This window comes from Choloepus didactylus, chromosome 16, assembly GCF_015220235.1.
Source record: "Choloepus didactylus isolate mChoDid1 chromosome 16, mChoDid1.pri, whole genome shotgun sequence".
NCBI classification, from domain to species: domain Eukaryota; kingdom Metazoa; phylum Chordata; class Mammalia; order Pilosa; family Megalonychidae; genus Choloepus; species Choloepus didactylus.
Genome location: NC_051322.1, coordinates 76,248,217 through 76,392,395, shown reverse-complemented (window position 1 = coordinate 76,392,395; position 144,179 = coordinate 76,248,217). Strand labels below are relative to the sequence as shown.

Sequence of the window (144,179 nt, the reverse complement as noted above, 5' to 3'; positions counted from 1 at the left end):
TATTGAGATGATCATTTGATTTTTCTCTTGTTTTTTTAATGTGTTGTAATACCTTGATTGATTTTCTTATGTTGCGCTACCCTTGCATGCTTGGAATGAACCCCACCTGGTGTATAATTTTTTAATGTGTCTTTGTATTCAATTTTCAAGTATTTTATTTAGAATTTTTACATCTAAATTCATTATGGAGTTAGGCATGTAGTTTTCCTCTTTTGTAGCATCTTTGCATGGTTCTGTTATTAGATTGATGTTAGCATCATAAAATTAGTTAGGTAGTGTTCCATTTTCTTCAACAATTTGAAAGAGTTTAAGTAAGATTGGTGTCAGTTCTTTTTGGAAAGCTTGGTAGAATTCCACGGTGAAGCCATCTGGCCCTGGGCATTTTTTTGTGGAAGTTTTTTGATGAATGATTGGATCTCTATGCTTGTGATTGGTTGGTTGATATCTTCTATTCCTTCTCTTGTCAGGCTATGTTGTTCATATGTTTCCAGGAAATTGCCCATTTCCTCTACATTATCCAATTTGTTGGCATGCAGTTGCTCGTAATAACCTCTTTTCATTTTTTTTAAATTTCTTTAGGTTCCACAATATTGTCAACTGGTTCTTCTCTTTTTGATTTTTTTCAGTCTAGCTAGGGGCTTGTCAATCTTGATCTTCTCAAAGAACCAACTTTTGGTGTTGGTTATTCTCTGTATTGTTTTTTTTTGTTGTTGTTGTTGTTGTTGTTGTTGTTGTTCTCTAAATCATTTATTTCTGCTTTAATCCTTGTTATTTCTTTTCTTCTGCTTGGTTTAGGATTGTTTTGCTGTTCATTTTCTAGCTTCTTCAGTTATTGCATTAGTTCTTTGATTTTAGTTTCTCTTCCTTTTTGATGTATGCATTTAGTGCTATAAATTTCCCTCTCAGTGCTGTTTTTGCTGTGTCCCATAGGTTTTGACATGTTATGTTCTCATTTTCATTCATACTTATATTTTTAGCAATTTCTCTTTCTATTTTTTCTTTAACCAACTGATTGTTTAGGAGTATGGTATTTAAACTCCAAGTATTTTGAATTTTCCAACTCTCTGATGATTAATGATTTCTAATTGTATTCCATTGCAGTCACAGAATGTGCTTTGAATACTTTCCATTTTTTAAAAATTGGTTTTGTATCCCAGCATATGATCTCTTCTGGAGAAAGTTATGTGAACACTACAGAAGAATGTGTATCCTGGTGATGTGGGCTGTAATGTTCTATATATGTCTATTAAATCCAATTCATTTATCAGATTGTTTACATTTTCAATTACCATATTGATCTTCTGTCTCTTTGATCTATCTATAGGAGAGACTGATGTGTTGAAATCTCCCACAATTATTGTGGCAATATCAGTTGCTTCTTTTAGCTTTGCCAGTATTTGCCTCTTGTATTTTGTGGCACATTGGGTGCATAATCACTTATGATTGTTATTTCTTCTTGTTGAATTGCTGGTTTTATTGCTTCTTTGACTCTCATAACATTCTTTCATTTAAAGTCTATTTTATCTGAGATTAATATTGCTACTCCTGCTTTCTTTTGGCTGTAGCTTGAATGAAATAAATTTTCCATCCCTTCAATTGCAATTTCTTTGTTTCCCTGTGTCTATGATGAGTCTCTTGTATGCAACATAATGATGGTTCATATTTTTCTTCCATTCTGCCCATCTATATCTTTTAATTTGGGAGTTTAATCCATTTACCTTCAATGTTATTACTGTGAAGGCATTTCTTGAATCAGCCATTCTATCTTTTTTTATGTTTATCAGATATATATTTTCCCTCTCTCTCTTAATGTCCTTTAACAGAACAATACTGAGTCTCTTTAATACTGTACCTTTCTCCATATCTCTCTCTTTTCTTTGTTTCTCTGTCAGTAAGGCAGTAAGGTCAGTATCTATTGTATGACAGGTCACTTGTTAGCAAATTCTCTCAACATTTCTTTGTCTGTAAAAATTTAAGCTCTCCCTCAAATTTGAGGAAGAGCTTTGCTGGATCAAGAAATCTTGGTTGGCAATTTTTATTTCTCAGTATGCTTTCCTGCCACCATGTTGGCTGCTGAGTTGTCACTACTTAGTCTTATGCTGTTCCCTTGGTAAATGTTGAATTGCTTTCTCTTGCTGCTTTCAGAATTTTCTCCTTCTTTTCAATATTTGACAATCTAATCAGAATATGTCTTTGGGTGGGTTTATTTGGATTTTTTCTATTTGGAGTTTGCTGGGTGTTTATGAAATGTGTATTATGTTGTTTATAAGATTTTGAAAGTTTTTCCCAATAATTTCTTTGACTAGTCTTCCTGGACCTTTACCATCCTCTTCCCCTTCTGTTACAATGACTCTTATATTTGGACATTTTATATTATCGTTCATATCTCTGAAGTGCATTTTGATTTTTTTAAAAATGTTTCCCCATTTTTTCATTTGTGCTTTCATTTTCTGTTCTGTTTTCCTCCAGGCCATTGTCAGCTTCCTCTAGTCTTGTACTGTGAGTGTCCAGAATCTTTTTAATTTGGTCAGCTTTCTTTTAATTCCATAATATCATCTATTTTTTTTTTTTATTTACTCTTGCAATTTCTTCTTTATGCTCTTCTATGGTCTTCTTCATGTCCTTTATATCCTGGGACATACACTTATTTGTCTTTATTTCTTTGATTAACTAAAGTATTGCTTTAGTTTATTGCTTCAAGTACTGTGTCTCCTCTGATCTATTGATTTGGGTGTTTGGGCTTGGGTTATCCATATCATCTTGTTTTTTCATATGCTATAAAATTTTCCATTGTTTTTGGCCTCTTCACATTTGCTTAACTTTATAGGGTTCTTTTAGGTTATTGAGGCTGATTCAAACATGTCTCTAATTTGTCAGATCTACAGCTTTGTGGAGTACACTTTAACTCACCTGCAAGTTGTGTCCACAAGCCACTTTTTTCCCTCAAGCCAGTTCTCCCCACCATTTTCTTTGTGGTGAGTGGGGGTGTGAATATTGTGAGGGTCCAATTGATGCACCAAGTTTGTGTGTGTATTTGGTGCTGCCCACCCTGAATGTGGGGCATGTGTCTGAGTGGTTAGGGAGTGAGGGCAGCTTTAATAATCAAATCTCATGTGTTCCTAGAGATTTAAAACTGTTGCAATAGTCTAATCCTTCTGTTTCCTCTCACCACAGTTTGCCTCTGCTGCTGACCCAGAAATCTTGGTATTGGTGTATGGTCCCTGGGACTTGCATGTGAGTCCCTCTACCAAGTCTTGCCCTCATAGGGCCTCTGCTGAGGGAAGACTGTGCTACATCACAGGTGGGCACCATTCCCCAAAATAAGTTCTGGCCTGCAGGTTCATGTAGGGAAATTCCCACCTACTGAAATGATGGGCTGAATGAGTTATGTTAATTTCCCCCTTTTCACATAGTTCCACCTACCCAGCTCTGGGGCAATTAGCTGCAGATGCATGAAAGGCTATTGCCCAGGCCAGATTTTGTGGTGTGTGTATGTGTTGCTGGAAACACTTCCCTTCACACTGGGTTGTTTAGGGCAGCTCTGGACTATGGTGCTGTTGCCCAGCAGGAGCATTCCCAGCCCATGGGAAGAATGGCTGTAAGGGGATGCCCCTTTCTTGTGGAAGTTTAGGTGTTTAGTGAATTCTGTCAGCCACTAGACTTATTGCTTTGTTCCTCAGAACTACCTTAGCTCTGCTCTTGCCTGGGCCCAAATTGTAAGTTTTTGAGGCTTTGTGTAATGGGCTTAATAGAGTAAATGTTTTCGAAAAATAGAAAAACTTAAAAAAAGGAAAAGAAGGCCCTCTTTACAGATCTAATGGGCTATTGAAGTGCTAAGAGACAAGGACTTTAGGTCCATTAAGGAACAATCAAGAAAGCAGAGAAACCAGCTCTTCAGACAAGGGTCCTAAACCTCTGGATTTGCATATGCAACTGATTCTGTGTTTTATGTTCACTGGAACTCCAAAAAGTCTCTGTTTTTGTTTTTGGGTTTGTTTTTGCTGTTTTTACTAGCCTTATCTCATGTCTGCTCTGCTGACTGCTCCCAGATTCTCTGGGGTCTTTTCTCAGTCTATCTATGTTTGGAGTTTTTGTTAGGCAGTCCGAGTTTTCAATCAGAGCTGCAACTCTAGTTTTCCTTTCTGGTTCCTAGCACCAATGGCCCCTCCTCCCAAACGACTGTGCCTGGCAGGGAGGGGCAAGGACATCCTGGCCTCAAGAACTTACAGATTTCACTGATTCCAGCTGTTCCATGCATTTGTGAGTGTTGTATGAAGTACACTCAAAGTCAAATTGTTCTGCAGTGTCTGGTCCATGCAGTTCCTGGCTTTTTACCAACTGCCCTGGAGAAGTAACTATAACCCACACCTCACCACTCTACCATCTTGCCCTACCCCTCTGGTATACACTTTTGTCTCATTGTATTAGTTTCCCAGGACTGCCTTAACTAATTCCCACATGCTGGCTGGTTTAAGACAATAAAATGTATTATGCCACAGTTCTGGACATAAGAAGTTTAAACTCAAATTCTTGGAAGGGCCAGTTCTTCTGAGCTTCAGATGGCTGCTAGAAATCCTTGACATTGTTTGATTTTTGGCTGTCTTTCCTCAAATCTTTGTGTTTGTCTACACATAGCATTTTGCTGTCTGTGTTTCTATGTCTCTTCCTCCCATATATGGATACTGTCATTGGATTTAAGGCCCACCATGAATTCAGCAGCTTCTCATCTTGATTGATAATTTTATTATACCTACCAAGGCAATGTTTCCAAATAAGGTCACATTCACAGAAACCATGCTGTAGGATTTTGAATTTCAATTTTGTGGACACTATTCAGTCCACTACATGTATTGATAATATTTTTGATACATTACTTAGAACCACAATCTAAGAAATATTACAAAGAAAATTGGAAATTAACCAGTATTTATAATATTAATAGGACACAACACCTTGTTTCAGGAAACAAATGTTTTTCATTGCATTAAATGTTTAAAAATGAGAAGGCAATAAATGAAATTATTACTTAAGATAAATAGAAAAATATCTTAAAATATGGGAAAAATAATAAGTATATATTTGAAACTTATGCAGGCAGGATTACACTTGCCATAGAAAAATATATTGACCAGGTAGATGCTTGGAAAATTTTGAGTATTAAATGTAACTTGTTCATGTTTCCAAAAATGGAATGAGCCCTGTGGTTTTATTCACAATGGGTTAAAACAGGTCTTATTATTTGTTTATTAAGAAATAGCTTTTAATAAAATAGAGTATTAGGGCCTGCATGTTCATTCAAAATTCATGTTTATTTATCCTCTTCACCTAGTTGGAACTTGTGATGAATATTATTCAGTTTTAATATTTTCTAGGAAAGAGTCACATTGTATAGGTTTTCCCCTTTGTAAACCTTCTTTTGGTTTTCCCTTCCTGTAATTTATAGGATGATCACTCAAAGGATAGGAATGTTATCATTTTTCCAGGTCTACCCAGCTATGTTGGTTTCAGGGTGCATACCATGAGATTGCATTGCATTGTTCCCATGTCATTCAACTTTCTAATGGTGTAGAATTAAACTGACATATGAACCTAGAGGATGTTGGCTCTGGAATGGAATTTCAGGAAACAGTGGACAGTATACCCAACAACAAGGATTAGGAAAAAAAAACCACATAACTAATGTTTGTGGAGCATCCTTTTGGTCAAAATCAAATCATGTCAAAAGTTTCTAGTGGACTGGTGTGTCAGAATTTGGGCAACCAAATAGCATGTTGTTTATCTTTTTACTAAAGTCCTTAGGTTATTTCAATTCAGGAATAATGTATAGTTATATTTACCACCAACATTGCAGCAAGCAGAGATAAAGCATATTTGCTGATTTTATTCAAAGAAACACAGACCACTGGGGTTATTATAATGTCATTCTAAAGGAAATTTAAAATGTAACACTCTAAATCAGAAGAACCTCTATTTTTCTCCTGCAAACTAGAAACCAGAAACTTGAAAACCAATATCTCTGAGCCTTTGGGTCATTTGTGCATCAACAGGTTCATAGATGACAATACTTGACAGAAATATTTAAGAAATAACCAGTGTAGAAAATGTTAAAACCTCAAATATTGATAAATCTTGCAAAGAATGGAGACTAATTTTTCTTCAAGTGATGAATTGTAAGTCAAAATTTCAAGGGTTACAACCTTTAATTTTGGTAAATTCTGTAAAGTATTCCTTCATTTCATATATGCATAAATTTTCAAAAGAAAGAGAGTATTCAGAATTACCAAAAAGCATTTTTCTTGATCATTTTGATGAGAGAAAAATATTATGATTTAATTATTTCCTGAGATATGATCCTAACTGCAACTTTTCAAAATATGTGGTTTTACAGAAAAGGTCTTTAATTCTTTATCACTTATATGATGTTGTATTTATAAGAAAAAACTGTAATAAATATTAAAAAATATTTAGAGCCTTTTGTCTAATTGTGTTTTTGCTTTGAATATTTTTTCTAACTCTCCTCACAATTGGTTGATTAAGAGTATTACCTGAAAGATCTATATGTTACAAGTAATACTAACAATTGTGTCCTAACAAGACAAAGAAATTTCCATGGATGACTAAATTATAATTGCACCTGATTAACATTTTTAGTTACTCCTCCAAGGCAGTTGGTAGAAAACCAGGAACTGCATGGACCAGTCACTGCAGAACAGTGTTAATGTTCAATTTTATATATATATATATATATGTGTGTGTGTGTGTGTGTGTGTGTGTGTGTGTGTGTGTGTGTATTTCATTAAATAATAGGATAAATTGATAATGGAGAGAAAGAAATTTATTGAAATATATTTATTTTTTGTAATATATCCTTACATAATAATTCCAAGAGTTTTATTTTGAAATAGTTACAAACTTACAACAAAGCTGCAAACATAATAAAAAATAACATAGGGAACTCCAAAATACCCTCTACACAGAAAACTAAGTATACCAACTTTTAACATTTCCCACATTTCTTATATCACTCTCTTTCTACTTATCTTTCTATTTACCTGTCTATATACCTATTTACCTGTCTATATACCTATCTGTTTAAATATCTATCAGTCTAGCTATTTTTTAAATATTCTAGTGTAGGTTACATACATCATGCTACTTAATTTAATAATTCAATATATATTTCTTGACAGCAAAGACATTCATTTATGTAAACACATTAAGTACAATTTTCAAGTTCAGAAGTTTTAACACATATAAACTTTACAGTCTATGTTCCACTTTTTCAGTTGCTACAATATTGTGCTATTTGGCATTTTGGCTTCCATTATGACATCCATTCTAAGTTCATGGATCACATATTATATTCATTGCAACAAAAATTTATGAGTCAAATTAGGAGAAAAGAAGACATGGCCCATGAAAGAACTTGCAATTTAAATGAGGAACAGGAGCAGGACACGACTAATTAAGGATATTCAAGCAAATCTTCTAAATCAAATCAATAAAGTGAATGAAAGTGTGGCAAAAGACATGAAGGATAAAAAGAATACACTAGGTGACCATAAAGAAGAATTCATAAGCTTGTAAAAACAAATAGCAGAGCTTATGGGTAGAAAAGGCACAATAGAAGAGATGAAAAACTAAATGGAAACATAAAACAGTAGATTTGAGATTGCAGAAGAAAGGACTCCAAAACTGAAGAACAGGACAACTGAAATCGTACACACAGAAGAAAACATGGGAAATGAATGGACAAAACATGAGCAGTGTCTCAGGGAATTGAATGACAACATGAAATGCATGAATATACATGTCATGTGTGTCCCAGAAGAAAAGGGAAAGGGGGAAGAAAGAATAATGGAGGAAATAATCATTGAAAATTTCCCAACTCTTATGAAAGACATAAAATTACAGATCTAAGAAGTGCAACAAAATCCAACAGAACAGATCTGAATGGACCTATGTCAAGACACTTAATAATCAGATTGTCAAATGGAAAGGACAAAGAGAATTCTGAAAGCAGCAAGAGAAAATTGATGGATCGCATATAAGGGAAGCTCAATAAGACTATGTTGTTGACTTCTCAGTAGAAATAATCAAGGCAAGAAGGCAATGTTATGATATATTTAAGATTCTGTAGGAGACAAACTGCCAACTAAGAAATCTACTCCAGTAAAACTTTCCTGGAAAAAGGAGGGTTTGAAAGATTCTCGGACAGACACTGAGAAGGTTTATGAACAAGATACCTCCTCTACAAGAAATACTAAGGGGAGCACTACAGGCAGATAGGAAAAGACAGGAGGGAGTGTTTTGGAGTAGAGTGTAGAAATGAAGACTATCATTATGGGTAAAAAGACTGATGGAGAACAAAATCAAAATAAAATAAGGTATATAAAATCAAAAGACAAAATGAGGCAACAGAATTGATGGCATAGATTCAGAAACAGCACAATATGGTTTGATGGTAGCAGCATATTTTAAGTACTCTGAAGAAAGATGAGTGTGAGTATGGGTGACAGAGGAAGTCTAGGGGCATGTGTGACACCAGAAGGAAAGATAGAAGATAAAGACTGAGATTTTATAACTTAGAAAACCTAGAGGGGTTGATGATTATTATTAAGTGCACTAATACAAGAAGGTTTAACATGAGGGAGAACAAATGAATGTCAACATTGCATGGTGCTGAAAACTGGATGGTGTAAGGGAAAAACACAGTGAGTACAAACTAGAGTCTATAGTTAATGGTAGCATTGTAATATGCTTCCATTAATCATAACAAAGGCAATATGTGAATGCTAAAAGTCTATAAGAGGAGGATACAGAGAAGTGGTATGGGATTCTTTGGTGTTGTCATTGAATGACCTTTTCATTGTGTTTTATTTTACTTTGTCTTCTATTTTTTTTCTTCACTTTTTTTCCTCTTCTTTTTGTATTCTGGGAGAAAGGAAATATCCTCATATAGACTGTGGTTTTGCTGAATGCATAACTATGTGATAATATTGACAATCATTTACTGTTTACTTAGGATGAATTGTATTGCGTATGAACAAAAATGTATAAAAATAAACAGAGGGATACTAGTGCTGGATAAAATATGGAGAGGGATGTACTTATTGATGGTTGGAAGTAGAATGGTGCAGCCCATTTGGAGAGCAGTGTGGTGGTTCTACAGGAAACTAGGTATGGGGTTGCCAAATGGTTTGGCAACCCTGTTATTGGTTGTAAAATGGGAGGAACTGATAACAGGGACAGGAGTGGACATTTGCCCACTGGTATTTGTGATGGCAGTTTTCATGATTTTCAATGGATGGAGGTGGTCTAAGAGTACACCAACTGAAGCCAAATGGTGAACTGTGGTGTATACATACAATAGAATATTGAGTGGCAGCAATAAGAAATGAATTAGATGCATGGAACTAGGTGAATGGAACTTGAGGACACCATGTTGAGGAAAATAAGCCAGATATGAAAAGACAAATAGTATAATGCTTCACTAATATGACCTGACAATATGCAAACTGAGAATTGAATGTGGGAGCATGGGTTATCAGGGGGAGGCCCACTTTAAAGATTCTTAGATTTTAAGTTCTTACAACAGTCATATCTGTTAATGAGTTGTAACAGTTGTTTCTAAATTCTGAGATGCTGAGATGTTTGTGTGTGACCCGGTGGGTCCCTAGGACTTTGGGTAACCGTGTGTTACCTTGGCCTCAGAGTCAGATTTCAGCAGCTGTGAGTGTTAGCATTTCCCCAAGCAGCAACCCTTATTCTTGATATTCTCACAAGCATTTATGACTACAAGTAAGCAGGCCAAGCTGTTGATCTTGGGCCTTGCCTTATGAAGCTTGTTACTGCAAAGAGAGGCTAAGCTTCCTTATATTTGTGCCTAAGAGTCACAATCAGAGAATCTCTTTTTTGATCAGATGTGGCCTCTCTTTTGAAGACAACTTAGCAGGTAAACTCACTTGCTTCCCCACTATGTGGGACATGACTTCCAGGGTTGTATATCTCCCTGGCAATGTGGGATGTGTCCCTAGGGAGAGCGTAGCCTCGGCATCATGAGATAAGAAAGACTTCTTGACCAAAAGGGAGAAGAGAAATGAAACAAAATAAAGTTTCAGTGGTTGAGAGATTTCAAATGGAGTTGAGAAATCATTCAGATGGTAACTCTTATGCATTATATAGACATCCCTTTTACTTTCTAGTGCATTAGGATAGCTAGAAGGAAATATCTGAAACTGCTGAACTGCATCCCAGTACCCTTGATTCTGCAAGATGATCATATTTAACTATAAAGTTTATATTGTGTGAGTGTATGATTGTGTAAACCTTATGACTCCAATCAGTAGAAAAATGAGTAGAAAAATGGAGATGAAAAGTAAATGAATAATAGGGAGGAAGAGTGGTATAGGATGTTTAGGGTGTTCTTTTTTACTTTTACTCTTATTTTTTGGAGTAATTAAAATGTTCAAAAATTGTGATGATGAATGCAGAACTATACAACATAAAGAAATCAATCAGCATAACTCAAAAATAAAATTAACTGCATGATGCCATTTATAATGCAATCAAATTCTAAGGAAAAATTCTAATGAAAAATGTTTAAGACACCTACATTTGAAACTAAATAAAACATTTTGCTGAAAGGAATGAAGGAAGTTGCATGTAAATGGAAATATACTCCATATTCATGGATTGAAGAAAACCAATAATATGAAGATACCAGTTATCCACAAACTGAATTGGAGATTCAATGCAATCCCAATTTTCCTCCTATCTTATTGGAATATGAACTTTCAGCAAAAAAATAAAGATTAATTTTTTATACATGAAATTGGAGATCCATTTAGTGGCATATTTCATATCCATATGGAAACTAAGATTCAAAACAAGTCCCTGTGATACAAAAGTATTTGAAATATAGACTGCTGAAAAAAATATACATCTTTCTTCCTGAATTTATGTACTGATCTATACCTTATGTTTTATGTCAAAAAAGTCCTATTTACTTTGAGTATTCAACATGTAACATTTGCCTTCTTCCATTAAACATTCTAGCATTTTACATACCTTCTGTCCTCACTCTGCCATTCATAAGTTTTAACCCTCTGGAGACTAAGGACGCAGAGCTGGGAGAGGGTCTAGCATATCCATAAGTCTGGTCAGGTCATAATAACATTATTGAAATCTTTTTATAATGGAGAAAATTGTATTCATCAGAATGTCCACAATGGAGACTATTGAAGGAAGATGAAAATCGTAACTTGCTAAGGTGTGTCCATAGGTAGAGGTGAGGTGACAGAGTAGAAACCATCCAAAGGGAAAGCAGATGATCAGATAATGTTCCAAAAAATTGCCTTTAATAAATGTTGTTTTTGTGTGTGTGTGCTTTGTTTTATTGTGATTTTAAGATGAAATGCAAACATTGGATATGTGCTAAATGCTTTTAAATAGAGGAATGTATTTTATCCTACTGTTCCAGTTTGCCAATGCTGCCTTTACACAAAACACCGGAAATGGATTGGCTTTTATAAAGTGGTTTATTTTAGTTACAGTCTTAAGGCAATAAAGTGTCCAAGGTAAGACATCAACAATTAGGAACTTCACTGGAGGATGGCCAATGGTGTCTGGAAAACCTCTGTTAGCTGGGAAAGCATGTTGCTGGTGTCTGCTCCATATTCTGGTTTCAAAAAGGATTTCTCCCAGGATATCCCTCTCTAGGCTGCATCTCCTCTTCAAAATGTCACTCTTGGTTGCTCTTGGGGCATTTGTCCTCTCTTAGCTCTGGAGCAAGAGTCTGCTTTCAGCAGCCATCTTCAAACTGTCTCTCATCTGCAACTACTCTCTTAGCTTCTGTGCATTCTTCAAAGTGTCCCTCTTGGCTGTAGCAAGTTGGCTTCTTTCTGAGCTTATATAAGTCACTATCCAATCAGAGTTATCACTCATAGTAGGGTGGGGCACATTTTCATGGAAACAACTTAACCCAAATGTTCCAACTTAATCCCCACCAATACGGCTGCCCCTGCAAGATTGCATCAAAGAACATTGCTTTTTCTGGGGGACATAATATACGCAAACTGGTACACCTACCAACCATATTTCTCTACATTTAGTCCTGTGTCTTAACCAAATTTACTCTCACTTTATAGTTGGAATATTTAGAATATTGGTTTTACAGTGGCCACAACATTAAATTACCTGTAACATCCTCACATTTTTTTCTGGCTCTAAATTTGAGTCATTTTTTATGCCTCCATTTAATCCACTTTTTCTGGAACATTGCCCTTTGATTCTTTTTATCACTTTCCCTTCTCTTTTTATCTTTTCCAGCCTCAGCAGAATTAGATGCCCTTCTTCCATATTCCATCCCATGCATGTCTCTTTAAGAATGTTGATGATCTAATTTTCTCTCACTCATCTGTAAAAATATTGAGTGGATGGACTGTGAATACATCTTTATAGTTCTTATACTTGTTCTTCCTGGAAGTTCTTGCTAACTGATTAGTGAGTACAAATAAGTAAATTAATTAATCTATGTATAATTGAGTAAAGGAAATTTACCTGCAAAAAATACTGTGCAAAATTTGATATTAAATAGAGTTATGGAGGGGATGGGGCAAGATAGCAGAGTGGTGAGTGTGGGTTTTCGTTACTCCACTGGGGCAGCTGTTAGATAGCCAGGACTTGGGTGGAATGGACACCTCATGGGAATCTGAGTTTGGACATGCATCACACAACTGTCTTGAGCACATGAAGCAGCTGAGATCAGTGAAATCTGTAAGTTATCACAGCCAGGAGTCCTGCACCCCTTTCTGCCAGGCAAAACAAACTGTTTTACAACTGGTTTTCTGAGGGAGGTATGGCTGTCAGTGCTGAAAACCAGGAGAGAGAACTGAAGTTGCAGAACTGAATAAAAAATAATACTGCTGAACAAAAACATCAACCATAGATTATCTGAGACCAGACACTGGAAATCAGTGAGCAGTCAGCCCAGCAGAGAAGAGAGATGGCTAGCAAAAACAAAACAAAAGCAAAAACAGAGAGTTTTCGAGTTGGGGGTGAAAATAATATTGAGAAGGGCTATGCTCAAACAGAATCAAGCATATATGCAAACCCAGGGTGTCAGATACCTTCTCTGAAAAGCTGTTATTTTCTGGTTTCTCATTTTCTCAAGTGTTCTCCAACTCCTTGTCTTTTTTCATTTCAAAATCCCATCAGAACTACCAGGATGGAATTAAAGCACTTTTCTTTAAGTAGTCTATACTGGACCTTTCATTTCTTTTTTCTTTTCTCTTTTTTAAAAATAACTTTTATAAATAGCCCATTACAGAAAGCCTCAAAGACTTACAATTTGGCCCCAGGCAAGAGCAAAGCTAAGATAGCTCTGAGAGACAAAGCAAGAAGTCTAGTGGGGGCAACAATTTGCTAAAGGCCATAACTTCCCTAAGAAAAGGATGGCATGGTCCAGCTCAAGTGGCAGGCCTCCTTTGGGGAACACAGACACCAGGGGCTGAAATTCAGAAACCAATTTCAGTCAGCCATGCTCTTGACAGGCTCAGAGTCACTGGGAAGAAAAGCTCTATACCTCCTTACATTGATGGGGGAGCTGTAGCCTAGAAGCACCACCTGCTGGATAGGATAGGAAAAACACATAATCTAAAGGCCCCACAGGTGGGTCTTATTCTGAAGAAAACTCCATACACTTCTACTGAGACCTGGGCCTCTCTTGACACGGAAAACCTGACTGGGTGGACCATATGTGAGGAGACCCTCACACAAAAATGATGCATAGAGGCAGGGTAAGAAACAGAAAAACAAGAGGTGAAAAAATCTGATCAACTAAATAGAACTTAAATAACAGGAATGGAATAAGCTGAATTGAAAAATGAAAGTGAGAGAACAAAGAAAACCAACAAGATAACCTTAGTTAAATGAGTGAAAATTAGCTCCAGAATTGAACAATCCAGAAAGTCAGATACCTAGAGAGCACAATATAATGAGTCATACAAGGAAACACAAAAATATGGAAGCCAAAACAGCAAACTAACATTTCAACCAAGATACAGGAGTTGAGAAAATTAATGCTAAATCAATTAAATGAATTGAAGGAAGAGTTAATTAAAGATGTTCAAAAGTCTCCTAAAGCAATTAAAAATTAAAACAATGAGCTGAGGGAAGTTATAGCAAAAGAGATGAATGATAAAAGGAATACACTGGATGACCATAAAGGGGAAAACATAAACTTGAAAAAACAAGTGGCAGAATTTATGGGAATGAAGGGCATAATGGAGGAGATGAAAAACACAATGGCGGCACACAGTAGTTTTGTGAATTTGTCAGTGAATTGGAAGACCAGACTTTTGATTTCATACACACAAAAGAACAGATGGTGAAAAGAATGGAAAAATATGTGCAGGGTCTCAGGGAGATGTGTGACAATATGAAGCACATGAATATTTGTGTAATGGGTGTCTGAGTGGGAGAAGAGAGGGGAAAAGGGGCAGAAAGAATAATAGAAGAGATATTCACTGAACATTTCCCAAATCTCTTTAAAGACAGAAAATTACAGATTGAAGAAATGCAGCATACACCAAACAGAAAATATACCAATGGACATACTCCAAGACACTTACTGATCATATTGTCCAATGCCAAAGACAAAGAGAGAATTCTGAAAGAAACAAGAGAAGAGCAATCCATCACATACAATGGAAGCTCAATAAGACTATGTATAAAATTCTCTGCAGAAACCATGGAGGTGAGAAGACAGTAGTATGATATATTTAAGATGTAGAAAGAGAAGAACTGCCAATCAAGAACTCTATATCTGGCAAAACTGTCCTTCAAAAATGAGGGAGAGTTTAAAATGCATTCACACAACAGACAGTAAGAGAGTTTGTGAATAAAAGACCAATGGTACAAGAAACAATAAGGGGAATGCTACAGGATGATAGGAAAAGACAGTGTAGAGAGTTTTGGAGGAGTGTAGAAATGAAGATTATCAGGGAAGGTACAGAGATAGAGAGGAAAAAATAAGACATGACATATAAAATCCAAAAGACAAAATGGTAGAAATAAGTACTTCACTTACAGTAATAACACTAAATGTTAATGCATTAAACTACCCAATAAAAAGACACAGACTGGGAGAATGGATTAAAAAGCAGGGCCCATCTATATGCTATCTACAAGAAACTCACTTTAGACCCAAGAACAAAAATAAGATGAGAATGAAAGGCTGTAAAAAGATATTTCATGCAAAGAGCAACCAGAAAATACTAAGAGTAGCTATATTAATATCAGACAAATTAGACTTCAAAAGTAAAACAATTAAAAGAGACAAAGAAGGACACTATATATTAATAAAATGGTGAATTCATCAAGAAAACATAAAAATCATAAATATCTATGCACAAGCCAGAGTGCCCCAAAATTCATGACAAAACACTGAGAACACTGAAAGGAGAAGTAGATAACTCTACAAAAGTAGTTGGAGATTTCAATACACTGCTGTCATCAATGGATAGAATATCTAGACAGATTATCAATATAAATCACATGTTGAATTGTAGGTTTAATGGGCTAGACTTGGCAGACATTTAAAGAACACTACACCTCACAACATCAGGACACATGTTTTTCTCAAGTGCTCATGGAATATTCTCTAGGATAAACCACATGTGGGTCACAAAGCAAGTCTCAACAAATTTAAAAATATTGATATTATAAAAACACTGTCTCAGATCATAATAGAAGGAAGATGGAAATAAATAACAGGCAGAAGATTATAGAATTCACAAATATCTGGAAGTTAAACAACACACTCTTAGAAAACCAGTGGGTAAGGGAAAAGTTACAAGAGAAATTAGTCAATATCCTTGAGCAAATGACAATGAAAACACGACATATCAAAACATATGGGATGCAGCAAAAGCATACTGAGAGGGAAATTTATTGTCCTAAATGCCTATATTAAAAGAGAATAGAGAGCAAAAATTGAAGAATTAACTGTGCACCAGGAGAAACTAGAGAAAGAGCATCAAACTAACCCCAAAAGAAACAGAAGGAAAAAAATAACGAAGGTTAGAGCAGAAAAAAATGAAATTGAGAATGGGAAAACAATAGGGAGAATCAATAAAACCAGAAGTTGGTGCTTTGAGAAAATGAATAAAATTGATGGACCTGTAATTAGTCTAACAAACAAAAAAGACAGTGGATGCAAATAAATGCAATCAGAAATTGAAAGGCAACATAACTATTAATCCTGCAGAAATAAAGGAGTAGGGAGAAGACACTATGAGCAACAATATGCTAATAAACTAGACAACTTACATGAAATGGACAACTTCCTAGAAAAGCAAAGACAACCAGCTTTGATTCAAGAGGAAATAGAGGAACTCAACAAACCAATTACAAGAGATTGAGGCAGTCATCTAAAAGTACCCATAAAGAAGCCCAGGACCATATGGCTGCACATGTGAATTCTACCAAGCATTCAAGAAAGAATAGTTCCAATCCTACTCAAACTCTTCAAAAAAATTCAAGTGGAGGGAAAGCTACCCAGTCCGTTCTATTAAGATAACATCACCTTAATACAAAAATCTGACAAAGATACTACAAAAAAGGAAACAGAAAAATCCATTTAATGAATATGGATAAAAATACACTCAAGAAAATATTGCAAATCAAATTCAACAGCAAATTAAAAGCATTATACACCATAACTAGGTGGGGTTTATTCCATGTATGCAAGTCCTGTTCAACACAAGAAAATCAATTAATAAAATACACCACATCAATAAATCAAAGCAGAACCACATGATCAGCTTGATCCATGCAGAAAAGGCATTTGACAAAATTCAACACGACTTCTTTATGAAAACACTTCAAAAGATAGGAATAGAAGGGAATTTTCTCAATATGATAAAGGTAATATTTGAAAACCCTACAGCTAGCATTGTACTCAATGGGGAGAGACTGATAATTTCCATCTAAGATTGGGAACAAGACAGGGATGTCCACTCTCACCATTGTTATTGAACATTATGCTGGAAGTTTTAGCTAGAGCAATTAGGCAAGAAAAATAAATAAAAGCCATCCAAAATGGAGACGAAGAAGTTAAACTTTGACTCTTTGCAGATGACATGATTCTATGTCAGTTCTACCTAAACTGAACAATATGTTCAATGGAATATCAATTAAAATCCCAACAATGTACATTGCAGAAATAGAAAAATCAGTAACCAAATTTATTTGGAAGGGCAAGGTGCCCTGAATACCCAAAAATATCTTCAGAAAGAGGAACAATTGGGGAAGTCTCACACTACCTGAGTTTGAAGCATGTTACAAAGCTACAGTGCTGAAAACAGCATGGATTGGCACGAGAATAGACAAAAAGACAGATGGAATCAAGCTGAATATTCACAACTAGACTCTCATACTTATGGACAATTGATCTTTGATAAGGCAGTCAAGCCAAAGCAACAGGGACAGAGCAGCTTCTTCAATAAATGGTGTTTTGAGGACTGGATATCCATTCCCAAAAGAATGAAAGAGGACCCCAAACTAAAAACTTATACAATAATTGTCTTGAAATGGATCAAAAAACTAAACATTTGTGCTAAGACCAAAAGACTCTTACAGAAAATGTAGGGCAATTTCTTAGACATTTTGTGATAGTAGGTGGTTTTCTAGACCTTACACCCAAAGAGCTAGCAACCAAAGAACAAATAGACAAATGGGACCTTCTCAAAATTAAGCACTTTTCTACAACAAAGGACTTTTTCAGAAAGGTTAAAAAGGCAGCCTTCAAAATGGAAGAAAATATTTGGAAACCACATAGCAGATAAGGGTTTAATACCCTGAATATTTAAAGCAATCCTACAACTCAACAACAGAAAGACAAATATTCCAATTAAAAAATGGGCAGAAGACATGGACAGACACTTTTCTGAAGAGGAAATACAAATGGCTCATAAATATATGAAAAAAAGTTCAACTTCACTAGCTCTTAGGGAAATGCAAATCAAAACCACAATGAAATATCATCTCACACCTACCAGAAGGGCCATTATCCAAAAAACATCAAATTACAACTGCTGGAGAGGATGTGGAGAAAGAGGTACACTTATTCAGTCTTGGTGGAAATGTATAATGGTGTACCCACTCTAAAAGAGTGTGTGGCAAATCCTTCAGGAAGCTAAGTACAGATTTGCCATATGACCCAACTATTCTATTGCTAAGTATATACTCAGAGGAACTGAAAGATAAGGTATAAGTGGACATTTGTAAACTTATGTTTACTGCAGCATTATTCACAATAGCATACAGATGGATACAGCCCAAATGTCCATCAATGGATGAGTGAATAAACAAACTGTGATGCATAAACATTATGGAATATTATGCAGCTGTAAGACAGAACAAATACACAGAAAATATAATTGGATGAAATTTGAGGACACTTTTTTGAGTGAAGTTAGCTAGAAACAAAAGGACAAATACTATATGGTCTCACTAATATGAACTAACATTAATGAGCAAACATTGAGAGTTAAAAGCTGATATCACAGGCTACCAGGAGATATAAAGTGGTTAGATATTGGGTTTTTCATGCTGAAGGACTGCAGACTGGTCAGCAGGATTGAATGTATAGATCCAGAAATAGCATAAATCTGTGTGATGGTAGCACAATATTTTACCTACACTGAACAAAGATGTCCATGAGTAAACCTGAAATGTTGGGCTAGGGGCTTGAATGACCCCTGAGATAAAGATAGAAGATAAAGACTGGGACTGTTTACATTAATGACAACTGGAGTGGTTAATGCTTTTGACAAAATGTACAAATATAAAACTGTTCTTGCAAGTTGGAGAACAAATAAATGTCAACCATGCAGAGTGTTGAAAAGAGGATGTTATGGAGGAAAAATGTAGTCAAAGCAAACTGGAGTCTATGGTCAACAGTAAAATAGTAATATGCTTCCATTAAATGTAACAAAGGCAATATGAAAAGCAAAATATGTATGAGAGGCAGATGTAAGTAAGGGATATGTGATTCTTGGTAGTGGTATTGTTGTTTGACCCTACACTGTAATTGTGTGGTACATTTTATTTTCTTTATATTATCTTTTTAATTATTTGTTAAAAAACTGTATTAGTTAGGGTTCTCTAGGGAAATAGAATCAATAAGAGATATCTATGAATATATGAATTATAAAAGTAACTCACACAACTGTGGGTATACATGAGTCCAAATTCCATAAGGCAGCCAGCAAACTGGCAACTCCAATGAATATGTTCGATGAACTCCTCAGGAAATGAACTGCAACTTCATTGAACTCCTCAGGAAGTGAACTGGGATCTTTGATGAATGTGTTTGATGAACTCCTCAGGAAACAAACTGACAATTTTGCAAACTCCTCAGGAAATCATTTGCTGGTCAGCTGAAGAAGAAGTGAAGGTCCTCTATCTGTCTCACTTGAAAGTCTTCAACTGATTGATTGGCTTAAATCCAGCCAACTGCATTCTCTCATTGTGGAAGACATGACCTTCATTGAGTCATCAGTCACAGCTGCAGCCAATTGACTGATGATTTAATAAACCAGCCAGTTGGTTTATTAACCAGCCACAAATGTACTTGCAGCAATGGTTAGGCAAGGGCTTGCTTGACCAGACAGCTGGGTACCATCACCTGGCCAAGTTGACACACGAACTTAATCATCACACACACTTTTTTCATAGTAATCAATAATGTTCATGTGCTGACTGGTGATAAATTCACAAGTGCATGATTATACCATGGACGTCTGATGGTACACTGTGGACAATTTTGTGTTATGTGAATGCAGCTCTATGCAATTGTATGGAAAAATATGAACACAGATAATGGTGCTGGAGAAAACATGGAGAGAGTGTTGTACATATTTATTGTTGGTTAGGTAACAGAATGGTATATTGTTTCTGGAGAAGAGTGGGGTGTTTCCACATGAAGAAAAATATGTGGGTGCTATAAGGTCCTGCAACCTCATTAGTGGGCATTTACTTGGAGGATCTGAGAGCACGGGCATGATTTTATATTTGCACACTGGTGTTTATTGAGATTATGCATGATTTGCAATGGGTGGAGGTTGCCTAAGGGTACTTTGACTGAGGAAAGGAAAGTGGAACTCATGTGTACATACAATGGAATATTGAGCCAGTGAAAGAAGGAGTGAAGCTGTGAGATGAAACAAGGTAAATGGAACCTGTAGACAACATTTTGTGTGAACTATGCCAGAAACAAAGGCAAACACTGTAATGCCTCACCAATATGGACTAACTACGATGTGTGAACTCAGAATTGAATCTTACAGCACAGCTTATCAGGGGAATTCTTATTTTAATGGTCCCTAAATTGCAAGCTCTTACAGAAGTCACATATATTCCTGAAATGTAATGGCTATCTTCAGATTCTGAGATGCTGATCACTTTGTGTATAACCTGATCAGTCCTTGGATCTTTGGGTGTCTGTGTGACACCTGAAACTCAGATTTAGAACTGGGCAGATATGAATGTCAGTATTAGCACATTTAGCAATTGTTAAAAAAGCTGAAAAAAGATTCCAGATTTCAGCCAGAGATATGAATGAAGCAGGTATGGTTAGGACTAGGGCAAATTGGAGCAAAAGCTAAAGAACAATACTGACTGTGTTTTAAAGCTTCAAATTCCATATGAGACCAAGGGAAGAGAAGTTTAGTTGGTGAAAGATCTATATTTCCTAAATAATTTAACTCATACAGTTTGTTCAAATACCATAATTATATGGAACTTTTAATAGGAAGTGAGAGCTGGTAGGTTTGCATAGGTTAGTGTGAAATAGTGACCCATCCCAGAGTAATTTGGACAGAGAATAAAAGTATATATGTTGGAGGAGCCAGGGAAAAAAGCAGAGGTGTTGGGTTTCCTCTGCTGGATTATTGCTGATATCCTCACAAATATTTAGGACTAGTGGTTTGATATACTGAGCCCTCTATCATGAGACTTGCCCTTATGAAGTTCATTACTGCAAAGGAGAGATTAAACCTGCTTATAATTGTGCCTAAGTATCTCCCCTTGAGTACCTATTTGTTTCTCAGATGTGGCCCTCCTTCTCTAGCTAAGTCAGTTTGGTGGGTGAACTCACTGCCCTCCCCCCTACATGGGATCTGACTCCCAGGGGTGTAAATCTCCCTGGCAAAACAGGATATGAGTACTGGGGACAAATGTGGACTTGACCTAGTGGGATTGAGAACATCTTCTTGACCAAAAAAGGGATGCAAAATGAAACAAAATAAAGTTTCAGTGGCTGAGAAATTCCAAATGGAGTCCAGAGGTCACTCTGGTGGGCGTTCTTATGTACTGCATAGAGAAACCTTTTTAGGTTTTAATGCATAGGAATAGCTAGAAGTAAATACTTGAAACTATCAAAATGCAATCCAGTAGCCTTGATTCTTGAAGATGATTGTATAACAATATAATTTACAAGGGGTGACAATGGGACTGTGGAAGCCTTATGGATTTCACTCCCTGTATCCAGTGTATGGATGAATGAATAGAAAAATTAGAACAAAACTGAATGCAAAATAGGTTGGTTTGGGGGGGATGATTTGGGTGTTCGTTTTTTGCTTTTTTTTTTCTTATTTTCACTCATTCTGGTACAAGTAAAGTGTTCAAAAATAGATTGGGGTGATGAAAGCACAACTATAGTATGGTACTCTGAACAATTGTACAGTTTGGAAGATTGTATGATACATGAGTATATTTCAATATAATTGTTTTAAAAATATCTGCTTTAGATTATTTTTTACATGAAGATATTTTTAATGCTCTTCTGCTTCAGTTTTCTCTATCATTAAACTCCAAATGGTCCTTCATTTTAAAGGGCAAAGGTACCAGTAAGGTAATAATTTGAATTAAGGAAAATAATCTGACTTATGGAATCATCTAGATAGTTTTCCTCATGTGCTTTAAATTCCTTCTCCTTAATATTGATCAAATATAACAAGATGATCATTTATGGCTTTCCCACTTATTTGTGTGAATATAAATGTCTTAAATCAGGAGGTAAAGAAAATTCTGAGCTCTCTCCTGCCCCACTATTTGGGCCCAGCATCCTGTATTTGTTTATCTGTGAAGAGTGAATCTCAGGTTTTGTGGGCTGGTGACTCAGAAGTGAGCTGGAGGAAGGGCAGAGCAGAGTTCAGCCATGAATGGTGACCAGGTGGTTTGGTTGATCTGGGCATGTCAAAGTGTGATGGTGGCTTTATTTTGATGGTCAATTTTGATATTTTGTGTCTAGAGAGTATGTTATATTTATTTATGGTTTTGTTGAGACATTAGTAGAAGCCGGTCACAGTTGGAGGTGGGTAATTTTGAAATATTTTTCTCCACATTTGTGCAAAGGAGTTAATGAGATGACTACTCATAAGTCTACCTCATTTATATAGATTGTTAATTCAAAAACAATAACATCAATAAAAATATTCATAACCATGATAAAAGTTAATATACAGAGCGCTTGTTTTTGTCAGGCAACATTGTGAATTGCTTGCAAGTATTGGCTTGTTAAATTCTCCAGAATCATCTTGGTCATAGGTATTGTGCTATCATCAGCCACAGTAGAAATTTTCGAGTAAATTGCTGAGTAATGAAATGAAATAATTACCTGCTCTTCCTATTCAGAGCACATCATCTCAAGCATTACACCTCTGCACTTCTTACTCCTCTTTAACTCTTACACATAGTTGGGACCTTAAGGAGATCCTCTGATTTGTATATGGCAGAGTTCTGGGATTATAATTTTCTTATTATCATCTAAGGTCATGATACACTTACAATATTTTTCATACAATATCAATTGATAGTAGCAACATCTACTACAATAAACACTATCTATTGTATTAGACCTAAATTCAGAGGCAAATGTACCTTGAGGACAAAGACTTTTAAACTTCAATGCCTCTCATTTACACAGGACACTTCCAAGTCCATAACTTAATTTTGTATTTATAGTTCTGTTTTCTTTTAATAAAAGCACTGAAGATTGTAAAATTTCATCCTTATAAAACTTGTATATTTCACTTTGATATACCAAAAATATTTCCATCAGTCGATGTACTGAGGCAAGTGATACCCATCTATGGGTCATAATTCATCATTTAAAATCTGCAATTTCAATTCCATAACTATGTTTCCTCTTAAAATTAAAATTTAATGCTTGTCTGACCAATGACATTCTTTTTTGGGGGCAAGGTTTAATAAGATGTTTTACAGAAAAATGAGAAAAATGATATTTCAAACTACAGAATAACAAATGTTAGAGTTGGGGAAAACGAACACATCCAGAGGGATTGATACACATTTATATAATGTATTAAGCTCTCTCTCTCTCTCTTTCCATCTTTCTCTCTGTCTCTCTCTCTCTCTTTATTGGGGTACATAACTCAACATATCACAGCCCACCCTCTGAACCCCCAACATGCATGTTTTACCAATATGCAAAGCACATTTATTCCATTCCATCTGTAAAGCATTAAGTCATTTACCTAACAATCCTGAGTACAAAGTCTCATTAAAAACAGTTAGTGAAAGGCAGGACAAGAGAGTGGCATAGGAGGCGTGGGATTTAGTGAGTCCCCTAGAGCAACTAGTGAGTTTCTAGGAAGAGCTAATGAATAGTCTTGAACAATTGTTTTGAAGTCATCCTTGACCAGATAAATATTGTACACAAATCTGTGATGGGTTGAATGGCTGAGATTGCAGCACAGAACTAAATGGAAGTGTTCTGGTATAGATTGTGGTGGTGAATGCAAAATTATCTGATTATAACAGGAATTGTTGATTGTTTACTTAGGATGGATTGTATGGTGTGTGAAAAAATCTGCTTAAAAATAAACAGAACAACACAAGTGCTGGAGAAAATGTGGAGAGAGGGACATACCTATTCACATTGGTAGGGATATAGAATGGTGCAGCTAATCAGGAGGGCAGTGTGGTGGTTCCACAGGAAGCTAAGTATGGGGTTGCCATATGGTTCTGCAACCCAGTAACTCTGTACATACTCAGAAGAATTGACAGCAAGGACATGAATGGATATTGTGCACTAGTTTTTATGATGGCAGTATTCATGATTCACAATTAATGTAGATGGCCTAATGGTACATCAACTGAAAAATGGAATGGTGAATATGGTGTATGAATTCAATGGAATATGGAGTGGGAGCAATAAGGAATGAAGTCATGAGATATGCAGCTAGGTGAGTGTTCCTTGAGGACAGTATGTTGAGTGAAACAAGCAATAATTGGAAAGACAAACATTATAATGCCTCATTAACAAGGACTAACTGTAATGTGCAAACTCTTCTGAGAATTGATTCTGAGAGCATAGGTTATCAGGGGAAGGTTTGTGGTAAAGTTTCCTAGATTGTGAGCTCCTAGAGTAATCACATCTATTCATGAGTTGTAATGATTATTTCTGAATTCTGGGATGTTGAGTTCTTTGTGTATAACCTGGTTGGTCTCTGTAACTTTGGGTATCAGTGTGACACCTGAGATTCAGAGTCAGACTTCAGCAGCTATGAATATCAGCATTACCCCGTATAGCAACTGTTAAATAAGCTGAAAAAGAAATCAGAATTCAATTAGAGATATGAACAAAACGGACTTGGTTAGAACTAAGGAAAGTCATACTAAAGGGTAAAGGATATTGACTGGGTTTTAAAACTTTAACTTCTTTGTAAGACCATAGGAAGAGATGTTTACTTGGTGCAAAATCTATATTTTCTGTAGCACACTACATAATTTAACTTGAATGGTTAGTTTATTCAAACACCATAATTTCATGGAAACTTGAAGAAGGGGTGAGATCTGGTTGGTTTTTACAGGTTAGTGTGAAGCCCCACTACATACCAGAGTAATTTGGGGAAAGAATGAAAAGTATGTTCACAGCCCCCTTGAAGGACTGGGGAAAAGGGTACAAATAATAAACTTCACCTGGGGAATTCCTGATATTCTCATAAGCACTGGTGACTACCCACTTAGAAGGCTTAGCCCTATATCTTGAGGTTTGTCCTTATGAAGCTTGCTACTGCAAAGGAGAGGCTAAGTCTAATTATAATTGTGCCTGAGAGTCATCCCCAGAGAACCTCTCTTGTTACTCAGATGTGGCCTCTGCCTCTAAGTAAATGTTGCTTGTAAACTCACTGCCCTCCTCCTTACATGTAACATGACTCCCAGGGGTCTAAGTCTCTCTGGCAACATGGGACAGGACTCCCAGGGATGAACCTGGACAGGGCATTATAGGGTTGAGAAAGCCTTCTGGACGAAAAGGAAGAAAAATGAAGCAAAACGTTTCAGTGGCTGAGAGATATCAAATGAAGTCAAGCAGTCAATCTGGTGGTTATTCTTATGCATTATATAGGTACCCCTTTTTAGTTTTTAGTGTATTAGAATTACTTGAAGGAATTACATGAAATTTTTGAACTGCAATCCAGTAACCTATAATCTAGAAGATGATCACAAAGCTATATAGCTTATATGGTGTGACTATGTGATTGTGAAACCTTGTGGCTCACACACTGTTTATCCAGTGTAAGGACATATGAGTAGAAAAATGGGGATAAATGTAAATAAATATGTAGGGAGGAGGGTATGAAATGTTTTGGGTGTTCTTTTCTGCTTTTACTTTTATTGCTACTTTTATTTTTTGGAGTAATGAAAGTGTTAAAAAATTGATTGTGGTGGTGAATGCACAACTATAGGATGATACTGTGAAAAACTGATAATACACTTTGGATGATTGTATGGTATGTGAATATATCTTAATAAAATTGCATTAAAAATATCAATTAGTTGATTTTCTGTCCTGAGAAAAATTCTTTTATGATGGGCCAGGGAAATGTAGAAAATATTTTGTTTGATTCCAACAAACAGAGGATGAGCAGGCATAGAATAAATGTCATTTCATAAGAGTGAAACTGGAAGGAAACCAGGGGGCTTCCTGAATGCAGGAGTATAGGCCTCATCATATTGGAGCATTGGTTTGGTGGCATTCTCCCTAAATATTGGGGTTCAAAGCCACCCACTCCAAGTGCTAGGGAAGGTGATTTGTACCCTTCAAGCATAAGGCTGTCCCTACCCTTTCCACACATGTAGATGGGTAAGTTCTCTTCATCCAAGGAGATGCTTTTGGTCCAGGCTTTAGTATCTGTGTTTCTGTCCTTGAAGCCCTTCTTCCTTCGATTTGTACCTTCCTGTCCCTTTCAATCCTTTCAGGTTGGTAGTGCTTTTTTCATCCCAGTTTTACAAAACCTTAAGTATTGCATGTAGTTAAAGGTTGTTGACAATATCAGATAAAAGGAGTTCAGCTACACCCTCTTTAATATAGGGTTGTTCAGTTAACCTTTCTCATAGAATCCATTTTTCTAGGGAGTCACTTCCTGAAAGCTCAGGAAGGTCCCTCATAGAGCCCCTTCTGGCCTTAGTCTCAAAGCATATTACTTGGGTAGCCTGAGTATTTTCAAAATCAACAATTTCTGCTTTGTTCTTGCTTAATAGTTTACTTATCAGCTTATCCTTTTCCTTTAACATTTTACCATTAGCTTCAAGAACAAACCTGACTGCACAATTTGTAAGTAGTTTGGAAGCTTCTTCAGTTAAGTACCCAAGTTCATTGTTTACAAATTCCACTTTCAATAACACATTAGGACAAAATTTCTCAAAGTTGTCATTTATTTTAAAACAAGGATCACCTGCCCTCCAGTTTCCAATAACATGTTCTTTATTTCCTTCTATGTTCTAATAGGAGGTACCTTAACATCTGTATTTCTACTGAGATATTTTTTTAAAGCAATCTGGGTTTTTTTTCTTTCAAATGCCTCATGATTCTTCCAGTTTTATCCATTGTCCAAGTCCAAAAGTACTAATACATTTTTAGGTATTTGTAACAGGTGTTCCCAAATCTCCTATAATGAAAAATATATTAGATTCCTATCTGGTACAACAAATACCACATAATGTGTTGGCTTAACACAGGAAATTATTTGCTCATGGTTTCACAGGCTAGAAGAAGTGCTTCCTCCTAGGGTCATTAGCCTTCTAGTTGACTGACAACCCTGGGGTTCATTGGAATTCCTGTCACACAGCAGTGTCATCTCTTTTCCTTTCCACATTCTGTTGATTTCCAGCTTCTCTCTTCATACATTCTCCATTAATATTATTAAATTGCATCTGCATTAAATTGAGTAACACCTTTTCTAAAAATGAAATCTTTCAAAACTACACACTCCAAGTAATGGATTAAAACTAAGAACATGCACACCTCACACCACATACATAATTTAACCTACCACAACTGTGAATTTCATGTTTGTCTGACTAGGAAATTTGGATGTGTTTATTGTTTGCTATAGATGTAAGTCTGTAAAGGGTTGCATTTCTTGTGGTTTCCTTAGCCTGAGTACTCCTATATTCTTTGTGTTTTCCTAGAGACTTCTTAAATAATGTCATAACCTTATAATTTTTTGTTGGAATCAACCATGATTACAATAACTTTATTGAAATACTATGAGTGGGTCTCCATCTTTTGGAAAACCTGTGTCCCTGGGTAGGGACTTTCACTAGTGTCTCTCTGTTTTATAATCCCACCTCCCAGATGACATTTTTGGGGTGGTTTACTACATAGTTCTGAACACTAGAAACCATATCAAGTTGTTAGCATTTGTTGAAGTCTGGAGGATCCTTGAAGTGGAAATTCTTGACACATCTTAATCCCTGCCTCTGGTATTTGGCTTCATCTCTGTCTCTCTCTGCCTGTGTCCAAATGTACTCTACTTATAAGGATGACAACCATATTTCCCACCATTTACATTTTGGTGTTATCATTACTGATGATACCTTCAAAGATCCTAGTTTTAAACAGGACCATATTCATGATATGGTGGATTAGAATTTGAGCATATCTTATTGAGGAAAAAATTGAACAAATAGCAGGTATCAATATTACAATCATTGATATGTTAGAACTCAGCAGTTAAAGTTAATGAATTATTCTCAAGATATAGAGAAGTTATTATTACTATGTGTTCCAGTTTCCTAAACCTACTGTTATACATCCCAGAGCATTTAGGGCAGAAAATTAAAAAAACAAACAAACAAAAAAAAGCAAGTATTTGCAAAGTCCTCTTGAAGGACTGGGTAAAAATGTGGAAATAGTAAACTTCCCTACCTTGGAAATTCCTGATATTCTTGTCAGCATTAGGGACTTCCAACTTAATAAGTCAAGCCCTTAATTATACGGTCTGCCCTTTTGTAGCTTATTCCTGTGAAGGAGAAGCTAAGTCTACTTCTAATTATGTCTAAGAGTCATGCCTGGAGAACCTCTTTTGTTACTCAGATGTGGCCTTTCTCTCAGCCAATTCTGCAAATAAACTCACTCCCACCGCCCCCCCCCCCATGGGACATGACTCCCTGAGGTATAAGTCTCCCTGGCAATGTGGGTCATGACTCCCAGGGATGATCCTGGCATCATGGGATCAATAAAGCCTTTTTGATTAAAAGGGAGAAAAGAAATAAAACAAAATAAAGTTTCAGTGGCTAAGAGATTTCAAATAGAGTGGAGAGGTCATTCTTGAGGTTATTCTTATGAATTATATAGGTATTCCTTTTTAATTTCTAGTGTATTAGAATAGCTAGAAGGAAATACCTGAAACTATTGAATTGTAATCCAGTAGACTTGATTCTTGATGATGATTACATAACAAAATAGCTTTCATTTTATGACCATGTGATTGTGACAACCTTGTGACTGACATTCCTTTATCCAGTGTATGGGCAGATGAATAATAAAATAGAGACAAAAAGCAAATAAGTAATATGGGGAATAAGGGGAATGGGATGTTTTGTATGTTCTTTTCTTTTCCTTTTTCTTTTTTTCTTGGAGGAATGGAAATGTTCAAAAATTGATTGTGGTGATGAATGCACAATTAAATGATGATACTGTGTCATTGATTGTATACTTCACATGGATTATTTGGTGTATAAAAATATCTCAATAAATTATATTAAAAATGAAAGACTTCAAATCATAGACACAATATTAAATCTGGAAGAACTAAGAAAAGGGTGAACAGCAAATCTCAAGTAGAATGAAGCAAATAACAAAGTTTCAAGCATATGTAAATGAAATCAAAAGCACAAAAACAATAAAGAGGATCAACAAAGCAAAAAGTTGGTTCTTTGACAAGATCAATAAAACTGACAAACCTTTAGCTAGATGGACAAAAAAACAGAGATGATACATGTAATCAATATCAGAAATAAAAAGGAAATGTTGGTACTGTCCCATTGTAAAAACAAAGACTGTAAGAGGATTCTATATATAAGTATATTCTAATAAATTAGATGACTAGATGAAATCAACACATTCTTAAAGACACACAAACTACCTACATTGAACATGAAGAAATAGAAGTTTTCAATAAACAAATTACTAGTAAACACATTGAATCAGTAATCTGAAACCTCCCAACAAGGAAAAACCAGGGCCAAATGGCTTCAGAGGGGAAATCTACCAATCATTCCAATTCTGCTGAAACTCTTACAAAAAGTAGAAGAGAAGGTAACTGTCCCTAATATTCTATGAGGACAACATCACTCTCATTCCAAAGCAAGATAAAGATAACATTAGAAAACAAAACTACAGACCAACATCTCTTATAAGCAGAGATGCAAAAATTTTCAGCAAAATACTAGCAAGCCAAATCCAACTGGATATTAAAAGAATTATACACCATGAGAAAGTGGGATTCATCCCTGGTGTTCAAGGTTTGTACAACATTAAAAAATCAATTAATGGAATACACCACAGTAATAGAATAAAGGAAAAAAAATGCATGATCATCTCAACTGATAAAGAGAAGGCAAATGGCAAAATACAGCACTCTTTCTTGACAAAAACCCTTAGGACACTAGGAATAGAAGGAAACTTTCTCAACATGATAAAGTCCATGTAGGAAAAACCCACAGCCAGCATCCTACTTAATAGTAAAAGACTAACACTTTCTCTCTGAGATCAGGAACAAGACAAGGATGTTCTCTGAAACTACTGTTTATTCAACATTGTACTGAAAGTTATTGCCAAAGTAATTAGCAAGAAAAAGGAAAAACAGAAAACATCCAAAGGAAGAAGACAGTTCCTCAGAAAGCTTAGTAAAGAACAACCATATGACCTTGGAATTCCAATACTAGTTTTATACCCCCCAAAATTAAATGCTGGGACTTGAAAAGATATTTTCAAACCAATGTTCATAGCGGCATTATTCACAATTATGAAAAGACAGAAACAATTTGAGTATCCCTCAACCAATGAATGGATAAATAAAATGTGGCATATACATATGATGGAATATTATTCAGCTTTAGAAAGGAATGAATCCATGTAACAACATGGATGAACATGGATGAACCCTGAAGACATCATGTTGAGTGAAATAAACCAGACACAAAAGGACAAATATTGTATGATCTCACAGATTTGAAACAATTAGAATAAGCAAAGTCAGAAAGTAACAATCTACAATATTGGTTACCAGAGGACAAGATGGGGATAGAGAATGAAAGCTAAGGCTTAAAAGAGTACAGGGCTCCTAGTTGGAATGATGGAAATGTTTTGGTAATAGATGGTGGTGATGGTAGCACAACATAATGAACACAATTAACAGCACTGAAATATATATCTGAATGTGATTAAAGGGTAAATGTTAGATTGTATATATGTTAACAGAATGAAATTAAAAAAAATCAGTGGAACTACACTACACAGTGAATCCTAAGTTAAACCAAGAGAATTAATTAACAGTACAAACATCAAAATGTGCTATTAACAATTGTAACAAATGCTGCACATAAATGCAAAATGTTGGAGGTGGGGTGATATATATGAAACTTGTATTTTATTCTTGATTGCTATATAGACACAACTTCTCTAATAAAAAAAGAGATTAAAGGAAGAAGTTTAGGAAAGAATGACTAGGGTTTGTATAAACTGTATTTTCATTCTGGTAGATAAGACAAGAAGACTGTCATTCTCAAATTCTCTTCCAAACAGAAATTTATATTTACACAATAGTTTATCTTCAAGGTGCCAGTGAAGTCCTGGAACTAGAATATAAATAAATTTGATGAAAGCTTCTAAAATTCTGTTAAGCCAATATTATACTCACCATTTTGAATTGCTTGCAAAATAATTGTACCACAAATTCATCTGTTTAAAATAGACTAAGAAATAACAGATACCACAAACAAATTACCTTTTGGGATATTCAGGACAAAATGGCTCCTTATCTTTACAAGCCCTTATTTCAAGAGTGGAGTCTGTTTTTCTATCCTCTTATCTAGGATGGCCTTGTGGTTTATGAAGACAACAGATTGTAGCATAGGCTGTGCTGTGTGATTCTGGCAAGGCTGGGTCTCAAATATTCTTGAAATCTTCTCTTCTCACTTTCAGAAATCCTACCACTACAATGAAGCAACAGGGTAAGCATTTTAGAAATCTGAGCATATTTCCTCTGTCACCTGTGTAAATTAAGAAATTCTATAACTCTGTATAGTTAAGAATAAAATTACACAAGTCTCTTAGTAATTTTGTACCTAATTGATGCCCTTGTTTTCCTCTTACAGTTGATGAGTCACTATTCATTTTTTCCTCCTTATCTTATTCAGGTTTTTACCTCTGTGGACATGGAATTGGGAAATCACACTGCACTGACTTAATTCACTTTGGTGGGCTTCACCTCAGATCTCCAAGTGCAGCTGGCTCTATTTGGAAAATTTCTGATGCTCAACTTGGTAACATTGTCAGGGAACATGACCCTGGCTATCTTAATGGGGACTGATCCCCACCCACACCCATCAATGTACTTTTTCATCAGGAATTTATCTTTCCTAAACTTCTAGTACACATCAATGTGTATACCCCCATATTCTGTCCATTTGTCTCAGAAGTTAAACATTTATTCTTGGTTGGATGTGGGTCCTGGTTCTTCTTTTCCTGTGTCATAACCTATACTGAGTGTGATCTTCTAGGATCCATGACTTATGAACACCACATTGCAAATTGTAACCCATTATGATGTTCAGGTACCAAGTCCAGGACTCCCTGTACTGGACTTGCTGCTGGTACCTACTTAGAGGGCTTCATAAATGCTATGGTTCATTCCTGCCAACACATTCCCATGCATTTCTATGGTAAAAATTGCACTGGCCATTTATCATATGATGTACCACAGCTGGGAAAATGTCCTGCATAGACACCCAGGTCTATAAAAAAGTCCTTCTGGGTGTGGTGGGCTTTACAGTTCTCTCCAGCAAACTTGCCATCCTGATTTCTTATTTCAACATCCTCCTGGCCATCCTAAGGATGTGCTCTGCCTCTGGAAGACACAAGTCCTTCTCCACCTGTGCTTCCCACCTGATCTCAGACATGCCTTTCTATGGGTCCTTGCTCTTCATGTACTCAAGGCCAAGCTCCACTTATTCTCTTGAGAGAGACAAAGTGGCTGCCCTGTTCCACACCCTAGTGAACCTATTACTCAACCTCTCATCTACAGCATGAGGAATAAAGATGGCAAAGAGGCTTTCGGGGGAGCAACACAGGATATAAGACTACAAAAGTGAGATGTTAACATTTTGCTAAATGTTCTTATATTTTCCTAATTATTAATTTATAGACATGTTTGTAAACATTTCAATTCTTCAAAAAATTCCCACAAGTTATACTGAAAATAATTAAATGCATAAAAGACACTTTAATTTTTATTATTTTCTTTTGACAAACTATTTCAACCTATTATTTATGGTTGTAAGTTTTAGCACAATGGTATCTGGCTTCTTTGCTGAAATATGTTTTCCTTAAAAGTTATCCTCTTACTTGATTTTATAGTTCTTAGAAAGAGATAAAATGATATGGATTTGTGTGTGTGTGTGTGTGTGTGTGTGTGTATGTGTTTGTGCGTGTGTGTGTGTGTCTATATGTAAATGGTTTGGCTTTGAAACTTGTTAAGCAAATTTTATTGGGTGAGGAGAAGATCTGAAATAGACAGTTGGAAATTTGCTTCTAGATTTTAGAAATATTTATTTTCTGTGGTGTCCAATCTAGTTTGTCTGCTGCTGTGATAAGTACCACACAGTGGGCTGGCATATGTAAGAGAATTTGTCTCATAGTTTCAGAAGCTGAAACTCTTGCTTCTTCCCAGGTTTTGGTGGCATTCTGGAGGGCTGAATATCTTGGGGGAACTAGACTTTATTGTCACATGGCTGTGTCCTCTCCTTTCTCTTCCAGGTTCCATTGACTTCCAGTTTCTACTCCTCAAAGTGGCTTTCTCTCCATAAATACTCCAGTCAAAATCACAACCAGTTGCTCCACACCTTAAACAAAAAAAAAAAAAAATTGAGTATATAGAAAAATAGGTTTCTAAATATTTTGCTCTCTTCATTAACACAATATTATGCAAAGTGTTTAAAAGTTAAGGCTATAAAAGTATAATTCTAAAACCACAGAATGATATCTCATTTAGGATTCTGTATCAAGGTAAAGAGTGATCTCTCTCTCTGATGATAGGTATTCCACAGTATTCTCCCTCCTGAAGCAGAGCAATATATGGCCCACTGGGGGAAAATAAGAACATGTACAACAAGAGGAAACAAACAACCAAAAAAATGAAAAAAAAAACAAACAAAACACTATCTTCTAGAACTGATAATTTTTTCCTTCTATCAGAAAACTTTATGAAGAAAGCTATAGCTAAATATCTGGCATATATCAGATATTTAGTTGATATTTTATTTAATATTCTCTACAACACTTTGAGTTAAGGAATATTAGCTGCAATTCAGTAATGAGAAGCTTGAAATTCAGTGGTTAGAACTTGATTATTGAAAGATTAGAGCTATTTCTGAAATAAGCACAATTATAAAATGAATCTAAATTAAAATTATAGGACTAATTGTAATCATTTCACTTATTTATTAGTGCTGAAATTTCCCATCAGATCTTATACATGTATTATTTTCTAACAACTCTGCCCTGTCTTTAATCATCGTTAAATTCCTAGTATTCCTAATTCCATTATTGTCACAGAAGTTTTGACAGTACTGACTAGAAGGATTTAGGGTATATTCCTCAAATCTCAACAATCAATTAAAATTGTCTTCACAGTCAACTCTTGCCTATCCCATAGGTAGAAAGCAAGAATATGTTCAATCTTAAAGGAGATAGCCAAAATGATACTTAATTTTTTGGTTCCCAGACATATTACATAATCTTTGATTTTTTATCAAAGCAAAATATTGCTTTTTTAAAAGTGATAATAATATTCTGAACTGTATTCTACAATACATATTAAAGTCTGATCATTAAAATGAAACAGGGAAACTGGTGGAAAGACACATCTTTCTAATTGAATTTATTTTAGTAGAAAATAGTAAAAGAAAGTATCTCAAGTCCCAGTTCCCCAAACCTTCACCAAAGGATTATCTAATATCACTTAGCACTGATTTGAAAAAAAAAATTACATGAATGTACACTTCAAATTATGTTAACATGATATGTTTATTCAGAGCATCTTCACATCTTTTTTCCTCAGACTGTTGGTCATGGTGTCCAACATGTGGAAGATAAGTTTATAAAATGTAGAATCATTTTGCCTCTTGTAAGGAAACAGTTGAAACTTGTGTAAGAAGAGATGTAGAGAACAGAGCCATTGTACCAGGTGACATAAATCAAGTGAGAGGAGCAGGTAGAGAAGGCTCCAAGGTGGCCCTGTGTGTAGCTGATAGTCAAGATGGAGGAATTGATGATGAGGTAGAAAGTCAGTATAAGCACAGTGGGATTGGTGACACGAGGAAGAACAGCACAGCCTAGTAGCTCTTTCACATCACATGCTAACTTCATGAGGGTTGGACATCACCAAAAAAGTCGTCGATAACCTTATCACCAGGAAAATCTTATTTGAATATATTGCTAGTCTGTTACTGAGCTGATGAACCCTCAGTATAGGAATATACAACTCTATAGATGCACAGTTTCCTTGACAGTGCTTGAGCATAAAGTATTGGGTTAGAAATGGCAACATAAAAGTCATAAGCTGTGGTAGCCAAGAAGAAACACTCAATATAGGCCAGCCTGGCAGAGAATAAGATGTGAGTTATGCAACCAGTAAAGAAGATGCCCTTGTCTTCAGAGTTGAAGGTCACTTTGATATTTGCGGTGTAGACAGAGGAAAGCCAATACCATAAATCCAGAAAAGACAGATTCCTGGTGGAAAAATATGTAGGCATGTGAATTCCAGAGTCATTACAGATCCACACTATGACAGAGGCAAATCCCATAAATCCCCAGGAACATACCAAGGAAAACAACAAATTATATCAACTGCAGGAAAGGATCTATGGTAAAGTCCTCCAGGATATAGTCATTCCCATGGTGACTGTTTTGCTTTCCATGGAAGAGTCCTCTACTATAAATGGAGTTGAGGAATGTTTAATTCCTCCACTAATTATCATTGATGGCTGGTCCAGGGCCATGTGATATGGCCAAGACTATAGGTATTGAAAGGAGAGAAATCTGAGCAGAGATCCTGACAGATTTGGGAGGTGAAAGGAGTTCTCTGAGCTTCAATATATTCTTTTTTGTGAAGATATTTTTTATTATCAGGAATGTCATAATGCAGCTGGAGGTCAATTCATTATTATAGAAATTTTTCCCTGAAAATTTTTCTATTACAGGTCCTGGGATACAACAGTGAAAATCACATGATTGACTCTTTTTTTTTTTTTAATTTTCATTGGGGTTGTTCAGATACCATAAAATTATCCGAAGATCCAAAGCATACAATCAGTCACCCCTGGATACCATAAAATTATCCAAAGATCCAAAGCATACAATCAGTCACCCCTGGTACCCTCATATAGCTGGGCACTTAATTTTTGTTCAATTTTTAGAAACTTTTCATTACTCCAGACAACAAATAAAGTGAAAGATGTAAAAAAAAAAAAAAAAAAAAAGAAAAAAGAAAAGGAAACTCGAATCCTCCCATATCCCTAACCAACCCCCCTCAATTGTTGACTCGTAGTGTTGGTATAGTACATTTGTTACTGTTTATGAAAGAATGTTGAAAAACTACTAACTGTAGTATATAGTTTGCAATAGGTATATATTTCTTCCCTATATGCCTCTCTATTATTAACTTCTAATTGTATTGTCATACATTTGCTCTAATATTTGTGCACTTAATCATAGACATTGCCCACCATAGGATTCAGTTTATACATTCCCATCTTTTGACTTCCAACTTTCCTTCTAGTGACATATATGACTCTGAGCTTCCACTTTCCACCTCACTCATGTGCCAGTCAGCACTGTTAGTTATTCTCACATCTGCTACCAACACCTCTGTTCATTTCCAAACATTTAAGTTCATCCTAGTTGAACATTCTGCTCATACTAAGCAACCCCTCCCTGTTCTTAAGCCTCATCCTGTATCTTGGTACCTTATATTTCATGTCTATGAGTTTACATATTATAATTAGTTCTTATCAGTGAGACCCTGCAATATTTGTCCTTATATGTCTGGCTTATTTCACTCAGTATATTGCCCTTGAGGTTATGTCATCAACCCATTTTTTTTTTAAGTTGGTTTTGTTCACACACTGTACATTCCATCCTAAGTAAACAATTGATGTTCTCTGTATGGTAACATATTTATGTGTTCACCACCTTTACCACTATCTATATAAGGGCATCTACATTTCTTCCACAAAGCAGGAGGGAGAGTCAAAGAAGGTAGAGAGACAAGAGAAAGAGGAAAAAAAATGACAGCTAGGAAGTAGCAAAAGGGAAAGTAACCTTAAATCAAAGTACGTTAAAGAGTCAGACAACACTACCAATGTCAAGTGTCTAACATGCCTCCCCTATCCCCCCCTCTTATCTGCATTTACCTTGGTATATCACCTTTGTTACATTAAATGAAGCATAATACAATGATTCTTTTAGTTACAGTCTCTAGTCTACATTGATTGCATCCGTCCCCCAATGCCTCTCCATTTTGAACACCTTGCAAGATTGACATTTGCTTGGTCTCCCTCATAAAAGAACATATTTGTACATTTTATCACAATTGTTGAACACTCTAGATTTCACCAAGTTACACAGTCCCATTCTTTATCTTTCCTCCTTTCTTCTGGTATCTCACATGCATCCTTCCTCTCTTAACTGTATTCATAGTTACCTTTGTTCAGTGTACTCACATTGCTGTGCTGCCATCTCCGAAAATTGTGTTCCAAATCATGCACTCCTGTCTTCTCCTATCACTCTGTAGTGCTCCCTATATTATTTCCTGTAGGGCAGGTGTCTTGTTCACAAAGTCTCTCATTGTCTGTTTGTCAGAAAATATTTTGAGCCCTCCCTCATATTTGAAGGACAGCTTTGCTGGATATAGGATTCTTGGTTGGCGGGTTTTCTCTTTCAGTATCTTAAATATATCACACCATGATATATTTGCCTCCATGTTTTCTGCTGAGAGATCTGCACATATTCTTATTAAGCTTCCTTTGTATGTGATGGGTTGCTTTTCTCTTGCTACTTTCAGGATTCTCTCTGTGTCTTTGACATTTGATAATCTCATTATTAAGTGTCTTGGCATAGGCCTCTACAGATCTATTCTACTTGGAGTACGCTGTGCTTCTTGAATCTGCAATTTTATGTCTTTCATAAGAGATGGAAAATTTTCATTGATTACTTCCTCTATTATTGCCTCTGCCCCTTTTCCCTTCTCTTCTCCTTCTGGGACACCAATGATATGTACATTCCTGTACTTTGTTTCATCTTTAAGTTCCCAGAGATGTTGCTCATATTTTTTTCATTCTTTTCTCTATCTGCTCCTTCATGTGTAGGCTTTCAGGAGTTTTGTTCTCCAGTTCTTGAGCGCTTTCTTCTGCCTCTTGAGTTCTGCTATTATATGTTTCCATTGTGTCCTTTGTCTCTTTTGTTGTGCCTTTCATTTCCAAAGATTCTACTAGTTGTTTTTTTTGAACTTTCAATTTCTGCCTTATGTATGCCCAGTGTTTTCTTTACAGCCTCTATCTCTTTTGCAAAATATTCTCTAAACTTTTGAATTGATTTAGCATTAGTTGTTTAAATTCCTGTATCTCACTTGAAGTGCATGTTTGTTCCTTTGACTGGGCCATAGCTTTGTTTTTCTTAGTGTAGGTTGTAGTTTTCTGTTGTCTAGGCATCTGACTTCCTAGGCCACCCCAATCAGGTTTTCCCAGGCAAGAACAGGCTCAGGTCACAGAAGGAAGAAATATTCAGTATCTGGTTTCCCTGATGGTTTTTCTTAGAGGATTGATACACCTGTGGTTTTCTGCCTGGCAGGTGCACCTGTCCCTCTCTGTGTAAGAGGGTGTGACCTGTGGCTCTCTTCCCCCAGGCTTTGGGGTCTGTTTCTGGTAAGGCAGGTTGTAGAGCTGGGTTCCTCCCTTTCCTCTTAGGAAGCTATGTCTCCTCCAGAGAGGTCATCTGTACTTCAATAAGTTCTTTGTTTCTCTGACTCTGCTGATCAAATTGATTTGATTTTAAAATGGCTGAGGCTGTCTTTATTGCAAAGCACTGTGGGCTGAAAATGGCTGAGGTTTTCTCCACAGAGAAAGAAAGGGACAGAAAAGCTCCCAGGTTCACCCATCAGCCAGAGATAGCACCTGATCCTCTGGGCTTCCCATCCTGAGAAAGATACGTCCCCCAACTCTCCCAAGGTCATTTGTCACCAAAAACCTCTGTCTGCTTGTTGAGGATTTGCTGTCTGTATTGAGCAGTTAACATTAAAACACCAGTTGGAGCTGGGCTGAGAGAGTGCTGTTCTCTAGCACTGCGAGGCTTCCATGAGGGAGGGGCTCTCAGCTCTCAGCTCTTGTTTCTCAGTGCCAGTCCACAATTTTACTTACAGATTTTATGCTGTGATCTTGGGAATTCCTCCCAATTCAGGTTGGTGGATGATGAGTGGACAGTCACATTTGTCTCACCACAGTTATTCCAGGTTATTTACTAGTTTTTTGGTCATTTATGAATTGTTCTGGGGGAGACTAAGAGTCTTCCACTCCTCTCTATGCTGCCATTTGAGCTCCTACACATGATTGACTCTTTATCTCAATGACTTTTAGTGTAAAAGGGTGAGATACATAATCAAATAAACAAAAAAAAATACAAAAACATTTCCAGATAATATTCAATATTATTAAAAAATCAAAAGTGGATTTTGGAAGAAATATGAACTGGCAGAAATGTGTATGTAATATTATGGTCCCTGATAGTTGTAGATCCCCACAGTTCCTTAGGATTTCATAGCTTGTGAAATGACTAGCAATGTAATTAAAAATATTGTACATTGAAAAATAGAATATTAACTATTAAGAGGAGGGGAAGATCTTCTGGATCTTTGATTCCCTGGGAAAACTGTTTTCAGTCACTATATTCACTCATATTCCATTTGGGATTGTGTAAACGTTAACCTAAAGATATTTGTAAGCTAAACATGTATTATATATACTATATATGTATCTTAGAATATTAAATTATATATGCATATATTTTCTGAAATATTTTTCTTCCATTGGCCCCTCCAAAGTCATTCTCCACCCTTTTTTATCTTTCTCTTTGCTCTAGGAGGTTAGGCTGTTCTTTTGCTTTAATGGGTTTATTTACTCAACATCTTCTTATTGGGTTTAGTCGATGTGTTTTACTGCCAGTGGTGTGAAAGGTAGATCAGAAGTCTTTTTCCTGCCACTTACTTTCAGGGTTGCCACAATGTGACTATGTATTTAGATCATAACTTCTGCCAGCCAAACTTCTATCAAAACTCTCTCTCCATGCATTTTACTGCTTGTTCTTTTTTCTTCAGTGCTAAGTATGGTAACAAAGTCATAAGAAATGACTGGACCAAGGATTATTACATTATTCCATGGGATTTCCTAATTGCATGCACATTACTTTGTAATAGTTGAAAGGGCATATAATTGATTCACTCCAACATTCTTAACTCACTGACCTTTTGGACCCTTTCCTTTACAGTAAGTGGGGATGGTCTTGCATGTCTATCATGCTGTTTATAAGTCTCTTTTGATATTACTTCATAGTACATCATCTTTCATCAGTATTCTTCAAATCCATTCCCAGGCATAGTACAAGACCCTGCTCAAGGTAATTAGCAATATCCCACATCTCCTCAGTTTTACCTGCCCTATCTTTCCAGAGCAGAGCTTCTAATCCCCTTATAACCCTGCTTTGGGCCTATGAGCAAAGAAGTTTGTTGAAGGTTAGGATTGAGAAGACACTGGCATCCCTTGCAAGTCAACTGTCCTAATAGCATGGAATCATGGAAGGTTTTATTCATTTTTTTACCTGGGTAAAACTATTTCACTGAGATGGGCATAGGGGAGGGACCACATTCAAAATCACAGATATTTCAGGATTTTTTGGGTTGTTCAAAATTCTTGTCACCAGCTCCTATTCATTTTAGTTCTCATATATCTCTCATATCCATCTCTCACCAAAGTTTCTTTTTGTCCACCTTCTCCAGCTGCCATCAGTTCTCATTTGTATTTCTGTAAGTCATTTGTCCTGGCTCTCTCTGCCTACATACTTCTATTTTTCACATTTGTATTAGGGTTCTCTAGGGAAACAGAATCAACAAGAAATATCTATAAATATAAGATTTTATAAAAGGGTCTCATGTAACTATGGGTATGAATGGGTCCAAATTCTGTAGGGCAGGCAGCAAACTGGCAACTCTAATGAAGATGTTTGATGAACAACTCAGGCAGTGAACAGGCAACTTCAATGAATGTGTTCAATGAACTCAGAAATGATTCACTGGGTAGCCAAAGAAGAAGTGAAGGTCCTCTATCTGCCTCACTTAAAAGTCAACTGATTGGATTAAATCCAGCTGATAACATTCTCTCATTGTGGAGGACACACCCTTCATTGATGTAATCAGTCACAGCTGTAGCCAATTGACTGATGATTTAATAAACCAGCCTTCTTGTTTATTAACCAGCCACAAGTGTCCTTGGAATAATGGTCAGGCCAGTGCTTGCTTAACCAGATACCTGGGTACCATCACCTGGCCAAGTTGACACATGAACCCAACCATCACAACATTGAAAGGAGAGGTTTCCTTAAATTTTGCTTGACCACACCATGTGGATGATAAAACTCTTCATTGATTGCCTACTGGAGGCATTCTCCAAAATCTTTAATAGGGGCTAGTCAGTCCATATTTTTTCTGACCCTGCCCACTCCAACTGCCTAATTTAGTGCTGCTTTATTTATCTCTCTGAGGTCCAGCCTTTTTTTTTTTTTTTTTTGGTTTGATGGTTGCAGTTGTACAGAACCATCATCCATAAAACACAGGATTCCCTGATTACCATATATCACCCTATGATTAACACCATGCATTGGTGTGGTACATTTGTTACTATTGATGAAAGCATATTTTTATTAAAATACTATTAAGTATACTGAATGATTTAACTTAGGATTCACTGTTTGTTTAGTGCAGTTCCATGGATTAAAAAAAATCATTCTGTTAACATACATGCTTTCTCTGCTTCTTCAATCACACAATGTCTTTTGTCACCTTGGAGCTGGACACTTGAAGTAGCCTCTGCAGGACTGCTCTCTCCATCCTCCCTGCAGCCTGCCATTCCACCCACATCACCATCCCTGACTAGTGAGCTCTAATTTTCACCCTTCAGTTCTCAGGCTAAATATTACCACATGTAAATCTTCCCTAAGATCCTTCACCATGTCAGCCCTTCTAACACAGCCTCATGGCATCTTATAACTTTATTGACAGCATTTGTCAGAATGTATAATTATAGATTTATATTATGATTTATCACTTACATTGGGGTGTAAGCTTCACATTTATGAACTATCTCTGTCAATTTTCTTATTAGTTTTGTTTTGCTCATTTTTTATGTGTTTAGTTGATATTGAAAGCTGGGGCTTTGGTGAGTTTAAATATATTTCTCTTTATCACACAGCTAGTGAATTGTAGACCTGGGATTTATATTTAGATAAACTTTGTTCTAACCCTGCATCTTAACCTTTTACTAAGCTAACCTAAGCCCTTATTTTGCCCCATTCTTTTATCTCCTTCAACTTGTTATTGAATGCTGGGTATATAGGATTTGCTCGATAAATACTGCATGTTTTGAATGAATAAATGAACTCATGGTCTGATGCATAGATAGCTTTTGCAGAAACCATTTGTAAACTAAACCATATGACTTTGCAGTAATCAACAAATTCACCCTCTGTTAATTTCATTGTTTGTAAATGAGTACAAGATTATCAAGTGATAGTCATATGTGTCAGGTCTGAACTTCTATGGTTTTTTGCTTTTTCATTATTATTATCATAATCATTATGAACTGGAAATAATTCTTAAGCATCTTCTATATGTGCACTATCTTGTTAGGTTATTAATTTCTGCCATTTTCTTTTTATATAAATGCATAATTGACACAAAAATTAAATAGGTTCTTTTAGATTAATTTGACCAATTATTTTCCTGATGAATGATCTCTCCCTACTTCATTACAGAAAGATTAGTGAGCATTATAATTGGTTGCTTGGCAGGAGAACAGCACTTGAAGATCCACTTTACATTTAGCAGCATATCCCTTAGGGATGCTCAAGCTTACATATTTGACCAGGATTGTTACTATTGGAAAGAGGATGCTTGGAGTAAGTAGAAGGCACATTCTATCCTAAGGTAAGGTGGGAAATCATGGGTTTCAGCCAAATTCAAATGAAGTGACTATACATATTCAGGACATTAAACATTGCATCTAATTATCCAGAGGAAAATATGCAGCAAATTACAATATAAACAAAAGACAAAAAGGATTCTTAAAGTAATCAGATCATAATATGAGTCTCCTTCCTGAAATAAAATAAGATTTTTTTCCTGAAATACTTTATGATGAACATTAAGGAGCCCAAATGTCCTCTCTTCAGTCCTTATTTCCTGTCTGTGAAACAATGAATTTCATATGACTTGACATCCTTGATTGAAGTTTTCATTCTCATAAACCTTCTGAAGCCATTCCCCACTGTTGTCTCTGCTGTTATCTTGAAGGGGTCATCTTAGTCCTTTCAGTAGGGTTATGTGTAGAAAAATTGAATGGGGTCAAACTTTCATGACATTAAAATGTTTCTTTTTTTACATTAGGCAGTGCATGGAACAGAGGCTCCATAATTCAAAGATTATCTGTTTAAGTACCAAAAGGAATGTCACAGGCAGCAGGTAGTTTAATACTTGAGAGGACAGACAAATCACATTGAGATCACCTCCTTTCACTGTGACTACTCCTAAAGGTAGCTACTTCTAGTAAGCCTTTTGGAGAATAAAGATGCATGATAGATTGGAAGGAGTATTTTTTGTTTGTTTTTTATGGAGAGAGCTTTCTAGAATCCCTTGAAAGCAGCAAGGCATGCAGACAACTTTACATTTAGGAGGTAATGGAAAATAAATGTTGCTCAAAAAACTTTATTTTGTGTCTATGGAGACAAGAATGTATAAGAAAACTATTAAACAATTATGGATTATTTATCATTCTTTGTCATTTTAAGGAATCTCTGGAGAAATGATTCTTGAAGTTAATATCAATAAAAGCAATATGTTGCCCAACTTTGTAGCTGATTGTCTTAGGGACACTCCTAATTGCATATATTCAGCTGTAGGAAGTTTCAAGGCAGTTGGGGACCACCCAGAGCCATGGACTGAATTTCTTAGTGTGTGATGGGTTTGATCTCTGTTTCCACTTTATGTCTTGTTCTTATTATTCCTGTTCTCATATTCTTAATTCATGCTATTTACTTATATTATTTAACTCACTTTAGCCACCCTAATGCCATTTTTGTGTGTAAGTCATGATATGCATATTCATATGTGTCTAAATTTGTAAATATTATTAATCTTATAATTTAATAACTGTAGAAGAAAACAGATGACAGGGAAAAATTATCTCTTGCAATTTTCATTCCCAATTTGGTCTTTGCAAACAAGCTCAGCAATTGTCCAGCAGGTGAAAAGATAAAAAAAAAAAAAAAGGGCAGTTTCTACATTAAAAACATGGAAGTCTGAGAGTCATAAAAGGGTATAAATAGAAATATTTGGGACTAAATGTTAATATATGTAAGGAAATTTCTCATATTAAGTTATGAAATTATAGAGAACACAGTACCCAGTTTTAAATTTATAGTTTTTCAGTGTGATTTCTCACATCTGTGATCTCATTAGAATTCATAAATTCCTACTGAAGTGATAAAGGACAGTGAGACCATAGAGTTTGGGAGGGGATGATTTCATTTTAACCTGGCAGTGGCCAACTGAGATCAGAACCCAGGTCTCCTGACTCTGGGCCTTCAGCTGGTTGCAGGAATGCACATTGATAGAAATGATCTTATCATTCAATAGCCATAAAATATGAAGGGAACTTAAGTTCCACTTATTCCAATCTTCTTTCAGATATTAGGAAGATCTTTTATTTTAACATAACTATGATATAAACTTTTTGTAAAATTAAAAAAATATATATTCTTACCATTCCAGTGGAAAGAAATTGACACATCAAATTGAATCATAACCAAGAGAGCAGTCTTTAATTTTTCTAATACAATATAGCTTCATTGCCTGGCATGTGGCCAAAATAAGATTTTTTTTCCTAGTTTAAGAGATGTTGAAGCCAAGAACCTATAGTATAAATTTTAGGCAATCTACCATTGGAAAACTATAGCAATCACAATTTGGTTCCTATTTGATCGTGGTTGGTGGAATAGGGCCCTCTGAATTGTCACATATACAGGCAGAGACAATGTGTCCCCCATTCCTGGCAACATTCCAGTCTGCTCCTTTTACCTCTAAGGGAAAAGGATTCTCAGCATACCATAATTCTCTGAAATCATTCATAGAACCAGTGTTTTTTCTTTTTTTCTTTTTTTGTTTGTTTGTTTGTTGTTTAGTTTTGTTTTTAGCTCTTAATTGCATATAAAATTCAGCCAATAATATGAACACATTTATCCATCAATTAATATTTTACTACTTTACTCAAGGTAGCAGCTAAGGATCATACAGATAGCTATGATGTAAAATTCAAAATATCTAAGAAAATCTAGTCTTCTATTCAACTAATTAACATTCTTTCCATTCAAACCTCAGGGCTTGGTTTTAGGGAAAAATGTTGAATTAAATATGGCAATTGCCTTTATGAAAATTAGTTTAATGAAATTCTGAGGATATTCTGAAATACACTTAGTAGAATAAACTATGCTTACCCATGTAAATCTCTGGAAAAAAGAAAAGAGGGCAGTCTTTCAAATTTTATTATTTGAATATCATTTCCATGGTCCCCAATCACCTTAAGTATACACAGAAGAGAAGACAAACAACTAAACCTACCCTAAAAGGAGGATAAATTAGATAAAACATACAAGGTGAAACACAATGTAGAGAGTGGACATCACAACTGAGATCTTAAGACAGCAGCACAGAACTGGTTCCCCAGTTTCCCAGAAAGGAGTAACTCCCAGTTTAGCATGAACACATCTCACCTTGAGCAAAGTAGTTGTGTCAATTTGGTTCTTATGTTCTAAAATGGCAAATGATGGTAAGAAGGGCATGATGATATATTAAGTATTAAGTCATGATGTACTCATTGGTCTTTTCAAAGGAAAGAACTCCAGAAACCCAAAGTCAATGGAAGAGAAAAATTTCACCAAAGTGCAGGAGTTCATTCTTTTAGGGTTCACAGCTGTCTTGCAGTTTCAAAGAATACTTTTTTTGATCCTCCTCATAATTTATGTCTTCTGTCTCCTGGGGAACATTACCATGATTTTTCTGATTTGTGCTGATTCTCAACTCCACACAGCTGTGTATTTTTTTTTTATTGGGAGTCTCATTCCTAGACCTCTGGTACTCTTCTCTCTTTGCCCCCAAAATCCTGATGATCTACATCTCTGAAGACAAAAGCATCTCCTTTGCTGGTTGCTTGGCTCAGTTCTTCTTCACTGGGGGACTTGGTTTTAGTGAGTGTTACTTGTTGGCTGCCATGGCTTATGACTGCTATGAGGCCATTGCCAACCCCCTGCTTTATTCCCAGGCAATGTCCCCGAGGTTATGTGCCAGTCTTTTTGCAGCTTCATACTTTGGTGGCTTTCTTAACTCAACTATCATCACTAGCAAAGCATTTACCCTGAGCTTCTGTGACAACAATGTCATTGATGATTTCTCCTGTGATCTGCCCCCACTAGTGTAGCTGGCATGTGATGTGAAGGAGAGTTACCAAGCCATGCTTTATTTCATACTTGCCTCCAATGTCATCACTCCAAGCGTACTTATTCTTGCCTCCTGTCTCTTAATCATTGCTGCCATTTTGAATATCCACTGTATCCAAGGCTGTCTAAAGGCTTTTTCCACCTGTGGTGCTCATCTGACAGCTGTCACTCTATACTATGGTTCAATTCTCTTCATTTACTCTAGACCAGTCACTAGCTATGCCCTGGAAAGGGATAAAATGGTGTCTGTGTTCTATGCTTTGGTCATTCCAATGTTGAACCCTTTGATCTATAGTTTAAGAAATAAGATGTGAAGGAAGCCCTGAGGAAAACACTGTACAGAGCCAAGTTATCTCAATTGAAAATACTTGAGAAACAATGGTTCTAATTTTACAAATTTTCTCCATGTCATTGTAATCATTTGGAACTCTCAAAAACAAATAAAACTATTGAGTAGGGAATAACTAGATAATGTGGTAAAAGCACCTTGTTTTTGTATTTATAAGCTGGGTACTAATGTATTTAAGTGTGTTTTAAATATGTTGCAGGATAAATAAGCCTGTGTTTTAAAAAAACTGCTTTCTTCTTGCTTGGGACATAGTCAATAAAAGTTTTCATATTTTGATATTCCTAAAAGAAAAGATGAAATTATTTTTATTTCCACTTAACAGTTCATAAATTGTCTGTAGAATTTTTTAAGGTTCTGTGAAAATGGGAATGTTTCAACTGGTTATGGAATCATTATTAGGATTACATATTTTTTAATGACAGGCTTTGATCATATCATTCTTAGGAGAACATTTAGGTAGGTAAACTAGAAATTCTGATTTCAGAGGTAATGCACTCCTTTTTGGGAGACAGAATGAGTTAGGAAGTTTTAAGAAAGTGACATACTATTAAATGAGCTAGAAATATGTTTTGTTTATTTAGTTTTTCTGATTCTTGTCTCCTGGCTTGCCATGATATAAAGATAACAGACTTTCTTAGGTGCATGAAAGAACAAGCATCTTTCCTGGGATCACTATGAGTTTCCAGCAATATAAATTTTCCTCCAAAATTAAAGTATCAAGAGCAAAACTATATCTGCTGTATGAGAGAGACAGAATTAGATGATAGCTTGATAGATGATATTTAGAGAGTTAGATACATAGAAAAATATAGGTAGATTTAAAAATCTTTAAACCTAAGGGCAAGATTCAGAGTGACAGTCTCTACTAGGTGAAGCAAGTTTTATATAACAAACAAGTTTTATGAATGATTGTATTTCTTTGTTTGTTCATATCAATTGTGATGCATCTATAATTAAAATGAAGAATATTTTATTGTGTTACATCATATTTCATACCTGTAGTAGTATTCTAAAATTTATTGTTGTACCTGCATTAAAATTTCCTGTTATAGTTTTCCAAGGATTGGTCAGAGTTTGCTGAAGGACAAGGCAAGAAAGGATTAGTGTAGTCAGAGCAAGGATCATATGGCAAGGAATAAAATTATGGACCACATGATATATTCTAGAAAATTTAATTAGCACAGTTTCTAAAATTTCTGTGATCAGAAACATTTAATATTTATGTTCTGGTATATCCATAAAGTCAACTTGTAATAAAGCACCCCTTATTTCATCATATCCTAAATAATATATCATCTACAAAATACTAATGAATTATAATTGAGAGTTTGTGGTCCTAGATAAATTTTTCTGGGTTCTTGCATGGAAGGAATCCCTAAGGGCTATGAAATAAATACATATATTTGCACCAGCAAAGGCACTCCAAAACATCAGAAGACAGGGAAAAGAGTGACATTTCCAGGAAATTGCCTTTCTGAACAAGCGCAAGTAAGTGGAATCAGGGGTAGACACATGCCCTTAGCTGACATTAGGAATGGAGCTTCAGTGTCTTGGCTAGGCTCTCAAAGCATCACTGTTGTACCTCACACACACATCCACATGCAAGCTCACACACTCTCATACTCATACTGTCAAATGCTCCCTTCTAAAATAATGTGCCATCCAATCATGTATCTGGCCCTCAATTAAAATTGGAAATTCAGTCTGGTAGTTGCACTGGGGCCAACTCCCATAGTGGAGATATCAAGGGGACCAAAATGTGTGGCATGCTTCTGACACTTAGTGATGCTTCCCTGCTATCGGTAGAAGGCATTTTCATTTGCTGGTATGATTTTTAGGTGCAAGAGAGTTGCAATACCACAATGGAATTTTGAAAGAAGTAGGGAGCAGGACTGCTATAAGGAATGAAACTTATTGAGAAGACATGATATCTGATATTTTCTGTGTCATTTTTTCACATATTAATTGAATTCATTATGAATTCAAGATAGATTTGAGGTCTTGGGAAAGAGCCCCCTCTTTTACTTACTCTTCCTTCTTAATAGTCTCATAGCACATTGATCTGTGAAAATCCACATGACGGTGGATTTTTTTCTGAACATAAATAAAACTACCCATTTATTCTTCATGGAAATATTTATAGAGTGCCCATTAGTTAAAGAAACTGTTCAATGTGTTGGAGTCACAATACTGAAAAAAAAAAAAGATCTGCCCTTGATGTTGCATTCTGGTGTGAGAAAAATGTAATAAACTTAATAATTCTAATAGTAAGAGGAATAAAATAGGTAAAAGGGAACTTAGAGAAAAGGCTAAGAATTGTAACAAGGATGGAGAGACTTGGTGGAGGTGAGCATGAATTTTAAACACAGTGATAAGATTGGGCCTTAGTGAGAAAACAACATTTGAAAGAGATTTAAAAGTCATGTGGGTAAGCCATGAAATTACTTGGGAGAAATGTATTCCAGGAAGAGTAAAGAAGCAAGTCAAAATCTCTGATGTTGGGGTGTCATTGGAATTTTTGAGAAACAGAGAAAAAGTCATCCAGGCTAGGGCAGAGTGAATGTTCAGAAATGAAAACACTTATTAATTTAGGGGCCAGCTTATGGAAGGACCTGGGTGCATTGCATGGAATTTGACTTTAGAGTAAAATGGGAGCACATACAGGGTACAGGAGTGACATGATCTGCCATTTTTAATTAAAAGACTGAAGGTTATAGACAGCAGGGGCTGAGAGATGTGGACACTTATGAGATTATTGCAATATGCTTGACAAAAATGATGTTTACACTCAGGTGGTAGTAGTGGAGGTGGTGAGAAATGGTCAGATTAAGGATTTGTTATGAATGTAATTGCACCAAGAATTCCTGGGAGATTGAAGAGATTGTAATGGGGAAAGGGAGTAGAATAATGCCCCAAATTTTCCCCATGAAGTTGAAATGGTGGAATTTTATTTACTGATCTGAGGAATGAGCAGATTGATTGAATTTTGGAAGTGAAATATAGGAATTCAGTTTTAAATATGGTAAATTTGATATACCTACTTTTCTTCTCTTATAATTACAGAATGTTAACACTGGAAAGAAATTTAAGCATCTTTTAAGTATGAAAATTTTTCTGGCAATCTGAAATCCCTCCAATATTTTATGTTTCTAAAGATGTGTATTTTAGTGGGGCTCTGCTTGCTTTTATCAAGTTCCTAAGAGGTCCTGATTCCAAAAATTTAAGAGCCAATAATTATTTGTTGATAAAGAATCAAGGAATAGAGTAGTTATAGAATATACACAAGTTTACATGATCTATTTTTACAGGAGCAACTATAAAAACGTATCTCTTGAGGTGAAACAGTCATGTTTTCTTCAGTACATTGTGTCTCTCACTTCAAACAAGGTTGTAGTGATAACTTCCCTTGTATCCAAAGATATATGCCTGTGAAAAGATTGCTAATCTCTCCCCCAACATCATATTGTCATAGTTGAAGTTCTCTATTCTTATTTTAAGATGTATTCGACAAGAGATGTTAACAAAATGGAATCATAGAAAGGTGATTTCTGTGTACATCCCAATTTTTAATATGGTGAGTTGTGTTCTAGAGAGGAAAGGTGAGACTCTTAAAGTAACACAGGTAATTAGTGTCAGGGATGATTTTTAGGCAAAGAACTTCTCAGTCCTGTGCCAGTGAACTTTGTATTTCCAAGCCTGAAATTCCTTTCTCAAATCACACGGAGAGGGTTACAAGTTAAACTAATGTACTTTAGGAAGATTCTGAATGATAACCCATTTGGGCCTCTATTGTTCGTAGTAGAAACTTACTCTTATTTTTCTTCCTCAAGCTCAGTTATTATGAGTAAGTGAGGTATTATTTCTCTCACTCAGCATATAAATAGCTGCCATTTGTTAAGTATCATTTTATGTCAGACACTGGAATATTCAACTATATTTTCCTTAATCCTCACTATATCTTATGACATAGATATTTTTCCTAACCTTTAAAGTTGAAGAAACTTAGGTAGATGTGTTCCTAAGAGACACTCCCAAGATTACAGAGTTTCCAAGTGGTGGAATCAGGATTTGATCAGGTGTAATTTCAATTTTACATTCTGCCTGTACCAGACCTGTCTGTTCTTAGCTAGGCTTGCTCAGCTCAATTGTCTGTGCTCAGCTCTTAGCTCAGTTGCGATGGATGATCTAGAATGGCCTTCCTTACATATCTGGTAACCAGCTTGCTGTCAACTGGGAAAACAGAGAGGACAAGGCCAGATGTCTAGGAAGCTAACTTTTTTTTTGTTTACATGGTGGAGACAGGATTCCAAAAGTGAGAGGGGAATCTCTCAAAACCTCTGAGACCCAGGCTGTTTGGGAATTAATATGGCAGAGAATATGGCACATACTACTGCCCAAAGCACACCAAAAGGCCATGCCAGATTAGAGGAGTGGAAAAGCAGACTCCATGATTGACATGAGAACCTGTAAAGAAATGTAGCCATCTTTGCAATATACCAACATATCATTGTCTGTTTGTTTAGTTTACCTCTTTATTTATTTTAAATAGTTTTAGTGCTAAAATACAATGTGATGAATTTGCAGTAAAATTGTACTGTACACAGAAGTCAAAATGATTACTATAATATTGGGTCTTCTAATGGAGCATTAAAAGCTTTCATCAGATTCATTTACCTAAAACTAAGAATTTTTAATTTCATGTGTTAAAAATAGGGCATGGAAGATTTTGTGAACAATATCTACTTTGAAGCACCATGTCGTCAGACTTTCCCATTACCCTGAGGAAAATTGTTATGCAATTATAAATTCCTGATTGACAAGGATGTTGAGACTGACAATATCTGGCTCCTGTTCCAGGAAGAGGTCACAGTTCATAAAATCCCTAGACATTCTTTCTTGAACTTCACACTGCCTCCTTTCCTTACTTTTATGAAAGGATTGTAATTAATAGGTTACAGAGGAATGAGGACTTCAGAGAGCGTCTAGTTAGGAAGTGTCTCAGTTTGCTAAAGCTCCTGGAATGCAATATGCCAGAAATAGTTTGGCTTTTACAATGGGAATTTATTAATTTACAAATTACAGTTCTTAGGCCATGGAAGTGTCAAATTCAAGGCATCAGCAGGACGATACCTGAACTCTCACATGGGAAGGCATATGGTTAGTGTCTGCTCATCCTTTGCTCATGGATTTCATTGCTTTCAGCTTCTGGTCCAGTGACTTCCTCTCTGAACTTCTGTGGGTCCTCTCTTAGAATCTCTGGGGCTTTTCTCTATCAGTTTTTCTTAATTTCATCTCTTGGCTTTTTCTGTGTGTCATTTTTACTCTTATAAAGAACTCCAATAAGGTGATTAAAACCCAGCTTGAATTCACTTATCAATTGAAATAATCAATAGGTCTGTACCCGCAGGAATGCATGAAAAGAACATAGTCTTTTTTTGGGGTTCATAGCAGCTTCAAGCTATCTCATGAAGGGGTACTTGCTCCCCTTCAATTTATTTCCTAGCCTGTAGCCAGAATTAACTTTGTGTGTATAAATCTGATTCAGTACCTCCCTCATAATGACCTTGCCTTCCATTTGTAATGCTTTAAAGGTCAAAATCCTTAGTATGATTCCAAAAGAGCTTTGTGATCAGGTGACAATTCTGCAGACACCTCACTCCATGCCATCTGTATTTATATCTCTTTGTTCATTAAACTCACTAGCTCTCTCCCATGTGAAGATTGTGATACATAAGCTATCTTCTGATGGGGATGCTCTCCCTTCTTTCTGTACCCCTACAATGAGCTGCCATCTGAATCACCTTATTTTTTGAAGTCTCATTAAAATATTTATCCCTCTCAGAAGAATTTTTGAGTAATAGACCAGAAAATTTATTTTATCAGTTCTTTGTTTCTTTAGAGGCAAAACAAAAATATAGTAAGTGAGCTTAGTAAATACATCCCAGATTTAAGCTTCCTTGTATAAACAATTGATAGTTTGGAATAGAAAGTACAGAGTGATTACTGAGACAGTGTCTGTTCTAGTTTGTTAATGCTGCAGAATGCAAAACACCAGAGATGGATAGGCTTTTATAAAACGGGGGTTTATTTCACTACACAGTTACAGTCTTAAGGCCACAAAGCATCCAAGGTAACACATCAGCAATCGGGTACCTTCACCGGAGGATGGCCAATGGCGTCCACTAAACCTCTGCCAGCTAGGAAGGCAGCTGGTATCTGCTCCAAAGCTCTGGCCTCAAAACGGCTTTCTCCCTGGACGTTCCTCTCTAGCAAGCTTGCTCTTCTTCAAAATGTCACTCCCAGCTGCACTCAGTTCCCTCTCTCTGAGCCACCTCATTTATATGGCTCCACTGATCAAGGCCCACCCCAAATGGGTGGGGCCACACCTCCATGGTAGCATCTCATCAAAATCATCACCCACAGCTGGGTGGGGCACATTCCAAGCAAATCTAACCAGCACCAAAATGTCTGTCCCACAAGACCACAAAGATAATGGCATTTGAGGGACACAGTACATTCAAACCGTCACATTCCACCCCATGGACCCCAAAATGACATTATCTTTCCAAATACAAAATACATTCATTCCATCACAATATCACAAAAACTTAAATCATTTCAGTAGCAAAAGTTAAGTACAAGATCCCATCAAAATCAATTTAGGCGTGGTCAGTCCCAAGGCACAATCTTGCCTTAGCTGTGGATCTGTGAATTAGAACAACTCATGTGCTCCCAACATACAAAGGGGAGACATTCATAGGATAAACATTTCCATTGCCATAAGGAGAAACAGTAAGGAAAACAGGGTTAACAGGAGCAAAACAGTTCCTAAAACCTGCAGGACAAAGTCCATTAGATTTCAAAGTCTGAGAGTCATTAACAGAAAAATGTTGCATCCTTGGGGCTTGAGAGAGCGGGAGTCTAATGCTTCCTAAGTGCCTTTGTGGCAGCCCTTTTCTCTGCAAATGCTTGGGTGAGTGCTTCAACATTTCCACACATTGGGGAGACCACCTTCTCGGCCCCACCCTCCTCAAACATTGGGGCAGCTCCCGGATTCCCTTCCATCTCCAGGACACACACTCAACCCCTTCAGAACAGTGTGGTGGCAGCCAGGCTCTCCCCAATTCCCTGGGAATGTGCTCCACCCTCTTTGGGACCTCAGATGGCAAAACTCTTCCAGAGCATAGAGGCAGAAAGCCCACCCTTGACTTCCAGGGCAAACTCACCCTTTCCATGCATGTGGGCTGCTCCTCTCTCCCAGCCTGAGACCTCTTGACTCCAGACCTCAACCTCCATGGCTCTGTCTTTGAAGAAATTTTTCCTACAATTTTTTCCTTGTCTGTCTCCTCCAGTCCAGACCAGCAATGGCTCTGTCTATAAAGACCTCACAAAAATTCTGTTGGCTTTGCATGAAGCATGCAGGGGTCAAAGGATCAGACAATAAGAGTTTCCACAAATCCTTTCTGCTTAACTCCTTATCCAATCTTGGCTTGTCCTCACATTGGGCTGTAGCTTCTGGGATTCTACCCACTGGAAGCCCATAATTTTTCAAGCCATCAAGTTCTGGTTTCTTTGAACCCAAGAGTTCAGTTCTAAGTTTATCTCTTTCCACTCGCATTTTACTATAAGCTGCAAGGAGAAGCCAGGGTACGTCCTCCACATGTAGCCTGGAGATCTCCTCAGCTAAGCATTCCAGGTTGTCGCATTCAAATTCTTCCTTCCATCTGATGCCAGGACTCAATTTTGCCAAATTCTGTGCCACTTTAAAACAGGATCACCTTTCTTCCAGTTTGCAACAACACATTCATGGTTTCTGCTCAAGACCTCATCAGAAGTATCTTTAGAGTCCATATTAACACAAACAGTCTCTTTAAAGCAGTTTTGGCCTTTTCTATCAAGCTTCTCACAATTCTTCCAGAATCTTCCTCTTATCCATTTAAAAAGCCATTCCAACATATTTGGTATTTGCAAACTCTGCAGCACCAACACCCCACTCTTGTTACCAAAATCTGTTCTAGTTTGCTAATGCTGCAGAATGCAAAACACCAGAGATGGATAGGCTTTTATAAAATGGGGGTTTATTTCACTACACAGTTACAGTCTTAAGGCCAGAAAGCATCCAAGGCAACCCATCAGCAATTGGGTACCTTCACCAGAGGATGGCCAATGGCGTCCGGAAAACCTCTTAGCTGGGAAGGCAGCTGGCATCTGCTCCAAAGCTCCGGCCTCAAAACGGCTTTCTTCCAGGATGCTCCTCTCTAGCAAGCTTGCTCCTCTTCAAAGCATCACTCCCAGCTGCACTCTGTTCCCTCTGAGTCAGCTCATTTATATAGCTCCACTGATCAAGGCCCACCTTGAATGGGAGGGGATACGCCTTCATGGGAACATCTCATCAGAATCATCTCCCACAGCTGGGTGGGGCACATTCCACGCAAATACAACCAGCACCAAATGTCTGCCCTGACAAGACTACAAAGATAATGGCATTTGGGGGACACAATACATTCAAACCGGCACACCCTGCTTAAGAGAACTAGCAATATCCTACCTCTCCTCAAGTGTACCTGCCATGTCCATCTAGAGCAGTGCTTCTAATTCCCATTAGGGTTATATTTGCATGTAACTCTCCTTTGGGCCTAGAAGCAGAGAAGTATGTTGAGGCTAAGGATTTAGAAGATGCTGGAATCACTTGCAAGTCAAGTGCCCTAGAATCTACATATTTGTTGTAGATTCTTGCACAAATATTTAGGAATTTCTCAATTTATCACAGGCAAGTTGCTGAGTGTCTTGAAGCCTTAGTGTCTGCTATTCTAGGGCATGCCAGAATTCCAGTTCTACACACTTAACATGGTTCCAGTTAGAATCAAATGCATAATGATAATGGTTAACACATATTGAGCCCTTACTAATTGCATAACTATGTTTTAAGTTCTTTATATGCATTTAGGTTATTTGCATGCATTACCTCATTTAACCTGTGAGGTAGATGCTATTCTTGACCCATTCTACAGATGAGGGAAATGAGGCATGGATTGCTGAGCTGAATTGCATAAGTGTTCTTAGCTAGTGGGTGGTAGAGATAGGTATCTAGTCCTGTCTGCCTCACCACTAGCTACATGGTCCTTGATAGTGCATCATGATGCTTGTCAACTGAGAAACTCACTTCAGGTATCATGTGCTGTCATTATAATCACTTCTAAAAATCACTAAAATATTTCTTATTTACAGAAGAACTTCCTAATGGCTGTTTTGAGGAAATGGAAAGAAATTCTGTAACTCCCATTCCTGTTATCTTTGATGAAAACAGGGCTATGCCTTGAATTCTCTGTCCTTTTTCCTATTCTATTCTTCTTTAATCTGTAAATTTCATATTTAGGTAATGTAGTTTACCAGTTCACAGAATTATTTGTGATTTTAAAAGCACTGTTATCAATAAGAATATAAGAAAACCCTCTAAAATATATTATGTGCAACTCAATATCATTTGAAAGAATATATTTTGCATAATGCAGTCTTTTCATGACCTGCAACTTCTTGTTTCTTAAATGTCTTCTTGAGTAAGGTTCTCCACTCTCTCTGGAACCAATTTGATTCCTTTATTTCAACTTTCCACTAAAATGTAAATTCACTGAGAGTTTTGAGAATGTCAGGAATGTTTAGAAGTATATATCCAGTTTCTGATATGTACTAGATTATCAAAAATATATTTTGTAAAGGAAAAAAAAATGAAGAAAAAATTAAAATAAAAAGAAATGAATTAGCAAATGCATGAATGATTGGCAGCTTCTACTTGCTAATGCAACTGTACCTGCCTCTAGGTTTTCTCATTACTCTGTATCTGTCTTAATTGTTGTTTTAATTTGCTAAAGACTGGGAGAAATTAGTCAAACTTGTTAACACTGTGCATAAACTAAGAATAAAGATACATAGGGTGGGGTCTATGGGCTCTCAGTGACTAAACATCTTAATTTTAACTTGTGTGGATCCTTTTTATTAATAATATTTTCCTGAAATGTGTGTGTTAGAGAAGTGAATTCCAAAAAAATGTAGCATCACTGTATATTCCATTGCTATTAATGATAGTTACTGTTATATTGATTTCTTCTTGGGTGTAGACTTTGTCTTGCATGCTTTGTATACATTTTTTAAATTTAATCCTCAAAAAAAAATCCTACACAATTAGTTCTATCCTTATGCTCATCTTAAACATAATGAAAGTGCTCAAGATCCCTTAACATGGAAATGGTGAAGCTGGAAGAAATTGCAATTAGTGTGCTCCATGACAGTTTCTGCTGTTTTTGTGCACAGTGGCTGTTCTTTAGGATGAAGCATAAGAAATTCACATCACAATGTCGTGGAAGAAACACAGGCTGCCTTTCTTCATAGGCTAGATGGTAGCACATGCAGCAATGCCCTCCATTGCTTTCTGCTTGACACTGCATCAAGCTGCTCTATTTTTAGGTGTTGAACAAAAACAAAATCAAATCTTTATGAAGTATATGGAGTGTGAATAGGCTTTGATGAATAAATAGGATTTGCAAAGACTATTGACAGGTCAAGGAGCATTCCATCTAAGAAAATTAAAAAAATATCTGATTCAGTGTACTGATTACTTGAGTTTGATATTCTTATCTCATCTGGAGAACATTTCTTCCAGAGACAGAAGATAGATGTTACATTTGTAATAAAACTGATGTACTCAAAATATAACCCAGATCAAGATTTTTTCTCCTTTATTATGCTTTGTGTTTCAATCCTGTGATGTATAGGGCATTTGATTTTGTCTTCAGGTGAGAAGATGGCAATTTGAAAGAAAGGTGGCCTGAAAAATGGGTGTGATAGAAACTAACTTCACTGTGACAGAATTTGTGTTCCTGGGCCTCTCCTCACAGCCAAAGATCCAAGTCACTCTATTTATTATGTTCTTTTTCTTTTATTTATTAACTGTTGTTGGTAATGTGATTATCATCATTATTATCCAGATAGAACCTTGTCTTCATACTCCCATGTACTTCTTTCTTACCAATTTATCATTCTTGGACATCTGCTACACATCCACCAATGTCCCACAAATGCTATCCAACATGGTGGGGAAAAAGACCATCTCATTCTCTGGATGTGCTACTCAGATGTACTTCTCCCTCTCCTTTGGAATGATTGAATGTGTTCTCCTTGGTGTTATGGCTTATGATCGATATGTAGCCATTTGTCATCCTCTTCATTACACTGTCAATATGGATCAAAGCACTTATGTCCAACTGGCAGCCATTTCTTGGTTCATCAGCTTCCTCAGTTCCATGGTTATCAATGCCCTCACCTTGAGTTTGCCATACTGTGGCCCCAATGTCCTGAATCACTTTTTCTGTGAAGTACCTTCTGTCCTGAGGTTGGCTTGCACTGACACTTCATTCACTGAGATGGTTGTTTTCATATTCAGTATCATCATTGTCTTCATCCCTTTCCTCCTCATTGTTGTTTCTTATGCCAGAATCCTTGTATCTATTCTCAGGATGCAGTCAGCCTCTGGGAGGCATAAGGCACTGTCCACCTGTGCCTCCCATCTGACAGTAGTGGCTTTGTTCTATGGAACTGCCATCTTCATGTACATGAGACCACAGTCAAAGTCCTCTCAAGCTGGGGGCAAGATAATTGCAGTTTTTTACACTGTGATCACACCCATGCTCAATCCCTTGATCTACAGCCTAAGGAACCAAGATGTGAAAGGAGCTATAAAGAGAGCTATAGCAAAACAGAGAACATGAAAGCTGTTAATTGGACAATAAGGTTAACTATCAATCCAAGAATATTCTATTCTGTGTATGAAGAGGGAAAGTAAAATACAATAGCTTGACTGTCAAAATCTGCCCTGATATTCATTAAGCTACAATGAAAAAATAGAAAAATAAAAAAAAACAGAAAAACTCAACTGAAAGCAGGAAAAATGTTTCCCTGAAAGACACACAGCAGCATTAAAGTGCCAAAAGAACTCTCTTCATTAAGTGGCTACAGTTTTTTTTTTTTTTTTTTTTTGATTTAGTGAAAAAATGTGGTTCTTTAAAACCATAGACTATCTGAAATTAGTTGTTTCAAATTTTATCAGTAAGTTGAGACATTTCACTCTGACCTCGAAGATCTCCTTCCAACAAGTGCTTCACAGTATAATCCTATTTAAATTCTGACTAGTGGATATAATCCAATCACCAGAAGGAAGGCAGTCATTAACCCAGTCCTTTAGAAGTTCCCCAATTCTATTCCCCAGTTCTGATCTCACCTTCACTTCCTACAATGCTGTACATTTCACTATTCTGTAAGTATGGGACTATGTAACAGGAGCAAATTAGTTCTAATCCCAGCATGAATAGTTCTAAAGTAAGAGAACACAGGCATACCATTTAGCCATCATTAACTCCACTTTCATCATCTTAATAAAACTGGACTATTAATGCTGCCCTATTAATCTCAGGTAGCTCATACTTATGCTCAGGAGATTTCCCATAACCCAGAATTGGAACTAGTTTTCAGTAGTTCCCTATTATAGCAGTGTGTCATCAGTTATTTGTTCAGTGAATGTATGTTGATCACTTATTATATCCCAGGACTTGAGAATAAAAAAATGAACTATCCAAAAGTCTCATAGTCTACTGAGGGAGTGGTTGCATTAAGATATATGTTTTAGTCTGTGCTTTTTTTTTTTTATTGCCATGATTGCTGTACAAAAATACCAAAGACCAGTTGGCTTAAACAACAGGAATTTATTGTCTCAGTTTTGGAGGCTAGAAATTAAAAATTAAGGTCTCAGCAGGATCATACTTTCTCTAAAGTCTGTAGCATTCTGGTGATGGCTTGCTGGTAACCTATAACTCAATTTCCACCTATGTCACATGACTGTCTTTCTTCCCATCTCCTCTACTGTGTCCAAATTTCCTCTGCAAGAACCCCAGTCATGTTGGATTAAGGCGCATCCTGATTCAGTTTGGCCCCACCTTAAGTAAAAACATTTTCAAAGATCCTAATTACAAATAGGTCCATATCTGCAGGACTGGGGATTTGGACATTCACATGTTTTTGTCATAGGCATGATTCAATCCATAAGAGTGTTAGAGCAGAATTATGAACATGGTACTTCTCTAGCAGAGAGGAGAACTTCCGTTTATCAAGCACTGAAGTTCCTCATATATTAGGTTCTTAATATATTTAGGTTCTTCATATACTTAGGTCCTTCATATATTTTATCAGATGATAAAATCAGATATTTTATCATCTGAACTAGGGCACTTTCAAGAGGAAAGTTAGCACTATTAATATTTACGCCATAAAAATTGGCATAAACCAGAACTTCCCTTGGCAAGAGGGACAACTAGCAATGATAACATTATCTTGCTTTGTCTTCACAGCAAATCCATGAAATAGGTAATAGCACCATTTTTATCTATGAGAAAACCCTGGAGAGTTAGGAGTAATTCACAGAAGAAATGACAATTAATTTAAGGCATGAAACAGAAGTATGGAGTTCATGGCAAAGGGATTGTATAAGCAAAAGTATAGAAAGGGTAAATTTTCATGGTGCACTCAACTTCAATGCAGCTTGGAATTCTCAAAGGTGAGATGTGGAATGAAATATCTGGGGATGAAACTGAAAATGTAGAATTGCTGTTGTCTATAGATCCCATTTATGGTGTTGATTTCATTATGGGCTCCTGGTTCAGTCTGCTAAAGCCATTTTTGGTAAAGGGGCTTTTTTACACCTCCACCTGATCCAACAGAACTAAACACAGAGATACCAACATAGATGCTTCCAGAACTCATCTATACTGTCCCCAGGAATGTCCCTCACATTGCTGTACAGTTCTGCAGCACTTGTAGCTTTTTGAAGCAGTATAGTCAACACATTACTTCTCCCCATTTTTTCACAGCCATTCATTAAGTATCTATTATGAGATCACTATCAGGATAAGGGAAATTCAGATGTATCTTATATAGCATCTTCCTTTAATGTACTTACACATGTATGTCCTTGACTGTAATACTGACACATACAGCCATGAGAAGTTCAAAATTAAAGAATTTTACTATTCAGAGGAGAATGTTTTCTGCCAGTCTAGTAGATCAGAGAGGGGTGGATTTCTGACAAGTGGCATTTAAGCTGATACTTGAAGGGAGGAAAGGGTTTGGACATCCTGAGGCATGGATTTGAATAATTTGAATGAGCACTAAGATAAGAAAATACAACGGTCAATGAAGAAAAAGTTTTACAGGAAAATCTGGTAAGTGAAAGGGAGCAGGGAGAAATATTCCCAGACAGGTGGTTTAGAGAAAAGGGTCAGGAATGACAAGCAAAGGAATTTGGTAATTTCATAGGTCCTGATTTAGTGAAGATAAGAAATCTTAAATCCTAACAATTTCAGACATCATCTCCAAAGAAAGAAAGAACAAAGGGGCTTCAGCTTGATTTCCTTCCTTGGAAGAAGACCAGATATGGGGCTAAATGTAAAAGTTTCATCCAATCCTCCTTAAAAGAAAAAAACACCAATTGTATGCCACTAAACCTGATTCAAGTCACCAGGATCTACCAGGATTTACCAGCAAGACTGTATTGCTGCCATGGTTTCCTCAAAGGCTGCTGGGTTGGTAAACATGTGACAGGGTATCATGGGGCAAGGAAGAATCTTCTCCTCTGGAATCCACAAGTTATAAAGTCCCATATCCTAAACTGATACTAGCCAGACCACTGAACTACTTCCAACTTCATCTCCAAACCCTCATGTCTTACTTTACCAAAACTGCTTTAACAATTACCACACAGTCAGCTGGCTTAAACACTAAGAACTTATAGTCTCATGGTTTGAAAGGATAGAAGTCTAAAGTCAATATGTCAGTAAGGCAATGCTTTCTTTTGTTGTTGGTAGCATTCTTGTGATGCAGTCTTGGTATTATTATGCATCTCATGGTAATATTTCTCTCTGTGTGCCTATTCTGGCCTCCACTGATTTCTGGCTTCTGGTTTCTCCTGATTTCTGTCTTCTTCTGACTGACTATGCCTGAATTTTCTCTGTGTATAAGACCTCCACTCATATGGATTAAGACCCACTGTGATTCAATTTGCCAAACCATAACTAATAGCATCTTCAAAAGGTCTTATTTGCAAATGGGTTCATGCCCACAGAAATGTGGATTAAGATTTGAGCATGTCTTTTGTGGATGATATAATTCAGTCCCCAACAACTCACACTGTGCCCTCAACAAAGCTAGCCCATGGTTTTAGCTTCTTTACCTGTGTTCATTATTTTTCCTTCTCTGACCACTATCTATCTCATCTCCTTCCTACCATAATTTCTGATCCATGCTTCAAAGACAAATCAGATGCGTTCTACTCCATAAAGACCTCCCTGGTTTCATGCCCAGAATGGTCTCTGAAGAGGAAGTACTATCTTTCTAATGTGAACTCCCATGGTGTTTTTTATTATTATTCCTTTTTGGAATTGTCATTTCCTGTGACACAGGTTTTGCCTTTACCTTATCTCCCTATAAAGGTAAATTCTATGAGGCTTAAACAAAGTCTGCTTTAAAAATCTCACCTGAGTTCATATAGTTTGAGAGTGGAGGAAGCAAAATTAAACTGTTAATCTCACAGCTCCCCTCTTAAATACTTCTGCATCCATTTTTGCCTTCCACAGCCACTAGTACAGTGATTACCAATTCTTTGTTGATTATAGGAAACACCAATGCACATGGCTTTTGCAGATGATAATACTGAATATGATTGACAAGCTTACTTTTGTTATAATGTTATTACTGGACTAAGTTTTAATGTATGAAAGAGAACTCAGGACTTTTCAAACAAAAGGCCCTTATTGCTCTCTTATTTGAGCAAACTAATAGGTTAAATTCAGTATAAACACAGTCTTAAATTTATTAATGAAGAGTCTGAAGTAGAGAGATGTTAAGTGATTTATTTAAGATAACTATTGGTGGGGATGAGAGTGAGCCAAAGGTGATTGAACTTCCAACCCATTTCTCTTACTATTATAAGTTGATGTGCATGCCTCTACCACCAACTAATATAAAACAAAACATTTCATTTTCTCACTTCATTGAATCACATTGATAGCATAATTGCAGTTAGTTGACATATAAATGAAGGAAAAATTGAAAACAAAACTAATATTTAGGCATCTTTTACATGACAGGCACATTATACATTTGAAAAATGACAAAAGGGAAGCATTATTATTCCCATTTTATAGATGAATAGACTGAGCTTTAGAGGGATTAAGTCACTTTCCTAATGTCATATAGCTTAAGAAAATTGGAGAATCTTGATGAGAACTCATTTCTATATGATGCAAAGATTGACTACTTCCCAGTAGTCATAGTGAAAAAGGCAGACCTTTGATCAGTTTTTTATTTTATCACTCAATCTTGCCAAGTTTGTTGGCTTGTCTGAGCTTAGTTTCATCATCTTTAAAATGAGGATATGCCTACCATGCATAGTTGTTGTAAGAAATTCATGAGATATAAAGTGCTTTTTTCATTGAATGGCACACAGCAGACAAAAACAAAAAGTAGTTAACTCTCTAGCAACAAGGTCACTGATTAGAGATGTAGAGATGGGATTCAAAGATAGATCTTCCTGAGTCTAAGGCAACTGTTCTTTCAATTATAGCATATACTTGTTGTTTTGGTTTCCTGGATGCTAAACCAAATATAATGCAAATGGTTGTCTTAAACAATGGGAATTTATTTCATCATGATTTTGAGACCAGGAGAAGCCTAAAATGGAGGTGTAAGCAAGGCAATGTTTTCTCCAAGAAGACTATTGTGTTCTGGGGCTGGCTGCCTGTCCTTGGTTTTTCTATAACATGGTAATATACATGGCAATGTCTTCTTCCTTCTTTCCCTTCTGTGTTCTGTTGACTTCCAGTGTCTGATTACTTGTCATAGCTTCTCTCTCCATCTGACCTTTACCCTACTTTAAAAGATTCTAGTAATCCAGATTAAACCTTATTTAGTTGGGCCACATCTCAACTAAAGTGATATCTTGAAGAGGTCTTATTTACAATGGGCCAAACTCAACAGAATGTGGACCAAGACCAAGATCATGTCCAACTCAATCGATATCACTCCACCCTCTAGATCCCCAAGACATTTCTCTTTATATGCAAAATATGTCCATTCCCCATAACAATATCCCAAAAAGCTTTACACAATTTCAGTAGCAGTGCTAAATACAAAGTCTCATCAAAATAAGTATGCAAAATTTCCTGTCTTTAATGGATCTGTAAAACGTGGAAATTAAGTTATCTGCTTCCAGTATACAATAGTGGGATAAGCATAGGGCAAACATTCCTATTCCAGAATGAAGAAAGTGGGAGGAAAATAGGGGTCACATATTCCAGACAAGTATGAAATCCAGAAGGACAATATCTATTTGACTTCAAGTTCTAAGAGTCATCTATGGATTGTTGTTTCATCCTCTCTGCCAGATTGAGAGGCAGCCCCACCCTTTTCAAAGTCTTGCATAGTGACTCTGCTGTCCTGAAGTACCAGGGCACTGGCCCAACCCTAGCTGAGGTTTGGGGCAGTGGTAGATATCTCCATGAAGAAAGAGGCACAGATCCCACCAAATCTGAGCATTGGAGTGGCTACACACTCCCAAAACAATGAGATGCAAGACTCACCTCCTCCAAGAACAGGGGCAGAGACAGCATTTCCACAGAAATGGGCAAGCCTGCTCTCTTGGCCAAAGAGATATTTTGGTCCAGACTTTTGCTTCCATGGTCATTCTACATTCAATTCTTAAAGTCATTTGAAATTCAATTCCTCCCTCCTCTGTCCCCTTTACTCCAGGCTGGCTGTGATTCTGCTCTTAAAAATTTTTCAAAACACACACACACACACACACACACACACACACACACACACACACACACAAACTTGTTGGCTTTGGGTGGAGTTCAAGCAGATTCAAATCATCAGACAATAGAATGTTCTACATATTCCTCTTGGATAACTGCATTCCAATCCTGACTTCCACAGAAATGGCTGACTGTATCCATGTTCAGCCACACTCTGTTTAGGAAAAGATTGTTCAGTTAAACACTCACATAGAGCTCTGTCCTCTGTGGACCCACTTCCTGAAAACAGGAGGTCCCTGATAGAGCAGCCTTTGGCCTGGTCTCATAGCACAATATCTTGACAGGCTCAGAATCTTTAAACCTTCAATCTCTGATTTCTTTGTGCTTAAGAGTTCACATCTCATCTTATTCCTTTCCTCTTGCATTTTACTATAAGCTGCCAGGAGAAGCCAGTCTATAATTTCTGCATTATCTTAGAAATTGCTTCAGCTAAATATCCAATTTCATTGCTTAAAATTTCCATTTACAATCTGACATCAGAGTTCAATTTTCCCAAGTTCTCTGTCATTTTATAAAATGATTGCCTTTTTTACAATTTCTGGATCACACATTCATCATTTCCTTTTAAGACCTCATAGGAAGTACCTTTAATGTCCATGATATTTAAGCAATCTAGATTTTTTTTTTTCTGTCAAGCACCTCACAAACCTTCTAGCCTCTACTCATTACTCAATTCTAAAGCTGTTTCTACATTTTTAGATATTTGTAAAAACTAAACCCCACTCCTGCTACCAAAAATTACTTTAGTTTCCTGGCTGTTAAAACATCATACAAAAGGTTGGATTAAACAATGGGAATTTATCACCTCATGATTTTGAGGCTAGGAGAAGTCCAAAATCAAGGCATCAACAAGATGATGCTTTCTTCAAGACAACTGTGACATTTGAGGGCTGGCTGCTGGCAATTCTTGCTCCTTGGCTTTTCTGTCACAGGGCAATGAACATGGTTAACCTCTCCAGGTTCTGTTAATTTCCAGCTTTTGGCTGCTCCCTGTGGCTTCTCTCTCTGTGACTGACTTTGGCTCTGCTTATAAAGGGCTCTAGTAATCTGAATTAAAGCCCAACCTGATTCAGTTGGGCCATGCATCAACTGAAGCAACATCTTGAAGAGATCTTATTTACAATGGAAATGCACCCACCAGAATGTGGACCAAGGCCAAGAATAAGCTGTGGTACACAGTTTAATCCAACTCACTTGGTTTGTAATTAATGTTATAGGAACCTATTTTCTTATTTTTCACATGGTATATATTATTTACACCTTGAATTCCAGAAAAGAAACTGAAGGCTGGATTTCTGGATTGTTTATGGACTGTCAACTCCATATCCAACCATTAGTCATGGGTTGTTCTTTCTCCACAATGTGACATTAAGGACATGTTTTTGGAAATTCATCATATGACCTGGGCAGTTTTGAACCAGGTCAAATACAACACATGTACAGTAACACCCATTAGAAAGCCTGAAACATCCTGGGTCTCTTATCCCTAAAACATTTTGGAGGCTTTCTTGATGAATGGGATTGCTGTACACTTTACAGCAACCATTGCCCTCCACTGACCTTAGACTATATTGTACTGATATAAGGGTTTTGAAGAAAGACTATTGATTTTAAGTATTTTAAACTGATGTTGTGATGGAATTTCAGCATATTTGAGGAAAAAAAAAACTTCTGATATCTGATATTTTTGGTTTTTCATAAAAATTTGTAGTCTTGAGAGTATGCAATGAAGAATCCTCTTCTATTATCAGTAACTGATACATCAGAGTTAATAAGAGTATTCGATACAGATTAGGGAATTAGGGTGTAAAGTAACCAAAAAAAAAAAAAAAAAAAGCTATGGTCTAAATGAGATGAGAAAAGAGAGCTAGATAGGCATAGCGGAAATTTTGGATGGGAGAAGGATGACTAAACCTGTTACAATACAAATTTCTCTAAATTTAAACTATGGGATTGTTCTGACCTGTATTTTCTTTGGGTTCTAGGGTCCTAGGGTTTTCCTGAGGACTGAAGGGATATTAATATGGGAAAATGACAAAATTTAGATGCCTGCCACTTTTGAATATTAGGCAGAGGAGATCAAAGGGATCCAGTGACAATTAGGTGAAACCAATCGCTTGACAGAGGGTACACTAAGGACAGAAAAGAACAGGGTCTTATCAAAGGTCATACAGCTAATGAGCAGCAGATCCCAAGTTCCCAGTTCTTAATCTTGAACCTTGCACAAATCCTGAGGCTGTTGTTCCTGGCACCAAACTCAGAGAGATAACATAGTAACTGGAAACACAATAGACTCCTTGCTGTCAAAACATGTATCTTAGCCTTGTATCACCCAGAACCTCACACACTCCTAACATGCATCAGTTTTTGCTGAGTATATGAATGGATGGATTGTGTACTGAAATAAGTCATGTCTCAAACCAATCCCATTTCCTGTGTTTTTAACTAAATTTTCTATGATATTCTTTCAGAGTGCAGAATGCTTAGACATTTGGTCCTTGTGTTTATCATGCCCCTGAATAAAATCTGCTTTAGAGTGACTGTTTTTTTTTGTTTGTTTGCTTGTTTGTTTGTTTTTTTGCCACTATCAATTCCTGTCTCTATTTCTAATTGATATTTATGTCACCTTTAAGTAAAACAAACAAAAAACTAATGTTCCTTGTTCAGTGTGTCTTTTAAAAATATTAGTTGAAATTTCTTACATATTGTAGAGTTAAGGATTGCAGAAATCCATTCAAAATATAAGATTTTCTCAGCAAGTAGATGGTAATGTGGGTAGTATTTCTTGGAAAGCTATTAACATTTTCTTTCTCCTGTCAAAACCCTTCTACCAATAAAATTTTCCTGTGATAGTAACACGTTTCATTTTCTTATTGAGGTTTTTCCCAATTAGCTTTTTAAAAGCTGCTTTTACATCTTTGTTCCACAGACTGTAGATCAAAGGATTTGACATGGGGATGATAACAGTGTAGAACACAGATGTCCATTTGTCTTGGTCCAGGGAGTAGCTGGATATTGGCCTCAGGTACATAAACATGACTGTGCCATAGAAGAGGGTGACACCAGTGAGGTGAGACTCACAGGTGGAGAAAGCTTTAATGCAGCCTTCAGCTGAGTGCATCCTGATGTTGGCAATGAGGATGAAGGCATGGGAGATGAAGATGATAAGGATGGTGCTGAATTTAATGAAGCCACATAGACTGAACAGTAAGATCTCAGTGATATAGGTGTCTGAGCAAGAGAGGGCCAAGAGTGGTGGTATTTCACAGAAGAAGTGGTTGATGATATTGGAATCATAATAACTGAGGCTGAAGATGAGGGAAGTATGGGCTACCAAACTCACCAGACCAAACAGGTAAGAGCCCAGCATGAGAACCAAGCAGACTTGCTTGGACATGAGGGTGCTATAATGAAGAGGCCGACATATGGCCACAAAACGGTCATAGGCCATGGCCACCAGGACATAGCACTCAGCATCTACAAAACCTACAAAGAAAGCAAACTGGGTGGCACAGCTGGAGAAGGAGATGACTTTGTGCTTACTTAGGAAGTCAGCCAACATCCTGGGGGCAATGGCCAAGGAGTAGCCCAGATCAACAAAGGAGAAATTGCAGAGGAAAAAATACATAGGTTTGTGAAGCTGGGTGTCTATTATGGGATCAGGATAATCATACCAACATTCCCCACTATGTTGACCAGGTAGACCACCAGAAAGACCATAAAGAAGATGATCTGCAGCTGAGGGTCCTGAGTGATGCCCATAAAGATGAACTCAGTCACCACTGAGTGGTTTCCTCTATCCATCTCTTCAGTTTTGTGTGTGCCTGGATTTGATTTCTTAATGATTGTAGTTAAGTTCCTTGCCACTGTAAATAGTCAAACTAAAGATAAAAAATCATTAACCAGAGATATTATAGCAATTATATATATATATATATATATATATATATATATATATATATATATATATACATACACACACACACACACACACACACACACACACACACACACACACACACATATATATATGTATGTATGTATATTTCTACAGTAAGTGAAGGTTTCTTTGGGTAATTCTTAAAAACCCTGCCAGTAAAAGGATTCTGTGTCCAATAGGGTAACTCAAATGAATTTGGTAAACATGATGGTCATGTGTCATCTCCAGGTACCCAGTCAAAACAGAAGTTATTAGCTTCTTGAGGATGAAAAATTATGATTTTACAATCTCCTTGGTACTGTGAGGTCATTTATCCCATAGCTTCTGATTCTTGACCTGGTCTGTGCAATTACCCATTTAACTAATTAGTAATAAAAAGTCATTCACAGCATTCCTTATTTCTTTCTAAAACAAAGAAAATATAAATTCAGATAATAAATAAATGTAAACTCTCATTACAGGTAGACATAGAGAAGCACAAAATGAATTTTAAAGTTTAACACATCACACACACATATAAAGAAAGTGAAATACTTGGAGTAGAGGGTGAGAAATATAACCTCTAAAATTTCAATATTAAAAAAAACAGGAGTTATTCAGTGTAACTATGTGTCAAACTATTATTGAGTGTTTTGCAGGGACTGCACAATTTCATCCTCACAATAATATGAGACAAGCACCATCATTGCCATCATCTCATATGTGAAAAAAGCAAATATAGGCTAGCTATTAAGTAACTGCCAAAGTCAACAGTCAGTAAACAATAGAGCTGGGTCTGTCACACCCACTATATTTTATTGTGTTCCATGTAGATGTGGTTTTATGGAGGTTAAGTTTCTTTAACCTCCTTTCCTGCTTGGCTATCATGCATGAACATGAAACCAGTTCTTAGGTTTCCTTGATTTTTGCAAGCAGTCAGTGGTCAAGCATGGGATATAACTAGTGTGAAGGCACAACTGTGTCTTTGGGAAACTTCTATTGCCTAACCAATAACCCCTCATAGATCAGCTCAGATATAAGATTCAAGGATTCCTCAGTCAGGAGAGGATAGAGAAAGTGTTGTCCATTGCTGTGGTCAAACAGGAGCATGCATTTATTAAATCTTTTTTTCCTTTGATGAATATCTGACCTGACTACAAGATTTCTAAGAGGGAAATGGGGAAAAAGTAGTGTAGAAATGAGTAGTACCTCTTATCTAAAGGTGAAGGGAGAAGTTAGACTGTAACTTCTTTAATTAGGTTGCTGCTTAAGAAAGAAGAGAAAGTGGAGAAGTAGCTTTATATGCCTTTCATATGTCTTTTTTATATCTTTCACAGGTTACTTTAAGTCCTAGGGTAAGCAGAAGTAGGGCCCTCATCTTATAATCTGCATAGAATATAATCAACCATATCAAAGAGGGGGCTCTAATAAATAAACCATACCATATTTTGGTCCAAGAGTTTATAATTTACAAAGATTTTCTATTTATTACTATTCAATTAATTGTTAATATCTTGAATGTGTATATCAAGTCAAATAGGAGACAGAGAATGAAAAGACAAACTAAAGCCTAGGAAAAAGCACATTTCTGATAAAGGAGATATATATATATATGGCAAGTCTGAATAATAAGAAAACCAACAGCCCAATGAAAATGAGCCCAAAATTTGAACAGACACTTAACCAAAGAAGATATGTTGTGGCAATTAAGCACAGGAAAAGATGCTAAACATCATTAGTTATTAATTAGTTATTAAGGTAATTCAACTGAATTATCACTACACATTTATTAAATGACTAAATTAAAAAAAAAATAGAGTAACATACCAAGTACTGACAAGGAAGTAGATGGACTGGAACTTCTGTCACTGTTGGTGGGAACATAAAATGGTACAATCACTCTGGACATGCTTTGGCAGTTTCTTATGAAATCAACATACAACTACGCACCTTATTATCCAACCACACCACTCTTGGGCACTTAGCCAAAAGAAAGGATAGCACATATCCATATAAAGATTGGTATACAAATGTTCATAGCAGCATAGACATTAGCCAAGTGTTCAGCTATTTTTTAATAGCCAAGAAACTGAAACAGCCCAAATTTCCATCCATAGGCAATTATGTAAACAAATTGTGGCATTTCCATAAAAGGGAATACTACTCAGCAATTAAAGGGAATGAAATATTGATACAGGCATCATGCTGGATGTGTGCTCAATCTCAAAACAATTATGCTGATTGTAAAAAGCAGAAACAAAGATGTATACATTAGATGATTCCACTTATAAAACTCTAAAATGTAAGTTAATAGGTGACAGAACATCAGTAGTTGCCTGAGGAGGGGGCTGTGTGAGGGGGAACAGGAGGAAGAGATTACAAAGAGGCATGAGGAAACTTCTGGGGACGATGGTTAAGTTCACTACTTTGATTCTGGTGATGGTTTCACAGATGTCTTCATATATCAAAATTTATCAAATTGTGCACTTTAAATATGTGCAACGTATTGTATATTCATTATACCTCCAAAAAAGCTTTCAAAAAGAACAAAGTACTTGCCCTTACTCCAAATCAGCTCATTCTCATTGCATGTGAATACATATTATCATTTCATTTGCTGAGGAAACAAAGACTTAATCAGAGTGAAACGACTTGCCAGGTCATGTAGTAAGTTAGTTGTAGAATCAGCCATTGAATCTGGGACTGCTAGTTTCCCACACCATGCTCTGCTGATCCCCCCCCCCCCACCATTGCCTCAGACAGGAATGTGAAAATGACACATCAGGGATAAAAAAAAAAAGAGGAAAAAATAGCCCTCCAGTTGTCAGCTTCCTTTTTTTTTTCACTTTAGAGGGAAAGAAAAGAATCCTAGTGTTAAACCTAGAAGGACCATTTGGTCAAACTCATCATTTAATAGATGAGGAAACAGACCTGGACATCAGTATTGAAAATGAAGGAGTGGTATCAGACTGCAACAATGCAGGGAGTGTGAGATGCCTGGTGAAAACAGAGCCCCAGGAGTCAGGACTCTGCACCACAACTGAACTGGGTATGGTCTGGCCAATTCATTTCACTCAACTGGAAAATGTGCTGATAAAATCATTCTTTCCTCCCTTATAGATTCCAGGTGCTGGTTAAATGAGGCAGTGTATGAGAAGGTGCTTCACCAATCATAAAAAATCCTGCTTGCTACTCTATTATTGTGGACAGACAAATCAAGTCTGTATGAAATATCCTTAGTGATTTTTAGCATATTATATAACTTCTTGGAGTCTCAATTTTGTACCTATTCAATAGGGTTAATAATGACTGCTTTAATAACTTCATGTAAAAATTGGTTAGAATATATATGAATTGGTTAGAATATTTAGTATAAAGTGCTGAATTCAGTGATTGCATGTGCTAGGTGCTTAGTGCTTTGGACTACTCTGTGTTAGTATAGATGTTTAGATGCAGTAGACGAATGTGCCCTCATATCTCCTAGATAAAAGAGGTTTCATGCGTTTTGCCATAGAGGTATCACAGCAGCCTTAACCTGTGTGAAAGGTGTGATATTATTTCTATAGCACTTCTATTAAATGATAAAATAATTAAAGATGAGACTATAAAATTCAAAATCAAGGCTTGACAAAAAAAAAGCATTCACAATTTCTTGTTTAGTATCATCTAGTAAAATTCCAGCCCATCTGACTATTGAAGGAATGGTAAAAGTAAATGAGCAAACTCCTTAGGTAACAAGGAATTCAAATATTTAACAGAAGACCAATAAAAGTGCTGTCTTATAGAAATAAACAAAGGTCCACTATATTCCAGATTTCTATATACCACCTGCTTTTGCATGTTCATGTGAAAAGAATACTAGGGTAAGAGTCTGGAGGTTTAGACTGCAGTCCTATTCCTGCCACTAACACATTGTGTCATTGATGAGTTGCTGAACTGGATGCACCTTAGTCAACTGTGAAATGGATGGAGCAGAAAATGCAGACTCTCTATCTCCATGGAACCTTCAAATTCTTGCAATCCCTGAGTCCAAACCTGTTATATGATTCCTGAAAGCCAAACTCATGACTTATGTCTCTTTTTGAAATTTCAAAAGGCATGGACCTAGCACCAAGCAGAACTCATGCTCAAAGGAGCATAGGGTGGTGTGATGTGCCACCTCCCAAATGTCACATCTCTTTCTCTTTCTCTCCCAAATACTGACTTGGAACTGTTACGGTGCCCGTGAGTTAAGGCACAAGACAGCCAAACAGAATTTAAAGAGCCTTTATTAGTCAGCTAGCTGGTGGCTACTGCCTGTCACTATGCACAGGGAGTTTAGTAGCAGCAGCAGGAACCGGAGATTGCTTGAGACTTATACAGGCAGAAATGACAACCTGAAAATGCAAGCAAGCTACTTTGACAAAAGCAGAGTTGGCGGTTAATTAATGGGTGCTTAAGATCTTTAGCAACCTTGAGAAATTTTCTCAAGGCTGGTGCAATGGTTAATTATTGGAACGGTAAGCTTGACTAATGCATACATCCGCAAGTCTCACTCCCTAAAATGGCAGTTTCACTCCCTTCCTCTCAGGGCTTTAATGTTTACTTTGCAGTCATTACAGGTTGAGGGGGAAGGGGACTCTCTTGTTACAGATTAAGGGGAGGGAGCCCACTTCATTCCCCACTGGTTTTTAGGGAGAATCAAATCATTGTTTATTTGGAGGGTTAAGTATTGATATTGATATTGGGACTGCAAAACCATAAGCTTTACGCTTTGAATACGCCATTGGACAAATTTAACTAAACTGTTTATAACACAGGGGCCTATGATTAAGGCTAACATGATAAGAGCCAGGGGTCCAGCAACTGCTGATGTTAAGGTAGTTAACCATGGAGATTGAGAAAATATACTTTCAAACCAATTTGCCTCCTTTTTTCTTTGCTCTTTTCTATCCTGTATTCTCTTTCGGAGTTGGCTTAAACTTTTTTTAATTACACCTGAGTGGTTAGTATAAAAACAGCGTGCTTCCTCCAAGGCTAGACAAAGCTCTCCCTGCTTTAAGAATACAAGGTCAAGTCCCCTCCGATTCTGGAGCACTACTTCTGCTAATGAGCTTAAGGACTCCTCAAATTTAGTAATGCTCTCTTTTAAGGTTTTTAGATCCTGGTTGATCTGAGTACTAAGGCTTTTAAAATTTTGGTCCCCTGTGACAAGTGCTGTGGTTCCTACTGCGGTTGCCCTGGCTGCCCCAAGCCCGAGGAGTACCGGCACTAACACTGGTTCTTTTTGCTTGACTCCTTGGAGGCTAGTTAGCCGGAGGTGCTTTCTACCTCCCTTGCTAGAGTAGTACAGAGGTACAGGAATTAGTATAAGGAGAAGTAGATAGCGGGAATTGAGGGGACTGGAAGCATGTTCCTTGTCCTTGAAAGTCGCCTAAAGTAAGCTTAGGGGTAGTGCCCCAGGGACAATAGTGAGAATTTTGGTGAATATTTGATAGGGAGATATTTTGAATGTCATTGTTAGTTACTCCTATACTCCGGTTAGCTCCCAGGCCTGTATAATAGGGTGGTTCAGGGTTTAGACATAGCCAGCAATCTTCAGTTAAGTTGGGGGAAGTTTGGTTTCAGAATTTAAACATGAGTTTAAGTGTATTGAATAGAGACTCTTGTCAGGAGTTTGGAGGTGGAGGGAGGGGAGTTGCTTTTGGAAATAAGGGGTGGCTTTTTATGGTGGACTAAGGATGGGTAAGTGGGAAAGGAATAGTTGTTACAGATATTTTGATGTTGATGGGGTCCAGGGGGCCTATTGGATTTAAGGGCTTAGGAATTTTCCTTTTTTGAATAGTGAATAACACTCTGGGGTCATATCCTGATACATATAGGCGCAATCCCCACGTTTTTCCCCCCAACCACTGGGAATCTTCCCAATACTGCTGTGGTTCAATAGTAACAGGGCTACAGTTCCCAATTACACAATTTTTAATAGGAATTTCTGGCCTTATCTCCCTGGTGACCTGTAATAAATGATCTACATTTTTCCATGGGGCTATGGTTTCACAGCCCCAACTATAACAGAAATAATCATCCTCTCCCCCACACGTTGAGGCACTTCTTTGCGGACAGATGTAATGTTGACTATGCCATAGCCCTCATTCCAGTTCTAATTTACCACAACCGAAGCCCCTAAGCTCTACCCTTCCCCCTCTCAAATAGGTATTTACAGCTTCTGGTAGATTCCAGAGTCTCCCAAAGAGTTCACATAGGTCAAAAACAAATTTAGGGCTGCCAGGGGTGCTAATCTGGCTGACCACTGTTCCATCAATTGTGCGAGTTAGCTGCCACATATAATTAGTGGCTTGATGGGGGTTCTCGGCGGCTAGCATTGTTACTAGAGTCAGCATAATGGCGTACGTCTCTGCAGCCGAAGTTTTAGGGGATCTGATGTTTTTTTGTATGGACCATTCTGCGTTCTGGTCGGAGTCTGCCTTTTTAATTTGTGAGCAATGTATCCAAAATCTTTTACCTGCGACTTTCATGGCAGTCGGTGTACTTAGAATCACCTGATAAGGCCCAGCCCAGCGTGCCTTGAGGGAGGAGGGATTCCTTTTTTTGATCCACACTAAATCACCAGGTTCAGCAGTAGGGGTTTCTTCTTCCCCTTTGTCAGGTTTTGGACGGTGGTCTCTGACGACGTGATGGATGTTTTTGGAGCTGTAGTGCAAAGCCTGTAAGGACTTGAGAAGTTCAGAGTTAGGCAGGGAGGCAAGCTGCTCCTCCCCTAACTTGGGGAGGAGCGGGGGTGGCCTGCCGAACATGGCTTCATATGGAGTAATACCTTTTACATAAGGAGTACACCTAGCTTTAAGTAAGGCAAACGGAAGAAGGCCCACCCAGTTTCCGCCAGTTTCTAATTTAAGTTGGTGAGGGTTTCCTTAAGTGTCCGATTCATTCTTTCTACCTGTCCTGAGCTTTGCGGTCTTTAGATGCAGTGTAGCTTCCATTTGATTCTTAATGTTTTTACCAAGTTTTGGGTAACTTGGGCTATAAAAGCCGGACCATTGTCAGACCCCATTGCTACCTGTAGAAGCTGGTGGTTTTTCTCTTTCAGTATCTAAAATGTATCACCCCATTTCCTTCTTGCCTCCATGGTTTCTATTGAGAAATCCACACATAGTCTTATCAAGCTTCCTTTGTATGTGATGTATCAACACTCTTCTCTTGCTGCTTTCAGGTTTCTCTCTTTATCTTTGATGTTTGATAATCTGATTATTAAGTGTCCTGGTGTAGGCCTATTCAGATCTATTCTGTTTGTGATATGCTGCACTTCTTGGATTCATAATTTTATGTCTTTCATAAGAGATGGGAAATTTTCATTGATTATTTCCTCTATTATTGCTTCTGCCCCTTTTCCCCTCTCTCCTCCTTCTGCAACACCCATGACACATACATTCCTGCATTTCATTTTGTCCTTAAGTTCCTGGAGATGTTGCTCATATTTGTCCATTCTTTTCTCTACCTGTTCCTTTTTGTGTAAGCTTTCAAGTGCCTTGTTCTCCAGTTCCTGAGTGTTTTATTCTGCCTCTTGAGATCTATTATCATATCTTTCCATTTTGTCTTTCATCTTTTGTGTAGTGCCTTTCATTTCCATAGACTCTGCCAGTTTTTTTGAACTTTCAATTTCTGCCTCTTGTATGCCCAGTGTTTTCATTGCATGCTTCAACTCTTTTGTCATATCTTCCCTAAACATTTTGAATTGATTTAGTATTAGTTGTTTAAATTCCTGTATCTCAGTTGAAGTGTAAGTTTATTCCCTTGACTGGGCCATAACTTTGTTTTTCTTAGTGTAGTCTGTAGTTTTCTGCTTTCTAGGCATCTGGTATCCTTTGTTACCCCAATCAGGTTTTCCCAGACCAGAATGGACTCAGGTCTTGGAAGGAGGGAATAGAATCCTGTTTCCCTGAGGGTGTCTTAGAAGATTGGTATACCCTGTGATGCCTCAAGTCACTGTGTCCTCTTCCCAGCAGGTGGCACCTGCCAGCCTGTAACTCCAGACTGGTGTAAGGAGGTGTGGCCCATGGCTCTCTTCCCCCAGGCTCTGGTGTCAGATTCTGAATGGAAGATAGGTAGTAGAGCTGGGCTCCAACTCTTTCCTCTTAAGGAAGATAACCCCCCTAGGGAGAGGTCATTAGAATTTGAATAAACTCCCTGCCTGTGCTATCTGCACCTTGTCTGGGTCAGAGCACTGGGAACTGAAAATGGCTGAGGCTTTCTCCACTGAGCCAAAAAAGGGACAGAAAACCCCTTCAGGGCCAGCCCACAGCCACCCTCTATCTCTCCAATGTCAGTTGTCATCAAAAGCCTCTCTCTGCTTGTTGAGCATTTGTAGCTCGTATTGAGCAGTCCAGGATTGTTAATTAAAACCCCAGTTGGAGCTCAGCTGGGCTATATTCCCTTACTGGAAGAGAGTTGTTCTCTTGCACTGGGAGGCTTTGCAGTTTGGGCTGTGGGGGGAGGGGGTTCCCAATTTGGATCTGCAGTTTTTACTTACAGATTTGATGCTGCGATCTCAGGCATTCCTCCCAATTCAAGTTGTATGATGAATGGACAGTCACATTTGTTCCCCTGCAGTTTTTCCAGATTGTTTACTAGCTGTTCCTGGTTGTTTATTAGTTGTTCCAGGGGAACAAACTAGCTTCTACTCCTGTCTATTCCTCCATCTTCTTCCAACATAATGTTTTAATGAGACTTCAAATGTTAGTACACTTTAATCAAGTATTCTGATTCTAAGAATCTGCTTAAGACACAATGAGAAACTTGGTTGAATATTTTCAAGTAGTGTTATTTTATAACCAAAAGAAAAGAAGCAAGTTATATAAAAAATACAGTAAGTCCTCACTTTGCACGGTACTCTGTTAATCAAAAACTGTGCATACAAGAAATGAGTTTCTCTTTGCACAGTTCTTGGTACAAAGCCAAGACAACCTGCATGCAATAACTGGCAAGGCACAAGCTTGAACTGAATACATAGAAGTTAGCTCTAAATGACTAATAACCTCATAAGGATGTGATGGTTGTATGGTTGTGATCATAAAGGACTATCTGAATACTGGGTGATGCATTTTTGGATTAAAATGTCATTTATTAAATTATGTTACTGAAGTTTCCAGGCAAAGAAATGAAAACTAATTTTACATAGGATTTTATGAAGGTAACATCTTACAAATATGAACATATATTATGGTCAACCTTATAAGATAGTAGTATTAATGATAAATACAACTTCTTTTTTATATCCATGTACACATTTTCCATAATGAACAGTTACTGCTTTGATAAGCAACAAAAATAAATGAACAAAAACTGCACAGAAGTCCAGATCCTAGGATATATAATAAATGGATCTTATTTGTAAATACTGGCTCCTTAATATGAGAGTATGAAAAATTGGGGAGTTAAAAACCGGTTCCATATTAGGTATTGAACTGGATGGTTACTCAGGTTTCTTCTGACTTAACTCCAATTATTTTCCCTTAATTTTATTTTGCTTCTTAATAGTTTGAAATTCTTCAAGTGGAAACATAGGATTTTTTCTCTATTTGTGTGTGGGGGGCAAATCATTGTCAATAACGCTATCTACAACCTCCTGGATGGAACACCAAACCTTACTTTCATACAGAAGTATACTTCCAAGAAGAAAGTTCCAGAAAATAGTTTTTTCCTGAGCTTAAACATCACCATCATACTAGTGTATCAAGTTATGAGGAAGAAGAGAAAGCTGTGAAACTTGAGTTCAAATATATTTTATCTGATGGATGCATGGATTCTGCATTGGTTATATCTATTTAATTGATGCATACAAAGGAAAATGAAAAACCAATGCTTTTGAGGATATAGTGAAATCGGTACACATTTGCTGGTTATGTAAAAAGCAATATAAATATGTAAGTATAAGGCTGTGGAAATCTGTTTTAGTACAATACCTGTTACAGAAGCAATAGCTTGTATTTACGAAGATTTTCCTACAGAGTAAAAGTAAACAAAACTGTGTTGATGAATAAAATATGGCATATAAACAGAGTTATATTATTCCCTTAAGAAAACATTAGCTTCAAGTTAAGCTTATATTAAATATAATTATATTATATATAAATATGAAACACTAAAACAAAAGTTTCGTGCCTACTAGAGAAGTCATTGGGTTAAAATTGTATGTGGGTAGAGAAGAACTGAAAGATCACATGTAAAGTAAAACTTTAAAAAATAGAGGTAGTTGTTAAAGATATTGTGGGAACAAAATATTACAGACCTGCACAAGGAGAAAGAAAACTTAGAACTTAGACATGGAATCTCAAGTAAGAAATCTCTTTTGATTAAAGAAAAATATTGAAACAAACCATTGTGTCATAAATGCATATAAATGATTAGGTATATTGTTGAAATAATAAAATAAATACAGTTTTAAATCCATGATAAGTTGACATCAGAAATACACCAAAGGTGTAGTGAGGAAAAAATCAGCAATTATAAATATTAATTTCTTTTAATAAGAAAATCTGCTTTCATCAAAGGAAGCTGTTATGTCATTAATTTTCTCATTCAGCAAAAATTTGCAAATCACTTTGCTGATGAAAGTAGATCATAGATACTTAATGATGACAGCCAAGGGTGTAAAAATTAGGACTTATTTGTTAACAAATGAATTGTTGAGAAAGACTGAAAATATGACCCTGCATTATCATAAATTGATTTTTGCTATTGTGTTTCCTATCAATCCTCATTTCACATTATTTCCATTTGTGTTTCACTCGGTCCCAAGCTATGCATATATGAAAGATATTATTATCACTATTCCAGAGAACAGCTTTAGGTAGATCCAAGCGGGCAGATACTTTTTGATTGTGTTTGAGATTTTTTTTTTATTGGGAGACTATAGAAATTGGACTTTTCTCCATTTTACCAAGGTTTCTCATGAACGCTGTGTTCAAAACCTGTTTCGCATCCTTATGCCTCAGATTGTAGATAAATGGATGTTCAGTGTGGAAGTCACAAAAACGTGAAACACTGCCACATATTTCCCCGTTCCACTGCTCCATCACTAGTCTCAGATAAAGCACATTAGGGACCCATAAAAAAACAGTGACAGCTGTCAGGAGAAAGGCACACGTGGAGATGACTTTGCACTGCCCCTCACTGGAATGGATCCTCACGATGGTGACAAAAATGAAAATGTATGAAATGAGGATGATAAGCAGGGAACATGTAAGGTTGATCCCCACTGACACAAACAAGGAGGTTTGCTTTATGTAAGTGTCAGAGCATGTCAACATAAAGGGGGTGGGTCAGCACAGTAGAAATGGTTGATAGTATTGGGTCCACAAAAGGACAGCTGGGAGGTCAATATTACCGGCCTTGTACCCACCATGGAACCCCACAGGTAGGGGAGGGGACCAGGCAGATGCAAACTGGCCTGGACATTCGACTGCTATACTGCAGGGGATTGCAGATGGCCACGTAATGGTCATAGGCCATGGCACCTAGCATGTAATACTCAGTAAGGAGTAGGGTCACAAAAACAAAACACTGTGTCAAAAACTCCGTGTAGGAAATGTTTTTGTTTTTGTTTTTTTCTCAGAGAAGAAGTTAACAAGCATCTGAGGAGACACATTTGTGGGGTAAAACATATCCACACAGGCCAAATGGGTGAGGAAAATATACATGGGGGTTTGCAGCCAGGGAGTGACTCTGATCAGGAAAATCATCGCAAAGTTTCCACTCAGGGTGATGAGGTAAATCAGAAGAAACACCACAAAAAGGATGGACTGCAGCTCTGGCTGCCTGGTCAACCCCACCAGAAAAAACTCAGTTGCTTCAGTGACATTGCATTTTGGAATTCCCTTCATCTTTTAGATTCTCTAATAAGAGAAGCATTTGCTAGATATTAGCTATATGCTGCTCAAGAATAGCCAAAATCAATGAGTATTAAAGCAAACATGTTTTGAAAGGAGATAGTTTAAAAGAATTCCCTCAGAGATGGAGGAATTACAATAGATGTCACAAAGGTTTGAGGTGCATATCCAGGTGGGCAATAACATTTGAAAAAGAGATTTTGAGATACCTGCACCATATTATGCAGGCTGTTTTGCAATTCCCAGCTTAACTCTGCTAGCACATATTGGGTTTGACTTAGCCCATTAGCATCCTCAATAAGCCATGGAATCTGGGCTCCTGATTTTCAAACCATTGTGAGATCATTACAGAAATGCTTGAGGAAAGGGGTAAATGGATCACTGAATCAACTTGGCTTCATTGCCATCAAAGGGAAACCTCTTTTAAATTGGTTTAACTTAAAGTTGGGAACACATACTTCTTGAGGGCCATTAGTCTCTATGTCACAGCTCTTTATTCTATATACATGCATACTTATTCAGTCTCTTTCTCATTTCTGACTTTCTCTCCAGCAGTAATGAATCTGTCCAGTCCCTGTGTGTGCTGGCTTCCCAGCAACTTCCTACCAGATTAACAACTGAAAACCTGGACTGTTTCTTCATTTATTTTCTATATTTTATCTCACAACTCTTCTCTTATCTCCCAATAGCCTCATTCATCTCAATCCCTGCCCTATAGACCTTATATCCAAACCATTAGGAGGACCTGTCAGCTCTACCCTCAAAAATTTTTTTAATGTATCTGAAAATCACTCATCAACACTTCTTCTGCTACCAATGTGTCTAAGATAAAATCATCTCTAGCCTAGGCTACTGCTAAGTTCTCCCTTCTTCCACACTTCAAAATTTGTGACCAACAATAGACGTTCTCTTTAAAACATAAATTGTCATGCTATTGACTAGTCCAGTTTGTTAATGCTGCCATTATGCAAAATACCAGATATGGATCAGCTTTTGTAAAAGGGATTTATTAAGCTATCTATTTACAGTTCTGAGGCCATAAAAGTATCCAAACTAAGGTATCAACAAGGTGATACCTTCATTGAAGAATGGCCAATGGCATCTGGAACACCAATGTCAGCTGGGAAGGCACATGGCCAGCATCTGCTGTTCCTTTGCTCCGAGGTTGTGTTTCAAAATGACTTTCTCCAAAATGTCTCTGGGTCTCTCTTAGCTTCTTCAGCTCCTGTGCATCTAAGGGTCAGGGTCCTCTATTAGCTTCCCTTGAGCAAACTCTGGACTAGCATCTCCAAACATCTCCAAGCATCTCCAAGTGTCAGCATCAGTGTCAGCTCTTAGTTTCTCTCCAAAATATCTGTCTCAGCTGCTCTGAGCTCCTTCTGTTTGTGAGTTTTTTATGGGACTCCAGTGATTAAATCAAGACCCATCCCGAATAGATAAGATCCATATCTTCACAAAAATGATATAATAAAACTTTTCACACTACAGTTGATTGAGTCACATCTCCATAGAAACACTCAATACAAGATTCCAACCTAATCAGCACTAATATGTCTCTAAGAAAACATTGCATTAAAGAATATGGCTTTTGGGGGGACATAATATATCCAAACTGGCACACATGTTTCAACATGTGGGTACCAGGCAGGTTAGAAAGGATTGAGGGAAAAGTTTAAATGACATTAGAGGGAAAGATTTTTGAAAACATTTTGGATTCTGTTCCCTACAACCCCCCTGCCCCTCCCTTGGTAGGGTGAATACAGATTGATGACATCACAGAAAGGGTCATACCAGCTGCCATGCTTGAACCAAAATGTCCTTTTCTCCTCTAGGTGACCGAGGCTGTTCATGCTTCTGGAAAGGGAAGGAGGATGCAAGAGTTTGTAGAGCTGCTCTACTATGTCTGAGTGATTCCAAGTCAAAGGAAAGAAGGAATAAAGCATATGTCTAAGCCACATTCTCAAATTCATGTTTACCTGCAGTACCACTAGTAATTTTAGTATGTGATTCTTAGGTGTAAACTTCAATTAATTCAGGATCCCAACAGGGTTATCATTTAATGGCTTCTTTAAACTTCAACAATAGTGAGCCCAGAAATATCCCAAATGATAAAAAAAATAACGTTCATCATGATAGCCATTATTGCTGCAAATGCTGCCATTTTTATTGAGTGTCTATCATGCACCGCATTGGCCTGAGTCAGTGACACAGAACTAAGTTCCACTCAGATGGTTTAGCTGAAAAGGAACTAATGAGAAGACAGAGAATAGGGCAAAATTAAGGAAATCAACCAAGGAAGTTAAAGCACCTGGAGGTTAAATGCAGAGGGCAATTTCCACCCATGGGCTTGAAGGGACAAAGGGAGTGGATACCTCACTAGAGCCCCATGGGAGCTGGAATGAGGAGGAAGGTCCCTTACCAGCTTCATCCCCAACATACACCTGAGCATGAGTTCTTGGAGGGGTGCAGTCATTCTAGCAACTTCATAATGAATCTGGAAGAGAATGAAAAAGACATTGAATTCCATCTCTTTCCTTCCCACCTTTGAAATTCTGTTGGTGCTTCCCTCTGGCAAACTTAGTTGGAAACTAGTTACCAAAGATCCCTTTTGTTGTGGCTCATAGGGGTTAAACTACAGGTGTACAAAGCAAGAGAGAGAAGAATAGACATTAGATCTGGGCTAGAATTAGAGGGGCTAGGTGAGAATCACCCACATACTTAAATTATGTAGAAATATACCAATGGATAATTACATCTCTTAAAAGGATATTTTACAAGGCTTGGAATCAGTAAATGGTAGTCCAAGTTTACCAAACATTGATTGTTTTTCTAATGACTTTTCAGAATCCAGAACTTGCTCCTTATACTGTATACTATTCTTTCTTAAATATTATAAACCAAAGTACTTAAGTTTTCCCAAGTCAAACAATATCAAGATGTTTAGGTGTAAATTAAAATAATTAATGAATCCTATTGCCTCACCATTCTTAGGAGATTTAATTCCCTGATGATAATGGAGAGTGGGTAAAAATCATAACCTCAATGTGTTTGGGATTCTCAGAAGAATAAAATTTATTGGGTGCCTATAGTGAGAATGACTTTCTGCTAGAAATACTTGAACCTTAGGGATTTGGTCCTTATGTGATAATTTGGTTATAAACACTTCAGGTTCTCCATATCCATGATGTCTATGGGAAACCTCTCTCCTTCCTCAGGTAGGATTAGATATATTTTTGATTTTAGAATCTAGAAATAAATCTTTAATGAGTAAATGTGGAATGAAAGCCTGAAATCCATATGCTATTAATAAATGCCTCTATTAAAATGAGAAGCCAATTATGCTCTATTATTAAAGAGTACAATTATTTATAAATTTTCAGTGGAATGGCATTTACATAATGTAAAGGGAACTAGACACAAGAGAACATTCATTCAATACACAATTATTTACCACCTGCAATTGGGAAAGCACTGTTCTAGGTGCTGCTGAGGCTGCAGCTACAGATTAGACAAAATCCTTGACCATAAGGACCTCACACTTGGATGTGAAATTTTGTTCCCAACTAGACCTGATTCTGTCACCAAATTATAGTAGCTTCCACTTAATAAGTGCTTACCAGACAGCATGCATATTTACAAAGAAATACCTGAATTAACCCATTTGCATGGAGTGAGGTGCTATTATTAACTACATTTATGAATGAGGAAACTGAGGCAAAGAGATTAATACTTTCTCCAAAGTCACACAGCTAGAAACTAGAGGAGCTGGGATTTCCACCCAGAAATTCTGGATCCAGAATATTTCCCAGTAACTGTTAAACTCGGTTGACTCTCAATAATTAAGCATTCTTATTCTCTGTTGATTCATGAAGAAAAATAAGGAGTGGAATGTAATAATCTTATTTCTTCTGAGTTAACAAGGCTACTCTTTTTAATTATAAGCATAATATTGTGAAATATGCTGTAACCACTTCATGATGAATTGGCCACATTTCAGATAATTATCTATCTATCTAATTTTTTTTTCCATTCAAATCAAACATGCCTATATGTAAAGGAGACACCACATTGTTAAAGATGAGAACCAATCTTCTAGAGTCTTCTGGGGAACTGAGCAGTGGCATCAAACACTTATGAGAGAGCCTCAGGGTGAAGGTGAATTTTAGGAGTACAATATCTGGGGCACCCCACAGCCACTTGTGTCTACCTACAAATGCTTCTCTCTGAGATGTCCTGATCCCACCAAATAGGATGCTGTGTTCTGCTCCTTAAATGAACATTATTACCATAAGTACTCAGTTAAATTATCGGAAAAGTTCATTTACTGGCCTTACCTCAGTTTCTCACAATCAAGAATGAATAACTGGGGATAGTAATTATTTTAACTCTTGATTAATATTTTGATAGAGACATTAAAAATAGCAAGGAAATCTGCCTGTCTTTGTGTTGTGCTAGACTAAGGGGTATGAGAAAGCTGACATCTTATGTAAATAATGAGACATACACAGTAGACAATAAGAGGAATTATGAACTGAAGTCCAATAAATCTATGACATTTTTCTGGCAGTAAATGAACAGTTGTCTATTTGACAATTCTTATAAAAATTCAGTTTGAACTTATGAGTTTAAAAAAGTAGAATTCAGAATAATTATGAATCCATTGATTACTTAGGCTGTCTTGCATCTTATTATCTTAGTCAATGGGTCCAAAGACCTCATTTACAGAATGCAGTAATTAACTCAATGGAATAACATTTGAGTGATAGTTTTACCATGTAACCTACAAAGTGACCTGTTTCCAAAATTGCCAGTAAATCTGTTTAAAAAGTGAGCATAGCATTACTGTACCTTGTTATGTGCCACTGAAGGAGGATGTGGATTTTTCCATGATGATTTCTCTGCTTACTTTCATCCTGGCTAAATGTCCAGAGATTCACTTCATGTTATCTTAAGTATCATCTTGATTGTTTGATTAATATCATTATTATTTGACTATGGCCTTTGTAAATGTTTTAAATAACAATTTGAATCCATATTATAGTGTTTTTATTAATTTGCAAGGAGGTAGGCTAAGGTACATTTACAAGTATTTATTATCTGGGGCAATGTTTCCCAACCTTTTATTTTTATCAATCTACCCCAGAAGAGAGCCTTTTTTACACATTTTTACCTATTCACCCCTGCTCCCCTATGAAAATTCTATATATCTCTAAATGTACAGATATTTGTCTCTCTCTACATAGAGAGAGATAAACATAAATACTCATATACATATATGTATTTGTTTAGAGACTGTTAATATATTGCTGCTTTATACATCAAAGCAGTAAGATTTACTTTCATCCCCAAGGACCAATTTTTGCCCCATATAGCACACACACAGAAAATAACATAAAACTGGTGAGAGCATGAGCTTGTCTTAAAAGTTGTTCATGGGAACATGGACAAACTTTAGAGGGTGAGGGAACAGTTAAGATGTTCAGAGGGGTGGGAAAGGTGATCCAGTTCTACAAGGATAGGAAACATATGTAAGTTCCATTTATGACCAAGTCTATTCAGTTGTGTACAGACATCATATAATGGTTTCATTTATGCCCAAGACCATTCAGCTGGGCATGGCATAGGTAAGATTCAGGCTAATACTTTAGATACTATAGAAAAAAGGATTACAGTTGCAAAGAAAAGCAATGATTTCATCCATATGTCCAAGGAATTGTAAATGGACCAATATCATAAAGAATTCCAGAAATGGTGCCAGTTAAAAAAGAAAGTAAGACTCCTTTTATACATAAGGAGATCTATATCAATTTAGATTTTTAAATTATAAATCACTGCTTAATAGGCTGTTTCTTTATGTCACATATGATTACATGTTTGACAGAAGAGGAAGAAGTATTAGATGACATGATGGCAGTTATGGATAAACTCAACATAGCAATGAATTTTATTTACATTTCTTTAGACCTCATTAGAAGCCAAGAAAATACAATGTTAAAGAAAAACTACACACCTGTGACTGAGTTTATTCTCCTGGGACTGACAGATCAAGATGAGTCGCAACTTGTCCTTTTTGTGGTATTCCTAGTGATATACCTTATCACGGTAATAGGCAAAATGACCATGATTTTGTTAATCAGAAGTGATTCAAAACTTGACACTCCAATGTATTTCTTCATCAGTCACCTCTCCTTTGTAGATGTCTAATACTCCACCACTGTCACTCCTCAGATGCTAATAAACTTCTTATGCAAGAGAAAAACCATTTCCTTCATTGGTTGTTTGATGCAAATCCACTTTTTCATTTCCCTGGTGATCACTGACTATTATGTGCTTACAGTAATGGCTTATGACTGCTATGTGGCCATCTGTAAACCCTTGTTATATGGGAGTAAAATGTCCAGATGTACCTGCTTCTCTCTGGTTGCTGCTCCCTATATTTATGGCTTTGCCAATAGTCTGGCCCAGACCATGTTGATGCTTCGTGTGTCCTTCTGTGGACCCAATGAGATCAACCACTTTTACTGTGCGGACCCACCTCTCCTAGTCCTCACCTGCTCAGATACCTATGCCAAAGAAACTGCCATGTTTGTGGTGGCTGGTTTCAACATCACTTGTTCTCCCACCATCATCCTCATCTCTTACATTTTCATCTTCACAGCTATCCTGGGCATCCACTCAGCTGAGGGGAGGCGCAAAGCCTTCTCCACCTGTGGGTCCCATCTGATGTCGGTTACCATCTTTTATGGAACTCTGTTCTTCATGTATTTGAGGCCCTCTTCTGAGACATCTGTAGAAGAGGGGAAAATTGTAGCTGTTTTTTATATCTTTGTGAGTCATATGTTAAATCCTTTTATCTATAGCTTGAGGAACAAAGACGTTAAAAGAGCAATAAGAGAACTTATTCAAAAGAAATATTTTGTGAAATAAGGCAGGCATTTTAGAACCAAAAAAGAACAGGAGATTCTGTTTTTAGTATCATATTTGTGGAAATTTATAAAGATAGAAGTACCACATTATATTGCAATGGAATGTATTACATTTTATAGCACTGAATAATTTCCTATTTTCCAGATATCTGCCAAACATAGCAGGTGTTTTTCTTCTTTTATACAGTTCATCTACCAAGGAAGATCTTGGGTATATCTCATAGTAATTCTCTAAAAACACATTTGGAATATTTTCAGTACATTCACCTCCTCATAAGTCTTTTAAAACAGTTGAATTAAGATATATATTCATAATATACAATCCATCCAAAGTATACAATTAATTGTTCTCAGTAACGTCACTTAGTTGTTATTCATCACTACACCAATTATAGAATATTTCCATTACTAAAGACAAAACAAAACAAAACAAAACATGGCACCTAGCATTGGTGTGGTAATTTGGTTTTTTGTTTTGTTTTGTTTTTGATGGCAGTTTTTGTGGCAAATTTAATAGAAGAACATAACAATCACTCAATTCAGAAAAACAAAATTTGCAGGCACAAAAATCCTTACAGGATTACTGCTATTCACAATGAACTCACAGTATCACCGAGTTGGCAGCTTATTAACATAAATAAATAAATAAAAAGCATCATCCCAGTTATATTTTCTTTCTTGTCCATTATTTCCTTAACAGAAAAAGTTATAAAATTGGGAAGGGGAGATATCATATCTCTGCAGGCTGATTCACTTGGAGAAGAGCCATGAATGATAATGATGATTCAAAAGCTCCGAGATTTATTCCTGAATCAGGTAAAGAGTAAATGATGATATAAGAACAAGTTTTGTTTACAGCAATATCATATTACAACATTGAATTATTACAGTGCGGAGGTTATAATTCACTTTAGAATATTCTTGGCCCAAATACCAAACTAAAATCACCCAACTGCTCACCTGAAGAATTGGTTAGTGCAAGCAGTAGTGTTCTTAAAGATGAAACCCCAAATTGGTAAGGCTTTTCTGGCACTGAGTCTGTGACACTAAAATCTTCCTCTCCTGAGCGGAACATTCTGCTCAGCGAGGACCCCTGCCACCGTCATTTTGAGTCTTCATCGTTCTTTTCATCTAAAAGGAAGGAACGTATCCCTAGTTTTTTCAGGTCTTCCACAGGTGCACGTTCTGGTGCATATGCAGAATAATGTCACAGCGAACCACAAACTCGCCATTGAGCTACACCCGCAGGATGGTGGGCCAGTAGGAACAGTCTTCAATGCCTTGCGGGAGCTCGGGTCGTCCAGCGCGTCGTACGTCGCGTATTCGCTGACGCTCTGCGGCCGCAGGATCTGCACCACGGCGTGGCTGAAGCTGCACTGGGGCTGCTCAGGCGTCCCCTTGAGGAAGATCACCAGCTTGTCCTTTCTCGCCAGCGAGTACAGTTGCTTCGCCGAGCCGCTGCCGCCGCCAACGCCCGAGCCCGCAGCCCGCACGCCCGGGCCCGACCGGCCTCCGCCGCGTCCCCAGGGAGCCGCTCATCCGTTGGTCTCGGACTTGGGCTCTCTACCCGCTGCTTTTCCCCGTAGGCGGTGGCCTGGCCCGCCTCCCGGACGCGCTCATTGCTCCCGCCCGAGCTGCTCTCCACGATTAGAGGACATTGGCCCGCAACGAAACGATTCTGCCAATCACGTCACTCGTCCCGCCCCGGCTGATTTGTTGTTATTGATGAAAAAATATTAAACTATTACTGTTAGCTATAGTCCAAAGTTTGCAACAGCTGCATGTTTTTCCATATACCAGTCTATTATTAGCTCCTTGTAATTCTGAGATATATTTGTTTTAGTTCACAAAGAATATTTTTTATATTTCTTCTAGCAGTCACAGTCATCGTCCACCACAGGGTTCGCTGTGTCATACAGCCCTAGTTGTAATCCTCTGTATTTCCCTTGTGTGACACACATGATTCTAAACTTCCCCTTTCAAAACCAATCACAAACATAATTCAATGTAGTTAAATTACACACACCAAATTGTGTTACCATCACTGCTCTCCATTTCCAAACATTTAAAATAAACCTAGTTAAACATCCGCTCCCCATTCTCTACCTTCATTCTATCTCCTAGTAACTTATATTCTATACTTATACTTTAACTCTATGAATTTAATATAATTAGTTCACGTTGGTGAGATCATACAATATTTGTCCTTTTGTGTCTGACTTCACTGAACATAATATCCTCAAGGTTCATCCATGCTGTCACATACTTCAGGAATTCAGTCTTTGTTATTGCTGAATCATTCAATCGTATGTATATACCACATTTTGCTTATCCATTCGTATGTTGATGGGCACTTGGGTTGTTTCCATCTTTTGGCAATTGTGAATAATGCCACTATGAACATCAGTATGCAAGTGTCTGTTCATGTCCCTGATTTCAGTTCTTCTGTGTTTTTTACCTAGTAATGGGATTGACATATCATAAGGTAGTTCTGTACTTAGCTTGCTGAGGAAACGCCAAACTGTCTTCCACAACAGGTGTCTCATTCTAAATTCCCACCAGCTGTGAATAGGTGTTCCTATATCTTCACATTCACTCCAACATTTGTAGGTTTTTGTTTGCTTACAGTGACAAAACTAGTAAGTGTAAAATGACAACTCGTGGTTTTGACTTGCATTGCCATAATAGCTAGTTAAGTTGGGCATCTTCTCGTGCTTTTTCAACATTTGTATTTCCTCTTTTCAAATGTCTATTCATGTCTTTTAACCATTTTTAAATTGGATTGTCTTTTTATTGTTCAGTTGTAGGATGTCTTTATATATTTTGGATATCAAACACCTATCTGATAGGTGGTTTCCAAATATATTCTCCATCTGAGTAGACTGATTTTTCACCTTTTTGACAAATTTCTTTCAGGTACACAAGTATTCAATATGAGGAGATCTCATTTACCTATTTTTTCTTTCATTGCCTGTGCTTTGGGAGTAAGTTCTAAGAAACCACTGCCTGTCCCTAGGTCTTGTAGCTATTTCCATACATTTTCTTCTAGGAGTTTTATGGTACTGTATCATATTTAGGTTTTTAATCCATTTTAAGTTAATTTTGTATAGTTTGTGAGATAGGGTCCCTCTTTCATTCTTTTAGACATGGATATCAAGTTCTCCCAGCACCATTTATTGAAAATTGTTCTCTCTCTGTTGAGTGGATTTGGGAAACTTGTAAAAATAAGGTGACCATAGATCTGAGCATCAATTTCTGAACACTCAATTCAATTCCATTGATCCGTATGTCCATTGTCAGGTCAGTAGCAAATTTTTTTTTGACAACTGTACCTTTTTACCATGTTTTAAAGTTAGGAGGTATGAGTCCTCAAACTTTAATCCTTTCTTCAAGATACTTTTGCCTATTCAAAGCCTGCTAATCTTGCAGTTAAATTTGAGATTTGGCTTTTCTATTTCTGCAAAGTGAGCTGTTGGGATTTTGATTGGTATTGCATTGAATCTGTAGGTCAACCTGTGTAGAACTGACATCCTAATGACATCTAGCCTTCCAATCCATGAACACAGAATGTCCTTCAATTCATTTAGCTCTTTGATTTCTTTAGCAATGTTTTATAGTTTTCTAAATAGAGATCTTTTACATCCTTGTTTAAGTTTATTGCTAGGTATTTGATTCTTTTAGATGTTATTGTAAATGGAATTTTATCTTGATTTCTTTGTCAAATAGCTCACTAATAGGTTATAGAAACACTATTGTTGATCTTGTATCCCATCATATTGCTGAACTTTTTTTATTAGCTTTTGTAGCTTTATTGCATATTTTTCAGGAATTTCTAAATATAGAATCATGGCATTTGTAAATAGTGAAAATTTTACTTCTCCTATTCCAATTTGGATGCCTTTTATTTCTTTTTTGTTTTTTTTTTTTTTGTTTTTTTTTTTGCCTAATTGTTCTAGCTGCAATGTCAAGCTCAATGTTGAATAATAGTCGTACAAGTTGGCATTCTTATTCCCAATCTTAGAGGGAAAGCTTTAAGTCTCTCACCATTCAGTGTGATGTTAGTTGTGTGTTTTTCATGTATGCCCTTTTTTCATTTTAAGGAAGTTATTTTTGATTGGTACCTTTCAAAATGTTTTTGTATCTAAAGGTGGTATATCACATTAATTGTTTTTCTTGTATTGAGCCACTGTTGCATAAATGGAATAAAACCCACTTAGTCGTGGTGTATAATTCTCTTAATGTGCAGTTGCATTGATTTCCAAGTATTTTGTTGAGGAATTTTGTATCTATAGTCACAGACTTTGGTATTAGGATGATGTTGGCTTCATATAATGAGTTGGGTAGTATTCCCTCCTCTTCAATTTTTTAGATGAGTTTGAGCAGGATTGGTATTAATTCTTCTTGGAATGATGGGTAGAATTCACCTGTGAAGACATCTGGCTCTGTGTTTTTATTGTTGGGAGGTTTTTTGGTGACAGATTCAATCCCTTTACTTGTGATAGGTTTGTTGGGGTGTTATATTTCTTATTGACTTTTATTGAGTGCAGGTGGTTGCTGTGTTTCTAGGAAGTTGTCCATTTCATCTGCATTCTCTACTCATAGGCTTTTGTAGGAGATGCCAAAGCCTTCAATGATTTCCTTTTTAATCTATGTGTTTCCCTACCAGTATATGGTGGCTCTTCTCTGCCCTTTCATTATCAGTTTTTTTCTATTAAAAATTGATTCCATTTTGATATTTTACCTATATCTATGCATTCATATATGTGTGTATGTATATTTGATTATAACCTTTCCATATTTTATTACTAATTTGAATTTATAATATGAATTTCCTTTGTAGGTCTTTCACCTTGCCTATTTTCAAATTTGGGTGCTTATCTTGTTTTTTCTCTTTTTCCTTTAAGACCTCTTTCTTGAAGATGCAAGATATGTGTGCTTATAAAATTAAATTCTACCATTTGTATATTTTAAATGCCACTATTTATTATTTTTAAATATTATCAAGCTATATTTTACTTTATTATTTCTTTCTTTGCTCTGAGAGTTAATTTTTTCCCACTGATGGTCTATTTGATATTTACCTATGTTATCAAATTGTTTTATGGTTTCACTGCTCAATTTTTTATTGTGAACTATTTACAACATACAACCCAAAGTAGAAAATAACATAAAGAGCACCTGTGTGAAAGAACTAATTATTAGTAAGTCTTCACTCAATGCCACATTCTTACAGATTTTTTTGAAAGTTAAAAGACATTAAATTTGAGTCCACTTTGGCTGATTCTATTTTTTTACCCATTTCCTGCAGTAAACTCGATTAAGAATTTAATGTTCTCAAGCCTGTGTAAAATTATATCATTTGTTAGGAGTTTATCTATACATATATTTATGCAGTATTATTTGCATGATTTGAAACCTGATATAAATGAAATAAATTTAAGTATCCATTATAACTTTTTTATCCTCAATTAAACATTTTAGTTGTACCCATGCTGATTCATGTAGCAGTAATTTTCTCTGCGATATTCTATGCCAACATATAAGTATGCTACAATATATTTATTCATTCAACTATTTATGAAAAATAACATTATTTCTACTTCCTTGATAATATGAAAATATAGCAGTAAAAATCTCCATGTAGTTCTGAATGATAATTGATAGCCCTGCAAGATTGCCTCTCAGCTAAATACTTTACAGTAATTTCTGAGTGTGAAGATGTAAGTAAGTATCTTTAAACTTACTATATATTGACAAATTGCTCTATCAGTTTACAATAGTGTGGGAGAGCTCCCTTTACTCCACATTCTTGCTAATAAAATATAGTGTCACTTTCAAAATGTATGTTAATTTGATGGATGTAAAATATATTTTCATTTCTGTTTAAGTTTTTGGATGCTTCATTGCAAATGAAGTTAAATATTTTAAATGTCTATGTTAATTCAAGATTTCTCTTCTTTCAGTTGGATAACCATATTCATTGACCAATTTTAATCTGAATGTTTTATATTTTATTTTTATCCATTTCCAATAGCTCCTTATTTACTCTGTAGTAGGTAGCCATCTTTTAATGTTATATGCCTTGCACATTTGTATATCATTTTGGGGTATAAAATATTTAGTGGTGCAGATGTCTTTCATTTAAATTCAGATCAAATTTATCAATCTTCTCTCTATGGTTTTTCTTTGTTTATCTTCTATAGAAACTATTTCCTATTAAAATATTATCTTTTTTGTTCCCCATATTTTAAAATTTTGTTTTTTCCTGTTTAAGTAGCTATTGTTTCTTGATTTCTAAGTGGTTCAAGACAAAGCCTAATTTTCTTTTTTAATGAAAATGTATTTCCATTTATTGACTATTCCATAGTATTCTCAGGGCACTTTTAATGCTAACACTGTCATATATCAAATTTTCATTGGTTCGTTTCTGGTTTCTTTATTCTAAGGCCCATTTATCAGTTCCTGCATCAGTGCAATCTGTTTTAATATGATAGTTTCATTATAAATCTACCACTTATGATCCGGAAGTCTGAAAAAATATAGTATTTTTTTTGTAGGATATTTGAGAGAAGTTGACTTTAAAATGAATATCAATACTCCTTATTTCCCCCTATTATTGACCTATGATCATGACAAGGTGCATTTGTTGCTATTGATGAAAAAATTTTAAAATATTACCATCAACTATACTCCATAGTTTGCAATAGGTACAATTTTCCCCATAGACCATTATATTATTAATTCCTTGTAATAGCATCATATATTTGATTGAGTTTGTGAAATAACTTTTTGATATTTAAATGGTTAATCCCAGTCATCTTCCACCACAAGGTTCACTGTATTATCCATCCCCATGTTTTAACTGTCAATTTTCCTTCTAGTGACATAGATGACTCTAAATTTCAGGACTGTAACTCCTTTATAAACTTTTTGATTCCATGTAATGCTCAACATATATTTCTACTCCAAACTTTAGCCTATTTCTAAATATGGATCTGTAAATTGGGTGAGAGACTTTTGCATGTTCTGCCTCGGTCAGAAAATGTACAGGGTCTATCAGTCTGTGGTTTTGACTTAGTGTGGCAATTCTTATAGTCATACTAACTATCTGTGCTTGATAAGAGGAAATAGGAAGAAATCAAACAATATGATGTTCCTCGTCATAGGGTTATTCGATTTCAAATTTGTCAGACTGACCATTGAAGATGTAGTTATTTCTTAGCCTCCACAAAGGACACAGAAGTGGGAAAATTTATGCCTGAATGACTAACCTTCAGAACCTCATCCCTGAAGAATCCATCAAAAAATCACCCGTGAGTATTATCATGCCTCCCTCTGGATGTGTTTAAGAAAGTCACATTTTAATGAGTAGAAACCAAAATTATGAGTTAATCAGATGTATATGGTACCTTTTAAAAAATGTAAAACCCACTACCCTAATTTATATATTAATATCAATTTTATGGCATTTATAAAGGTGCTCCTGTCTTCATAATCATAAAACACTTCTATAACAGTGCTTTACATGTCTTCAGCTAGAATAGTTTTCCCTCTGTGTGACAATGTTCTTTGCCTCCTTTTTGGCCTTTGCATTCTTCCCTAGCTTTCCATTTCTTTTACTGTACTGTACATGCTCTGAAGACAGATATAGTATCAGTTTCATCTTGATATCACCTATAGAGATCTGCACAAAATTTTAGGTGCTGAATAGTATTTAATGAAGAGATCATGAATGGGCATAGTGGGTAGAGGGTTATAAACATATAAACAAGTGTTTATCTCATTATGATCTAAGATCATTTCTTCTTACCTATTAAATGCAAGAGACAGGGATTCCCTTGTTAGACTGTGGGATCTACTTTAAGATTAGTTTAAATTAAATTAGTCAAAATCATTGAAAAGATCATAGCAGCTGCCTTGCTTGAATCCAAAATGTTCTCTTCTTCTCTATATGATGAAGGCTGGCTATTCTCTGAAAAGGGAAGGAGGGAGCAATAATTCATCTAGCTGTTCTGCTGTCTGAGAGATTTCAAGTCAAAGAGAGGAGCAGAAAAGCATATGCATAAGCCACATTCTCAGCTTCAAGTTTAGCTGTAATACTGATAGTAGTTTTGTAATAATCTGACTCTTATGTGTATTCTTCAATTAATCTAGGGTTCCAGAGGAGTTGTCATTTAATGGCTCCTTAACATTCCAACAATTGTAAACTCATAAATATCCCCAAATTGTGACAAGAATAATAAATGCCATCACAATAATTATTTTACTGCTGCTACTGCTGCCATTGTTAGTGAGTAACTACTATGTGCTGCTTTGGCCTGGGTCAGGAACATGACATTAAACAACGTTCCACTCAGATGGGTTACCTGAATGGGATTTAATGAAAAGATAGAGAATGGAGCAAATTAAGAAAGTAAACCAAAAAATTTGAAGCACCTGGAAGTTAAATGCAGAAAGCAATTTTCACCCCTGGGAGTGAAGGGACATAGAAAGTGGATTCTCCACTAGAGCCCCATGAGAGCTAGAACAAGGTAGAAGGACCTCTGCCACCTTCTTCTCTGAAAAACACCTGGGCTCAAGTTCACCTTGGAGGACTGCTGACATTCTAACATCTTCAAAATGACTCTGGATGAGAATGAGAAGAATATTGAGCTCCTCCACTTTCCTTCCCACCTCCAAAATTCTATTGGTGCCTCCCACTGGCAAAATCAGTTGAAACTAGTCACCAAAGAGCCCTTTTGTTGTGCTCATAGGGGTTAAACCCCAAGTGCACAAAGCAAGAGAGAGAAGAATAGATCTCAGATCTGGGCTGGAATTAGAAGGGGCAGGGGCAGAATCACCAAAACACCTGTATTATATATCAAGACACAAATGGATAATATTTAAATTAAAGGATATGTTACAAGGTTCAGAATCAGTAAATGGCTAGTCAAGTTAACCAAAAAATTAATTGATTTTCCAATGGAATTTCAGAATACAATATTTTCTCCATATACCATATAATATTTCTTACATATTAAAAATCAAAGCACATAATATTTCCCAAATCAAAAAAAAAAGGTTAAGTCTAAATTAAATTAAATAATGAATCCTATTGCCTCACTATTCTTAGGAGATTTAATTCCCTGATGATATTGGAGAATGAGTAAAAATCATGTCCTCAATGCACTTGAGATTCTCAGAAGAATGAAATGTATTAGGTATTCTTCACAGTAAGAATGACTTTCTGCTAGAAATAATTGAACCATGGGGGTTTGTCCCTATGTGAAAAAATTGGTTATAAATACTAAAGGTTCTTCTAGTCCATGACAGATCTGGGAAACCAGTCTCTCAGGTAGGATTAGACATATTTTAGATTTTATTATCTAGATTAAAACTTTTAACTAGTAAACATGAAACAAAACCCTGAAATACATATTCTGATGAATTAGTAAATGTGACTATTAAATTGTGTAGCTAATTATGCCCTATTTTCAGAGTACAGTTATTTATAAATGTGCAATAGAGTGACATTACATAATGGAAGGGGAACTAGACCTAAGAGAACAATCATTCCATCCACAGTAATTTACCACCTACAATTGCAGAAGCACTGTTCTACGTGCTACCAAGGCTGCAGCTAGAGATTAGACAAAATTCTTGTGCTTTATGAGCTCATATTTTGATGCCAAATTTTGTTCTGGACTAGACCTGACTGTTATTAAGTAATAATAGTAGATACAACTTATTAAAGCTTACCACATTGCATGAATATTTACAAAGTTTATAAATATGTAAATTTTTACAACTAATTTCCTTGCGTGGGCGACTTGCTATTTTTAACTGCATGTTATGATGAGGAAATTGAAGCAAGGGATTGATAATGTGTCCAAAGCTCACAGCTAGAAACTAGAGGAGTTGGGATTTCCAGCCAGGGATTCTGGCTTCAGAAAATTTCCCAATAACTGTTACACTCTGCTAACTCTCAATAATTAAGCATTCTTATTCTACATTGATTCATAAACACAAATAAAGGGATGGTATTCAATAATTTCTCTGATTTCTTCTGAATCAACAAGACTACTCTTTTAAATTATGAGCATACTATTGTGTAATGTGCTTTAATCACTTCAGGATGCATTGGCCACTTTTGGGTTATTCAGTTTGTTGATTGATCAATTTATCTCTTTGACTAAACTTAAGTAAAATTTATTCCAGGAACATCTTCTCTAAATTTCTTTTTTTTCCTTCAACTTAACCCATGACTGCATTTAAAGAGACAATGCCCTTGTTAAAGCTGAAGACAAATCTTCAAGATCCTTTGGGATATCCAGCATTTGCAACAAGCACTCAGATGAGAGAGCCCCAGGGTGAAGGTGAATGTTTGGAGGACAAAGTCTGGGATAACAAAGAGCCATTTATGTCCATCTACAAATGCTTCTCTCTAGAGTTTCCTTGATCAGACCATATGGGATATTGTGTTCTGCTCCTTTAAAGAAAGTTATTACCATAAGCTGCTCAGTTAAATTATTTGGAAAGTTCATTTATTTGTCTTACCTCATTTTCTCACAATCAAGAATAAATAAATGAGGATACTAATGATTTTAATTTTTGATCAATATTTCAATAAATAGAGATGTTAAAAATACCAAGAACATCTGTCTGTCTTTGTGTTGTATTAGACTAAATGACATATGAGAGGTGGCATTTTATATAAATCATGAGACATAAAGAACAGACAAGAAGAGGAATCCTGAATTAAGTCCTATTAATTTTCTATGACTTCATTCTGTCAAAAAAACGGGTGGTTGTCTATTTGACAATTACTATAATAAAATTCAGTTTGAACTTCTGAGTTTCCAAAAGTAAAATGCAAAATAATTGTGAATCTATTGAATTATTTAAACTGTCTTGCATATTATCTTAGTCAAAATGTCCAAAGACCTCTTGTACAGAATAGGATAATTCAATGGACAATAAAGTTTAGGTGATGGATTTACAGTGCTCCTTACAAAGTGACCTGTTTCCAAACTTGCCACTGATTCTGTTCTTAAAAATGCACATAACATTAAGTGCCACTGAAGGAAGATGGAGATGTTTCCATGATGATCTCTCTTCTATCTTCCTAGCTAAATGTTTGGAGATGCACTTCAGGATACCTTAACTACCATCTAGATTGTTCAGTTAATATTATAATTATTTGCCTAAGACCATTGTATATGTTTAAATAACTTAAGTTGAATTCATATTATAATGTTTTTATTAATTTGCAAGGTGTTTGGCTGAGTTAGCTACAAGTCATTCTGATCTGGGGCAATATTTCCCAATCTTTTTATTCCATTGTATCCCCAAAAGAGAGCCTTTTATACCTTATTTTTTCCCTAATCACCCTTTCATCACCCATGAAAATTATACCTGTCTCTAAATACATAGATATCTCTCTATAGATATGTAGAGATACATATACATATATGTATTTGTTTATAGACTGTGTTTATAAACAAATTTGTGCTTTACATATAAGAATAGTAAGATCTATTTTCATCCAAAGTACCAATTTTTTCCTTTTCTAGTACACACAGAAAATAATACAAAACTGAGGATATCCTGAGCTGGGTCTTAAAAGTTAGGTAAGATCTGGGGATTAGAGGGCCAACTGAGGTAGATTCTAGAGTGGGGAAATGGACAACATTGCAGGGTAATGGAAGAGCTTGAAGATGTTCAGAAGGGCAGGAAAGGAGATCCCAGTTCTACAAGGATGTGCACCATATATGAGTTTCAGTTATGCCTAAGCCTACTCAGCTGCTCATAGCATAGGTGATTTTCAAGACTAATATTTTAGATACCCCATCAAAAGCTATACTATAAAACAAAGGATTGAAAGTTCAATGAAAAAAAAAAAAGCAACATTTTCATTCCCCTGTTGAAGGAAATTGTAAATGGGCAAATATAAAAGTTCCAGAAATGGTGCCATTAAAAAAAAAAGCAAGACTGCGTTTATGCAAAAGGAGCTGTATATCAATTTAGATGTTTAAATTATAAATCATATGCTTAATAGGCTATATCTTTACATCACATAGAATTACAAGTTTGACAGAAGAGGAAGAAGTATTAGATGACATGATGGGGGTAAAGGATAAATGACAACATACCAATTAATTTTATTTCCTTCTCTTTAGACCTCATTAAAAGCCAAGCAAATACAATGTTAAAGAAAAACCACACACCTGGGAATACGTTTATTCTCCTGGGACTGACAGATCAAGCTGAATTGCAACTTGCCCTTTTTGTGGTATTCCTGCTGATCTATCTTGTCACAGTAATTGGCAATATGACCATGATTTTCTTAATCAGATGTGACATAAAACTTGACACGCCAATGTATTTCTTCCTCAGTCATCTCTCCTTTTTAGATGTCTGTTACTCTACCACTGTCACCCCTCAGATGTTAGTTAATTTCTTATCCAAGAGAAAAACTATTTCCTTCACTGGTTGTTTTATACAATTCCCCTTTCTCATTGCCCTGATGATCACTGACTATTATGTCCTTGCAGTAATGGCTTATGACTGCTACATGGCCATCTGTAAACCCTTGTTGTATGGGAGTAAAATGTCCAGATGTACCTGCTTCTCTCTGGTTGCTGCTCCCTATATTTCTGGCTTTTCCAATGGTCTGACCCAGACCATCCTGATGCTTCATCTGTCCTGTGGACCCAATGAGATCAACCACTTTTACTGTGCGGACCCACCTCTCCTAGTCCTCGCCTGCTCAGATACCTACATCAAAGAAACTGCCATGTTTGTGGTAGCTGGTTTCACCCTCAATTGTTCTCTCACCATCATCCTCATCTCTTGTATTTTCATCTTCACAGCCATCCTGGGCATCAGCTCAGCTGAAGGGAGGCACAAAGCCTTCTCCACCTCTGGGTCCCATTTGATGTCTGTCACATCTTTTATGGAACTCTGCTCTGCATGTATTTGAGGCCCCCTTCTGAGACATCTGTAGAAGAGGGGAAAATTGCAGCTGTTTTTTAATATCTTTGTGGGTCCCATGATAGATCCTTTTATCTATAGCCTGAGAAACAAAGATGTTAAAAGAGCAGTAAGGGAAGTTATTCAAAAGAATTTTTTTGCTAAATAATAAACTTTTTTTTTTTTGATGAGGAAGGTACATAATATATCACCATGATCTGAGATATTACTTAGCACCCTAAATTAACAATTCACTTTGTGTCTTTGAGTAATTTTTGTGTTTATTAATTCACTTATGGAAGTTGGAAGAAAGTGTCACATTATTTGGTTGAGTACAGTGTCACCACAATTAATTAAATCATACTCACACTTATTGAAAATGAGAGACAAACCAGAATGCACTATTATTGCTCTAGAAAACCAGAAAAGAATAGGTGATTCATCTTTGGTACTCAAGCTTGTGCAACGTTATGAAAAAGAGAATTATGACATGCTATGATGAAGGCAAAATATTACATTTCAAGGTGATTTATAATTTCCAAACTATTTTCCATACATCTGCCAACCACAGAAGGTGTGTTTTTATTCTTTTGTAATGTGTATATATATTATTATATTTATAATATATGGGTGTATCTCATATTATTTCTCCAAAAACATCTTTGGAATGATATTTCCAGTACAATGACCTCCTTATAAAACATTTTTAGCACTTTTATTTGGATATATTCTCATAACAAATAATCCATCCAAAGTATAAAATCCATGGTTCACAGTATCATCACATATTTGTGTATTCTTTACTAAAATCAATTTTAGAACATTTTCATTAGTCAAAAAAAAAACCTCTGTTTACCCCTATTATTGACCTCTAGCATTAGTGTGACACATTTTTTCCTATTGATGAAAGAATGTTAAAATATTGCTATTAACTATAGTCCATAGTTTACAATAGGTACATTTTTCCCATATACTATTTTATGATTAATTACTTTTACTAATGACATACATTTTTTTCTGGTTCATGAAAGAACACTTTTTTGCTTGTACTATTAATTGCAGTCATCTTCTGCCATGAGGTTCACTGTGTTTTACAGTACCAAGTTTTATCCTCCATATTTCCTTCTAGTGACACACATGCCTCTAATCTTCCCTATTCAAGCATAATCACATGCATAATTCAGTGCAGTTACATGTTCTCACCATATTGTCCTCCCATTGCCTGTATTCATTTCCAAACATTTAAATTCCACTGATTTAAATATTCTGCACATAGTAAGCATCTGCTCAGCATTCTCTACACTTATTCTACCTCCTGGAAACCTGTATTCTGGATTTCAATTCTGTGAGTTTACTTATTACAATTAGCTCATATTAGTGCAATCATACAATATTTGTCCTTTTGTATCTGACTTATTTCACTAAACATACGGCCCTCAAGGTTCATCCATGTTGTCACATGCTTCAGGGCTTCATTCTGAATGCGGAATCATAGTCCATCATATGTCTATACCACATTTGTTCATACATTGGTTGGTTGATGGACACTCGGTTTCTTCCCATCTTTTGGCAATTGAGAATAATGTCACTATGAGCATTGTTGTGTAAATGTCTGTCTGCATCCCTACTTTCTATTCTTATGCTTATGTAATTAGTAATGGGATGATGGATCATTTGGCACTTGTGTAGATGCCTTTCTGAAAACTGCCAAAATCTCTTCCACAGTGGTTGCAACATTCTACTTTCCCAGGAACAATGACTAAGTTTTCCTATTTGGCCACATCCTTTCCAACACTTGTAGATTCCTGTTTGTTGAATATTAGTCATTTTAGTAGGTTTGAAACAATATCTCCTGGTTTTGATTTGCATTTCCCTAGTAGCTAGCGAAGTTGAGCATCTTGTAATTTGCTCCTTAGCCATTTGTATTTCCTGTTTGGAAAATGCCTGTCCATGCCTGTTTCCCAATTTTAAAATTGGGTCATCTGTCTTTTTATTGTTGAGTTGTAAGATTTTCTTATATATTCTGGATATCAAACTCTCCTCAGGTATGTGGTTTCCAAATATTTTGTACCATCAAGGAAGCTGCCTTTTTACCTTTTTAACAGTCCTTTGAAGCATAAAAGTATTCACTTTTGAGGAGATCTCATTTACCCATTTCTTCTTTCATTGCTTGTGCTTTGGCAACAAGTCTAGGAAACCACTGTCTATCACTACTCTACATTTTCTTTTAGGAGTTAGGAGTTTTATGGCAATGTTTCTTATATTTAAGTTTTTAATCCATTTTGAGTTAATTTTTGTATAGGTCATGAGATAGGGTCCCTCTGTTATTCTTTTGGATATGGATATCAAAGCCTCCTAGCCCCAATTATTAAAGAGACTGCTCTGTCTCAGTTGAGTAGTCCTGGGAGACATGTCAAATATTAATTGACCATAGACTTCAGGGTCTATATCTGAAATCTCAATTCAATTCCATTGATCAATGTGTCTATCTTTATGTCAGTACCACGCTCTTTACACAACTGTAGCACTGTAATATGCTTTGAAGTCAGCAAGCATGAATCCTCCAGCATCATTCTTCTTTTTCAAAATGTTTTTGGCTATTTGAGGCCCCCTACCTATCCATATAAATTTGGTAATTAACTTTTCCATTTCTGCAAACTAGGCTATTTAGATTTTGATTGGTATTACATTGATCTGCAGATGAATTTGAGTTAAGCTGAGATCGTAATAATATTTAGCTTTCTAGTCCATGAACACAGAGTGTCCTTCCATTTATTAGCTCTTCTTTGATTTAGTTTAGTAATGTTGTGTAGTTTTCTGAATGTCAATACCTTATGCCCTTGGTTAAGTTTATTTGTAGCTATTTAATTGCTTTAGTTGTTATTGTAAATGGAATTGTTTTCTTTATTTTCTCCTCAGATAGCTCATTACTTGTGTATGTGAATGTGAAAATTTTACTTCTTTTCTAATTTGGAAAAAAATTTATTTCCTTTCTTTTCTTTTCTTTCTTTTTCCTAATTATTGCTCTAGCTAGAACTTCTAGCACAATTTTGAATAACACAACAGTGGTGACTGTGGGTATCCTTGTGCTCTTCCTACTTTTAGAAGGAAAGCTTTCAGCCTCTCACCCTGGATTATGATCTCTGCTTTGAATTTTTCATATACACCCTATATCATGTCATGGAAGTTACCTTTGATTGCTACCTTTCAAAACATTTTATCAAGAAAGGACACTGCACTTTTTCAAGTGCCTTTTTCTGCATCAATTGAGGTGGTCATGTGGTTTTTCTCTTTCAGTTTGTAAGTGTGGTATATTACATTAATTTATAATCTTCTGTTGAACCACTTTTGCATACCTGGAAAAAAACACATGTGCTCATGGTGTACAATTCTTTTAATGTACAGTTCAATTCAATTTTCAAGTATTTTGTTCATATTGAATCTTTATTCATTAGGAAGATTGTTCTGTCATTTTATTTTCTTGTAGTATGCTTCTCAGGCTTTGAATTATGAGCTTTGTTATAATGAGCTTGGTAGTGTTCCCTTCTCTTCAATTTTTTGGGAAGAATTTGAGTGGGATTGGTATTAATTCTTCTTGGAATGATTGGTGGAATTCATCTATGAAACAACAATTATGTCCTGATCTTTTTTTTTGTTAGTAGGTTTTTGATGGCTGATTCAGTCTCTTTATTTTTCATTGGATTGTTAAAATCTTCTATTTATTCTTGAGTCAGTATTGGTTTTTCATGTGTTTCTAGGAAATTATCCATTTTATCTATATTGCCTACTCATAAGGCCTCTGAAGGAGATGCCAAAGTTTTCAAACTATTTCCTTTTTAACCTCCATGTATCCCCACCAATATGTGATTCCTCTTCTCCACTCTTTAACAATCACTGCTTTTCCATTAAAAAATAGATTATATTCTGATGTTTTATCTATGTCTATATTTCTATGTATGTATACATATATTTGTGTGTACATATATTTAATTATTTAACATATTCATATTTTACTGCTAATTTGAATTTATGTTGTGAATTTCCTTAAGTTCTTTGCCTTGCATTTTTTCAAATTGTAGTGCTAATATTGTTTTCTTTCTTATTCACTTTAAGACCACTTTCGGGAAGTTACATACTCAATTATGGTTATATGTACTACTTTCTTTCATTTATATTTTAATTTTTCATTTATATTTTGAAATGATGAAATTTTATCATTTAAAATATTTTCAAGCCATATTTCACTTTATTGTCTCTTTTTTTGCTCTGAGGAATTTAAGTTATTTTCCAACCATAATCTATTTGATATTTACCTATAATATTAAATTATTGTAATGCCTCCATTGCTTAATTTTTTATTGTGAACTGTTTACAATATAAAACCAAACATAGAAATAACATAAACACCACCCATGTATCCACAACTAATTATTTATAAATCTGCACACATTGTCTCATTTGTTGCAGATATCTTTTGAAAGTTATAAGATATTACAGCAGTGTCCTCCCTTGCTGATTCTATTCCTTTATCCCTGTGCTTAAGTAAACTCTTTTATCAATTTCATGTTCGTAAGCTTATATAGAATGATATCATTTGTTAGGTGTTTATGTATCTATAGAATTATCCAGTATTGTTTCGCATTATTTGAAACTTTGTATGAATGAAATAATTTTAGGTATCCTTTTGCAACATGTTTAACCTCCATTAATAATTGTGTGGTTTATGCATGCTGATTTATTTAACAATAATTTTCTCTGCATCATTCTATGCCAATATGTAAGTGTGCTACAATGTATTCATCCATTCTACTGTTGATGAAAAATTATATTGTTTCTAGTTCCTTGATAATATGAAAATCCAGCAATAAACATCTTTGTGTAGTAGCACTGATACCTCTGAAAGATTTCCTCTCAAGTATATACCTTACTGTCATTGCTAAGTCAGAGGATATGCATGCCCTTAGATTTATTATATATTGCCAAATTGCTCTATTAATTTACATTCCTACCAACAGTGTGTGAGAGTTCCCTTTACTCCACATCCTTCTTAACCCAATATATTGTCACATTTCAAAATGTTTGTCAATCAGATAAACATAAAATCTATTTTCATATTGTGCTTAAGGTTTTGGATCCTTCATTATGAATGAAATTAAATATTTTTAAATGTATTTATGTTAATTCAAAAGTACTCTTTCAGTTAGATGACCATATACATTTTTCACTTTTAAACTGATTGTTTTACATTTTATTTTATCCATTTTCAGTAGATCCTTATGTATTTCATACTAGGTACTAACCTTTCAGTATTATAGGCAATACAAATATCTTCAGACTGTTTATGTTAATTTTTTGAGTATAATATATTTAGTGGTGCAGAAGTCTTACATTTTATTGTAGTTAATATTTATCAGTCTTCTCTCTATGGTTTTTCTTTGTTTATCTTCTCTATAAAATATTTCTTGCTATTTAAGTATTCTCCTTCATTTTTTCCAATATTTTAAAAATTTGTTTTTATTGTTACTGGAATTATTAATGGTTCAAAGCAAAGTCTATTTCTTTTTTCTTAATGAAAACAATTTTCCATTCATTGAATAATCCATACGATTCTCATGAACATTTTTAATTCAAACTCTGCCGTGTATCAAGTTCTTGTTGGTTTGTTTCTTGGTTCTTTATTCTAAGGCTTATTTATCAGTTTCTACATCAATATACCATGTTTTAATATGATAGCTTCATAATAAATCTACCACTCATGATCTGGAAGTTCAGAACAATAGAGTATTTTTTTTTTGAAGGATCTCGGAGAGAGGTTGACTTTTAAATAAATATCAATATCTATATTCTCTCCAGAGTCTATGATCATCATTTCTTTAGAAGGCCCAGGAAACCACCTCTGTTGATCCAGTGTTGCTGGCTTGGAGAATAGAAAGGAAAAAAAAATGTCATTTACAATCTACATATAGTCCCGAAGGAACCCTTTTATTTTGGTCACCGTTACAGATATTCAATAAACATGGCTTAACATGCTTTGTGAGTTGCCATCAGTTGTATATGCTTTCATCATCCTTTCTCTTAATGAAACTGGATCAGTACCCAACCTGAAGTTTCCATACTCTGATATGGGAGATCACAGTGAAAACACAACTGGTGTGCGGCATCTAAGATTTTTACTCTCCGGGTTTTCTAGGTATTCCATTTCCTGCTGGATGATTTTCAGAGCCACCCACCTCATGGCCACCTCCCACTCCAGTTTGGCATTTCCTCCTGAGACATACAAATTGTGGAAGCCAGTGGTGCTGAATAGTATTTTCTGAAGTGATGGGACTTGAGCCAAGCAGAGCTTTGTTAGGACAATCCAGTTGATTTTTTTTCTTTTTTCAGCTCTTGTTTTGATTATTTCTTATATAAAAACCAAGAGAAACATGTAAAAATACTCCTTGATGGTTGTGGATTTGTCTATTTCGCTTGTAATTTTCTTTATCTTTAAATGTTAAGGATTGTAATTTAATAAGGTTTTAAAATTTTACAAACTTTCTGTCTAGATTGATATTTCTTATCTTTATCCTCTTTTTTTCTGTGTCTTCTGGGCTGATCTTTCTGAATAAATCATATCATCTCAGTTTATGATCTCCTACTCTCAGGTGCTTTTAACTTGTATGATTTTTCAGTATTACTATTCTAATATTATAATATTATTGTCTGATAGATTCATGGTATCATCTCAATAAACATGTGTTGCATAACAAACTATGGATGAATGCCTCTATACTCAGAAAATGTTAATAATGTGTGAATTTGTCACATTTCTTTGCTAAACTATCAACAACTTGATATCAAGTACTATTTCTTTTCTTATTTGAATCCCAGGCTCACAACTTACTAGTTGTATATACTAGCACAACTTATTTAACTTCTCTTATTTCAGATTATAAATGGTAAAATGGAGATAATGGTACTAAAGCCCCTCATGTGCTTGTGTGAGGATTCAGAGAGCTGAAGCTTGTAAAGTACTAAGAGCAAGGTATGTAGCATATTAAGTATTGAATATCTGTTACCTATAATTAGTTGTCACTATTCTGTTCACTTTCCCATGGATTCTTAAACACACTAGTCACTCATTCCATATCGTACCCTTACAGAATTACATTTTTGGATGGTAAGGGACTGTGCTTAATAAAACACAATACCTGAGAGGGGGAAACAAAGATTTGTTATATATTTTCTGTATTAACTGAACATTAGGCATTTCTTTATTTATTCATAAATGTTTGTTGATCAGTTATTATCTAACAGGATGTGTGATGGATGCAGAGTTGTCACTTCTTGTCCATAAGGAGTTTACAGTCTAGTGGAGGAAAGAGACACACACACTTTTAATTACCACAAATTGTGTCATCTACTTTGTCATGGATGATGGCAGAGTGCTACGGCCACCTGGGAGTGGAGGTGCAGGTCAAGCTCAGTTTTGTGGAGGCAGAGAGACTTCAATTTAGAGGACTTCAATCTGAAACTTTCTTACTTTCAAGGGCACCTTGGATATTGTGAGAATAAGAAGGGCTGACTAGAAGGAAGCCGAGGAAGGAAATATTTTTTAAATGTTGAGGGAAGGAAGGATGAACTATGATTATGATACAAGACAAGGAATTGTAACCACCTACAATTGAGAAAGCATTCTACTCATAACATGAAAACAGGAATGCAAATATGACCTTGCCCTTACTAGGTATGTGGCTGTGGTTAAGTCAGGTGGTCACTATTCTTTTAGTTGAACCTCTAATTCCTTACAGGAAAGATGAGGATGGAGTACCTACCTCACTGGATTATTCTGAGGAATCAACTAAGCTACCTGAGGGAAAGTGCTTGACAGATAGGAGGTACTCACCAAACTTTTTGCTGAACTGCATTGTTTCACAGTCCTGCTTATTATGGCTTAACCTTTCCAAAGTATCTGGGCCAGAAAGGACATGGCTAAGTGCTCTGAATTTTAGGAAAGGAGATAGTTTTAATATAAAAGAAAAATAAAAAATGTAAAGCAGACAATCTTCAAAATTTCAAGATGAAACTTCTTTGTGTGTCTTCCCTAGAACTTTAGAGTAAACACTGGTAAATTTGAAATTGCAGTAATACACTGAGGCTTATGATTAACATCTTGATCCCAGAGTGCTCCAATTAAATGCAAGAGGGGTGATTCATGATGTAACTTTCATCTCTGCTACTCCTCAGTCCTTCTGAGATTTGCTGTTAAGGAGTGACTCTCCACCTCCTTTGTCCTGGTATAAATTCAGTTCAATTTTACAGGTTACAGAGGCATCAGGAAAATTCCTTCCTCAGAGGAAATAGATGCAAGTTCGATTCTGAAGTAAGTCTTTGTGTCCTTCTCATTTTTATTTTTAATCAAGGGGAAATTTTATTAAGTCTTATGCTGAGGCTTACAGATCATTTGGGTATTCCTCTTTAAAAATCAGGTTTTCTTTGATGTTGAAAATCAATGGGGTAGAAGAATGTTGACATTTGCTTTGAAACCTTATCTGCCCTTCTACCAGTATCTCAGGATAAAGAAGAAGAGAGATGAGGTCAACTATGAAAAGTGTTAACTAATTCTAAAAACTCCCATTATATGCTTACTTTATGCCAGCCATTTTTCTACAAACTTTAAATGAATTAACTATATTATTCCCTATGACAAGTCTATTTCCCATTTTACATCTGGGAAACCAAAAACCAAACAGGTTTCTTACCTTGCCACTCTCAGGAGATTGTTTTTGGTGGAAACAGAATCATTATCACTAATTGGCATTGGTTTCATGAAATTCTGCCCCTCTGAATACCAAGTTACTGACTCTTTGGACTTTCAAAATATTATAAATAACCAGCATAATTTAACCTCATTCATTTATTTTGCCAGCTAACCTGAACTATCCCTTTCTAGACTTCTCTATTTCCATTTGTTTCAACAGCAAGCACAGACTTTCAAGATGCTCATTAAAAATGGCAGCACAATAACAGAATTCATCCTCCTGGGGCTTTCAGATCTCCCAGAACTTCAGTCTCTCCTCTTTGTGTTGTTTCTGGTTGTTTACCTCATCACACTCTTAGGCAACCTGGGAATAATGGTGTTAATCAGACTGGACCCTCACCTTCACACTCCCATGTACTTCTTCCTCACTAACTTAGCCTTTGTGGACTTGTGCTATGCCTCAAATGCAACTCCCCGGATGTTGATGGCTTTCCTATCAGACAAGAAGACCATTTCCTATGCTGGCTGTTTTATCCAGTGTTATGTTTTCACTGCACTCCTCCTTACCAAGATCTACATGCTGGCAGCAATGGCCTATGACCGTTATGTGGCCATATGCAACCCATTGTGCTATAGTGTGAAATTGTCCAGGAGAGTCTGCATCTGCCTGGCCACATTTCCTTATATCTATGGATTCTCAGATGGTCTCTTCCAGGCCATCCTGACCTTCCACTTGACCTTCTGCAGATCCAATGTCATCAACCACTTCTATGTGCTGACCCACCACTCATTAAGCTTTCTTGCTCTGATACTTATGTCAAGGAGCATGCCATGCTCATATCAGCTGGCTTTAACTTCTCCAATTCCCTCACCATCATCCTAATGTCCTATGCCTTTATTATTGCTGCCATTCTCAGGATCCCATCAGCTAAAGGAAGGCACAAGGCATTCTCCACCTGTGGTTCTCACATGATGGCTGTCACCTTGTTTTATGGAACCATCTTCTGTGTGTATGTAAGACTACCAACAAATAAGACTGTTGAGGAATCCAAAATAATAGCTGTCTTCTACATCTTTGTAAGCCCAGTGTTTAATCCACTGATCTATAGTCTGAGAAACAAAGATGTAAAGCAGGCCTTGAAAAATATCCTCAGATAAAATATAGTCATTAAGATGGCAATGTCTACAGTTTCCAATAAACCATAATTCTTAGCCATTTGCTCAAATTTCTTTAAATTTTGATGTTGCAGTTTATTACTCTCTATGTATATGTCTTTTCTGTCTCTGCTAAAATTATAAGGTCCAGGGCATATGGAGCTGCATTTTAAAATCTAGGCTTTCACTCTCCAACTTATGATCCATGAACCTGCAACATCATCTTTGCCTCAGAGCTTATTAGAAATGCAGAATCTCATTCTGACCACAGATCTCTGCATGCAAATCTGAATTTTAACCAAATCCTTTTGTGACCTTTAAGCTTCTTACAGTTTGAGAAGCACTGATCTAGGTTTCAAATTCCTTACTAGTATGTCTTGGCACATTGGTGTGCTCTGATTGCTTACAAATGCAAATAGTATGACCATGCTCTGGGTTCAGTTCCTTGAATTTCCTTTGTTGATCCCATCTATTTAGAGGGTCTTTTAATAAACACATCTTCCTACACTCTTTACAGACTTTTGATTAAAATCAGAACCTGTGGTTCATGACAGTGTTTCTCTTTCTGAAGAAATGTCTGTTAGCACTTTCTGGAGAGGATAGCAATCAGAAAAGAGGTTGGGGTTGGGGTCATATTTGAATTTGTGACTTTATCAATGAGCTACAGCAACCCTCCTCCCACTTACTCTGCAGACTATGGAGAACACTTTATCACCTTCTCTTTAAAACGTGGAATTAGTTGATGTGTGAGGAAAGACTAAACTTGAGGAAAATACAGGAATTGAAGAAGCAATCAGTCCTAACAAATAAAGTACCTACTTTTATTTGAATGCTGCTATTATTCCTGATTGTGCTTAGTTAAGTAATATTAATTCTTTCCTCTGGAGGATAGACCTAGTGGGATACAGTGTGTATAGTCAATAGAGGGAGATTGTAGTCTGGGGGAGGGTTTGAAATTATTCTGGCATCTTTATAGCCACAAGTAAGCAAATTATCTTTGCCTTCAGGATCCATGCTAAACTGATGTTTAAAGGATAATAAATAGGTTTTTATAGTCTCCAAAACACCTAGTTTCATCTTACTTCCTCAAAATTTTTTTCCTAAGTTCCTTTTTTGGGCAATAAAGCCTTCTTTCCACCTCAGAGAATGAAAGTCACAAAAAACCTATAGTTACATAAATATACATTAAGTTGAATGTAAAATAAATGTATTAGGAAGGTCTCATTTTTTATACAAGCAACAAAATCCCCTTAAACTAGTAAAGGCAACAAGGGGAGTTTATTCTGAGTATACAGTGTATCTCACAGCATCCAAGGAGAGAGCACAGCTGGAGCTCAGGAATTGAGTGGAATGTGGGACTCTACGGTCATATCAACATATTGCTGTGGTAGGTAATAATATGAGCCATGTTTATGGGCTTTCTGTCCTGCAACCTTGCAAATTTCTCTTTTTAATTCCAGTAGGATATCAGCTTTTTTTTTTATGTTCCCTAAATTTACTACATGCTACCTGGGAAGTAAAGTTTTTGCTTCTTTTTAATATTAATGTCATTTATATCTTTTTACTTCCTCCTTAACTGGCTTAGACTGATGGTACCATTTTGAGTAGAAGTCATGAGAGTGGGTATCCAATTCTGTTCCCCAAATGGGGTGTGAGCATTTTTAATACATCATAAGGTAGTATGAAGTTAGCTGTAGGTTTTTTCATAGACATCCTTTACCCAGTCAAGCAAGTTCCTTTCCTTACTTACTTCCCTGAGAATTTTCATCATCAATGGATGTTGAATTTTGTAAAATGTTTAATGTGTCCATAAAATGGTCTTATGGATTCTCCTTTACTCTGTTACTGTGTGAAATATGTTAAACCTGTTCTGCATTCCTGAGATTAAATCAGTTTGTAATGGTGTGTTATCCTTTCTTTCTAATGATGGATTAGATTTCTTAAAATATGATTAAGATTTTTTTCATTTATTCTTTTTTTTTTCATTTTTATTGAGATTGTTCAGATAACATACACTTATCTAAAGATCCAAAGTGCACAATCACTCGCCCCTGGGTACCCTCATGCAGCTGTACATCCATCACACTTAATTTTTTTTTTTAATTTTTAGAAACTTTTCATTACTCCAGACAAGAAATAAAGTGAAAGATGAAAAAAGAAAAAAAGAAAAGGAAACTTGAATCCTCCCCTATCCCTAACCAACCCCTCTCAATTTTTGACTGGTAGTATTGGTATAGTACCTTTGTTACTGTTTATGAAAGAATGTTGAAATACTACTAACTGTAGTATGTAGTTTGTAATAGGTATATAGTTCTTCCCTATATGCCCCTCTATTATTAACTTCTAATTGTATTGTCATATATTTGTTCTGGTTCATGGAAGCGATTTCTAGTATGTGTACAGTTGATCATGGACACTGCCCACCATAGGATTCAGTTTTATACATTTCCATCTTTTGACCTCCAACTTTCCTTCTGGTGACATATATGACTCTGAGCTTCCCATTTCCACCTCATTCACACACCATTCTGCACTGTTAGTTATTCTCACATCTTGCTACCAACACCCCTGTTCATTTCCAAACATTTAAGTTCATCCTATTTGAACATTCTGCTCATAATAAGCAACCACTCTCCATTCTTAAGCCTTGTCCTATATCTTGGTACCTTATATTTCATGTCTATGAATTTACATATTTTTTAATCTTCATTTTATTGAGACATATTCACATACCATGCAGTCATACAAAACAAATCATACATTCGATTGTTCACAGTACCGCTACACAGTTGTACATTCATCACCTAAATCAATCCTTGACACCTTCATTGGCACACACACAAAAATAACAAGAATAATAATTAAAGTGAAAGAGAGCAATTGAAGTAAAAAAGAACACTGGGTACCTTTGTATGTTTGTTTGTTTGTTTTCTTCCCCTATTTTTCTACTCATCTATCTATAAACTAGACAAAGCAGAATGTGGTCCTTATGGCTTTCTCAATCCCATTGTCACCCCTCATAAGCTACATTTTTATACAGAGAGACCTCTCAACTCCTTTTGGAATCTCTCTGCCACTGAAGCTTATTTCATTTCCTTTCACATCCCCCTTTTGGTCAAGAAGATGTTCTCTGTCCCACGATGCCAGGTCTGCATTCCTCTCAGGGAGTCATATTCCACGTTGCCAGGGAGAATTACTCCCCTGGGTGTCTGATCCCATGTAGGGGGGAGGGCAGTGATTTCACCTTTCAAGTTGGCTTAGCTAGAGAGAGAGGGCCACATCTGAGCAAGAAAGAGGCATTCGGGAGGAGGCTCTTAGGCACAATTATAGGGAGGCCTAGCCTCTCCTTTGGAGCAACCATCTTCCCAAGGGTAAATCCTATGGTAGAGGGCTCAATCCATCAAACCACCAGTCCCCTATGTCTGTGGTCATGTTAGCAACCATCGAGGTGGGGCAGGCCAATGCCCCTGCATTCTCGACAGGCTCCTCAAGAAGGCACTACATATGTTTTTCCTTGTTTTTTTTTTTTTTTTTTTTTTTACTTTTTTTTTAAAAATCAACTGTATGGAAAAAAAAATTAAAAACAAAAAAAAAAAAAACAACATACAATAAAAGAACATTTCAAAGAGACCATCACAAGGGAGTAAGAAAAAGACAACTAACCTAAGATAACTGCTTTACATCCAACATATTACTACTTTACCCCAAGAAAGATACCTAATATAGCAAAATTTCTGTGAATTTGTTCCTACTATCTCCGTCAGAAATTAACAGACCATAGTCATTTCTGGGCATCCCCAGAACGTTGAATAGCTTATCTGTTCTTCTTGGATTATTGTTCCCCCTTCCTTAATTGCTCTCTATTGTTAGTTCCCCTACATTCTACATTATAAGCCATTTGTTTTACATTTTTCAAAGTTCACATTAGTGGTAGCATATAATATTTCTCTTTTAGTGCCTGGCTTATTTCGCTCAGCATTATGTCTTCAAGATTCATCCATGTTGCCATATGTCTCACGAGATCGTTCCTTCTTACTGCCATGTAGTATTCCATCGTGTGTATATACCACATTTATTTATCCACGCATCTGTTGAAGGACATTTGGGTTGTTTCCATCTCTTGGCAATTGTGAATAATGCTGCTATGAACATTGGCGTACAGATATCTGTTCATGTCACTGCTTTCCGATCTTCCGGGTATATACCGAGAAGTGCAATTGCTGTATCGAATGGTAACTCTATATCTAGTTTTCTAAGGAACTGCCAGACTGACTTCCATAGTGGCTGAACTATTATACAGTCCCATCAACAATGAATAAGAGTTCCAATTTCTACACATCCCCTCCAACATTTGTAGTTTCCTGTTGGTTTAATGGCAGCCATTCTAATCGGTGTTAGATGGTATCTCATTGAGGTCTTAATTTGCATCTCTCTAATAGCTAGTGAAGCTGAATATTTTTTCATGTGTTTCTTGACCATTTGTATTTCCTCTTCAGAGAACTGTCTTTTCATATCTTTTGCCCATTTTATAATTGGGCTGTCTGTAATATTGTAATTGAGTTGTAGGATTTCTTTATATATGCAAGATATCAGTCTTTTGCCAGATACATGGTTTACAAAAATTTTTTCCCATTGAGTTGGCTGCCTCGTTACCTTTTTGACAAATTCCTTTGAGGTGCAGAAACTTCTAAGCTTGAGAAGTTCTGATTTATCTATTTTTTCTTTTATTGCTTGTGCTTTGGGTGTAAAGTCTAGGAAGTGGCCACCTAATACAAGGTCTTGAAGATGTTTTCCTACATTATCTTCTAGGAGTTTTATGGTACTTTCTTTTACATTGCGATCTTTCATCCATTTTAAGTTAATTTTCATGTAGGGTGTGAGGTAGGGGTCCTCTTTCATTCTTTTGGATATGGATATCCAACTCTCCCCGCCCCATTTGTTGAAAAGACCATTATGACTCAGTTCAATGACTTTGGGGGCCTTATCAAAGATCAGTCGGCCATAGATCTGAGGGTCTATCTCCGAATTCTCAATTCGATTCCATTGATCAATATGTCTATCTTTGTGCCAGTACCATGCTGTTTTGACAACTGTGGCTTTATAATAAACTTCAAAGTCAGGGAGTGTACACCCTCCCACTTCGTTTTTCTTTTTTAGAGTGTCTTTGTCAACTCGAGGCATCTTCCCTTTCCAAATAAATGTGATAACTATCTTTTCCAAGTCTGCAAAGTAGGTTGTTGGAATTTTGATCGGGATTGCATTGAATCTGTAGACGAGTTTGGATAGAATTGACATCTTAGTGCCATTTAGCCTTCCTATCCATGGACATGGAATATTTTTCCATCTTTTAAGGTCCCCTTCTATTTCTTTTAGTAGAGTTATGTAGTTTTCTTTGTATAGGTCTTTTACATCTTTGGTTAAGTTTATTCCTAGGTACTTGATTTTTTTAGTTGCTATTGAAAATGGTATCTTTTTCTTGAGTGTCTCTTAAGTTTGTTCATTTCTAGCATATAGGAACATTACTGACTTACATGCATTAATCTTGTATCCCGCTACTTTACTAAATTTGTTTATTACCTCTAGTAGCTGTATTGTCGATTTCTCAGGGTTTTCCTGATATAAGATCATATCATCTGCAAACAATGACAGTTTTACTTCTTCTTTTCCAATTTGGATGCCTTTTATTTCTTTGTCTTGCCAGATTGCCCTGGCTAGCACTTCCAGCACAATGTTGAATAACAGTGGTGACAGCGGGCATCCTTGTCTTGTTCCTGATCTTAGAGGGAAGGCTTTCAGTCTCTCACCATTAAGTAATATGCCACCTGTGGGTTTTTCATATATGCTCTTTATCATATTGAGGAAGTTTCCTTCAATTCCTACCTTTTGAAGTGTTTTTATCAAAAATGGATGCTGGATTTTGTCAGATGCTTTTTCAGCATCTATTGAGATGATCATTTGATTTTTCCCTTTCGAATTTTTAATGTGTTGTAATACATTGATTGATTTTTTTATGTTGAACTATCCTTGCATGGCTGGAATGAACCCCACTTGGTCATGGTGTATGATTTTTTTAATGTGTCTTTGGATTCGATTTGCAAGTATTTTGTTGAGGATTTTTGCATCTATATTCATTAGGGAGATTGGCCAGTAGTTTTCCTTTTCTGTAGCATTTTTGTCTGGTTTTGGTATTAGATTGATGTTAGCTTCATAAAATGAGTTACGTAATGTTCCATTTTCTTCAATGTTTTGAAAGAGTTTGAGTAAGATTGGTGTCAGTTCTTTCTGGAAAGTTTGGTAGAATTCCCCTGTGAAGCCATCTGGCCCTGGGCATTTATTTGTGGGAAGATTTTTGATGACTGATTGGATCTCTTTGCTTGTGATGGGTTGATTGAGGTCTTCTATTTCTTCTCTGGTCAGTCTAGGTTGTTAATATGTTTCCAGGAAGTTGTCCATTTCCTCTACATTATCCAGTTTGTTGCCATACAGTTCTTCATAGTATCATCTTATAATTTTTTAAATTTCTTCACTATCTGCAGTTATGTCACCTTTTCCATTCATTATTTTGTTTATATGGGTCTTCTCTCTTTTTGATTTTGTCAGTCTAGCTAGGGGTTTGTCAATCTTGTTGACCTTGTCATAGAACCAACTTTTCATGATATTTATTCTCTCTATTGTTTTTATGTTCTCGATGTCATTTATTTCTGCTTTAATCCTTGTTATTTCTTGTCTTCTACTTGGTTTAGGATTGGTTTGCTATTCATTTACTAGCTTCTTCAGTTGATCCATTAGTTCTTTGATTTTGGCTCTTTCTTCCTTTTTAGTATATGCATTTAGTGCTATAAATTTCCCCCTCAGTACTGCTTTTGCTGCATCTCATAGGTTTTGGTATGTTGTATTCTCATTTTCATTCGTCTCTATATATTTACCAATTTCTCTTGCTATTTCTTCTTTAACCCACTGATTGTTTAGAAGTGTGTTGTTTAACCTCCAGGTATTTGTGAATTTTCTAAGTCTCTGATAGTTACTGACTTCTAATTGTATTCCATTGTGGTAAGAGAATGGGGTTAGAATAATTTCAGTCTTTTAAAATTTATTGAGGCTTGTTTTATGTCCCAGCATATGATCTATTCTGGAGAAAGTTCCATGAGCACTAGAAAAGTATATGTATCCTGGTGATTTGGGATGTAATGTTCTGTATATATCTGTTAAATCTAATTGATTTATCAGATTGTTTAGGTTTTTAATTTCCTTATTGGTCTTCTGTCTGGTTGATCTATCTACAGGAGAGAGTGATGTGTTGAAGTCTCCCACAATTATTGTGGAAACATCAATTGCTTCCTTTGGTTTTGCCAGTGTTTCTCTCATGTATTTTGTGACAACTTGATTGGGTGCATAGACATTTATGATTGTTATTTCTTCTTGTTGAATTGCCCCTTTTATTAGTATGTAGTGGCCTTCTTTGTCTCTCAAAACATCCCTGCATTTAAAGTCCATTTTTCTGGGATTAATATTGCTACACCTGCTTTCTTTTGGCTGTAGCTTGCATGAAATATTTTTTCCATCCTTTCACTTTCAATTTCTTTGTGTCCCTGTGTCTAAGATGAGTCTCTTGTATGCAACATATTGATGGTTCATTTTTTTGATCCATTCTGCAAATCTGTATCTTTTAATTGGGGAGATTAATCCATTTACATTCAACATCATAACCGTGAAGGCATTTATTGAATCAGCCATCTTATCCTTTGGTTTATGTTTGTCATATATATTTTTCCCCTCTCTCTATTAATATCTTTTATTGTACCCATACCAAAACTCTTTAGTACTGAACCTTTCTCCAAGTCTCTCTGTCCTTTCTTTGTTTCTCTGTCTGTAGGACTCCCTTTAGTATCTCCAGTAGGGCAAGTCTCTTGTTAGCAAATTATCTCAGCATTTGTTTGTCTGTGAAAAATTTAACCTCACCCTCAAATTTGAAGGAGAGCTTTGCTGGATAAAGTATTCTAGGTTGGAAATTTTTCTCACTCAGAATTTTAAATATATCGTGCCACTGCCTTCTCGCCTCCATGGTGGCTGCTGAGTAGTCACTACTTAGTCTTATAATGTTTCCTTTGTATGTGGTGAATTGCTTCTCTCTTGCTGCTTTCAGAACTTGCTCCTTCTCTTCTGTGTTTGACAGTGTGATCAGAATATGACTCGGAGTCGGTTTATTTGGATTTATTCTATTTGGAGTTCGCTGGGCATTTATGATTCGTGTATTTATGATGTTTAGAAGATTTGGGAAGTTTTCCCCAAAAATTTCTTTGAATACTCTTCCTAGACCTTTACCCTTTTCTTCCCCTTCTGGAACACCAATGAGTCTTATATTTGGACATTTTGTATTATCTATCATATCCCTCAGGTCCGTTTTGTTTTTTCAATTTTTTCCCCATTCTTTCTTTTATGCTTTCATTTTCCATTCCGTCATCTTCCAGGTCACTGATTCACTGTTCAACTTCCTCTAGTCTTGTACTATGAGTGTCCAGAATCTTTTTACTTTGGTCAACAGTTTCTTTAGTTTCCATAAGATCATCTATTTTTTTATTTAGTCTTGCAATGTCTTCTTTATGCTCTTCTAGGGTCTTCTTGATATCCTTTGTATCCCATACTATGGTCTCATTGTTCATCTTTAGTTCTTTGAGTAGCTGGTCTAGGTGCTGTTTCTTTTCTGATCTCTTTATTTGGGTGCTTGGACTTGGGTTATCCATATCGTCTGGTTTTTTCATATGCTTTATAATTTTCTGTTGTTTTTGGCCTCTTGGCATTTGCTGAACTTGATAGGGTTCTTTTAGGATTTGTAGACCACTTGAAGTCCTTATCTCTAATTTGTCAGATCTACAGCTTCATGGAGTACACTTTAACTAACCAGCAGGTGGCGTCCATGAGCCACCTGTTCTCCACAAGCCAGTTCTCCCCTGCTTTGCCTTTGTGGGGAGTGGGGGAGTGAGTCTTGTGGGGTCCAATTGGTGTACCAAGCTTGCAAGTGTAGTTGGTGTGGCCCGCCCTGTAATGGGGCATGTTTCTGGGCAGTCAGAGAGGTGGGTGGCTCTAACAATCAAATCTCCCTGGTGATCCTGGAGTTTTAAAGCTGCTGCAATAGTCTAATCCTTCAGTTCAGTCCTGCCACGGTTTGTCTCTGCCACTGACCCACAAGTCCTTGATATTTGCATATGGCTCCTGAGACTTGTGAGTGGGTCCCTCTTCCAGGCCATGCACCCCCTGGTCCTCTGTTGAGGGAAGACTGTGCTATGTTACAGGTGAGTGCTGTCCCGCCAGGGTGGTTCTGGGCTGCTGGGCTGTGTAGGGAGGCTCCCAGTCTGCTGAAATAATGGCTGAATGGGGCTTTGTTAGTTCACACTGCTCCACCTTCCCAACTCTGGGACAACCAGCTGAGGTTGCAGGGAAGGCTAATGTCCATGCCCAGTTTTGTGGTGTGTGCCTGTTCTTTGAAGCACTTATATACACTTGGTTGTCTGGGGCAGCTCTGCGCTATGGGGCTGGTGATGGGCAGGAGTGTATCCTGTCCACCAGGATGATGGCTGTGAGCAGACACCCCCCTTTTCTTGGGAAGTTGTGGTGTTTAGTGAATTTTCTCAGCCACTGGATTATTGCCTTTTGTCTCAGAGCTCTCTTAGTTCTGCTCTTGTCTTGACCTGCCCAAATTTCAAGTCTTTGAGGCTTTGTGTATTTGACTTCTTAGAGTAATTGTTTTAGAAAAAGAAAAAAGGATTAAAAAAAAGGGGCCCTCCTCACAGATCTAATGGGTTATTGAAATGCTAAGAGACAAAGCAATTAGGGCCAAAGCAATTAGGGCCATTAAGGAAAGGTCCACAGAGCAGAGAGATCAGCTTTTCTTTTGGGTTTGCATATGAGCCTCAGGGCCTGAGCTCTGCCCTTCCCCTTTCTATGTTCACCAGAACTCCAAAAAACCTCTGCTTTTATTTTGGAGTTTTTCATGCTGTTTTTTCTATGCCTGTCTCCTCTCTGCTGGGCTGGCTGCTCTCAGATTCTCTGGTGTCTGGTCTCAGTCTATCTATGGTTGGAGTTTGGATCAGTAGGATGAGTTTCTGATAAGGGCTGCCACTGCAGTTCTCCCTTCTCCCTCCCAGAGCTGACAGCCTCTCCTCCCATGGGACTCAGCCTGGCAGGGAGGGTACAGGTCCCCTGGCCACAAAAACTTACAGATTTCGCTGATCTCAGCAGTTCCACATTTTCATGAGTGTTGTATGTAGTATGCCCAAAGTCAGATTGCTCTGTTGTGTCCATTCCATGCAGTTTCTGGCTTTCTACCTACTTTCCTGGAGGAGTAACTAAAACATACAGCTCACCAGTCCACCATCTTGCCCCATCTCAAGTTTAAATATTATAATTAGTTCCTATCAGTGAGACCCTGAAATAATTTTCCTTATGTATCTCGCTTATTTCACTCAGTATATTGCCCTCGAGGTTTTGTCATCAACCCATTTTTTTTTAATATGGTTTTGTTTACTCACCATAGATTCCATCCCAAGTAAATAATCGATGGTTCTCTGCATGGTCATACATTTATGTGTTCACCACCTTCACCACTATCTATATAAGGGCATCTACATTTCTTCCACAAGGCAGGAGAGAGAGTCAAAGAAGGTAGAGAGGCAAAAGAAAGAGGAAAAAAATGACAGCTAGGAAACAGCAAAAGGAAAAATAAACTTAAATCAAAGTAGAATAAAGAAACAGACAATACCACCAATGTCAAGTGTCTAACATGTCTCCCCTATCCCCCCTCTTATCTGCATTTTCCTTGGTATATCACCTTTGTTACATGAAAGGAAGCATAATATAATGATTCTATTAGTTACAGTCTCTAGTTCATGCTGATTGCATTCCTCCCCCAATGCCTCCCCATTTTTAACACCTTGAAAGGTTGACATTTGCTTGTTCTCCCTCATAAAAGAACATACTTGTACATTTTATCACAATTGTTGAATACTCTAGATTTCACCAAGTTACACAGCCCCAGTCTTTATCTTTCCTCCTTTCTTGTGGTGTCTCACATGCTCCCCACCTTCCTCTCTCATCTGTATTCATAGTTGCCTTTGTTCAGTGTACATACATTCTTGTGCTACCATCTCCCAAAATTGTGTTTCAAACCATGCACTCCTGTCTTCAATCACCCTGTAGTGCTCCCTTTAGTATTTCCTGTAGGGCAGGTGTCTTGTTCACGAAGTCTCTCATTGTCTGTTTGTCAGAAAATATTTTGAGCTCTCCCTCATATTTGAAGGACAGCTTTGCTGGATACAGGATTCTTGGTTGGCGATTTTTCTCTTTCAGTATCTTAAATATATCACACCACTTCCTTCTTGCCTTCATGGTTTCTGCTGAGGATCCGCACATAGTCTTATTAAGCTTCCTTTGTATGTAATGGATTGCTTTTTTCTTGGTGCTTTCCGGATTCACTCTTTGTCTTTGACATTTGATAATCTGATTATTAATTGTCTTGGCATAGGCCTATTGAGATCTCTTCTGTTTGGAGTATGCTGCGCTTCTTGGATCTGTAATTTTGTCTTTCATAAGAGATGGGAAATTTTCATTACTTATTTCCTCTATTATTTCTTCTGCCCCCTTTCCCTTCTCTTCTCCTTCTGGGACACCGATGATACATACTTTAGTCTACTTTGTTTCATCCTTGATTTCCCGGAGACGTTGCTGATATTTTTTCATTCTTTCCTCCATCTGCTCCTTTGCATGTGGGCTTTCAGTTGTTTTGTTCGCCAGTTCCTGAGTGTTTTCTTCTGCCTCTTGAGATCTGCTGTTGTATGTTTCCATTGTGTCTTTCATCTCGTGTTGTGCCATTCATTTCCATAGATTCTACTAGTTGTTTTTTTGAACTTTTGATTTCTGCCATATATATGTCCAGTGTTTCCTTTCCAGCCTGTATCTCTTTTGCAATATCTTCTCTAAACTTTTTGAATTGATTTAGCATTAGCTGTTTAAATTCTTGTATCTCAGTTGAAGTGTATGCTTGTTCCTTTGACTGGGCCATAACTTTGTTTTTCTTAGTGTAGGTTGTAATTTTCTGTTGTCTAGGCATGGTTTCCTTGGTTTTCCAAATCAGGTTTTCCCAGACCAGAACAGGCTCTGGTCCCAGAGGGAAGAAATATTCAGTATCTGATTTCCCTGCAGGTGTGTCTTAAAAAATTGCTCCACCCTTTGATGCCTCGGGTCACTGTGCTTTTCTGCCCAGCAGGTGATGCCTGTTAGCCTATAATTCTTGACTGGTGTGAGGAGGTATGGCCATGTTCCCCCAGGCTCTGGGGTCTGGTTCTGAATGGAAAGGGCCCCACCCCTTTCCTCCTAGAGAAGATAGACCCCCCAGGTGGAGGTCATTAGCATTTCAATGGTCTCCTCTCTGCTTGTGCTTTCTCCACCCTTCCCTGAGTCACAGCCCTGGAAACTGAAAATGACTGGGGCTTTCTCCACTGAGATGAAAAAGAAACAGATAGTCCCCTTCAGACCCAGTCCAAGGTGACCCTCTGGCTCTCCAAGGTCAGTCATCACCCAAAGCCTCTGTCTGTTTTTTGGGGATTCGTACCTGTAGTGAGCAGTTCACACTCGCTACTTAAAACCCCAGTTGGAGCTCAGCTGAGCTATATTCGCTTGCTGGGAGAGAGCTTCTCTCTAGAACCATGAGGCTTTGCAGCTCGGGCTATGGGGGAGGGGGTCTCATGACTTGGATCTGCAGGTTTTACTTACAGATTTTATGCTGTGTTCTTGGGCATTCCACCCAATTCAGGTTGCTGTATGATGAGTGGATGGTCTTGTTTGTCCCCCACAGTTATTCTGGATTATTTACTGGTTGTTTCTGGTTTTTTGTAGTTGTTCCAGGAGGAATACTTAGCTTCCACTCCCCTCTATGCCGCCATCTTTCCCTGCCTTCTCTCATTTATTCTTAAGGTGCTAACTACTATGCAATTTTCTTTTTTTTAAATGACTTCGTCAGTTTTATTAATAGGGTTATGCTGGTTTCATAAAATTAGTTGAGAAGTATCTTACCGTCCTGCATTTTCTGAAATGGTTTGATGATGAGTATGCTATTTCTTCCTCTAATATTTGGTAGACTCTACCAGTGAAATCATTGATTCTAGGTTCCATTGTGGGAAATTTTTTATTGTGAATTCTTTTTAACAGATATAGGTTTATTTATATTTTCTCCCTTTTCTAGTATGTGTCTGTGTAATTTGCATAGTTTTTCCAGCAATCAGTCCATTTAATTTATGCTGACAAATGTATTAGAATAAAGTTGTTTATAATATCTCCAATATCCTTTTAATACCTGTACTAAATTTTCAAATATCTCTTCCCTTCTGGATGGAGTGATTCTGTTTTCTCTCTCTCTTTTTTTTTTTTTTTTGCTAATTATTCTGATAAGGAATGTATAAATTTAATGAACTTTTCCAATGCCATTCTTTCCATTGTATATGTTTTCTATTTCATAGATTTCTATTCTTACTTCCATATTTCTACACCTTTGGGGTTTACTTTTATCATCTTTTTTAATTTTTCAAACTGGAAGTTTGGATAAATGATTTGATATTTTTTCTTTTCTCATGTAAGTGTATAAATCCATACATTTTCCCAAACACTGCTTTAAATGCCCTTTACTAATTTTGATATTTTCTTTTTTAGCATTAAATTTGCATTATTTTCTTATTTCCCTGATAAATTCTTCTTTTATCCTTTGAGTTATTTAGAAGAGTGTACTTAATTAACATATATTTGGGGATTTTATACATATTTTACTGTTATTGATTTTTAATTTAATTCCATCGTAGACAGAGAACATGCTCCTTGTGAAGGTAATCTTTTAAAATTTATTGAGGTGAGTTTTATGGGTCAGCATATGGTCTGTATTCCATGAGCATTCCATATATTGAAAGGAATGTGAATTCTTCAGTTGTTGGGTGTCAATTAAGTTCATTAACAATGTTATTCATATATTCTAAGTATTCAGTGATTTATGGTCTATTTGTCCTAAAACACATTGTGTTAAATATTCCTCTTTATTTCTGGTAATGCTTCTTGTCATGTACTTAACTTTATTTCATATAAACTACTATATCTATCTGTCTCTATCAATCTATCATCTAGCTAGCTTGCTAACTAGCTTTCAATCATCTACTTTTTGTGATAACAGATTTTTAAAGCTCATCATTAGCAAATTATATAACTTTCTGTCATTTTCATTTATTTATTAAGTATTTATTTATATTTTTGTAAATATTTCTGTATTTTAAATTGCACCACTTACAGTGTATAGTGGCTTTAAATTTTTTGTAGTCTGGAAATCTATGACTTTGAATTAATGGATTATTTACATTGAAAATAATTATTGATGTATTTGATATGCTGATATTGCTATATTGATAGAAATCCAACAATTTTCTATTTATTCTGTCTGTCTCTCAATGGTCTTTTTTTTCTGTTCCTCTTTTCCTTCATTCCACTTTTTTTTCTGACATCTTTTGTGTTAATTTAATATTTTGTTAGTTACATTTATTTCCTTTATTGTTTTTTCAACTATGCCATTTTTGATAATTTTGGCAGTTTCTCTGGGGATTAAAATAAATAATTAACTTGTCACTATGAACCTTAATAATTTGCCACATCACATTTTTTGTGTTACACTTCATATGTGATAGTATGTGTACATATCTCCTCCTGCCCTTTGTGTTATTTTGTGATATATATTTTTACTTCTACTTACCTTATAAACCATACATTATATTGAAGATATATTTGACTTGAAATAGTCACTTGTCTGTTAAAAAAATTTTTAAATTGAAATAATGTAGTTTTATTTTTACCCAAATATTTACATTGTCCAAAGTTCTTCATTACTTCCTGTACTTGCCAGTTTCCATCTGATATCATTCTGCTATAGCATTCAAAAAAAAAAAAAAACTTCTTTTTTACTTCTTATAGTACTATTCTTTTGGCCACAAATGAATTCAGCTTTCTTACTGGATGATATTTTAATTTTACCTCCTTTCTTGATGAGTATTTTTCCTGGATATAAAATTTTTTGTTTTTTTTTTCTTTTATAATTTTTTAAAGAAATTTTAAACGGTTATTCCACTGTCTTCTATCTACCTTTGTCTCTGATATGGCAGCCATCATTTGCATTTTTGTTCTCTTGTGTCTAAGTGAAATTTCCTTAAGGTTTTCTCATTATCAGTTTCCAGTATTTTGAATAGCATGCATCTAGGTAGGGTCTTCTTTGTGTTGAACTTGTTTGAAATTTGCTGAATATCTTGATCTTTAAGTGGAGGCTTTCACCAAGTTGGTAAAGACCTAACTATTACTGATTTATTTTTTTCCTACACCCATAATGTGTACTTTAACTAATTTATATTTCCACAGGTCTGTGAGGCCTGTCTATTGTTTGTTTTTTTTTTTTTCACTCCTTTTCCTTTTGATTGTTCACATTAGACAATTTCTATGAATTGGTCTTCCAACTCTATGTCCCTTTCTTCTTCCATCTTTAATCTCATATTTAGACCCTGCTGTGATTTTTTTCTCCTAAGGTATGTGCTTTTACAGTTCTAGAATTTTCATGTGGTCCTTTTTCATAGTCTCCATATCACCACTGGCATTCTTCATCTATTTAATCATAAAACCACCCAAAACATATTTTGTTTTCTTAATAAGTCCTTAACATAATTATAACAGCTATTTTAGAGTTCTGTTTTTGCTAATTCCTACACATGCATCAACCTGGCATTTGTTTATATTGGCCACATTTATTTGCAAATATGTTTCACAGTTTTTCTGTTTTTTCTTTTTTAGTATTTGTGATTTATTCTGAAAATTGTGCATGATACAATATAAGGTATCTGGCATTAAGTTTCCTTCTGTTAATGAATGTTAAGTTTTGTTTGGAAACACGCTTTGTTCTGATGACTTGTTCTGACTCTAGGGCAGGTTTTAGGTTGGTTGGATAGGGCCTATATAGAGTAGTCCTTGTTCTGGGATGTGGGTTTGCTCCAAAAATGTGACCTTAATCCTGTCTTAGATGGATCTTTGGATTATTTCTAAGGTTTGTACATGCTTTCTGCATCCAAAATGAAAACCTCAAGTTGGAAGTTTCTCAGTATTTCCAAGTGATGGGAGAAGCATAACGTAAAGAGACAATCAATTTGTTTGAGGACTATGGTCACAGCATATTTCTCCTATGTGGAAGAAGCAAACAAAGCTTCTGTGTACTCATTTGTTCATAAACTATTGCTCCCTAGGGAGAAAAGATCCTTTACATGTAATGTGTTTCACATGACTTTGAATCTTTTTTTCTAAAACTTGACAGTGGTACTTTGGGCAAGTGACAACTTATTTAATTTAATATTTTTGCTTGATTTGGAATAAAACCCCCAAATTTTTGAATCTGTTTCATGGTCACATTTTTGGACAAAAAATATTACTTCCCAAAACCTGGATCTATCACCTCAAATTATATCTGCCACAACTCATTACGTGACCTTGTCCAAATTGTTTTACTCACTGGGCTTTATAATCTAAACACTTTATTCCAGGGATTAAAGTCTTTTCAGCAAACATTTACCTAATAGCCATTTTGTGGAAGGAACTGTACAAAACACAATTCAGACCAGGAAGCAATCACAGAAAACTCCAAGTCCATGAATTGTGCCATGATTTTATATTGTTATTAGTTTTTCTAGTCATCTGATTGAAATAAATGAAGGCCTGTAATGCAAAAATCCTGTGAGAATAAACTGCTGCTCACACAAAGCAATCAGCTCAACATGATCACAAACTGATATAATCAACTTTTACAAATCCCAAGAGTCTAGTGAGTGTTAGTCTACACCAATTACAATTTTTCCCTAGGTTGTCGCTTGTAGTAATTTTGAAAATTACTTCTTCAGGGTGTGCTGAAAAAATACTTCAGGGATAAAAGCTCCAAAGTGCAAAGTGGGTATAAATCATTCCCAGCAACTCATCTCTTGGACCACTAAATGTGTCTGAGATAATCTATCTAGGACTCAGGTAGGTATTAAAATTCAGACTTATATACTTGCACTATTCTCTTCATTGTTCAATTTCAGATCTTCATTGGAAGGAGGCAGGAGAAAACAAAAGTAGCTCTCAGTGTTACCTGAAATTCTTAACTGTTTAAATGAGCTGTTATGCATTTCTGATTTAGACTGATCACTAGAAATATACTAAACTTTTATTGGAATTATGTATTTATACTGAGCGTTTTACTTTAAATATAACATTCTACCATTCACTCAAGTAATGAGTACACATTAATTAACCATGTTAGAGTAAAAACTTAAATTTATCAAATTATCAATATTTCTAGAATATCTTTTCAAATGTAGTCACCCTAAAAAATGTTATCAAATAATTCAAAGAGAAATAGACAGAGTCAAAGAGGAATCATATTCATTCTAACAAAAATAGAGCTCTTATAGAAATTTAAACGTTTCTCTTTAAATTACTGGTAAGAGAAAATTGGGGGGAATAAATAAAATATTAACTGAATTGCAATCACTATCACAAATATCATATATGTAGAGTCAGAATGCTAGAAATGATAGCCATCTTAGGAATCATTTAGTCAAAGTCTGGCATTGGACAGATGGGAACTCTGAAGTCCATATAAAGAAAGTCACTAAATCAAGGCAGCAAGTCTATTCTCTAAAGGAAGACTCAAAAGATTTTTCTCTGACATAGTAAAAAGCAATGATGGGGGAAACATGACCTAGAATCTAGGTTCATGCGTAGTCATCAGATGATGTGCTGTGCTTTGATGTTTGTGAGAACTGGAACGGAGGACCAAAACCGGGAGAAGGTGCTTGAGCTCATCTTGGCAGAGTAGACAAGCTTGGTACTCATTTCTAGGAAATTTATACTCACATGCAATGAAATGCATGGTTCTACCTACAACATGTCATCAACCGTTTTATGAATTTTCCTACTTAAAATATCAATATTTTCCCAGCTATTCTGCTGGACTTTTCTATGCTTTAATGCCAAATTCAGTTAGTTTATGGACTGAGGTATTGAAACTAAACTTCAGTAAGCCTTAATTCTATATTCTATGGTCTCTTCCTTGACTTTGGTGTCCCCAAGTCTCCCACTCAATCCATTTTACAGGACTGCAAATGGTGACTGTATGCCCAAGAATTAGTAACTTCATAGTATTCCAGTGCCACCCTGCTACCTAAGACATGCATTTTAACTGGACCCTGAAGAGGACTAACTTATCCCCAAAAGAACATTTCAAAAAGCAGTACTTTAGGCACCACAACAAATGTATAGTTGAGCTTTGTACTTTTACTTATTTCTTTTTTTTCCTTTGAGTGGGAGGATAAAGGAAATCCTTGGAGCTCTGAAATTTACCAAGTATTTACCTTTTTATCACTTTACCATAAATGAAATCTCTTTTATTCTGCTTGATAATCACTATTATTCTACAAGTAATGACCTTTTTACATCTTTAAATAATCAAATATGAGAATTGATATCCATATGTATCAAATTTATCAGCATGAATAAATATGCTTTCTCTGACATCTTTTGTTATCTGTGCTCATTCCAATCCCAAGAAAAGAAATTTGATATTATTGAACCATTGAAACCTCGTGTAGAGTACTTATTTTAGTTATGTATTTTTCAGTAAGAATCCTAGACTTTTGAAGACTTCACTTACTTCTAATTCCGAATAAACTTCCAATTGGACATCAATGTCATAGCAGAACCCTTGCTTAAAAGACTCTCTGGTGACCTGCCCAACTGAGGATTAGTTATTTATCTGAGTGATAGCTGTCACAGAGATCAAAATATTCATGGTTATTACACAACTGGTTCTGCAGTGTCTCTACTATTTCAATCTGTATTACTTGGCATTGTATATTGATATAGGAGTTAGAAAGTGATGAGTCAGGTGGGATATATTTTGCTACTGCCTGCATTAATATGACATAAGCAAGCAATGTTACATTGTGCAATAAATAATAAATAAGAAGCTATCAAAAGTGACTCTCAGTCATTCAAGAAGAGCCTGTGAAATCCTGGCAGTGTAAGCTTTAAAAGCATTTGCTTATAGAGGTAGAAATATTCTTCAGCTGAATTTCTATTAAGTATTTCATGATCATTCAGAGAGTTACTTTCAGCAGAAAAAGCTCTTAGCCTTAATACAGCAAATTTGATTTTATAACAGGGATTTGCCAAAAATATTTTACATTTGTTGATAATATTTGTCTTATGCCTACTTAATATTCTCATTTAAATTAGTATGCATACACACATATATGTATGTATATGAAACCACCTTTATGTCACACTGAGACTAGAAATAAAACTGTATCTTTTAATGTGGTTATATAACTGAGGTAGAGTAAACTCCTCTCCAGGGAAAAGGCATTAAAGAAACTTCAGGTCTTGGAGACTTTTTTTTATTGACTAATTGAGAGTAATGTTTCCCAGATACTTTTAGCCATGTGAATTATGCAAGAAACTCCATTAGAGAGGTCATGGGAAGGGGATCGTGGATGACAAGAGAGGGCTGAAAAAAGAGAAGGGGTAGAAAATAACAGCTTGACTTGTAAGAATATCAAGAGATAAAAGTTAAAATGTGTGAAAATTATATGGGGTAATTTTATGCAATGGGACCTTGCCTCACATGTGATATCAGCTTATATATTAATTTGTCATATGCCTTACCCCAAAGGGATACTTAATAGACAACCACTAATATTTGTTAAATATGGCATATTAATCAAATGTGTGCTAGGATTTAGGGTCATGGTGTGTTTGAGAGTAGAACAGATTTATGCCCACCTGCAACTGATGTGCAAAGCTCTGATGTCACGTTCTAGTCTATTTCAGTCAATTCTCTTTAACTTCTGCCTGTTTCTATTTGCTCCCCTTTTATGGAGTGGCTCTTGCAAGGTCGGGATTTGCTGCAAGAATTTTTTTTTTTTTTGAGATCATGAATGATTGATAAATTCAAATGTTCTTTACTACTCAACCAGTGGCAAAATTGAATGAATGAGATTTCCTGACTAGTTCTGGTGCATGGAATCTAGCATTATCTGTGGCCATTGTGGAATTGAGGATTCTTAGCCTAAAGATAATGGGCCTTTCAACAAGTAAGCTTGAGAAATGCTGCATATTCTTGCCCAACTCTTTAGTTTACAATGCACATGGATGTATAAAAGGCACTCAGAATTCTTACTATAGAAAATCCCATTTTATCTTTTTTCAAAACCTGGCATCTTCCACATTTATTGTGCCATAGAACTATTTTATTGCCTGATATCCAGTAATTTCATTGAACACAGTTTTGAAAATACTAAACTATTTATACTAAATAAATATAAACACAGGTGACAACACACAGTATTTGTTTGTGTCCTATTTTCCCATTCCTAATAGTAATTGCTCTGCATCTTTTGCAGGGTTCTTCTAAAGGTGAACTGAAATAGAAGGAGTGAAATTACTTTGTTAAAGTTAGTTAACTTCATGTGTGTCAGGAGATACTATTATTAAAATATATTTATTTTCTTCCAAAGCTGTGGAGTGTGGGTGGCTGCATCTGTAAAGGAAAGGGTAGGAAATAGGCAAAACAAATTCCAATTTTTCCTTTTGTCATTTAAGATACATTAGCTGAGTGCCCATATGCATTAAAACAGAGGATTTATACATACTAATGTGAATATTTTCCAAATGATCCTTCCTCCTGGGGAGTGAGAAAAGAGCACTTCTAACACACAAATCCTGATCCTCTAGTGATGTGTTTCCCTCATAACAGTCAAAGTGATAGATTGAAGCCCTGTAAATTATTTCTGTTTCAAAGTAACAGGGAGTATGAGTTCCAATATATTACCATTGGGTATTACACACACACATACACAAACACAATCCAAAACAGTAGTGAAGATAAAGCCAGAGTTGTGTATCTCAACTTAACAGAAGTGTCTACACTTCTTGCACTGCCATGAAAGGACTTTCTCAGTTTGCCTGCTTACTACTTTTTAAAATAATGTTTTGCCATGATAGAAAATTCATTCCTGCATCCAAGTGGAATATCTTTGATTTTTTTTTCTTGTAAACTTCCTATCTCTGCATGTTCTGTTTGCACTTCCTGGATGCTCTCCATACTCTTGTCCGCTGAGAAAATCCCTAATTATCTTTCAGATTCCAATTAAAGGTAGCTTTTCTTTTTCCTTGATTTATACTATTATTTCTGAACACAATTAATCACTTTTGTCAAATCTTTATTATTGTATGAATTGCATTTTACTTAATTTTCTCTAAATATGTCTCCCTCATTACAGCAATATTAACAAGCTTTCCCTGATTTCAGTCATATTTATCTTCCTAGCAAAATAAATTGTAGGTGCAAGGTGTTTGTTCAATGCTGTTTGTGTACAAACATTACATTTGTCTCATGACTGTATCAAGTAGCACCCTGGTAGCATCAAAGAGGCAAAATAGCTAACTCATGAAGGTTCTTGTTTTAATTCCCAACATCTTAGAGACCAGAAATTTGTATTTGGTGATGTTGGCATTGAACTAAATTGTTAACTGCACCTAAGTGGATCAAGCCTGCAAACTTTGTATTATACCCTGGTTCAATATGGTGCTAAAATTGAATTAATTGCTAAATTTTATATTTGATATGCTGCCTATAAAATAATGAATTCTGTTGAATCTTTAATATTGGAAGCTTTTACATTCTGGGAGTATGGGTCTCAGACTACCACCTGCCAAAAATTCCTTTGGCCTGAGTGGCTGTTGATTATTTGATTGACTACCACTCCCAAGTTCACCTCAGTTCATTCCTATACCTAACTCATTTCACTCATTTCTGTTATCTGAATGGTTCCTGTAGGCATTTCAGTTTGTGATTCCTTATCTCATTCATTTTCATCATTTAAAAAATAATATAAGATATGACCAGGAATCCATTTATGAAAATGGTGTTTCCCAAACTCCCAGCACAATACTTGATCATTTTTTGTTTCATTAATCACTATATTTGAACTGACAATATCATCTGAAAGTTTAATCCTTGCATTATAAGTAGGATTTTTTGTACTTATACTAATGATATTTCTACTTTTATTGATCAGTTCTTTTTTAATAACTTCTGAACATTATAATACTACAACAAAGAAAGTTGAACTGTTTACATACTTTGCTAGAAAGCTTAGAGTCCAATTTTTGCTTATCAGTAACAAGAGTTTGCCAAATTTTGTTATATACTCTAAACTCCTTAAATTCTTTCTGGGATAAATGAAGAACATGGACAGATATGCAAACAAATGCTATGATCAAAATTCAGATTTCCCTATCCATGTCTCTCCTGCTTTATTCATTTGTGTTCTACTCACCACAAATTCCTTCATCAGTAACTCATACAAGGCTGTTCTTTCCAAATTTGGGGACCTTATATTTGATATATTTACATAGGAATCATAAATCTATTGTATCATATGGGTATAGCAGGAAAGCAGGTCTTAGAGTTTCTTTTAAACCTCTGTAGCTCTGGGCCCTCTAATGCAGCAAGTTGGCAATGCAATTCTCAAAAGTGTGACTTCTAAGGGTTATTCCTCTAAACACCACACACGTTGTTATTGACCACAAAATGTTTTCCAAATACATGTCACCAGTTTCTTCAGGACTAGTTCCGGCTCAATGAAGAAACTTTTGATGTTATAGTGAACTATAAATGACAGATGATGGTTCAATCCATTTTTAGATAAATTTCAAGTAATAATTCCCCTGTTCTAAACAAGTGGGAGTCACAACAGCTATTCTTTCTAGGATTCATCTGCATATTATATACCCAGCTGTCTTGGGCCAGCTACTACATTCTTAGTCTATCTCTAGTAATATCAGTAAGTGAGGGTGAATGAGCAAGGAAGAAACAGACAGAGAGGTGAAGCATATGATTGACTTCTGATTCACCTTCTTAGTTTATGTTAATTTATCTAAGTGAACAATGCTGGTATCTAAGAAAATGGCCAGAGGAAATTCCACCTTGGTGACTGAATTTATTCTCTTGGGATTGACGGATCATCCAGAGCTTCAGCCCATCCTCTTTGTGCTGTTCCTGGTGATATACTTGATCACTGTGGGGGGTAACGTTGGGATGCTGGTTTTGATCTGGATAGATTCACACCTCCACACTCCCATGTACTTCTTTCTTGCCAGTTTGTCTTGCCTGGACTTGTGCTATTCCACTAATGTGACTCCCAAAATGTTGGTGAACTTCTTATCAGAGAAGAAAACCATTTCCTATGCTGCTTGCTTAGTCCAGTGTTATTTTTTCATTGTCATGGTGATTACTGAATATTATATGTTAGCTGTGATGGCCTATGATAGATACATGGCAGTCTGTAACCCTTTGCTTTATGGCAGCAAGATGTCCAAAGAGGTGTGTATTCGACTGATTGCTGGTCCGTATGTCTATGGGTGTCTTAGTGGACTGATGGAAACCATGTGGACATACCACTTGACCTTCTGTGGCTCTAACATCATTAACCACTTCTACTGTGCTGACCCACCCCTCATCCAACTCTCCTGCTCTGACACTTTCATTAAGGAAACATCCATGTTTGTGGTAGCAGGATTTAACCTCTCCAATTCTCTTCTCATCATCCTCATCTCCTATATCTTCATTCTCATTGCCATCTTGAGGATGCGTTCTGTTGAAGGCAGACACAAAGCTTTTTCTACCTGTGGTTCTCACCTGATGGCAGTGACTGTGTTCTATGGGACCCTGTTCTGCATGTATGTTAGACCTCCCACGGACAAGTCAGTGGAGCAATCCAAAATCATTGCTGTTTTCTATACCTTTGTAAGCCCTATGTTGAACCCAATCATTTACAGTCTGAGGAACAAGGATGTGAAACAAGCTTTTTGGAAATTGATCACAAGAAATGTACTTTCAAAGTAAAATCACAGTGCATCTAACTTTATAAATCAAATAAAAGATCTATATTTGAGAACTGCATCAGACTTTAACAGCATTTATAATAAAGTCAAATTTAAACTCCTAATGAGAAACTATAACTAATGACAACTCATAAAGGGCATAGGAACAGATGATTTATAGTTTTCCATGTGAGATATGTGTGCATGTGTGGGGACAAGGTGTGGGTATACGTAGGTTTTGGGAATAATTGCTCTTCTTAGTTTTATAATATAAAATTTATAATTCTTATAGCAAAATATTCTATCTCTAAAAAAGGACGTAAAGTAAAAATTGAAAGATGCCCCTTTTTTTCTACTGCCCTGATTTCCCATTCTCTGTTCCCTATAATTGCCACTATTAACTATTTCCTAAGTTTCCCTTAATTTTCTATATATCTACAAATGAATACAGGTCTATTTGTTGGCACATACACAAAAATAATACACATTTTGACAGTCATGAGCTAGTACTTAGTGGTTATGGTACTGTAGCAGTTACTCTTCAAGTACTTCTCTCTCATGGTTAAGAAGACAGTGACCACAACTACTGATGAGACTTGCTGTCACCTGTAGGAAAGAGGTCATGTGATAAGACTTCCTTGCCCATTACTGCCACCCATGTACTTCTCCCTATTTGTGAGAGTCACTCTCAGTAAGACACATTCCTTCTTCAGCCACATCAGGAAATCAGAATCAGAACTTTCAAAGAATTCCTTTAGAGATACTTAACATCTGAGGTAGGCAAAATATGTTTATTACAAATATGCACAGCTGACCTCAGAAGAAATTAGGACTTCCGTAGAATTTATCACTGACATTTCATACTCCTGGGCCTGTAGTCCTTCATGCCTTCCCTCATCTCTGCCCTGATAATCAACTTTTCAGGAACTGCCAGATATTTGATATTTATACCACAGTTCAAATTGTACCCTCAACTGTCCTCTGCCACAATTAATCATTTTTTATCTAGTTTTAGAATGAAAGAAGTTGAGCCTTTTTTAAGACTTTTTCTGGTGACCTTCAACTTGCATTGCATGAGCAAAGTTGAGAAATGCTTACTGTTCATCCACCCCTAGTAAGGAGGAATCTTCAAGAGGTTCTAGGATTGTATAGTTTTTAGAAGAAATGAAAATGCTAGGAGAGAGTTCAGCATAATATGTTAAGTGCTAAACTGTAAGAATATGAAAGCGCTTTTGTAACTTAGGAAAGAGGCACTGAGCTGAGGGTTTCCCTAGACAAGAATGTCATTCTTTGTATGCCATCCACTCCACCTATATTTCTTACAACAATGTTTTATCAGACTAGGCAGGCAGAGTCTGAACAAAATAAGTGTTAGAACTGATTTGTGATCACATAGAAGATATTAGTTTCAATTAAAAAGGGAAAGGTAGAGTGTTCTTTTCACTTCCTCTAATGAAAATATTTTCTTTAGTTTATTTCAAAGCAGATTTTCTACCTTAGAGCTGGCTTCTGCTCCATATCTCCTTCAGGGTAATATTGCAGTTTCATTCATTCTATATTATTCCATATAATTATTTCCATATCTTTTACTAAACTTTGTTATTCAAATGTTTTACCTTTGAACATCAGATAGTACACAAATTCTGTCAAAACACTGGCACAAATAACTATTTTTGTAATTTCTTACATTAAGTTAATAACTTATTTGATTTCTGTTTAAATTATATATATGCATATTTAATTATGAAAAACTAGTTTGCCAGTTTGAATGTATCGTGTCCCCCAAATGGCATTACCTTTGTGGTCTTGTGTGGGGCAGAAGTTTTGGTGCTGGTTGGATTTGCTTGGAGTGTGCCCCACCCAGCTGTCGGTGATAATTTTGATGAGATGTTCCCATGGATGAATGGCCCCACCCATTTGGGGTGGGCCTTGATCGGTGGAGCTGTATAAATGAGCTGACTCAAAGAGGAAAGAGAGTGCAGCTGGGAGTGATGTTTTGAAGAGGAGCAAGCTTGCTAGAGAGGAACATCCTGGGAGAAAGCCGTTTTGAGGCTGGAGCTTTGGAGCAGATGCCAGCTGCCTTCCTAGCTAACAGAGGTTTTCCGGAGGCCATTGGCCATCCTCTGGTGAGGGTACCCAATTGCTGATGTGTTACCTTTGATGCTTTGTGGCCATAAGACTGTAATTGTGTAGTGAAATAAACCCCCATTTTATAAAAGCTTATCCATCTCTGGTGTTTTGCATTCTGCAGCATTAGCAAACTAGGACAGATTTTGGTACCAGAGAAGTGGGGTGCTTTTGCTGCTGAGTCTGCAAATACCAAACATGTTGGAATGGCTTTTTAAGTGGATAAGGGGAAGATTCTGGAAGAATTGTGAGGAACTTGATAGAAAAGGCCAAAACTGCTTTAAAGAGACTGTGGAAATATGGACTCTATAAAGATACTTCTGATGAGGCCTTGAACAGAAATGGTGAATGTGTTGTTGTAAACTGGAAGAAAGGCAATCCTTGTTTTAAAGTGGCACAGAATTTGGCAAAATTGAGTCCTGGTGTCAGATGGAAGGAAGAATTTAAAAGTGGCAACCTGGAATACTTAGCTGAGGAGATCTCCAGACTACGTGTGGAAGATATACCCTGGCTTCTCCTTGCAGCTTATAGTAAAATGCAAGCAGAGAGAGATAAACTTAGAACTGAACTCTTGGGTTCCAAGAAACCAGAAGCTGATGGCTTGGAAAATTATGAGCTTCCAGGGGATGTAATCCCAGAAGCTACAGCCCAACTTGAGGATGTAACCAAACATGGAACCCAGCCACCATTTCAGTACAAGCCAGGAATGGAGATGGAATAATCCAGAAAGGATTTGTGGAAAGTCCTATTGTCTGATGGCTTTGACCCCTGCATGCTTCATGCAAAGCCAACAGAATTTTTGCGAGATCTTTATACACAGAGCCATTGCCGGTCTGGACTGGAGGAGACAGACAAGGAAAAAATTAAAGGAAAAATCTCTTCAAAGACAGAGCCATGGAGGTTGAGGTCTGGAGTCAGGAGGTCTTGGGCTGGGAGAGCGGAGCACCCCACATGCATGGAAAGGGTGAGTTTGCCCTGGAGGTCAAGGGCGGGGTTTCCGCCTCGATGCTCTGGAAGAGTTTTGCCACCTCAGGTCCCAAAGAGGGTGGAGCACATTTCCAGGGAATTGAGGAGAGCCTGGCTGCCACCCCACTGTTCTGAAGGGGTTGAGCGTGTGCCCCGGAGATGGAAGGGAATCTGGGAGCTGCCCCAATGTTTGAGGAGGGTGGGGCCGAGAAGGTGGTCTCCCCAATGTGTGGATATGTTGGAGCACTCACCCAAGCATTTGGAGAGGAAACAGCTGCCAAAAAGGCCCTTGGGAAGGGTTAGCCTCCTGCTCTCTCAAGCCCCAAGGATGTAACATTGTTCTGTTAATGACTCTCAGACTTTGAAATCTAATGGAGTTTGTCCTGCAGGTTTTAGGAACTGTTTTGCTCCTGTTAACCCTGCTTTCCTTACTGTTTCTCCTTATGGCAATGGAAATGTTTATCCTATGAATGTCTGTCCTTTGTATATTGGGAGCACATAACTTGTTCTAAGTTCACAGATCCACAGCTAAAGAAAATTATGCCTTAGGATTGGCCATGCCTAAATTGATTTTGATGGGATTTTGTATTTGACTATTGTTACTGAAATGATTTAAGTTTTTGTGGTATTGTGATGGAATGGATGTATTTTGTATTTGGAAAGATAATGTTGTTTTGGGGTCGAGGGGGTGGCATGTGCCGGTTTGAATGTATTGTGTCCCCCAAATGGCATTATCTTTGTGTTCTTGTGTGGGGCTTAAGTTTTGGTGCTGGTTGGATTTGCTTGGAGTGTGCCCCACCCAGCTGTCGGTGATAATTTTGATGAGATGTTCCCATGGAGGCGTGGCTACACCCATTCAGGGTGGGCCTTGATCAGTGGAGCTATATAAATGAGCTGACTCAAAGAGAAAAGAGAGTGCAGCTGGGAGTGATGTTTTGAAGAGCAGCAAGCTTGCTAGAGAGGAACGTCCTGGGAGAAAGCCATTTTGAGGCCGGAGCTTTGGAGCAGATGCCAACTGCCTTCCTAGCTAACAGAGGTTTTCTGGAGGCCATTGGCCATCCTCTGGTGAGGGTACCCAATTGCTGATGTGTTACCTTGGATGCTTTGTGGCCTTAAGACTGTAATTGTGTAGTGAAATAAACCCCCGTTTTATAAAAGCCTATCCATCTCTGGTGTTTTGCATTCTGCAGCATTAGCAAACTAGGACAACTAGTCCTTCTATTATCCTGAATTTTCTGAGCTGACAGTCCATGCTTCTAACTTTAAGGCTGAGCACAGTCTTTGCCACCAAATAAAAGTACAGTAATGGGTGAAACATTAAATAATAAATGAATCCCCATTTTGAAACTAAACAAAATGCCTCCATTGTGGGTTAATATAGAAAAAAGAAATGTCTTAAAATGGACCAAAGTAAATAAATAAATAAAATGCCCTTGAGAAAATACATTAGTTATAAGCCAATAACATTTTTCAGAAATATGTGACCCAACATGATATGGACACTTCTGACTGATCACAGCAATATGCAACCAATTGTTACCTGCATGTATACCCAAGCTCAAGACAAAAAAAGGATTACAACAAGTGCTTTCATGAATCAGCTAGTTCTTTGGTGTTACACAATCAGCCTTGTAAGATAGCTTGTTTTATAGTTCATATTGCACTTTACTGTACAAAGAATAATGGTACTCAAAAAATGTTTTTTTTTTGAATTAATGAATTATTTCAGTAGACTCTGACTTTTACCTAAAAATTAAAGAAAAATTCCCTTATTATTGACAAAATTCTCATGAGAGAGTTTAGGAAGATGTCCCTAAATCCATGCTTTTCTCCTTTTAAAGTTAATTCTGCTGGATTATATATTTATTGAGCAAATTGAGTAATGTGTTCAGGGAAGAGTCTAGGCAAAAGTAGGAAAAAAGTGATTTATACTTCCCTAAGACTCAGTAATTATGATAGGATATTTTGTAATATTTCTCCCTATCTATATGAAAGATCAGCAATTTAATAGTTGTTTTTGTAAGGAAAATTTATAGCCAAATTGTCCAGGGAATGACAATGCCATAAGCCTAACACCTTTATTCATACATCAGATACTTTCTTGAATGTGCTGGATGCCTGAAGATTTAGACACACAAAAATCTGTAAACACAAAGGGGAGAGAAATAAATGATAATGGTTGTTTAAATTCAAGCATTTTAAAATAAATGTTGCATGATTTAATTTTCCCAACAGCACTATGAGTTTGGTTTTATAATCTCAATTTGAAGATAAGAAAATGGAGACTTCCAGTTTAATTATTAATCTAAAATCACATAACTCAGAAAGATATTCAAATTTCTCCTCCTTCAAAGTTTGTTTTTACCTTGACATAATATACTGTTCCACCATATTTTACCAAATGGAACAGTCATGTTACATACGCAATCATTTTCTGTCTTTCTAAAATGCTGTTGATAAGGTATTTTACAACTGCATGCAAACTGAATAATATAATTCACTAAGAGAAAATATCCTTTTTGTAATGTATAGACAAATCCAACTTGTTGAATAAAGTGAGCTTTGAAGTCAGATCCTGACTCTTTCATTTATCTGTTGAAGTGATATTTATAGGCATGAACACTGGAATCAGACTTAATGGGCAAGTTACTCTACTTTGCATCAGATTCTTCCTCTATAAAATGAAGATATAGTACTATTTCATAGGTTGCTGTGTATAGGAATTGGATTAAAACATATAAAGCACTTAGCATCATGGCTGAAATATAGCATTCATTTAATAAATATTAACTCCTGTTCATCATTAGCTAGTTAGTTACCTTACATATCTGAGGTAAAATTTCCTGCCTTAACTTTCTGCATATTTCCTTTGATGTACTTCTCATTCTTTGTAGAATATATAACTATATGTTTTGTTACTTTATTAAGGTCTGTGTTCCCATGATACTGTAAATACCACAAGGTCAGAAACACTGCTTTGAAATCAATTGTTTCTGGATTGCTTTGCTTGCTATATAGTAAGTGCATCATAAAAAATAGATTTTAAAAATTGGAGATTATAATATGTTGTAATTTTATGTGTATATATGTATCTATCTTGTAAGATGATGGAAATTGGAAGACATTATATAAAATGCACATATGGAATATTAAATGTGCATGATTTCTTCATGTATAATCAGTCTGTTGTATTTCCTTAAAGAGAAGAACTCATCTGGAAATGTTCAAAATAAATCAGACCAGACAGAAGGAATTAAGCTTCCTGAGGTTGACCAGTATTCCAGAGTTGCAGCTTGCATTCTTCATCTTGTTTCTAATAATTTGCATTTTCTGTTTTGTAAAAGTCTTGGGCCTAAACCTCTGGATCACACCTTTGTATTGTCTTTTCACCAATCTGCCAATCACACAAATTCTGGTGAATTTTTTATTTGAGAAGACTATTCCCTTAACCCATTTGTTTGAACTGTATAACATAGTCACATTCCTGTTTACTCAATATTGTGTCCTTGCTGCAGTCTGTGACAATCAGGCTCACAGGTTCACCTGCTTTCCACTTACAATATTGGATCCAAATGGTTCCAGATTCATATGGTTGTTGTTATTTGCATATGTAGTTTAATATAGGCTGATTTTACATCACAGTTGTTTTCTCAAGAGCTGGCAACATGGAACGTCATCCTGTCTTGCCGTTTTGCAACTGCTCCAACCAAATAAAACCATATTTACCATACACCATGTTGGACGGCTACAATGTGCTCAGGAGTATATAGGTATTAAGTTTATATTTACTTTTATAAGCCAGAAGAACGTCTCTACTTTTTGTCTTATAACAACTGCAAGGCAATGAGGAAAATGCATGCTCCTTGAAAGAGTCATCAGCAAAATTAAAATAGTTATTGTCCTATATGTTTGCAACCCTCCTTTTGGACGCCCAAATATATACAAAGAGAAAGAATGTAGTATTTGAAAGTATGAGGAGGTCAGAAATAGAATTGTTATGTAAATCTCTTTTTAATTCATAAACATAATGAATTACCACATAACGAAAGTTTCCTGTTTGTGCATGATTTCATGGCAGAATATTGTAAACCATCATATTTTTTGTTGCTATTTGCATTTCTTGAGGGAAAATGATTCCTTATTTGAACAGCACAAAGAAGTCTTTTACAGTAAATTTTCCAAAAACATCCAGTCATTATTCAGGAATAATAGCTTAATTTTATAGAACTTTGGCTATGAAGTATATTTCATTGACACCTTTTTGAAACCTTTATTTTTCTGCTTATAAACTCCTCTGTCTGACATCCCACAAGTAGTTGTCTAATGATGATTTCAATGCCAAATTAATTCACCTGAGCTTTAAAGAACACATTAGAAATGACTGATGAATGACATTGGAAAGTAAGTACGTATGTGAGAGTAGCCAACGATTTTGGAATTGCAGGTAATCATTATTTATTCCAGTGGTATTGGGTGAGGGAGCTATTAGAACAGAGTGGATTTTTCCTACTGATTTACCTTATCTAATGGCCTTAATATCAGTCTGCTTCTACCTGGGCAAGAACATGCCAAGGACAGTTTAGCTCTTGCTTCACACCTCAACTCCTAGAATGATTTTCATATTTTTGTGTTCACATTTCAATAAATCAGCTCAATACATAATTACTGATGTCTACCATAATCAAAGTAGTATCAGTTTTAAGGATGAGTAAAATATAGTCTCTGCCTATGAAAAGTGATGTATAATCAGGAAGAAACATCCACAGTTACATGTGACATGCTAGGATAAGTGAAATAGTAGCATTTTTAAAAAGTGTTTTGTGGAAACAGAGGATGAAAAATTAATTCTGACCAAGGCTTTTAAATTGAGATCCCAGAGGAGGTTACTCTTGAGATGGGCTTTGAAAGTTGGGTAGGAATTTCAATGGTTAGAACAAGGGGGCATCAGCATTTCCTAAAGAAGGACCAAGGTGATCAAAGGGGAATAGCTTGGTTATGCCTGAATGACCAATCATGGATGGGAAAGTGAGAGGAGATGAGGCTGAACCGAGTCAGATAAGGAGGGCATGGACTGCTTAGCTAACATATTTGGACTGAATTTGGTGTAGACTAAATGTTGTGTTTAGTGCAGACTTTACATATTATATCCCAAGAAATGACAAGAAAGGAATATTTTACCAATCATTCTTCATCATGTACCTGAAAAAGAAAGATCCTGTGAATCATTTTTTAACCATAGGAGGCAGTGACTGCATGTCAAGCCAACATTATCATTCTGGTAAATGACTCTTTTGCCCTGGCCATTTTTATGCGTCACAAGATTTCAAACTCTCTTTTTACATCTAGGGATTAAATTTAGGAGAACCACATGAATTGGTTACTGATCTGTTCCTACTTCTCTGCTACTCTTACAACACCCCATTTCCTTATAGGTTCAGGGTTATGCTGCCCAATTCTCCATTACCACATTCTAAAGTGTGTGGGAATAAATCCCCTCTTGTGTCCAACTTGTTGACCATAGCTGAGATTCACTAAGGTCTCACAAAATTTATTGTGTATCCCAAACTCCCCCGTGAGGTACCTAGATGTAAGTTCTTTTAAACCATGCAAGGATATTAATAGCTTAGAAAATAAAGAATTGTGGAAATTACCTCAATCTGTTACCATTAGAAAACACAGTCTTAAATAGTCAGGCCCACTTGATCCCACATCAAACAGAGAAATAAGTCTCTTTGTTTTGGTGGGAAGGTGAGTCTATTGAAGATGCATCAGAAAGGAACTAGAGGTGTATGGGGAGGGACCTCTTCAAGACCAGTTGAGAGTGGGAAGATTTGTTTGGGCCTTTATAACTCATTGAAGCTTGTTTTTCAAGAAGTTGCTGCTTATTAGACCATATGGTGATATCCCTCCTATCCTCCTGCAGGCAATGCTGGGAAAGTTTCTGGGAAAGGAGAATAAGTTTTTGCTGTTGTTATTAGAGCAACAGCAAATTACTTTAACAAGGGCTTTTCATGCTTAGAATAACTCAAGGCTGCTTGAGTCAAGTGACCCTAATAAACAGTTTTTTTTTTTTTTCCTTTTGGCTATTGAAGACTATACTAAACATTTTCCAGCTAAAGAATTATATTAAGTATTTTCTACTTAACCAGATGTCAAATCATCTGCATAATTGAGGTTTCCCCAGTTGCTTAATTTGCTGTTTGGACTTCTTCAATACAAAACAAAAAATATATATATAAAAACAAACCAACAAAAAGTCCTAAAGTATCTCACAATTTTTCTCTTTCAAATGGATGCTTACTGAAATGAAACCAAGTGATAAAATATGCTCTTTGTACATTGGCATCCAAGTGAAATGAGTACGTAATGAACATTCCTTACAATATGGCTCTTTCTGCTGAGTAATGAAGTGATTAGTGGCAACCATTTCTGGCAAAGCATGAAAAGTGGTATGCAAGGTTGTTACCAAGAGGAATGAAGAAGCTAAGATGGGAGAGATGCTTAAGTCATTACTTAACTCTCATGTTAAAAGTCCCCAGACTGCCTTCAGCGAACATTTACTTGAAAGAAGTGATTATTTTACCTTGACTTTTTTTTAAAGAACCATCATAAGGGATAGAGGCGGGGCAAGATGGCAGACTGGTGAGCTGTATGTTTTAGTTACTCCTCCAGGAAAGTAGGTAGAAAGCCAGGAACTGCGTGGACTGGACACCACAGAGCAATCTGACTTTCGGCATACTTCATACAACACTCATGAAAACGTGGAACTGCTGAGATCAGCGAAATCTGTAAGTTTCTGCGGCCAGGGGACCCACGCCCCTCCCTGCCAGGCTCAGTCCCAGGGGAGGAGGGGATGTCA

At 36.4% G+C, this 144,179-nt stretch overlaps 2 protein-coding genes and 7 pseudogenes across 2 annotated transcripts; 6 read left to right on the top strand and 3 right to left on the bottom strand.

Moving 5' to 3' along the window:
* The first annotated feature begins 31,746 nt into the window (after nt 1-31,746).
* Nucleotides 31,747-32,691, top strand: LOC119511350 (annotated as a pseudogene).
* A 150-nt stretch (nt 32,692-32,841) lies between these two features.
* LOC119511347 lies at nt 32,842-89,457 on the bottom strand (annotated as a pseudogene).
* Nucleotides 45,831-46,796, top strand: LOC119511349 (annotated as a pseudogene).
* On the top strand, nt 57,587-58,519 carry LOC119511824 (putative olfactory receptor 2B8). The gene has a single exon (XM_037806339.1). The coding sequence runs from the start codon at nt 57,587-57,589 to the stop codon at nt 58,517-58,519; it is 933 nt and encodes a 310-aa protein (XP_037662267.1).
* LOC119511348 lies at nt 67,500-68,476 on the bottom strand (annotated as a pseudogene).
* On the bottom strand, nt 79,257-81,296 carry LOC119511822 (annotated as a pseudogene).
* LOC119511823 lies at nt 86,465-87,403 on the top strand (annotated as a pseudogene).
* Nucleotides 89,458-99,586: 10,129 nt separating the features above from the next.
* LOC119511694 lies at nt 99,587-110,251 on the top strand (annotated as a pseudogene).
* A 23,059-nt stretch (nt 110,252-133,310) lies between these two features.
* Nucleotides 133,311-137,623, top strand: LOC119511624 (olfactory receptor 1030-like). Its single transcript, XM_037806132.1, has 2 exons — nt 133,311-134,211; nt 137,598-137,623. The coding sequence occupies exons 1-2, from the start codon at nt 133,311-133,313 to the stop codon at nt 137,621-137,623; spliced, it is 927 nt and encodes a 308-aa protein (XP_037662060.1).
* Nucleotides 137,624-144,179: the final 6,556 nt, after the last annotated feature.

Excerpts from the sequence above, each read along its gene's own strand:
- LOC119511624 (XM_037806132.1), top strand. The coding sequence starts at position 133,311 with ATGGCCAGAGGAAATTCCACCTTGGTGACTGAATTTATTCTCTTGGGA. Across the intron at positions 134,212-137,597 it reads CAAGGATGTGAAACAAGCTT|CCAAAAAGGCCCTTGGGAAG; the intron begins TTTGGAAATTGA and ends AGGAAACAGCTG.
- LOC119511824 (XM_037806339.1), top strand. The coding sequence starts at position 57,587 with ATGGGTGTGATAGAAACTAACTTCACTGTGACAGAATTTGTGTTCCTG.